At 46.4% G+C, this 144,179-nt stretch overlaps 1 protein-coding gene across 1 annotated transcript; it reads right to left on the minus strand.

Annotated features, from left to right (window-relative positions):
• Positions 1-7,194: 7,194 nt before the first annotated feature.
• LOC309401168 (mitogen-activated protein kinase kinase kinase 3-like) lies at positions 7,195-109,383 on the minus strand. The gene is made up of 17 exons (XM_081970206.1): positions 108,933-109,383; positions 72,467-72,553; positions 61,483-61,586; positions 54,768-54,811; positions 53,691-53,790; positions 49,429-49,542; positions 46,876-46,987; positions 33,549-33,682; positions 32,852-32,925; positions 31,233-31,300; positions 26,897-26,986; positions 22,886-23,083; positions 21,042-21,190; positions 15,931-16,062; positions 11,571-11,700; positions 8,990-9,167; positions 7,195-8,053 (listed from the first exon to the last, which is right to left on the minus strand). Exons 2-17 carry the CDS (start codon positions 72,468-72,470, stop codon positions 7,825-7,827), a joined length of 1,860 nt encoding a protein of 619 aa, XP_081826332.1. The 5' UTR covers positions 72,471-72,553; positions 108,933-109,383; the 3' UTR covers positions 7,195-7,824.
• Positions 109,384-144,179: the final 34,796 nt, after the last annotated feature.

A 144,179-nucleotide genomic window follows, 5' to 3' on the forward strand; every position in this document is an offset into this window, starting at 1 on the left:
CATACGATTATAATTCAAATACTTGGCAACTTGGTACTTATGAAGGTTGCAGTGTCCCGGGTCATATGGTTACCTTTTGCGGGCAGTCGTAAGTCAAGGACTATCTGTACACTAATATTTTGCAGCCTCAGGAGCTTTAAGTTGTTTGGACTTTGGACAATTCCCAGAACTTCTGACTAGGAATTCTGGGAGTTGAAGTGTACACGATTTAAAGCAGTTGAAATACACACAATTTAACACACATTTATATCCCTTCTGTAAATTCTTGACTGTTTTCTTGTCAGATTTATGGAATTTAGGAGGGTGGGGAATAAAACAGAAACATACCAACAGGCAGTTTTAAGAATTGGTTTCCCATTTTTTTACATTTAGCCAGCAACTGCCAAATATTTGAACATCATACCAACTTCTTCCTATTCTGAAATACTCCAATTTATATAATGCACCAACTAAGCCCAGGTCAGAATAAAACTTATTTTCTCTTTACCTTTCCCCTTTCTCCCATTAAAAGCAAACTTTTTAGTTCTGGAATAACACAGATTTTAGAAGCATTTTATTTTATGCAACTCCAAGGGGGAGGGGAGAATGAAGCATTTACAGCACTTAATAAAAATATATAGAATAGAATTCTTTATTGGCCAAGTGTGATTGGACACACAAGGAATTTGTCTTTGGTGCAGATGCTCTCAATGTATATAGAAAGACAAGATACATTTGTCAAGAATCATAAGGTACAACACTTAATGATAGTCATAGGTACAAATAAGCAATCAGGAAACAATATCAATATAAATCGTAAGGATACAAGCAATAAAGTTACAGTCAAAGTCATAAAGTGGGAGGAGATGGGTGATAGGAACAATGAGAAGTAATAGTAATAGTAATGTAGCCTTAGTAAAAAGTTTGACAGTGGTGGAATTACAGTGGAATTATTTGTTTAGCAGAGTGAGGGCATTTGGGAAAAACTGTCCTTGTGTCTAGTTGTCTTGGTGTGCAGTGCTCTATAGCGTCGTTTTGAGGGTAGGAGTTGAAACAATTTATGTCCAGGATGCGAGGGGTCTGTAGATATTTTCACAGCCCTCTTTTTGACTCATGCAGTGTATAAATCCTCAACAGAAGTCAAGTTAGCAGCCATTGTTTTCTCTGCAGTTCTGATTATCCTCTGAAGTCTCTGTCTGTCTTGTTGGGTTGCAGAGCCAAACCAGACATGATGGAGGTGCAGAGGACAGACTCAGTAATTCCTCTGTAGAACAGAATCAGCAGCTCCTTGAGCAGCTGTTTGAGCTTCCTGAGTTGGCGCAGAAAGAACATTCTTTGTGGTGCTTTTTAGATGACGTTTTTGATGTTAGGTGTCCATTTTAGGTCCATATTCAACTATGTTTACCACATGCCATAAACAGCAATACAGATATGACCACATATGGGACCAGAATATCTGTTGTTAAGCAAAGAGTCGCGCCCGATTTTATGACCTTGGGGGGGGGTGTTTAATTTCAGCTGTTAAATGAATCACACAGTCATTAAATGAATCCAGCTTCCCGCATTAACCCTGCATGTTGGAAGCCGGTTGGGAAGGTTGCAAACAGTGATTACAATGATCTCCAGATGCTACAATCCTTATAAATATGGGTCAGTTACCAAACAACTGAAATCGTGGTTCCTGTGGCTCTAGAGATACTAGTTGTAAGTGTGAGTACCAGTTGCATATCACATTTTTTAGCGCCGTTGTAATTTCAAATAGTTGCTAAATGAATTGTAAACTGAGCTGCACTTGTATGGCTTTCTTTTTAGATTGACAGGTCAGGGCTGCCTCCTGAACCCGCTGTGTTCACCCTGTTGACCCTTGACTGTTGTGCAAGGTTTGCCACCAGCCATATTGTGAAGTATGCCGGCGACACAACAGTAGCGGGCCTTATTTAAGATGACAATGAGGGAGCTTCCCGCAAGGAGATAGAGAGGGTGAACTGGTGTAATAAGAACAGCCTTGCTTTAAACTAAAGAGATCATTATTGATTTCAGAAGAATCTGGCAAGCCACATTCCTCTGCATATAAACCGATTCACCTGTAGAGATGGTTAGCCGTATCAAGTTTTTGGGTGTGCAGCAGAGGTGGTATTTGCTGGTTCGCTCAGTTTCGTGCGAACTGGTAGCGGCGGGGGCTGGAGGCTCCGCCCACCCATCGTTACGGATGCTCTGCGCATGCGCAAAAGCACCATGCTCGAGCATGCTCCCGGTTCCAAACTGGTAGCAAAGGTAAGAGGAAACCATTACTGGTGGGCAGCGAACAAGCAGGCCCACTGTTGGTTGCCCAACAATGAGACAACGGTGAGGTGGGCCTAGCAGTGCCTTCATTTTCTGCATCGCACGATAAAAGTGCATCTTCCTTCCCCTGTCCTCACCACTTTCTATAAAGGGACGATTGAGAGCATCCTGTCACATTGCATAATGTCTGGCTTGGAAGCCTCACTGCTTCAGACAGGAAGGTGGTGCAGGGAGTGGTGAGGATGGCAGAAAAGTTCATTGGCAGTTCACTTCCTCCTATGCAGGACGTGGCCCACAAGCGATGCCTGAGCAGGGTCCGCAAGATTGTCTGGGACGTTACACGTTCCCTCACGACCCGTTTTCCTTGCTACCTTCCAGGAGGAGAGAAAGGCCCCGTGGTATCCGAAGCAGAACATCCAAATTCAGCCAAAGTTTTGTTCCATTACAGTATCAACCTTCTGAACTGCCAAGCTTCCTCTTTCTGCTAGATACTCGAGATGGACAGGGATTAATATTTATATGTATTTATATGCAAGGGTCTATACATACGTATGTATATATAGCATGTCTACATATGTGCTATGTATGTGAACACTTCTGAGCTACAGAATTTCATTTTTAATGTGTGCCGGGGTGCCCACAGAGGGAAAAAATAACTATAAAGGTTATCTTATTCTTCTAGAGTTGTAATAAGACACATGGACATCACCTCAAGAATTAACATTTGACAAGGGAGTTGTCAAGACAGCGTTAATCTAAAACTAGACTTTGGCATACCACCCATGCGCCGTTCAACATTGCAAACTAAAATCCAATTGGTAGTTGGCATGAACAGTCTATTTCAGGGGTCCCTAACCCCTGGTCTGGGGACCGGCATTGGTCAGAAACTGGGCCACACAAACAAGCAAAGCCCTATCAGAGGGATGCAGGAACCTTTCTCCACAAAATTTGTCCAAAAGATTGGGGGATCCTTGGTCTACTTAACATAGTGCCTTCATGTAGTATTGTGTGAACAGGACATTGGTGGGTTGCATTCTGAAAATAAGTGGAATTCCTACATTTGAAGCCTCCTTCTACCTTCAAGCCGAGGGGCGAACACAACACACAAATAAAGGAGAATATTTGTAGCTCAGGGTTGAAATGAGCTTGGTTGTTTTCTTGCAGATGGTTCAGTGATGAAATGAAATGTCTGCAAGAAAACAGCCAAGCTGAGAGAGCACCTTCACAACACGCTAAGACACAAAGTGGGAAGACGTCTGCTAACAGGGATAGAACAATTGATGAGTGTATCTACAGAATTTATTTCAATCACTTCTGAATCTGTCTTAATTGCTAATTGATGAAGTGCCTGTTTAAGGCACTCTATGAATTAGTGGTCAGTTAATAGCAAAGGACTCTAAACTTTTTCCAAATCTCTTAGCTAATCCAGGTTTAGGCCAATTTAAATTAAAAGATAGTAAGTCCATATAGCAGTAGGTCCTGAGATCAGCTTGTGATCCTTAGACAATGTGTAATCTTAACCCTATTTTCCTGGATAGGGAAAAAAATAGAATCCATATACGTGAAGATATGAACTTGCTGTTGTTGTTGTTTTTTCCCAAAAGCAGAGTTCCTAGTACCAGTACTTCTTTCTTGATATATGAATCTCCTTTTGTTTTTTTTTATCAAATTGTATAGAATTCATACATTAGTGTGGAAACTTCCACTGTATTTGCAATAGGGCCATTAAAAGCAACATATTCTAGTTAGCTAAGCCGCATTTGGTTTCCATGCATCTACAGTCAATGTATTCCTTTTCTTTTTCATGTTTTTGGTCCGTTTTATTCTCTTTTGTGCATATAAATCACAGCCAGAGAAATCAGCAAAAATGAAATCAAGGCACCTGAGGAATAATTCATATCTATTTACATATCAACATAGATGGAGAAAGAACACAATAATATATTGATGGCAAAAGCTGTGCATAATTGTCACAAAGACTGCCAAAGTACAAACATCATTTCTGAAGGCATCCAAGAAACAATGGAAACAACAAGGCAGGAAATCCAGTTCAACTTAGGAGAAATACAGGAGAAAAACCGAGAAAGGAAATTCTCCAAAATGGGCTGAGATGAACAAGTAACAATTTACACCTTTCAAATATTCTTTACACATATTACTGGAATGCATGTAATCTTTGATCCAATTACAGAGTAGAAAAATGATTTAAAAAAAAAAAAGGTGGGGACATTGAGGGCTTCTCCTTATCATCTTTGGATAAAAAACGTTCTTTAAAAAACAACAGTTTGTTCTTTCTTAGGAATTGGAACTCATAGCACCAGAAAGACGAGCAATTTGTAAGTTTGGCTTCAGAAGAACCAACGCAAGGAATAATATGGCTGTAGCCAAGAGGTAAGATCAAGGGTGGGATTCAAAAATTTTAGCAACTGATTTTCTGCCAGGTTGCTGGGTGGGTGTGACCATGGTGGGCCTGGTGTACTCGAACTCCTGCACCCCCAGGCTCCGGAGGCCTTCCTTGAGCCTTTGTGAGGGCGGAAATGGCCTCCCGCAGGCTCCAGAAGCCCTCCGGAGGCTGGAAATGGGTCCGTTTCCAGACTTCCGGAACTTCCGGGAGGTCTGTTTTTCGCCCTCCCAGTGCATGGGCTCAGCACTTACCTGGCATCCAAAACGGGTGAGACGCCTGGAAGAAGCAGGGTAGGTGGGCAGAGCCAGCCAGTCCTTGCAACTACCGGTTTGGCAACCCAGATGTAAAATTAGCATTTGGTTCACCCGAACCGGCTGAATCCTACCCCTGGGTAAGATTATTGGCACACCCTGCTGAATGCACAGGCAAGGACAGCAAGGACTCCAGTCACCATCATAAAACAAATGTGCAAACTTGCTTTCTAAAACTCTATTGCGTTCCACAGTTCTGCCCGAAATCGAAAGCATCCGTTTACTGACATTTCTATCTTAACAGCATTAATAGATAGAGAGTTCAGTCTGGAAGGCAAGGGTTGGAATTAATTACGACCACAATTTAACCCAAAATTTCTGTTGCATTTGTCAAGTGAGTTTTGCCCCCATTTTACAGCCTTTCTTGCCACCGTTGTTAAGTAAATCACTGCAGTTGTTAAATTAGTAGCACGGTTGTTAAGTGAATTTAGCTTCCCCATTGACTTTGCTGGTCAGAAGGTGGCAAAAGATGATCACATGACCCCGGGACATTGCAGCCGTCATAAACATGAATCAGTTGCCAAGTATCGGGATTTTATCATGTGACCATGGAGATGCTACAATGATGGCGTGAAAAACCATTGTAAGTCTTTTTTTTTTACTTTGAACACTCACTAAATGAATGGTTGTAAGTCAAGGACTAGATGTACTATACAGTCACCAAAACAAGGCATAAATTCTTCAAGCAATCTCTGCTTGTTTTAGTTTTTTAATCATTGTAAAAGTAGCCCACAAAACGTGGTGTTTTTTTGCCTGTCTTGTGAAGAATTAAACAAAGCAAAACCAAAAAAAAAATCTTGTTTTGCGAGGGTGAAATTTATAATTAGGTTTCTCATCAGCACAGAATGTAAATCAAGTGAAATATTTGCTAGATACACACAATTGTTTAAAGTGCCCAAGGGCTTCAATCGCAGACGTTTTAGCTCAAAAACTGGATCTCTGGCACAAGGAATATAAATTATACCACCACAGGAATTTTAACTTTCTGAGAAATATTCAAACCGGCAACGTGCAACATGAATCAAGAAAAAAATGGTTGAGAATGATTTGGCTCTGGTGGCCTTACACAGGAAGTCCTTGACTTATGACCATTCGTTTAACCAAAGTTATAATACCTTTAGAAAAGGGTTATTTATGACCTGCCTTTCTACTTATTACTTTGCAGTTTCATAATCACTATTCAGATCTTTGGCAAGATGGCCTACGATCCCCTAAGATTTGAGATCTACCCAGCTAGTTTCTGACAGAAAAAAAATCAGTGGGGAAGATAGATTTCTTTAACATCCATGGTAAAAATGACCATGTAATGACTCGTTTTATGACCGCACCAACAAACAATGGAAACTCCAACCTCCAATCTGAGCGAAACTTACTTTCCTTGATGTAACTTATCTCTTTTCGCCTTGAGAGCTTACTTGTCCACATGGAAAATTATCTCTTCCAAGGCTGAAAATGATTTTAGTCTTGTTTATTCTGTCCTTCCCGCTGTTCTACAGTATTTGTACACTTCATTTGTACACTTCATTTGTACACTTCATTTGTATGAGGCTTGGTAAACTTCTTCCACTAAATTAAACTGAGGCAGTTGTCATTCTTAGATCAAACAGTTCTTTCATTCATCAAGCTGAGATAAATGGGCATTTTTTTTTCTCCACATGATACATTCAGCTAACCCAGCTGGGAAAACTATTTTGCCCTGGAAAATGTTTTGTTGTTGTTGTTTTTAATAAGTGTCTACTTTGTTTAAGAATAAATAAATAAATAAGTTGATCAAAAATTAGTTTGCGGGAAAAGAGCCACTTTTAACTCAGTAACAGAATCCATCTCTTCACTCAACCCATTAATAAAGTTAATGCCGTTATCTTATACTTAAATAATTGCTGAGTGCTATTTGGTGGAAGAGTTTAGTGCGATATCCCTCAGACCGCAAGCCTGAGGGATATATTTAACTTGTCCTTTTGCAACAGTGATGGGTAGAGCAAGGAAACTGGTCTGCCATCTTTTAACAACTTTTGCGATTTTAGAAGAAAACTAAACATAAGCCACAATAATTTAGCCACAGCAGACAACTGCCCTCTGCAGTTTTAACGAAATATGTAACATGTGATTGGGATATAACTTTTTTCCCTTCCTTTTTAGGGTCAAAGGTTTGGAGAAGCCCTCTATGCTCCTAAATTTCTCTAGAGGTTTTTTTTTTTTTTTAAAAAAAAATCAAGGCGATTATTTTGTAAGCGATTCTATGAATCACAGCTTCTCCTTTTTTCAAAGGATCCTGAAAATGAGGATCCTCTAAGCTTCCCTTTCAAAGCTACCTATTGGCAGGCAATAACTAAGCTGGTTCTGAGAAGCAGTTTTACTCAAGGGTTCTAGTCAAGAATCTACCGGATTCCTTCATTCTTTTGTTCCTTAGTGGCTGATCCAACCCATTCAATTCTCGTCAGAAAGCTACCTAAGCAGAAAACCTTCCAATATTCACAAGGCACGCACAGCTCTATTAATGGCACCAACTGTTTGGTAAAACCTCTTTTTCGCTGAACATCTAGAACGAGGGTCTCCAACCTTGGCGACTTTAAGACTTGTGGAGGGACTCTGGGAGTTGAAGTCCACAAGCCTTAAAGTCGCCAAGGTTGGAGACCCGTGATCCAGAAGGATCAAGACGGATGGAGGTTCAGCCTAAAGGCACGATAAGATCCAGCCAAGGAGGCTGATAAGAAAAGTACGCAGCTCAGGGAGAAGCGGCCCAAGGGAGGCTGAATGGAGAACCACAAAGGTCTCCGTTGTCATTCACACCTTTTCTTTAGGCACGAAGTCTTTGGTTTCCTCCTTCTCATCCAACAGGAACCCCTGCTAGAGGCTGAAGTTCACAAACAGATGCCTCAAAAGGTCTTCCGCGGTGGGCCTCCGCTTTTCCTCCACAAAGATCAGCTTGAGAAAGTTGCGGCAGTACTCCGAAACCCCGTCGGGAAGCTGAGGCTTGGTGGGCTGGGTCGCAATCTTAAAGATGGCAGCCATGGCTTCGTATTCGGCCCAGGGTGGCTTCTCAGTCAGCATTTCTACCACGGTACAACCCAAACTCCTGAGAAAGGTCATGGAGGGGAAAAAAAGAAATCCCAAAAACGTTTATTTCTGCAACGCTTTGGAGAGAGGACTCTGCTGTCCTCCTTGGTTTCCATCATATCAAGCCTGTAAACCAGGGCTCACCAACATTTCAGGCCTCAATTCATAATTTAGTCCAATCAGACTAAATTCATAATTTTAAATCCCGCGGACCACTAATATGATCTGCCTAATGACTGGCTGGGTAGGCGTGGCTAGGTGGTCATGTGACTGGGTGGGCGTGGATAACTCAATGTCACTCACATAGAGGGGCACATCCCCAGCCTTTCCTCGCCCCTCCCCTGCCAGCCACTCCTTGCCTGCCCACCTGGGCTCCTTAGGGTCCCAAGGGGAAGCAGTTGTTGGAGCTAAGCAGCCACCATGAGAAAGAGTTGGCAAAACAGCTCAGTTCAATTTGGATCTGACTGAGAAGGAAGCTCAGCAGAATCACCTCACTGAGGACTAGGAGCATAGGCTTTCCAAGCAGAGGGAAGACCTGCGGGAGTGCAAGGCCAGGTTCCAGTGCCTGGAGGCTCAGTGGGCTGAGATGGTCAGCCAGTTCCAGGCCATGATGCAATCCCACTGGAACGAGGCCCTCCAGCTCTTCACCACCAGCGGCACTTCTTCCCTCCAGCCTTCGCCCAAAGCCCCCCACCAGGAGGCCGAAGCAGACCCCAAGTCAGAATTTCTGTCCCCCTCCGACCCCCACAAAAAGACCCAGAAGGGGGAGAGTCTCTGCAGCAACACAAGCGTTCATTGCACGTATCCGTCCCAGGGGCCGTAGTTTGAGAAGCCCTGATTTATTGCAATATAAAAAATGCTAATAATTTTTCTGTGAACTACCAAAATTTTCTTGTGGACCACCAGTTGGTGACTGGTGCTGTAAACAAAGCTGGATTGGGAAAATGGTTCTTACCACACGTCAGCCTTCCTTCCATAGCCTTCTCCGCTGATCACCTCTGGGCTCATCCAGTAGGGAGTTCCCGTGACAGATTTTATACCCGTTCCAGACATGCAGATCGTCTGAATGCGTTTGCTGGCCCCAAAGTCTCCTAGTTTAATATTCCCGACAGAATCTCTCAAAATATTGGCACCTAGGTTGGAGGGAAAAAGAAAACAACGCAGAGAAGGGAGACAAAGAAGGAGAAGAAAGATGAAGAAGAAGATGACGAGGAGGAGGATAAAACAGACAAAGAGGAGAAGGAGAGGACAGAAGAGGAAGAAGAGGAGGAGAAGAGGCGGATAAGATAGACAAAGAGAAAAAGGGAAAGATAAATGAAGAAGAGGAGGAGAAGGAGAAGACAAGGAGGAGAAGGAGAGACAAAGAGGGAAAAGAAAAGATAGGAGGAGGAGATGATAAACAAAGAAGGAAAAAGAAAAGATAGGAAGAGAAGGAGATGATAGACAAAGAGGGAAAAAGAAAAGATAGGAGAAGGAGGAGATGATAGACAAAGAGGGAAAAGAAAAGATAGGAGGAAGAGGAGGAAGAGGAGAAGATGATAGACAAAGAGGAAAAGGAAAAGATAGGCAAGGAGGAGGTGGAGGAGAGGACAAATGAGAAGACAACATTGGCAAGATATTGCTGTAAACCTTGAATTCCATCTCCCTTACTCAAGGGCCTAGTGCTTAGCATTTGATTGCACACAATGAAGATTGAGATCATCACAACATATTTGCTGTATATTCAGGGCCATAATTTTACCTCTAGGGACTCACACAAACAAGCAGCCCTTGGAAACTAAACTCTTATCAGCCTCCAAAACAAATCTCACATATTTTTTCACGCAGCTTCAATTCTGGGATGGGGTTTTTTTGGGTCCCCGATTATGTGGGTAACTCCTGATCCTCAACAATTGCAACCTTCCTCATATGGTAAGAAACTTTGCGTGCACCAATGTATTAAAAATCCCATATTATAATAAAATAGTATGTGTATATGTCCATATTTTAGAAATGCATGATGTGAAATAATGTAGTGTATGTGTCTCTTTGCCTTTATATTAATGTTGTAACAGCCCCATTAGTGCCCCCACTTTTATTGTCAAGTCGTGTTTTAACTAGCATATCCTTTCTAGCATAAAATTCCTGCTTTTTCTTTTTGGTTGCTAAAGTTCTCGCATTCATCTGGGGCAGCATTTCCCCCTTTTTGTTCTAATTCAATTTGATAAAAGAGAGAAAAGAGAATTCGCTTTAAATATGTCTTAAAGGAGATTCTGATAAATAGATAGAGGTAGTCCTTGACTTACAACAGTTTGCTTAGTGACCATTCAAAGTTACAATGACCATTTTTCACACTTATGACCGTTAGAGCATCCTCATAGCCACATGGTTTGTATTTGGATGCTTGACAACCGATTCGCATTTATGACGGTTGCAGTGTGTCCCAGGGTCACATGATCACCTTTTTCGATCTTCTGACAAGCAAACTCGATGGGGAAGCCAGATTCACTTAACAACCGTGTGACTTAATTCAACAACTGCATCATTCACTTAACAAATGTGGCAAGAAATGTTGCAAAATGAGACAAACCTCACTTAACTGATTTCTCACTTAGCAACATACTGTATTTTGGGGAGCATAAGACACACCTTTTTCCCCTCAAAAAAGAGGGTGAAAATCTGGGTGTGCCTTATACACTCAATTCGGCATTTTTGGCCTCTGGACACCCCGACCCTTTTGCAAAGATGGCCGTGCATAGCCTTTAGGAGGCTTCCAGAGTGCTCCTGGGGGCTGGGGAGAGTAAAAATGAATGAAAAACGGGCCATTTTTTCTCATTTTTGCACACACACCCCAAGCAGCAAAAAATCGGGCCATTTTTTGGGAGGTCTGCAGTGCACAAGAATTTGGCCTCTTCAAGACCTTAGTGTGTCTTATACTCCAAAAAAATATGGTAAATCTTGGGCTCAATTGTGCTTATAAGTTGAGGACTACCTGTATTGGGATGGCCTTGCCCTAATTTAGTGATAAGGAAAGATGTATGGTATGTGAGAAGATTCTCTTAAATGCCTCTAATTCCCCTTAAATGCCAAAGAAAGATGTTTAAAGTGTTTTTTCAACCTCAGCAATTATAAAATCAGTGGACTTCAACTCCCAGAATTCCCCAGCCAGCATGGGGAAATCCACCATCTTGAACTTGGTGTAGAAACGCTGCATTAAAATATATATTTCTGCCTATTGCTTTTCTTGCTTGTTCCCCAGACTAGTAAACATAATGCAGGATCATCACCACGAATCCTTTCCACTTCCAGTAACACAATCAGCTCAGATGATGAGCAAGAACCTATCTTAGGAAAATTCTAAACGTCCTGCAAATAAAGTAGGAAAATAAAAGCCATTTTCATGGTGGGATGAAAATCTTTGAGAAATCACACTCTAGATTTCATCACAACCTCAATTTTCATTCCAGGCTCCATCAAACTTTTTTTTTTTTCCAATTTGGTCCTTGAAGCCTCTTGGTGGACTTAAAATGTCATCTGAGTTGGAATGTGGTACCTACCTTTAATATCCCTGTGTACAATCATGTTGCTATGGAGGTAGGAAACGCCTTGTAGGATCTGCCTTGTATATTTGCGAGTCACATTCTCTGTCAAGGCCCCATAGGCTTTTAGCTGGTCTTTGATTGAACCCTAAAAACACAACGCACAAGAGACGAATAACTGAATAGTTTCTTGGCTTCCTGAAACTCTACACCTTCTGAAAAGTTTCTCAGCTCCTGGGGGTGCCAAGTTATGGTTTAAAAGGATAAATAATCATATTTGAGTCAGGCGCACCTCCACTTAAGTCCTGACAGTACAGAAGGAAATGACAGATAGTTTTTGAGTTATAACCACGATGGGCAGTCTCCACTACAATTCCCTATAATGGAGCCTGTTTATCACTGCCATAATTCGTGACTCTCATTAATCAAGTCACCCATGTGATGGGTCCAATTTTACCTAGAACTAAGGAGGAATTTCCTGACAGTTAGAACAACTGATCAATGGAATAGCTTGCCTCCAGAAGTTGTGAATACTCCAGAGGCTTTTCAGAAGAGATTGGACTACCATTCGTCTGAAATGATCTGGGGCCATCATGGCGAACCTGTGTGCCAGAGGTGGCATGCAGAGCTCTCTCTGTTGGCAGGTGCGCCATTGCCAGCTGCTCTTCTGCTATGCACATGCACAGGTGGTCTTCACGGGTGCTGGAGCGCCAGGAAACGGCTCCAAATTTCTTCAAAAAAGGGGGAATTTTTCGGGCCGATTTCCAGGCCAAAAACAGGCTGAAAAAACGGCCTGAAAATGGCCCCATAATGGCCAAAACACGGGCATGCATGCACCAACCAGCTTGGGTTTTTAGTGCTGTAGAGTGCGCATATGCACACACATTCCGATTTGGCCACTCAGTGCCGAAAAGGTTCACCATCACTGGTCTAGGGTTTCCTGCCTGAGTAGGGGGTTGGACTAGAAGGCCTCCAAGGTCCCTTCCCACTCTGTTATTCTTTTATCACCTCTTTTGTGGTCAATCAATGCGGTCCCTAAGTAAACACCATGGTTGCTAAGTGAATCAAGAGTTTGTTATGGACTGAAATCCGAAATAAATGCCAATTGTTGGCAAAAAAAAAGTTGTAAAATGCAGTCACACCTGAAACCACAGGACATTGCAAATGACCAGAAAAGGGCTTCTGGAAGTAGTCATGTGACTGTGCAGGGAAAATCCACCTGAACTTTGAATCCAGGATCTTAAGGGACGCCTGCTATAACACTGATTGGCCATTAAACGAGGTTACGTCGCGAACTGCCTGTACAGTATTAGCTATTAGAGCAGAAGTTTGTGTTGGCCACCATGGGAAAGAGAGAGAAGATATTCCTTATCCATTCTGTTTGCAAGCTGCCACAAATTTCACAGAACAGCCAAATGGCACTAAGGTGAATATTTTTTACTGCTTCCCTCGTAAACACTGGTAGTCCTCAACTTAGAGCCATTCATTTAGTTACAACAGCACTGAAAAAAAGTGACTTTGGACTATTTTTCTCACTTATGACTGTTACAGCATTCCCACGGTCAGGCGATCAAAACTTGGTTATTTGGCAACTGGTTCATATTTATGACGGTGGCAGTTTTCTGGGATCGGTTGTGTGATCTGTTTTTGCGGACTAGTAAAGTAAGCACAGGTAAGCTTAACAACTGGGTTTGTAACTGAACAACTGCACTGATTCACTTAGCAACAGTGGCAAGAAATGGTAAAATGGGGCAAAACTCACTTGCCTCGCTTAACAACAGAAACGTTGGGCTCAATAGCGGCCATAAGTCAAGGACTATCTGTAGCCCATATCCAACTGTTCTGATTCACTGAATGGTGGGTTCAGCATATGGGGGCCAATGGGGGCCTCCCAGTTCTTTGCATCCCAATGAAGGCTTAATGTGATTGCGGCCTGCATTGGATCAGTACAAACTTTGCCAGGGTGGCAAAGTGCAATAAATAGCTTCCAAACAAAATGAGCACTCGTGTTTTGTGGGGGGGGAGAAACAAAGAAAAGTGAATATTAGCACCTGTGTTAAGCGGAAACCTTTGTTCTCAGGCCCTCGTGCTTCCTGGTTGGAAAAAGTCCTGTGTTTTCTTTTTCCTTTTTTCATTCTTTTGTGGTGACTCTCTATCCAGCCATACCCAAACGAGGATTTCAGCTCTTCCTATTCCCAGGTTTAGGTTGGGTTGGTGCAAATTGTACAAATTGGGACTCAATTTAAAAGCAGCTAGCTGGAGTCTGCACTCAAGACAGTCTCTTACACAGATAGTCCTTAACTCACAACTTATAATTTAGCGACTATTCAAATGGCACTGAAAAAGTGACCTACAACACCGTTCTAGGCTGCACAAACAGAGGGAGAGACTCAAGATCACGTGAAGTGTTAATACCACTTTATAATGCCTTGGTAAGGCCACACTTGGAATACAGCATCCAGTTTTGGTCGCCACGATGTAAAAAAGATGCTGAGACTCTAGAAAGAGTGCAGAGTGCAGAGAAGAGCATCAAAGAGCATCAGGGGACTGGAGACTAAAACATATGAAGAACGGTTGCAGGAACTGGGGATGTCTAACTTTAATGAAAAGAAGGACTAGGGGAGACATGATAGCAGTCTTCCAATATCTCAGGGGTTGCCACAAAGAAGAGGGAGTCAAATTATTCTCCAAGGCATCTGAGGATAGAACAAGAAGCAATGGGTGGAAACTAATCAAGGAGAGAAGCAAGGAGAGAAGCAACTTAGAAGAGAAATTTCCTGAGAGTTAGAACAATTAATCAGTGGAACAATTTGCCTCCAGAGGTTGTGAATGCTCCAACACTGGAGGTTTTCAAGAATATGTTGGTGCACCATTTGTCTGTGGTGTAGGGTTTCCTGCCTGAGCAGGGGGTTGGACTAGAAGACCTCCAAGGTCCCTTCCAATTCTGTTATTCTATATTCTGATTGTGCCCATTACAACCATAACAGCAACAACATGGTCATGTGGTCAAATTTTGGGCACTTGGCAACTGGCATATATTTATGATAGTTTCACTGTCCTGAGGTCACATCATTGTCACTTGTAACATCTAAGCCAGCTTCTGACAATAATCCAAGTTCATGAGAGAAGCAGAATTCATTTAAAAACGTGTGACTCATTTAATAACTGCAGTAACTTGGTTAACAACCAATTCAAAACCAGGTCATACAATCCAGTGTGATTCACTTAACCACTGTCTTGTTTAGCCATGGAAATTCTTGTCCCAACTATGGTCATAAGTCAAGGATTAACTGTATTGTTCCCCTAGAATAGTGTTTTTCTTAACCTCAGAAAACTTTTAAGATATTTCAATTTCAACTCCCAGAATTTCCCGCAGCATGCTGGCTGGTGCATTCTGGGAATGAAATCCACCATGGCTTCATTTACCGCTTATATACCGCTTTATAGACTTATATACCGCTTTACAGTGCTTTACAGCCCTCTCTAAATGGTTTACAGAGTCAGCATATTGCCCCCAACAATCTGGGTCCTCATTTTACCCATCTCGGAAGGATGGAAGGCTGAGTCAACCTTGAGCCTGGTGAGATTTGAACTGCCAAATTGCAGGCAACCAGCAGTCAGCAGAGGTCTGCAGTACTACATTCTAACCACAACCAAAATTTGACCCCGAAACATCTGTTGTGGACATTTGTTAAGTCAATTTTGCCTCATTTTATAACCTTTCTTGCTACGGTTGTTAAGCGAGTCACTGCAGTTGTTTAGTTAGTAACACAGTTGTTAAGGGAATCTGGCTTCCCCGTTGACTTTGCTTGTCAGAAGGTCACAAAATGGGATCACGTGATCCTGGGACATTGCAATCCGTCATAAATATGAGACCGCTCCGCAAGCATCTCAACTTTGATCTCGTGACCATGGGACTGCTGCAATGGTCGTAAGCGTGAAAAACAGACATAAATAACTTTTTCAGTGCTAAGTGGACTGTTGTAGGTCTACCTGTATATAATTCCAATGGACGGCTGTAGGGGTTTAAAATTATACGATGAATATTTTCCATACATTTCCATATATGTAAGACAGAAAGAATCTCTTGGATCCCAATGGATACTGTGTTTTCCTGAAAATAAGACAAGGTCTTATTTTCTTTTGACCCCCGAAATAAGCACTTGGCCTTATTTTCGGGGAGGCCTTATTATTTTTGAGGTGCAGGAGGTGGTGAGTGTGGTCACCTCATGGCTGCTGCTGTGTTGCAATATTTTCGGGGGAGAACTTATTTTAGTGCATGCACTCAAAAGCCCAATTGGCCTTATCTGGGGAGGTCTTATTTTCGGGAAAATAGGGTAGAAATACACTTAATAAATCGATAAATAAAATGGCTTACCCCAGGCATATATTCCACGAAGATAGACAGTTTCCTCTCTTCCGGATCGCGGAGACAGCCGTAATATTGTACTATCCTCTCGTGACGGAGAGTTTTAAGCAGCTGGATCTCACACTCCAAGGCATTCACTTCCTAAAATAAATCCAAATTCATTAACTAGCCAAAAAGCAGGTGGGTGGATACAGCCAGATACCAGATACAGTGATCGGTGCGAAGGAATCTAGGAAATAAAATTTAGTTTCTTTCTTGTTTTAAACTTAATTCTAAACTTACAAGGAATAAGCTATGAGTTTACTGAGGTGGATTTTGCTTTTTTTTCTGGCCTGCTTAAGAGAAGAACAGGGTGGTGCAATCATTTTCTCCAGTGGTGAAATTCAAATTTTTTTACTACTGTGGGCGTGGCTTGGTGGCCGTGGCAGGGGAAGGATACTGCAAAATCTCCATTCCCTTCCCTCTCTGGAGCTAGCCAGAGGTGGTATTTTCTGGTTCTCCAAATTACTCAAAATGTCCGCTACCTGTTCTCTAGTACCTGCTGGATTTCACCCCTGATTTTGTCCCACGGATGCAAAAGGATGATCCAGAAATGTGAAATCTTCCTGTTTTCATTGGTGGCCTCCAAGATGCATTAAAGAAGCTCAGAAGAAGCATGAAGATAAGGATGGGAAGATTTGGCTATACAGGTAATCCTAGACTTCTGGCCACAATGGAGCCACTGTTGCTAAGCGAGACAATAGTTAAGTGAATTTGCTCCATTTTACGACCTGTCTTGTCACGGTTAAGTGAATCATTGCAGCTGTTGCCTTAGTTACACGGTTATTAAATGAATCACCACCGACTTTGCTTGTCAAAAGGAGATCACATGACCCCTGGACGCTGCAACAGTCATAAATATGAGTCAGTTGCCAAGCGGCTGAATTTTGATCACATGACCCTGGGGATGCTGCAATGGTCGTAAGTGTGAAAAATGGTCATAAATCACTTTTTTTCAGGACCGCTGTAACTTTGAATGGTCACTAAATGAATTGTCATAAGTGGAGGACTACCTGTTCCCACAATGGTGGAATCTTGTTAAAGATGATGGGAGATAGTTAAGTTGACTTTTTCGATTAGAGAAAAGATAATATTTGTGTATTGTTGATTGGAATCCCTTTATGGACTGAACAGAAAATAACTAACTTTATGATTTATAGTTTTGCTGATGGACTATAGAAAGAAGAGAGCTATATGTCTAGTTTAATGAAAAGAAGGACCAGGGGAGACGTGATAGCAGTCTTCCAATACCTCAGGGGTTGCCACGAAGAAGAGGGAGTCAAGCTATTATCTAAGGGTAGGAAAAGAAGGGAGGACAAGAAGCAATGGATGGAAACTAACCAAGGAGAGAAGCAACTTAGAACTAAGGAGACACTTCCTGACAGTTGGAACAATTAATCAGTGGAATAGAAGTTGTCTCCAGAAGTTGTGAATGCCCCAACACTGGAAGTCTTTAAGAAGATGTTGGATAGCCATCTGTCTGAAACGGTACAGGGTTTCCTGCCTAGGCAGTGGGTTGGATTAGGAGACCTCCAAGGTCCCTTCCAACTCTCCTATTCTATTCTATTCTATTCTATTCTATTCTATTCAACTCAACTCAACTCTATTCTGTTCTATCTTTTAACTGTAAAGAGGCAGCTTCATAATTCTGGTTATAATTGCAACAAAGAATATCAGAAACTAAGACTTTATGTCTTTTTTTCTTCCTTCTCTATTTCCCCCTCTTTCTTGTATTATCAGCTTTCAGTTTCGTTTCTTCCCCTTAACTTTGTATTCGTTTTTATCTTCCTTTTTAAAAAAAAACTTTACTAAAAATTAAAGCACATAAAGATACTGACCAACCTTAATGTTCATCCCCAGCATAGGTAGACCTCGACTTACAACTGCAATGGAGGCCAACATTTCTGTTGTTAAGCGAGGTGGTTGTTAAGTGAGTTCTCCCCCCCGCTTATATGACCTTTTGGCCATAATGTGAATTGCTGCAGTTAACAAGTGACTCATGCGGTCGCTAAGTGAATGAAGGCAAATATATAGTACATGTTTCAGGATAATGGTGCAGGATCCAGTGTCCGACTCAGATTGGATCCGGCAGTCATTAAGTGAATCTAATGTCTCCCATTGACTTCACTTGTCGGAAGCTGAATGGGAAGATTATAAATGGGGATCACATGACCAGGAAGGCAGCAGGCATGGTACATACCATATTTTTCGGAGTATAAGATGCACCTTTTCCCTCAAAAAAGAGGGTGAAAATCTGGGTGCGTCTTATACACTGAATACAGCATTTTTGGCATCTTGAAACCCCACCTCCTTTGCAAAAATGGACGTGCATAGCCTTCAGGAGGCTTCTAGAGTGCTCTTGGGGGCTGGGGAGGGGAGAAGTGAGCTAAAAACAGGCCATTTTTTGCTAGTTTTTGTGCCCACCCCCATCCCCAGGAGCCCTCTACAAGCCTCCTAAAGTCTATGCATGCCCCTTTATTGACAGAAAACGTGCCTGTTTTTGCAAAAAACGGGGCGTTTTGGGGAGGTCTGCAGAATGCAAACCTTTTTTTTTTTTTTAATTTGCCTCTTCAAAATCTTGGTGCGTCTTATACACCCCATAATACGGTACACGCCAGTTGCCAAAGAGCCCAAATTTTGCTGATATGACCACAGAGATGCTGCCAATGATCGTATGTGTGAAAAGCAGTCATAAGTCACTTTTTTCAGTGCCGTCGTAACTTCAAGCGTTCACTAAGCGAACGGTTGTAAATCAAGGATTATCTGTTGTGAGAGCTGCTACCTTGTTTGTAAAGCCAGCAAATTTGCATAGCCTTAAAAGCCCTTGATAAATCTCCTTTCGCTATTCAGTGAATTCAAACAGGGAACCGAGGCAAGCTTCCAAATTCCATTTTTTTATTTTAAATTGCCAGTGAAATGTGGAGAAGAATTGGCAAGTTCAAGATGACTCAACTAAACATCTCCAACTATTGACTTACTAAATTACTTACTTACTTACTGCCAATGGTCAAACAACTCCCAACACATTCATTCGCTCCTGAGTTTGGACATTAAGCAACCAAATTGCTTTTTAAGGTCATTTCTCATAAATGATATGGACTCCCAGGGATTTCTGTCTGTTTTTAATTTCCTCGCAAACATTTTATAAACATAGCACACACATTTTTTCACTCCCTTTTCAGGGATACATACAACTGGGATATTTTAAGCCACCCACATATTTAAAAGGGTGGTGTTACTTGCAATTACAAGAACGTTCTTAACTTACAATAATTCATTTAGTAACCTTTTGAACTTAAAATGGCACTGGAAAAAACTTTTGACTTTTTTTATTTTTCACACTTATTTGCAGAATTCCCCATGGCCACCTGATCAAAATTCAGGTGCTTGGCAACTGACATGTACTTATGACGGTGTCCTGGGGTCATGTGATCATTTTTTGGGACCGTCAATGCGGGGAGTCAGATTCGCTGAACAACTGTGTTACTAACTTTTAACCGCTGCAATGGTTCGCTTAGCCACTGTGGCGAGAAAGGTCATAAAATGGGGCCAAACTTACTTAACAAATATCTCACTTAACGACAAAAATTTTTGGGGCTCAGTTGTGGTCGTAAGTCAAGGACTACCTTTATCAAGCGTTTGCCCTTTGCAAGATCTGGCATCCCAATTTAAAACTTCAAAGTTGACTGTTTCTTTCTTTGCAATTCAAGCAAACCGCCAGCCTAAGCAAGAAGTTACTACAGCTTTAAGTTAGCATTGTGCAGATCTGAAGGCTTTTCCAGGAAAGTGACTCTGCTTCTAAACAATATTTGGCCAGTAATGTTTCCTGTCTGAATCCCAAAAAACGACAGGAATTGAAACGGAAGAGCTGTGTAACAGTGGAAAAGCCTAGATTGTAACTGGAAGCGTGGGGGTTTTCTAAAGCAGCACAACTGCAGGGAGCCCACTTGAGGGTGAGCAGAATGAGACCCCAATTTAATGGCCCGATTAGGGAGGGTGGGTGAGTGGGACCTGTGCCTCCCTCGGGTCCATAAAATGGCACATTTGTGGTGACTGTGATGTGTGATGACACCACTGCGTTGCTTAAGGAAATTGAGTCTATTTGGATAAAAACATCTGAGGGATGGATGGATGGCGATAGAGATAGATACAGAGACAAAAATAGATAGATGAACAGAGAGAGAGAGAGAAAGAATAAGAATCAGGAAAGAAGGAAGGAAGGAAGGAAGGAAGGAAGGAAGGAAGGAAGGAAGGAAGGAAGGAAGGAAGAAAAAGATAGATGATAGATAGATAGATGATAGATAGATAGATAGATAGATAGATAGATAGATAGATAGATAGATAGATAGATAGATAGAATAAGAATCAGGTAGAAAGAAGGAAAGAAAGAAAGAAAAAAGGAAGGAAGGAGACAGAGAAAGATAGAGTGAGTGAGAATCAGGTAGAAAGAGAAAGAAAGAAAGAAAGAAAGAAAAGGAGAGAGAGAGAGAGAGAGAATGAATCAGGTAGAAAGAAAGGAAGGAAGGGAAAGAAAGGTAGAGATAGATAGATAGATAGATAGATAGATAGATAGATAGATAGATAGATAGATAGATAGATAGATAGAATAAGAATAAGAATCAGGTAGAAAGATGGAAGGAAAGAAAGAAAAAAGGAAGGAAGGAAGGAGACAGAGAAAGATAGATAGTGAGTGAGTGAGAATCAGGCAGAAAGAGAAAGAAAGAAAAGAGAGAGAGAGAGAGAGAATAAATGAATCAGATAGAAAGAAAGGAAGGAAGGAAGGGAAAGAAAATATAGAGTAGATAGATAAATAATCAGGTACAAAAGAAGGAAGGAAGGGAAAGAAAGGTAGAGATAGAGAGATAGAGATAGATAGGGATAGGAAAAAATAAACATGGTCTTAATCTATCACCAAGTGTTGTATTTTACGATTTATGATGATGGTATTTTATGATTTAATCCCTTGCTGTCTATATGTACAATGAAAGCTTAAGGCATCCCTTGTGGGCGCCCCAATCCCACTTGGCCAATGAAGAATGTTCCATTCTATCCTCTTCCGTTCTATCTGACCAAACACTCACTTTGCTGGTCTCTTGGCTGTCGGGGTCAAAGGGCACCTGCTTCACAGACAGCTCCCGTCCAATGTCAACATCATAGCAAAGGTAGACTTCTCCGAAAGCTCCTCGGCCCAACAGCTTCCCAAGCCTCCAATTCACTGGGGCCTGCAGTGCTAAAAGGGGGCAGAAGCAAGAAGACCAAGTCAGCAACCTTCCCCACAATTCCAGCTCCTCAGGCGTCAACCTCTCCAACTATGCGCGGATCATGTACAATGCTGAGAAAACCCATTCTTTTTCTTGGCAGAATCTACTGGTAGTTCTCGACTTAGAACTACAACTGAGCCAGTGGTGGGCTGCAGGCAGTAAGCCCCAGTGCGAGCATACGGGTGCCTGCCGGGAGCACCGGGTACCGTTCCAGTATGGCGCTCCGGAGGGCCCACCCGTAAAATCCTTACGGGTAAATCCTTACCAGTACTTAAGCTCTTCAGCGTATGTGCACGGAGCATACGTACCAGTTGCAACGGGATCCAGAACCCATCACTGAATTGAGTCCAACATTTCTGTTGTTATGCGAGACCATTGCTAGGTGAGTTTTGCCCCGTTTTACGACCTTTCTTTCCGCAGTTGTTAAGTGAACCACTGCAGCTGAATATCAGTAATAATCTGGCTGTTAAGCGAATCTGGTTTGCCCATTGACTTCGTTTGTTCAGAAGGTGGCAAAAGGGGATCTACATGACCCTGGGACACAACCGTCATAAATGTGAAACTTTTGCCAAGCGTCTTGAGCTTGCGTCACATGGACCTGCGGATGCTACAAAAGTCGTAACTGTGAAAAACAGTTGTGAGTCCCCTTTTTGGTGCCGTTGGTTACTAAATGAGCTGTTGTAAGTCAAGGACAACCCATCGTGGTCTCATCAAAATCTGAATGCCACCTAGTACTTCCAGCCTTAGTTGTTACGACTTCTAAAATACAGGCTGGGCTGCCCCTACCAATCTACAATTACCGTATTTTTCAGACTATAAGATGCACCGGTGTACCAGATGCACCAAGATTTCAAAGAAAAAAATTTTTTGGGTCCTCCCCGGACCCCAGGAGCACTCTGCAGGCTTCAACAGGGCTGGAGGATGGCAAAAACGCCCCCATTTTTGCGAAAACAGGCAGAAAACGACGTTTTTCACAAAAACAGAGGCGTTTTTGCCTTCCCCTAGCCCTGCTGAAGCATGCGGTGTGCTCCTGGGGGCTATGAGAAGGCAAAAACACCTCCATTTTTTGTGAAAAACGGCCTGGTTTTGTTTTTGTTTGTGCAAAAATGGGATGCGGGGCAGGGTTCCAGGAGGCCAAAATCGGCTGTATTCGGTGTACATAAGATGCACCAACATTTCCACGCTCTTGTGGGTGGTGGTGGGAGGTACATCTGGTCATTCCAGGAAAGTCTTGAAATGGAAACCAGGGAAGACAAGGGAAGCTGTGGGCCATTTGGTTTTTGTTTTAAACTTTGCACCATCAACCACGGAAGACGTCCAAATGACATATTAATCGCGGATTTCCACAAGGCTTTTTGACTCAGAATAGAAGGCTTGTTTTGATAGCAAGGGGGGGGGGGGTTTAGACCTGCTCTCGTCCTGCCCTTGAGACCATCACCTTATCTCTGAAAACAGCAAACAAGGGATGGTTTTCCCACCATTCAAGGGTGCTTCGACGCAAATAGCACCCTCTAAGGTCACAACCGTCTACGTTATCAGCCAACCCTGATGTTCCTCCTCTGAGTGAAGCCCCAAGAGAGGTCCAAGATAGCGTTGAAGGTCACCAAGGAATTCCCAACTACGTCCACATAACCCAACGGACACCCAACTCTGGAGCGACTTACTGTTCCTGGCCTTGGGAGATGGAGAACTGAAGCCTTCAAAGATCTTGTCGCAATTGTGCCACCACTTGTTGTTCCCCCGTTCCTCGTACCGCATGGTGATCAACTTGCTGTCTCCGTTGAAGCTCTTGGTTCGGCTGGAAGGCAGAAGCTGGAACAGGTTCTCAGGAGGAGCGTAACTCCTAGGGAATGTCCTGCGGCCTTGGGAATCAGAACAAAAACAAATAAATTGAAACCAAGTGGGTTTCATTGTCTGATACACAAGTTAAACATACGAAGAACAGTTGCAGGAACGGGGTACGTCTAGTTTAATGAAAAGAAGGACCAGGTGAGACATGATAGCAGTGTTCCAATATCTCAGGGGTTGCCACAAAGAAGAGGGAGTCAAACTATTCTCCAACGCACCTGAGGGCAGAACAAGAAGCAATGGGTGGAAACTAATCAAGGGGAGAACAAGCCTAAAAATAAGGAGAAACTTCCTAACAATGAGAACAATTAATCAGTGGAACAACTCCAGAGGTTGTAAATGCCCCAACACTGAAAGTTTTTAAGAAGATGATGTTGGACAACCATTTGTCTGAAGTGGTGTAGGTTTTCCTGCCTAAGCAGGGGGTTAGACTAGAAGACCTTCAAGGTCCCTTCCAACTCTGTTATTCTAAGTGGTCCTCAACCTATGTCCACAATGGAGCCCAAGAGCTCTGTTGCTGAGTAAGACGTAAATGCTCACTAAATGAAGCATTGCAAGTCAAGGCCTACCTGTACATTAACCAAGCTTCTCCTATGAGTTTCTTACATGGATGTGCAGTGCCCCTCCCTGGGTGTGTTGACTGAACGGGAATATGGCTTGTTTTTAAGCTAAATGGGTCTCCTTCAAACTGGACTGGGGTTTTTGCTTGAGCAAAATCATCTTGTCCAAGCTTATGAGTCATCTTGATGTATTCTTCCACCTTAATTTCTTAAATCAAACAATCCCATGATTTATAGAAGAGGACAGCTGGGATCCCAATGAAAGGACTCCCCCCCACCCCAATTTATTTAACCTCTCCTGAAATGAAGATCTCTCTATGGAACCCCCTGTTCTCTTTGCTATTAGAACATTTCTACTGTAACATTCAATGAGGATCAAGGAATGATCTGAGGTTAGTGGAAGGCACCACTTTCCAATCCTTCTGTTTATATTTTATTTATTTACAAATATCGACAGACCCCTCGCATCCTGGACATAAATTGTTTCAACTCCTACCCTCAAAACGACGCTATGGAGCACTGCAAACCAAGACAACTAGACACAAAGATTGTTTTTTCCCCGAACGCCCTCACTCTGCTAAATAAATAATTCCCACACCACTGTCAAACTTTTCACTAAGGCTACATTACTATTACATCTCATTGTTCCTATCACTCATCTCCTCCCACTTATGACTGCAGGACTGTAACTTTGTTGCTTGTATCCTTACGATTTAAATTGATATTATTTCCTGATTGCTTATTTGTGTGCTATGACTATCATTAAGTGTTGTACCTTAGGGTTCTTGACCAATGTATCTTGTCTTTTTATGTACATTGAGAGCATCTGCACCAAAGACAAATTCCTTGTGTGTCCAATCACACTTGCCAATAAAGAATTCTATTCTATTCTATTCTATTCTATTCTATTCCATTCCATTCCGCTCCTTCCTATCCTATCTATCCTATCCTATTCCATCCGTTCCTTTCCTATTCTATTCTATTCCACTCCACCCTATTCCATTCCTTTCCTTTCCTTTCCTATTCTATTCTATTCTATTCTATTCTATTCTATTCCACTCCACGCTATTCCATTCCATTCCATTCTTTCCTATTCCATTCTATTCTATTCCATTCCATTCCATTCTTTCGTATTCTATTCTGTTCCATTCCATTCCATCCTATTCTATTCTATATCACTATTTCATGTCTTGAATTCTGGGGTAATAGAAAACAGATTCTGGATTTCTTCTGTCTTTTCTGCTGGTTTGTTTCCCACTTCATCAATTTTAACAGTTAAGGCCGTGAACGTATCCCAACATCTTCTATTTATCCGCCCAATAATAACAACCCTGTGAGGTGGGCTGGCAGAAGAGGGACTGGCCCAGGATCCCCCAGCTGTCTTTCACGGCTAAGGTCGCACTTGGATTCAAGGTCCCTTCCTTTCTAGCTGGGTGGCTTTTAACCCCAGACTCTCTGTTTCCATCTCTCTCTATCTCGTTTGCATATCTGATACTCCAGAATCTGTCCTTCACATACGTTGGAATTCAGCTTTATAATGTTCAGCTACCGCAGCTGTAAATGTGGAAACTGCTATTCCAAGAAACACATGTTCAACTTGTTCTTTGACAAGGATGATTTTAGGCTGACTATTAAAATAAAAATGCCTTTAAAGGAAGATGGACACGCATGCACTGGAAATCAGTGAGCAGCTGGTGATGGCGTGCATACCCACAGAGAGGGCTTTGCATGCCTCCACTGGCACGCGTGCCATAAGTTCGCCATCACAGGTATAGGAAGTTCCTGCATTGGCTAGCTAAGTGCTCCCTCGTCATCCGGGAGCGGCGACAACATTTCTGCCTCCGCCCTTTGCAGCTCCCGGGCGCGCCCGGACGGAGGTAGCCAGAATGGCGCCGAGGCAGTCCAGCGGGCAAGCGACCGAGGATCAGGCTGCCTCGCTCGCTCTTTCGTCCGCCCGGACCACCTCGGCGTCGCTGTGGCTACATCCGTCTGGCCGCGCCCAGGAGCTGCGGAGGGCGGCAGCAGAAATGTTCTGCCTTCGTCATCCGGGAGCGCCGACAACATTTCTGCCGCCGCCCTCCGCAGCTCCCGGGCGTGGCCGGACGGATATAGCCACAGCGACGCCGAGGCGGTCCGGGTGGACGAAAGAGCGAGCGAGGCAGTCTGATACTCGGTCTCTCACCCGCCGGACTGCCTCGGCGCCCTCTGGCTACCTCCGTCCGGGCGCGCCCAGGAGCTGCGGAGGGCGGAGGCAGAAATATTGTCGGCGCTCCCGGATGACGAAGGCACGAAAGCGACTGGGGAATGATGAGAACCTTCCTGCCTCTGCTGGATTTTGCGCACTCCTCGCGACTGCAATATGCAGTCGCGAGGAGCGCGCAAAGTCCAGCAGAGGCAGGAAGGTTCTCGTCGTTCCCCAGTCGCTTTTGAGGACTGCAAAGCGCGAGCCGGCGGAGCACGCTCAGGAAGGCGGGGAATGGGATCACGTGTGCTGGAGGCTGAGGCAGCCTGAGCCTCTAGCACACGTGGTCCCATTCCCCGCCTTCCTGATGACGTCACCAGCCTCACCAGCCATAAACCTCACCGCACGTCACTGTCTTCAGGGAATGATAAAAAAAGTCGAGATGATGTTAGCCACCATTTGGTGACTGAAGTTATTTTGGCCAAAATTTCTTTCTTTCTTTCACTTCCCTCCTTTCCTTTTTTCTTTCTTTTTTTCTCTCCCTTTTTTTCTTTCACTTCCTTCCGTGCTTCCTCTTTTCTTTCTTTCTCTCCTTTTTTTTCTTTCACTTCCTTTTCTTTTTTCTTTCTTTCTCTTTTTTCTTTCCCTCCCTTCCTTTTCTTTTTTCTTTCTTTCTCTTTTTTTCACTTCCTTCCTTCTCCCTTTTCTTTCTTTCTTCTTTTTCTCTCTTTCTCTCTTTTCACCTTCCCTTTCTTTCTCCCTCCCTTCCTCCTCACTTCATTCTTCCTCTTTTTCTCCCTCCCTCCCTCCTTTCTGTCTCGCTTTCTTTTTCTTTCTCCCTCTTCCCTCCTCTCTCTCTCTTTCTTCCCTTTTTCTCCCTCCCTACTTCCTCCCTCCCTACTTTCTCTCTCTCTCCCTCCCTCCCTCCCTCCCTCTCTTCCTTTTCTCTCGTGCCAGCCATCTCCCCTGCAAGGGAACTGTTTGCATTGCACCTTCACATCCGCCATGCTGCCTTTTTTGAGACAACCTGTTTTCATAACATTCTCATTCAAAAGCAATTAAAACCCTTGTTTGGGCTGGCTTACCATCGTTGTAATCCTTGCGACTCTGGGAGAGATGATACTGCCTTGGGAAGGTGCCGCCTTTTCCTCGGTCACAAAGCGGGACATTGAAATCTGTCCAAGAGAGAAGAAAAAAGTTGAAAAGGTGGAAAATGTTGCCCGGCTTCACTCCCTCCTGCCAACAGGAGCCCGTCCGGGGTCTAACCGCAGTAAAAAGTTGACTTAAGAGGCAGAATTAAATAATAGGGTGGTTTTTTTACAGCAGAGTCCCTCCCATTACTTTTACCCATGAAGAAAAGCGTCAAAGGAGTTGTTTTTTTAATCGCTCCAGCATGTTCATTTCATCCCTGCAGCTGAAGATTATTTGAAAAATGTAACACACAGATTTTTCAACCAGAACAGCCACATAACTCTGCAGCTTGAGAAGAAGTTGAAGGATATCAAAGAGACAACTTTTTCCCCATTTTTGTTCCATTCCACACCACCAAGAAGCCCCATCCCATGGGTTCAGCATTTGCAGGCCTATACAGGCAGTCCTCGGTTTACGACCCCGATTGAGCCTCAAATTTCCAATGCTAAGCAAGACCGTTGTTAAATGAGTTTTGCCCGGTTGGCTCTCCACACTTGTTAAGTGAATCTGGCTTCCCCTATTGCTGATTTCCCCCCCCCCCCTTCTACAACACATTACAGTCATTATATCAACATTGTTATATCATCATATCTGTACATGTATATAACATTTCGCTTCTATGTTTACACACCTTTATACACAGTTCTATATGTATTTATATATATTGTTTTTCGGCTTAATTAATTTTCTTGTTTTGCAGCCATTTGTACCAATTGTTCCAAATTTCATAATATTCCGACTCTTCTTTATCTTTTAATTTCAGTGTTAATTTATCCATCTCAGCACAATCCAAAGTTTTTTTTATCACTAATTCGTCCGAGGGGGGCATTATTTTGTTTCCAGCATTGGGCAAATGCTATTCTAGCTGTAGTTAGCAGATGTGTTAATATGTATTTAATTTTCTTTGTATATTTCCCTTTGATTATTCGATGGCTTCCCCTATTGACTTTGATTGTCGGAAGGTCATAAAAGAGGATCACGGGACATCCCCCCCCTTCCGGGACGCCACAACGGTCATAAATATTCCAGGCAGCCAGATGAAACAGCCATAATGATAGAACCACTTCAGAAATCAGACAGTCCTTGAATTACAACCGGGTTCGTGAGAACCTATGGCTAACGTTATGGCCGCTTCGGAGAACCTCCAAATCCCACCCCTGGTTGGCCCCGCCCACCCCATCCCTCCCCTCCCCGGAGTCTCCACGCGGCCCATTTTGGATGCGAGGAAAGTGCAGGGCCAGCGCAGAGGCTCAGGGAGGGGAAAAAACAGGCCTCCCGGAGGGCCTTCTCCCTCCCAAAAGCTCGAGTAAAGGCTCCGGAGCCCGGGGAGGGCAAAATGCCTCACCACCATGGTGCAAGAGGCCAACTAGGCCACACCCACCATGGCCACACCCACCATGGCCACGCCCACCCAGCAACTGGGAAGAGGCGGAAGATTATTTGAAAAATGTAACATACATATTTTTTTGTCTGTAATATTTACGGATAGTGTACACCACAGCCCGAAATTTCCGTTTCACAGCAAGGAAGTTGTTAAGTGAGTTTTCCCCATTTTACCCTCTTTCTGCTGCAGTTGTTAAGCGAATCACTGCGGTTCTTCAATGAATCATGCGGTCGTTAAGCAAAAATCTGGCTTCCCCCATTGAGTCTGGCTTGTTGGAAGTCAGCTGGGGAGGTTATAAAATGTGTCTGCGCAATTCTGGGACACTGTGACTGTCGTAAATGTGGTGTCAGCTGCCAAGCGCCTGAATTTTGATCACACGGCTGTGGGGATTCTGCAACGGCCATAAGCGTGATAAACGGTTGTAACTTGCTTTTTTCATTGCCGTGACTTCGTCACAAACCATTGTAGAATGAACGGTGGTAAGTCGAGCGCTATTTATATGCTTCCATGGCTGGCTTCCATGGCTCAGGCGGGACTAGAACTCACAGGCTCCTGGTGATTGGCCCAACGTCCCCCAGTTGGCTTCCAGGGCTGAGGCGGGACTAGAACTCACAGGCTCCTGGTAATAGGTCCAACATCCCCCAGCTGGCTTCCAGGACTGAAGCGGGACTAGAACTCACAGGCTCCTGGTGATTGGCCCAACATCCCCCAGCTGGCTTCCATGGCTGAGACGGGACTAGAACTCACAGGCTCCTGATTTCTAGCCTGGGACCTTGGCTATTACATCAAAACGGCTCTTGTTTTCCTATGGCCAATATCTGCACAATGAAGCTCTTAGCAGCTTCTCCGAGATAAGGCAGGTGACTAAGATAAATGAGAAATGCCCCCCTTGATGAAAACAATATTTTTTTACAAAACCAAAAGAAGATAAAGGAATTACAAAAAGCAAATATCGCAGCCAACGGTTACAAAAGGCTAAAATTTCATTTTGTTTCCTTATGCTGCCCTTAAACAGTCCCATTTAAGCCCAGTTATTATAACTCTTTCTCATTCTCCACATCGCTTAACCAATGCTTGATCATCGTCTCCCAAGACAGCTCAGCTATTTCTCCTTAACGGGTTGTTCTTGAAGCGAAGGATGTTGACGCGGCCCATAATGAATATGAAAGAAAAGAGGGGGGGCCGTCGAATGAGCCGGACACTTGGGGATCAGGCAAATGAAAGCTTAATTAAAAACTTGAACTCTACACCCTGGAGGCATATTTAAAAAAAAGTCCCAAAGTCCCACAACCTAAAACTGAAATCTGCTTCCAATATTTGTTGCAACACAATATCACCTCAAGCCAAACACTTACCTATTTTCTTTCTTTATTTTTTCCCTTCTTTCTTTCTTTCTTTCTTTCTTTTTTTCTTTCTTCTTTCTTTCTTTCTTTCCTTTCTGTCTCACTGTCCTCCCTCCCTCCTGTTCTTCCTTTCTTTTTCTTCCTTCCTTCCTTTATCTCTTACTCTATCTCCTTTTGTTCTTTCTTTTTTCTCTCTCTCTATATCCTCCTTCCAATTTCCTTCCTTCATCTTTCTTTCTCTTTCCTTTTTTCTTTCTTTCCTTTCTCTCTGTTCTCCCTCTCTTCCTTTCTCTTTCTTTTCTTCCTTCCTTCCCTCATCTATCTATCTATCTATCTATCTATCTATCTATCTATCTATCTATCTATCATCTATCTATCATCTATCAATCTATCTCCTTTCTTTCTTTCTTTCTTTCTTTCTTTCTTTTTCTTTCTTTCTTCTCTTTCTTTTTCTCTCTCTATCCTCCCCCCTTTCCTTCCTTCCTTTTGCTTCGTTCCTTCCTTCATTTGTCTGTTTGTCTATCTATATCCTTCCTTCCTTCCTTCCTTCCTTTCTTTCTTTCTTTCTTTCTTTCTTTCTTTCTTTCTTTCTTTCTTTCTTCTTTCTTTCTTTCTTTCACTTCCTTTCCCTCCTCCTTCCTGCACGCTCTCTTTCTCCTTTTAAAAAATCATCCCTGGGCCCTTTGCCATGTATTCATTTTTTAATAGCAGAGGTCATGATAACATTAACATGGAACAAATGTTCCACTGGTTTCACCAGCTAGATAAGAACCTTGAAGTCGGGGTGATTAGCCAGAATCAACTCTGCAAGGAAAATGTCAGATAATGAAGCATTCGGTTGATGGAAGATCCCCATTTTCTGGGACTGTCCAGGAGAAGCGTGGGAGGGCGGCCATAATCCTCCTTCTCTGGCAGGGCATCCTTCTAAATTTTCAGCTATAACTTTTTTTTTGCATTTCTTGCTTTAGGGCAATTTTCACTCATTTTCAGCCTTCTAAGATTTTTGGTGAGACTTTGGGTACCTCAACTTACAACCATTCATTTAGTGACTGTTCAAAGTTGCTAGGGCACTGGAAAAAGTGACTTGCGACCACTCCTCACACTTACGACCATGGCAGCATCTCCGTGGTCACGTGATCAAAATCCAGGTTGCAATGTCCTGAGGTCACGTGATTTTCCCCGTTTGCGACCTTTGCAGCTGGTTTCTGGCAAGCAAAGTCAATGGGGGAAGCGGGATTCACTTAGCAACTGCTTGATTCACTTAACGACTGCAGTGATTCGCTTAACAGCTGTAGCAAAAGAAAAGTTCAGCAATCGCCTTGCTTAGCAATGGAAATTCTGGCCCCAATTGCCATCATAAGTCAAGTATTATCTAAATAAACTTCTTGGTTGAAGTCAACCCCTACTGTCTTATACAGAAAGTGTTATACAATACTTATTACTGTATAATAATGCAATAATATTATACAATATTCACACAATACAATAACTCCGCATTCTTACCCAGGGACTCGAAGCTGTCTTTGGTTTCTCTTTTTCTCCTTGAAACGGGTGTTTTGCTGAAAGGAGGACTGCAGGGGGGAAAAAAAACCAATTAGATGTAGAGAGAGATGTACAGCTGCCAACACTGCTCATTCATTATCTGCAAACTCATACCCTCCATTACTCAGACTAAAAATCTTAACAATGCATAACATTTTAAAGTCCTACATGAGTTTTTTTTTTAAATTAGCAAAGCTTACCTCTCCCTTACATAAAAAATGTTAGGCATCTTGCACTAATAAACACAGCCAGGGGCATGGATGTGTAACAGATAATTCAAATCACAGAAGTGCTTTTTTTGCATAAGGCAAATGGAATTTCTTGGATTCCCCCCCCCCCTTGAAAACGTTTTGCTTCTCATCCAAGAAGCTTCTTCAGTTCTAACCGAAGAATTTTAGAACGGAAGAACTGAGGTTATAGAACTGAAGAAGCTTCCTGGATGAGAAGCAAAACGTCTTCAAGGAAAAACCAAGGAAGTCCAGTTGCCTTTTGCAAAAGCCCAGAAAACCAGCAGCTCCATCTTAATAGAGGTAGTCCTCGACCTACAACGTTTCATTTAGCGACTGTTCGAAGTGCCAACAGTACTGAAAAAAGTGCCTTTCACCCTTACAACCATTAGCAGCATCCCCACGGCCATGTGACCAAAATTCAGATGATGAGAAACTGACTCGTATTTATGACGGTTGCAGTGTCCCAGAGTCATGTGATATCCTTTTGTGACCTTCTGACAAAGTCAACGGGGAAGAGAGATTCACTTAACAACTTGGTCACTAATTTAAGAACTGCAGTGATTCATTTAACAATCATAGCAAGAAAGGTTATAAAATGAGGCAAAACTCACTTAATAAATGTCTCACTTCACAACAGATGTTTCAGAGTCAAATTTTGGTTGTAAGTCGAGAAGTACTTGTACAACATTAAGACTAAAAGTCACAAATGTCTCGCTCAGCAAGAGTCACGGTTGTAAGCCGAGGACTAACTGTTGTTCTTCACCCTTTATACTGAATAATTATTCATTTAATAAAAAGAGCTTTCTTTGAGAAATGAATAGACAGGAAGGGCGAGTCACTCGGGGTGGGGGAGATATTTTTGAAGGCAAAACCCCTGCCTTCAACCCCTGAGAAAGACCCTCCCCGCAATCTCTTGTGACTATCCACAATAACTTGTTCTGAAGATGCCCTCAAGGAATAAGAAAGAAGGTAAACATTCCCCTCGCACATCTGTGCTAGTTGTTCCCGACTCTAGGGGGCGGTGCTCATCTCCATTTCAAAGCCAAAGAGCCAGTGCTGCCGGAAGACATCTTGGAGGTCATGTGGCCAGCATGACTCAATGCCAAAGGTGCAAGGAACGCTGTTCCCTTCCCACCAAAGGTGGTCCCTATTATTCTACTTGCATTTTTCTTACATGCTTTCGAATTGCTACGTTGGCAGAAGCTGGGACAAGTCACAGGAGCTCACTCCGTTACGCAGCGTAGGGATTCGAACCGCTGAACTGCCGATCTTATTGATCGACAAGCTCAGCGTCTTAGCCACCCTTAGAAAAAAGAAGATATGGAAACGGTTAAACTTTCAGGTTCTTACCTGTCTACAGATCGGTCCAGGGACTGACAACTGCTAGAAAGCGAGTTATTTGGGCTGATAAATGGGTCCAACAACTTTTGGAGAAAACAGAAGAGAAATAAGACTTTCGCAACAGATTTGAAATCGCCCCAAGCATGTCCATTTAAGCATGTGCTATGCAAGGGATGGCTAACCTTTTTCAGACTGAGTGCCCAATGCGTGCGCACATGCGCCAAAGCCTTCATAATACAATGCGTGTATGGCCCCTGGGCATGCAGCCTGACCCCGCACATGAGCGTGCACCCCCATACATGCCCCACTCCCGCACAGGCCTCACGCCCCCCCATCCATGTGCCCCATAGGCATCCCATGTATGCATGCACGCCTCCCCCTTACACGCCCCCTGCGCATGCGTGGCAGACACCTGAAGACCAGCTGCCTGGCAGGAGGCGCGAGCCCATGCGCAGCTGAGCTGAACTGGGGCGACGGCTCGCAGGCCATCAGAGAGGGTGCTACATGCCACCCTCTAGCATGCGTGCCATACGTTTGCCGTCATGGTGCCATGCTAACCAAGCAGAATATAACAGAAGGGCCCTTAAATTGTGAAGATTCCCAAGGATCTCCATGGGGCTCAACCAAGATGCCATTTTTCCCTTCTGCCACCCCAGAGTTAAGAAGGACGTCTGATCCACTTTCTGAGCTTTCCAAGGGAACTTACATTTTGGTCCATGGTCTCGGGGATAAATTCTCCTTCACTGTTGATGCTGGTGTAGGATCCCTGCCGGGCAATCTGTTGTTGCTCTTCAGGAACACTCCCAGGTGGTGGAGAACTTCTCCCGGTGTGCAGAGATCCTGCAAAACAGGCTGAGGTTACGGTGGAGACACCGAGATGATGCATCCCAACCACGGGGAAACGAGAACAACCTTGAAAAGGGCACAAGGAATTTCTTGGAATTTCCCCCCCCCCCTCCCTTGAAAACATTTTGCTTCTCATCCAAGAAGCTTCTTCAGTTCTAACCGAAGAATTTTAGAACGGAAGAACTGAGATTATAGAACTGAAGAAGCTTCCTGGATGAGAAGCAAAACCTCTTCAGGAAAAAACCAAGAACGTCCGGTTGCCCTTTGCAGAATCCCAGAGAGTCCCAAGTTTTTAAGCCTCTTAAAAATCAGCAGATTTCTCTTAACAGAGATAGTCCTCCACCTACAACATTTCATTTAGTGACCGTTTCCAACATCACTGAAAAAAGCAAATGATGACCGCTTTTCACACTTACAACCATTAACAGCATCCCCGTGGCCATGTGACCAAAATTGGGAACTGATGATGATTGCAGGGGTTATGTGGCCCGGCAACCAAGTCACTAAACAAGGGACGTCGGGCACCAAGGAAAATAAAAGAATTGTGAGAAAGCAGAACACAGAATAACAGAGTTGGAAGGGACCTCGGAGGTCTTCTAGTCCAACCCCCTGCCTAGGCAGGAAACCCTATACCGTTCTAGACAAATGGCTATCCAACATCTTCTTAAAGACTTCCAGTGTTGGGGCATTCAGAACTTCTGTTCCACTGATTAATTGTTCTCACTGTCAGGAAATTTCTCCTCAGTTCTAAGTTGCTTCTCTCCTTGATTAGTTTCCACCCATTGCTTCTTGTTCTACTCAGGTGCCTTGGAGAATAGCTTGACTCCGTCTTCTTTGTGGCAGCCCTTCAAATATTGGAAGACTGCTATCATGTCTCCCCTAGTTCTTTTTGTACCCCTGGTAGAGTAATCTGCGTGCGCCATGCCAAACTACGATGTTGGACGGACGTAAGAATCTGCCCTCAATGGAAGCAGAGTAGAAACTCTGTCCTGCTAAGGGTTAGGGCTACAACTTCCTGAAGCTTTCATATAGCATGACCAAACCCTATGGAAAGTACCAGTTTCAGACAGAAGACCTTGTTTAGAAATCTTCCACACCAAAGAGAACATCTGGAACCTTTAACAAGCATATAAAACTTACCGAGGGATGAACTCACTACTAACAACAGAACAGAATAACCGAGTTGGAAGGGAGCTTAGAGGTCTTCTAGTCTAACCCCCTGCTCAAGCAGAAGACCGTATACCATTCTTAGACAAATAGCTGTCCAGTCTCTTCTTGAAAACCTCCAGTGATGAAGCACCCACAACTTCTGAAGGGAAGTCGTTCCACTGATTAATTGCTTCCACTGTCCAAAAACTTCTCCTTAGTTCTAAGGTAGCTTCCTTCCTTGACCCATCATCTACTGGAACTGCTAAACCAACTCCATGCTCATCCTTCTGGCCCAGAACAAGAGTGACTGTCCTGAAAGTCCACAGTTATTTTTGAACAGGCTGAAAGTGACAGAAACTGAACTCCAGCATTACATAGAATGTGTAACGCCTCAGAGTTATGCCTTACAGAGGAGATGGACGGCATAAAGATGCAATAAATATCAAAGGCTGAACCCATAGTGTGAAAGCTGGTGGCATCTCAGCTCTTCTTCCCTTTGGAAATCCTCTGGGTTTTACGTACCTCAGTCTTCCTCCTTTGTCTCGGGATATCTGCTTCCTAGTTAGATAGCTATTTGTCTGAAACGGTATAGGGTTTCCTGCCTAGGCAGGGAGTTGGACTAGAAGACCTCCAAGGTCCCTTCCAACTCTACTATTGCATTGTATTGTATTGTAGTTCCTTTCTATCTCTTCCCTTCTTCTGTTTAGAAATACAGATTCTCACACCCAACGCAGACTGTGACACACAATTATTGGCACTAGAATCATCCTTAACATCTCCCTTTAGCTTTGGCTCCTACATTCAGCCCAAAATACATACTAAAGACCCAGCATCCGCTATTCTTTGATGGACAGGTCTTCGGAAGCATTAGATACTCTTCCCCTACTAGCATTGTATTTCTTTTTCTCCCTTTCCTCAACTATACACGTAGTCCCTTCATTTGCAACCACCCTTGGGATGAGAATTCTCATTGCTAAGCCAGGTGGTTGTTGTTACGTGAGCGGCGTCCAATTTTACAACCAAGGTTGTTAAGCGACTCACTGAAATTGTTCGGTGAATCCCATGGTCATGAAGCAAACCTGATTTCTGGCTTTGCTTGTCATAAGCCAGCAAGGAAGGTCACAAAACAGCAGACACCTGGCCTTGCGATGCTCTTACAACTCTTGCAAATACGTCCCAGTTGCCGCGTGCTCGGATTTCCACTGGGCGACCATGAGGTTGCCACAATAGTTGCTAAGCGCAGGATCTGCTCATAAGTCACTCTCCCCCCCCCAATGTCATTGTAACTTCACACGGTTGCTGAATGAATCGTTTTAAGTCAAGGACCGACCTGTATCAGCCTTCAAAACTGGGATAAACTGAGCACCTACTAATATTCTTCACTTCCCCATTCTGCCTCTGGATTATTTCCCTTCTACAGAAAATGCCAAACAAACTTTGTGGTTCTTTTCTTCCTCTACAATCCCCAAAAGCTAAAAAAAACCTGATTTATTGGGAGAGGGAGGGAAAGGAGAATTACCTTTTTCGGTCACTGCAAACCTTGGTGGGAAGGAAGAGTTGCAATCCTCCATCACTGTTGGTTTGACACCCTGCTCCCTTCACATATTCCTCCCCGTCTGCTCATTGAGGGAGACCTCCTGCCAAGTCCTGCCTCTCTTCTCCAAAAGAAGAGTCTTTTGGGTATTCTGCCAGCAGCCAATATATTTATATATATATATATATATAATCTCCAAATGTCATTGGTCGGCTAATCAGCCCGGCCGGCAAACCGAAGGACAGCACCAAAACATACACATGCTGTTCAAGCACACAATGACATCTACAGAGGCTCCACGGAACAACAGACAAGCACATTTTGTTTCTGAGACAGCTTCACCAAATACCTCCTAATATCCTGGGCAAAAGTTCAATGGCAACGTAAAGGAGGAGAGAGAAAAAAACCCCATCCCGTAATTGTTTTTCTAAAATAAAAAAAAAAGTATCTATGCTTTCGCCTTCTAGGAATCCCACAGCGAAAGGACTAAGGCTGCTGTAGTAATAGGGATGGAAAATAGTCATTTAACTCTAATTAAATATTAATTTAATTTAAATATTATACCTACCTACCTACCTACCTACATTTATCTATCTATCTATCTATCTATCTATCTATCTATCTATCTATCTATCTATCTATCTATCTATCTATCTATCTATCTATCTATCTATCTATCATCTACATATCTACTTACCTACCTGCCTCTATTCATCCATCCATCCATCCACTTACATACATCTAATCTAATCTAATCTAATCTATCCATCCATTCATCCATCCATCCATTTACCTACATCTAATCTAATCTATCCACCCATCCATTCATCCATCCATCCACTTACCTACATCTAATCTAATCTATCCATCCATCCATTCATCCATCCATCCATCCATCCATTTACCTACATCTAATCTAATCTATCCATCCATCCATCCATTCATCCATCCATCCATTTACCTACATCTAATCTAATCTATCCATCCATCCATCCATTCATCCATCCATCCATTTACCTACATCTAATCTAATCTATCCATCCATCCATTCATCCATCCATCCATCCACCCATCCATCCACTTACCTACATCTAATCTAATCTAATCTAATCTAATCCATCCATCCATCCATCCATCCACTTACATACATCTAATCTAATCTAATCTATCCATCCATCCATTCATCCATCCATCCATTTACCTACATCTAATCTAATCTATCCACCCATCCATCCATCCATCCATCCATCCATTTACCTACATCTAATCTAATCTATCCATCCATCCATTCATCTATCCATCCATCCATCCATTCATCCATCCATCCATCCATCCACCCACTTACCTACATCTAATCTAATCTAATCTAATCTAATCTAATCTATCCATCCACCCACCTATTTACCTACCTACTTCTATGTATCTCCATCAATCCATCCATCCATCTATCCAAATCTAATCTAATCTAATCGAATCGAATCGAATCCAACCCAACCTCTATTTATCCATGCACCCATCCATGCATCCATCCAAATATTTGTTTAACATTCGTTTGGCTGGTGTAAAAAAAAGGAGGACTAGGGGAGACATGATAGCAGTGTTCCAAAATCTCAGGGGTTGCCACAAAGAAGAGGGAGTCCAGCTATTCTCCAAAGCATCAGAAGGCAGGACAAGAAGTAACGGATGGAAACTAATCAAGGAGAGAAGCAACCTAGAACTAAGGAGAAACTTCCTGTCGGTAAGAAAAATGAATCTGCGGAACAACTTTCTTCCAGAAATTGTGGGTATTCCAACACTGGAGGTTTTAAAGAAAAGAATAGAGAGCCATTTGTCTGAAATGGAATAGGGTCCCCTACTTGAGCAGAGTGGGTTGGACTAGAAGACCACCAAGGTCACTTCCAGCTCAATTCTAATTCTAATTCCACGTTTAGACCATTCCTGGGCATTTTATGGTTCTTTAGCTGTCCCTATCCAGCCACATGGATTGTTTTTATTTTGATAAAAGATAAGGTAAAGGTTAATGCTGTCCAAAGACACCTCCGTGGTCATGTGGCCAGCACAGCTATATGCCAAAGGAGCACGGAAGGCTATTACTTTCCCACTGAAGTGGTACCTATTTATCTACTTGCATGCTTTTGAACTGCTAGGTGTGTAGCAATTAGATTAAAAACAGTAGCTGACCATGTTGTGCGGTGCTCAAACCTACGCTGCGAGCACTCCAGCTGACAAGCTCAGTGTCTTTAACTGCTAAGCTATTGCGTCTCCTTTCTATTTTAAAATGACTATTCCCCCCCCCCCCGAGTTTACATATGTAACTATTTGCATACCTATGCACTATAAACAGCTTTATTGGTTCGGCACTCCACAACAGTTTCTGAAATGGCTCCTTCGGAAAATTAATTGCCCACCTTTGTCTTAGACAAATTTCCCTGCAAACTGGCCAGCTACAAAAGGTGAGATTTCAACTCCTATTGTCACCAGAAACAGGGGTGTCAAACTCAATGTCCGTGGGGCCATTGTCTATCCAATGCGAAGAGGAAACATGCTAGTAGTTTGGGGAGCGGTGTCAAGCTGGCCACGCCCACCCAGTTGGCCACAACCACCTAGTCGGGCACGCCCAACCATCCCCCCTCCCCCCTCCCCCGAAGTCAACCACAGCCCTCATGCACTAGAACTGTAATGGCGAACCTATGGCATGCGTGCCTGAAGTGCCTGAAGTGGCACATGCAGCCATGTTGCCTGGCACGCACGGTGTTGCCCGTTCCTCTTCCGGGTTTCTGGCGTGCATGCATGCACGATGATCAGCTAACCTTTGTGCGTGCGGCAGTGCCAGGAGAACTGGCCTTCTGTTTTCCGGCGTGAACATGTGCTGCCCAGCTGATTGTCGCTTGTGCATGCATGTCAGGAACCAGATGGCCTGCCAGTGCGCATGTGCACGCCGGAAACCAGAAGCTCATTTTCTGGTGCGCACATGCCCCCTGGGCAGCTCCACTTCCAGATTGCGGCCCAGACGAGTGTGCACATGCACTCAGTGCCGAAAAGGTTCACCATCACTGCACTAGGAAATTATTCCGGTAGAGGGTTGTTTTATTACATCGGTCGCGGGGAGGGGGGGATGCGAGGACAAGAGAAGATCACAAGGTCGGTTGGGAGACCGTGGCTGTTGGCTACGCCCGGTCGTTTGTACCAACCCCCGCAGCCTAGGTGGTCAGGAACTACAGAGCCAGGGCCTGAGGCTGATGCTTTGCAATGCAAGGTCCGTAACCAACAAGGCCCCCCTCATTAGCGAGTTGATCTCGGAGGGGGAGCTGGACCTTGCAGGGATAACGGAGACCTGGTTGGGCCACGAGGGTGGTTTACCCCTCGTGGAAATGTGCCCACCGGGTTTCCGTGCATTCCATCAGCCTCGGGCCCTGGGTAAGGGTGGTGGGGTGGCGGTAGTTATACGGGATGGTCTGGAACCGAGAGAGTTCACTGTTCCTCAGATACCCGGTTGTGAATCCCTAGGTGTGAAATGGGGCCCAGGGAGGCAGTTGGGCCTGCTGATTGTATACTTGGCTCCTCGCTATACATCAGCGGCCCTGCCCGAGCTCCTCGAGCTGATCTCAGAGACGGCGGTTGAGATCCCCAGGCTTTTGGTCATGGGGGACTTCAACCTGCCGTCGACGGGAGCAGCATCTGAGGTGGCTCGGGAGTTCATGGCTTCCATGACAGCCATGGGCCTGACCCAATTAATTCAGGGCCCCACACACGAGGGCGGTCACACACTGGACCTTATTTTTGTATCTGAACAGTGGACGAGTGATCTGGGAATAGGGGACTTAGTCATTACTCCCCTGTCATGGTCAGATCACTCATGTCTCCGGCTCGACTTCCCTTCCGCTACCCCCCACCGCGAGGAGGCGGAGCCAGCCTCTCCAAGCTGGTACCGCCCCAAGCACCTGATGGAACCGGATAGGTTCCAGACGGAACTTGGGCCACTACCTGTAGCCCTGACCCGCGCTCGGTCGGAGGACCTAGTGGCCGCCTGGAATACGGCGGTGGCTGGGGCCTTGGACCGGGTTGCGCCTTTGCGACCTCTCCTGCGGCAGCGATCCACCCGAGCTCCTTGGTATACCGAGGAGCTAAGGGTGATGAAGCGCCATAGGAGACGTCTAGAGAGCAGGTGGAGATCCTCACGCTCCGAGTCTGATCGAACACAGGTAAGAGCCTATTTACGGACCTACCTTGTGGCATTGAGAGCGGCCAAACGTAGACATTGTGCCGCTCTTATTGCGTCCGCGGATAACCGCTCTGCTGCCCTGTTTAGGGTGACCCGCTCTCTCCTGTCACAGGGGACGCGGGGGGCACCCTTGCAGGGTAGAGCAGAGGAGTTTGGGGAATATCTGCAGGACAAAGTCGCTCAGATCCGGAGCGGATGGGCCCCCTCCAGTGGGCCGGACGAGCCGTCAACAGTGAGTCTTGTGAGACCATTCTGGGAGGAGTTTGACTCTGTTGCCCCCGAGGATTTGGACAGGTTGCGTGGACGGCTGCGACCCACCACATGTTCAATGGACCCGTGTCCCTCCTGGCTGGTACTGGCATCCTGGGAGGTGACACGAGGCTGGCTTCTGGGCCTGGTGAACGCCTCATTGGGTGAGGGCTTCCTACCAACTGCCTTGAAAGAGGCGGTGGTGAGGCCCTTGCTCAAGAGGCCTTCACTGGACCCAATGGAGCTGGCTAATTATCGTCCAGTCTCCAACCTTCCCTTTTTAGCGAAGGTTGTTGAGAATGTGGTGGCACAGCAATTTCCACGACACCTTGACGAATCCGAATATCTAGACCCACGCCAGTCCGGCTTCCGACCCGGGCACAGCACAGAGACAGCCTTGGTCGCGCTGGTTGATGATCTCTGGAGGGCCAGAGATAGAGGTTGTTCCTCTATCCTGGTCCTATTAGACCTCTCAGCGGCTTTTGATACCATCGACCATGGTATCCTATTGCGCCGGCTGGAGGGGATGGGAGTCGGAGGCACCGTTTTACGGTGGTTCGGCTCCTACCTCTCCGACCGGTCGCAATGTGTGTTGACGGGGGGGCAGAGGTCGACCCTGAGGTCACTCACTTGTGGGGTGCCACAGGGGTCGGTCCTCTCGCCCCTCCTGTTCAACACATATGTGAAGCCGCTGGGAGAGATCATCCGTGGTTTTGGGGTTGAATACCATCTGTACGCTGATGATACTCAGCTGTACGTTTCAACCCCAAATCACCCCAGCGAGGCTGTCGAAGTGATGTCCCGGTGTTTGGAAGCCGTCGGGGTCTGGATGGGGGACAACAGACTCAAACTCAACCCCTCCAAGACTGAGTGGCTGTGGCTACCGGCACCTCGGTTCAGTCAGCTGACTCTAACGCTGGCCATAGGGGGCGAACAACTGCCCCCTGTGGAACGGGCGCGCAATTTGGGCGTCCTCCTTGATGCCCGGCTGTCAATGGACGACCATGTGGCAGCCGTGGCTAGGGGGGCGTTCCACCAGGTTCGCCTGGTGCGCCAATTGCGCCCCCTTCTGGACCGGGATGCCCTACGCACGGTCACTCATGCACTGGTGACGTCTCGCCTGGACTACTGTAATGCTCTCTACATGGGGCTTCCCTTGGGACGCGCACGAAGACTGCAGCTAGTCCAGAACGCAGCCGCGCGGGCAGTCATGGGGAGTACTAGGTACTCCCACGTAACACCGCTCCTGCGCGAGCTGCACTGGCTACCTGTGGTCTTTCGGGTGCGTTTCAAGGTTTTGACCACCATCTTTAAAGCGCTCCATGGCATAGGGCCTAGTTACCTGCGGGATCGCATCCTCCCACATACATCCCTGCGGCCAATTCGCTCTCACAGGGAGGGGCTTCTCCTGGTGCCGTCCACTAGGCAATGCCAACGGGCGACACCAAGGAGTAGGGCCTTCTCTGTGATGGGCCCAACCCTTTGGAATGACCTCCCCCCCGACGTTAGAACCACCACTGACTTCTGCTCCTTCTGGCAGAAACTGAAGACTCACCTGTTCCGACTGGCTGGTCTGGCATAATTCTTAACGTCTACCTCCTGGCATATATATATTTCCTACTGGTTTTTTAGGGGACTTAATTTTATAAGACACTGGGGTTTTAAACTTTGTATATTTTAAATTATTTATTTAGCAATTACAGTTCTGTCTATTTTATCCTCCTCTTATTTATGTATTTATCCATTTAATAATTCTTAATTGTTATTATGTATGATGTTTTGATATGGACTGTACACCGCCCCGAGTCCCTTTTGGGAGAGGGGGCGGTCTAGAAGTGCTAATTAAATTAAATTAAATTAAATTAACCAAGGAACTGTGGAAGTGCCAAATGTCAGCTACTGATCTACACTGGTCCATCTTGGCTGAGTCTGCATTCCTGGAAGAGTGAGATGTGCAGTCACGAAACATGTGGAAAACAGCAGCGGAAACCAAGCTGCCTTGCTGAGGGAGCGCAATAGGTTATAGTTTGGGACATAAAATAATAGCTTTGGAAGGGACCTTGGAGGTCTTCTAGTCCAACCTCCCCGCTTGAGTGGGAGCCCCTAAATCATTTCGGACAAATGGTTGTCCAGCCTCTTTTTAAAAGCCTTGAGTGATAGAGCACACACATTTGAAGGCCAGTTCCTCCCTTGGTTGATTGCTCTCCCTGTTAGGAAATTCCTCCTTAGTTCTAGGTTGTTTCTCTCCTTGTTTAGTTTCCAACCATTGCTTCTTATCTCGACTTCTGGTGCTTTGGAGAATAGGTTGACCCCCTCTTGTATGTGGGAGACTTTCAAATATTGGAAGACTGCTGTCATGTCACCCCTAGTTGTTATTTTCATTAGACTAGACCAGTGGTGAAATTCGACCAGTTCTATGGGCGTGGCTCGGTGGGCGTGGCAGGGGAAGGATACTGCAAAATCCCCATTTTGGGCCAGCCAGAGGTGGCATTTGCCTGTTCTCCGAATTACTCAAAATTTCCGCTACCAGAAACTGCTGGATTTCACCCCTGGACTAGACATTCCCAGTTCCTGTAACCGTTCTTCATATGTTTTGCCTCTAGCCCCCTAATTGTTTTAGGGGCTCCGAGGATTAACTTCAAAGAAGAGATTTTATTGGTGAGAGCCTTATCGTAGATAAAGTTACAACTGTTGGTTGCAGGGACTTAAATTTTCTCTACGAGCTTCTGACAACAATCCTAGACATGGTTGTCTTATGTTATACTTCATGGAACGTTATTAGACAGGATATTACTCATAGAAGAGAATATTTGTACCTCAAGGTTGTGGCACATGATGTTCCCTAGTTTAGTAATGAAACACCTGCCAAAAAAAGAGCCACCAAGCTCAGAGAGCACCAAGGACCCCACAGATAGGATACGTCCAAGATTTTCCACTGACCTGGAGGTTGAGTTTATAAGTCGCCAGTAGATTAGCGTTTCTTTGGACCAGTGTTTCTCAACATTAGAGATTTTGAGCAGATTTCAACTCCCAGAATTTCCCAGCCAGCCAGCCATTCAACTATCCATACATCCACCTGCCAAATCTAATATAATCTAATATAATCCAATCTAATCCTATCTATCTACCTACCTATCTACCTACCTACTTACCTATCCATCCCTCCCTCCTTCCATCTATCAATCCACCTACCTATCTACCTACGTACTTCTATGTATATCCATCCATCTATTTATCCATCCATGTCTAATCTAATCTAATCTAATCCAATCCAATCCAATCTAATCCTATCTACCTACCTACCTATCCATCCCTCCCTCCTTCCATCTATCCATCCACCTACCTATCTACCTACCTACTTCTATGTATATCCATCCATCTATTTATCCATCCATGTCTAGTCTAATCTAATCTAATCTAATCCAACCTAATCCTACCTACCTACTTACCTATCCATCCCTCCCTCCTTCCATCTATCCATCCACCTACCTATCTACCTACGTACTTCTATGTATATCCATCCATCTATTTATCCATCCATGTCTAATCTAATCTAATCTAATCCAATCCAATCCAATCTAATCCTATCTACCTACCTACCTATCCATCCCTCCCTCCTTCCATCTATCCATCCACCTACCTATCTACCTACCTACTTCTATGTATATCCATCCATCTATTTATCCATCCATGTCTAGTCTAATCTAATCTAATCTAATCCAACCTAATCCTACCTACCTACCTACCTATCCATCCCTCCTTCCATCTATCCATCCACCTACCTATCTACCTACCTACTTCTATGTATATCCATCCATCTATTTATCCATCCATGTCTAGTATAATCTAATCTAATCTAATCTAATCTAATCTAATCCAATCTAATCCTATCTACCTACCTACCTACCTATCCATCCCTCCCTCCTTCCATCTATCCATCCACCTACCTATCTACCTACCTACTTCTATGTATATCCATCCATCTATTTATCCATCCATGTCTAATCTAATCTAATCTAATCTAATCCAATCCAATCCAATCTAATCCTATCTACCTACCTACCTATCCATCCCTCCCTCCTTCCATCTATCCATCCACCTACCTATCTACCTACCTACTTCTATGTATATCCATCCATCTATTTATCCATCCATGTCTAGTCTAGTCTAGTCTAGTCTAGTCTAATCTAATCTAATCTAATCTAATCCAACCCAACCTAATCCTACCTACCTACCTACCTACCTATCTACCTATCCATCCCTCCTTCCATCTATCCATCCACCTACCTATCTACCTACCTACTTCTATGTATATCCATCCATCTATTTATCCATCCATGTCTAATCTAATCTAATCTAATCCAATCCAATCCAATCTAATCCTATCTACCTACCTACCTATCCATCCCTCCCTCCTTCCATCTATCCATCCACCTACCTATCTACCTACCTACTTCTATGTATATCCATCCATCTATTTATTCATCCATGTCTAATCTAATCTAATCCCATCCCATCCCTGGCTGGGGAATTCTGGAAGTTGAAGTCCACTCCGCTTAAAGTTGCCAAGTCGACAGCAACAAGAATAACCTTCCAGAGACCCCATCTCAAAGTCTAAGGCTGGGAATGTAATGCAATATCTTACTAACCAGCCCATCATTGAAGGGATTGTTCCCAAAACAATTATTTCAAATACAATTGGGCAATGGGGACCAGGGGAAGCGAGTAACTGGATGGGGAAAGTTAACTGGGAAATTTTAGCCTGCAAAATTCAGATCTGGCTTTGCTATATTGTAATCCACTTGGCTTTTAAGTAAAAGTATACCTTTCACTATAAATGGAGTCGGGGGTCTTGGAAATTAGGCATCATACCCTCCCAAAACACGATAAATTAAAAAAATAATGGACTGCGCGGAAATGGTCAAATTAACTTTTAAACTGCAAGATAAAGAAGATAAAGAATATTACACAGTATGGGATAAATGGTATTAGTGGTTGGAGAATAGGAATAACGAATGAAAGTAGAATATTTATATATGTAAATATAGGCGATAGGAATCATAAATGTAAAGAGGAAATTATAAATATAAAACGGATGAAAAGTATGTAATATGATCAACAAAATGAGATATACCAGTGTCTTAGGAATGGGAAGAATGGATGTTGAATTTGGTTTTTTATGTTCTGCTTCGTAAAAAGCTTAATAAAAATTAGTTAGTTAGTTTATTAGACTTCTAGACCGCCCCCTCTCCCCGAAGGGACTCGGGGCGGTGTACAGGTACAAAATTAAAACCATACAATCGATAATAAATATAATTAAAATCGAATTAAACAGACCCCTGTACAAGTTTATAAAAATTAAAAACCTAACCTTAAAACCAAACCGTAAAATTTAAAAATACAGACTGAGGTGGGAAAGCTTAAATTAGGCCAGGCCGGCTAGCTGAAATAGGTGGGTTTTGAGCTTCTGGCGGAAGGAGCGGAGGTCCGTGGTCGTTCTAATATCAGGGGGAAGGTCATTCCAGAGGGTCGGGCCCATCACAGAGAAGGCCCTTCCCCTGGGCGTCGCCCGCTGGCACAGCCTAGTGGACAGCACCTGGAGGAGTCCCTCTCTGTGTGAGCGAATCGGCCGAAGGGATGTGTGGGGCAGGATACGATCCCGCAAATAACTAGGTCCTGTGCCATGGAGAGCTTTGAAGTTGATAATCAACACCTTGAAACGTACCCGAAAAGCCACAGGCAGCCAGTGCAGCCCCCGCAGGAGAGTTGTTACGTGGGAGTATCTAACGACTCCCGAAACTGCCCTCGCGGCCGCATTCTGAACCAACTGCAGTCTTCGGGTGCATCTCAAGGGGAGCCCCATGTAGAGAGGCTTTTTTAACCAGTGGGGGGGAAAAATAAAATAAAGTTGCCAAGTCGAGAAACACTGAAAGTTTAGGATAAAGAGCAGCAGTATTTATTCGGATACAAGAATGGGATTTATCAGACCTCCTCAGTTGATCATGGTCTACTATACAACTTCATCTCTCTAACCTGTCGAATGCTTCCGTGTCCTCTCGGTGTCTTTATACAGCGATCCCAGTATATCTCCCATGGATTTAGATATCCTCATTTCATGCTGTTTGGTGTTGTTGGGTTGCAGAAGCTGCAAACAGAAGAAAAGTTGTTGGTAGTTTCCCCCCAACAAGTACCGTATTTTGGGGGCTATAAGAATAAGACGCACCAAGATTTTGAAGAGGTAATTTTTTTTAGAAAATTTTTTATGCTCTGCAGGCCTCTGAAACCCTCTGCACGCCTCATTTTTTGCAAAAAAAAAAAGGGGGGGGCATGCAGAGCTTTGGGAGGCTTGTAGAGTGCTCCTGGGGGCTGGGGGGCTCATTTTCGCCCTCCCCCAGCCCCCAGGAGAACTTTGCAGGCCTCCCAAACCCTCTTCATGTCCATTTTTGCAAAGGGGGCGGGGTTTCTGGAGGCCAAAAATGCTGTATTCAGTGTATAAGACGCACCCAGATTTTCGTTCTTTTTTTTTGGGGGGGGGGGAAGGTGTGTCTTATACTCCGAAAAATACAGGTAATGACTCAACTATCTCAGGTGTTGCAAGGAGTGATACCACATCTCAGGAGGCTCCAGGGCTCCATTAGTGAGGGAATCAAGTGGAATCTAGATGATCTATTTAAGGCGACATCACTTAACAGCGAGGGAAAAGCTGTGTAGCCCCTGCCTCAGGTCCCCTCTGTACAGGTGGTCCTTGATTTACGACAGCTCATTTAGTGACCGTTCGAAGTGACAACGGCAGTGAAAAAAGTGACTTAGTATCATTTTTCACAACTACGACCTTTGTAGCATCCCTGTGGTCATGTGATCCAAATTTGGATGCTTGGCAAACGGTTCGCATTTATGACCATTGCAGTATCCCAAGGTCACACGATCCCCTTTTGCAACCTTCTAACCGGGCAAAGTCAATTGGGAAGCCAGATTCACTTAATGATTGTGCGATTCATTTAACAACTGCAGTGGTTCACTAAATTGTCATAAAATCTGGTGTGAGGCAAAAAAAACCACCTTGCTGAGCGACAAAAATGTCTGGCCCCAATTGTGGTCATAGAAAAAGGACTATCTATTTTAAAAGGGTTAGGATTCATTCTACTTGTCAAATAATGAGAGCTAATTGGGAATGAAGCACAACAGTACCCAAATGCTAAAAATATATCCAGGTGATGCTAATAAAACAAGGCAAACCTGAAGGAGAGAAGGGGATAGGAGAGGAGAGGATCTATGGGGCAAGCCTGAGGGAGAGAAGGGGAGAGGAGAGGCTTCTGTGAGGCAAGCCTGAGGGAGCGAGGATAGTAGAGGCTTCTGTGGGGCAAGCCTGGGGGAGAGAAGGGGAGAGGAGAGGCTTCTGTGGGGCAAGCCTGAGGGAGAGAAGGGGAGAGGATAGGAGAGGCTTCTGTGGGGCAAGCCTGGGGGAGAGAAGGGGAGAGGAGAGGCTTCTGTGGGGCAAGCCTGAGGGAGAGAAGGGGAGAGGATAGGAGAGGCTTCTGTGGGGCAAGCCTGAGGGAGAGAAGGGGAGAGGATAGGAGAGGCTTCTGTGAGGCAAGCCTGAGGGAGCGAGGATAGGAGAGGCTTCTGTGGGGCAAGCCTGAGGGAGAGAAGGGGAGAGGATAGGAGAGGCTTCTGTGGGGCAAGCCTGAGGGAGAGAAGGGGAGAGGATAGGAGAGGCTTCTGTGGGGCAAGCCTGAGGGAGAGAAGGGGAGAGGATAGGAGAGGCTTCTGTGGGGCAAGCCTGAGGGAGAGAAGGGGAGAGAAGCGGCTTCTGTGGGACAAGCCTGAGGGAGAGAAAGGGATAGGGAAGGAGAGGAGAGGTTTCTGTGGGGCAAGCAGAGGAATCCACAAAGGAGCAGAGATGGTGGATGGAGAGAGACAGAAAGGAAGAAGGGCCAACCAGCCACCTGAATACCATCTGATCTCATGACCCGCTGGCTGGAAAAAAGACTGACCTACTGTGAACTTTCTGCTAAGAGGAGACTGACCACCACTAGTCCAGGCCAGTAGAGGTATATGAGCAAGGGACTGGTATGGACCGGGAGCCATACCAAGAGGGTCAGTGGGACCCGGACTCAGTGGCCCTTTCGGGGGTAGAGCTACAGTTGCAAAAGGGGAATCATATAATCTCAGGACATTTCAGCCGTCATAAATACGAGCCACTTGCCAAGTGTCTGAATCTTGATCACATGACCACCGGGATACTGCAAAGGTCATAAATGTGAAATGTAAATGTTGTTTGTGACTTATTTCAGCGACGTTGTAGCTCAACGGTCACTCAACAAGTGTTTGCAAGTTGAGGACTACCTGCGCAACACTAATTTCCCGTACAAACAAAAGTTTGGAAAAGTGAGATTTGCCAAGCACCGATTCCCCGGGGGTGTGTGGTGTTCTTCTAACTTTGCAATCATCAAAATATACAAGTGTTTCCTCTCCTTCGGATGACCACATGGCCCTTTTTTTTTTTTTTTGCTTTGTACACAAATAAAATACGGACAAATGTTTTTTTTAAAAAAAAAAAAGGGGGGGGGGGAGAACAGGTCTCACATTTGTTTCCTTTGGAGTTTTCACAAACACCCTCAAGCTTTTGAGAGAAGGACTCAGGTCTAAATGTTCCACGGCTCGATCCAAATCTTCCTGTGATTTCAGGGGAATCAGGAGCTGGAAAAAGATTTGAACAAACACGGACCAGGCAGCTGAGTCGCAAACAAGAGAAAAGGCAGGAAGTGGCTGAAGGCCGGCGAGGTGGAGGGGGGGGGCGTGGGGGGAGCTTGGGAACGGCAGGGGTTTGGGGCCCATGAACCCAGAACGGTGCAAAGCCATTGGAGCTTTCTACTGGAAAACAGAAACAAACACCAGGGGCTATAACCTTTTATTCCATCATAACATTCCCTCAAGGAAGAACTCGATAAAAGTTATCTAAACAATTACTTAGGAAAGGATGACTACCAAAAAGTCACTCATTCTGCTGGAAAGAAAAGACCTGGATTGAATAAATCCAGGTAGCCCTTGACTTATCCTCCCTCCCAAAAAATATTTCCGTTGCTAAGTGAGGCAGTTGTTCAGTGAGGCTCGCCCCGTTTTACCAACTTTCTTCCATGGTTGCCGAGTGAATCGCTGAAGCGGTTAAGTTAGTTGCACGGTTGTTAAGTATGAATCTGGTTTCCCCGTTGACTCTGCTTGTTGGAAGGTCGCAAAAGGTTGCATGACCCCCCCCCTACAACTGTCATAAGTATGAGTCGGTTGCCAAGTCTCTGATTTTTGATCATGGGACTATGAGATGCACCGATAGTCCTAAAGTGTGAACACCAGTCATAAGTCACTTTTTTTCCAATGCCGTTGTAACTTTCAAAGATCACTAAACGAAGGGTTGTAAGTCAAGGACTGCCAGTACTCCAAATACAATGCATTGCTCTGCAATTCATTTAGAATGCGATTCTCGCTTGATCCGGAGGCCTGTTTATTTAACTTGGTTTAGAAACTAAGACGCTGAGCTTGTTGATCAGAAAGGTCGGCAGTTCGGCGGTTCGAATCCCTAGCGCCGCGTAACGGAGTGAGCTCCCGTGACTAGTCCCAGCTTCTGCCAACCGAGCAGTTCGAAAGCAGGTAAAAAATGCAAGTAGAAAAATAGGGACCACCTTTGGTGGGAAGGGAACAGCATTCCGTGCGTCTTCGGCATTGAGTCATGCCGACCACATGACCACGGAGGCGTCTTCGGACAGCGCTGGCTCTTCAGCTTTGAAACGGAGATGAGCACCGCCCACTAGAGTCGGGAACGACTAACACGCATGTGCGAGGGGAACCTTTACCTTAGAAATGCATGGGATCCTCGGGGAAAATACAGAAAGGGAACTGCAATGGCTTCACAGATAGACCTCAACTTATGAACAGTTCGAAGTTTCGAGGGCCCTCCCTTTATGACCCAGATTTGAGGTTTCTGATGGTCTCCCCCCACCCCCCCGAAACCATAAACCTTCAGGTGATTGGCAAGAAACTGCATTTACAGCCGTTGGCAAGGTCCCTTGGTTACGTGACTGTGTTTTATGATGGTTTTGCAAAAAACTGGCAGCCGCTTCCAAGTTTTGGCAAAGCTTGTGCTCATAGAGATCCCTTGACTCCCTGTTGCAAAAAAAGGTCATAAAATGGAATTGATCACAGGACCAACCAGTTTAGTGATCATGGCAGCTGTGATGGGCAGGTTCCATGATGGTTGTAAGCAGGGGTGGGCTTCAAAATTTTTAGCAATGGGTTCTCTTCCCAGTTGCTGGGTGGGTGTGATCTAGTTGGCCTCTTGCACCATGGTGGTGGGGTATTTTTGCCCTCCCTGGGCCTCTACTCGAGCTTCTGGGAGGGCGAAAACTGCTTCCCCGGGAACTTAAGGCCCTCCGGGAGGCCTGTTTTTTCCCCTCCCTGAGCCTCTGCGCTGGCCCTGCACTTTCCTCGTATCCAAAATGGGCCGCATGGAGACTCCGGGGAGGGGAGGAATGGAGTGGGCGGGGCCAACCAGGGGTGGGATTTGGAGGTTCTCCGAAGCGGCCATAACGTTAGCTATAGGTTCTCACGAACCCGGTTGTAATTCAAGGACTGTCTGATTTCTGAAGTGGTTCTATCATTATGGCTGTTTCATCTGGCTGCCTGGAATATTTATGACCGTTGTGGCGTCCCGGAAGGGGGGGGATGTCCCGTGATCCTCTTTTATGACCTTCCGACAATCAAAGTCAATAGGGGAAGCCAGATTCACTTAACAAGTGTGGCGAGCAAACCGGGCAAAACTCACTTAACAACGTTCTTGCTTAGCATTGGAAATTTGGCTTAATCGGGTCGCAAACCGAGGACTGCCTGTATAGGCCTGCAAACACTGAAGCATGCTCTGGGATGGGGCTTCTTGGTGGTGCAGAATAGAACAGAGCTGCCAAAAATGGGGATAAAGGTGTCTCTTTGATATCCTTCTTCTCAAACTGCAGAGATGTGGCTGTTCTGGTTGAAGATTTCCACAGGCAATAGAAATTAAACTGAGAAGAATATCAGATGTCCATTTCTGGCCAGATTAGAATCAGTGGCAGAGTTCAGTTTAACCTGGCAAGTCAGGCCTATTCCAAAGAAGGTCTTCTCTTTTTTTCCAGCAAAGAGGAATCAAGAATTAAATTTACATTCTTACGACTGCAGTACAATTTATATGCATTCCCTACTTGGAATTTGTTTAACCGCTTTCCTCTGGCAATCGATTGCAAATCACTTCCAGGGCCGTCTCTCTCTATCTATCTCTCTCTCTCTCTCTCCAGTGCCTTTTCTTGGAATGCCCATTAATCTTTCAAAATCTGGAAATAAAAATATCCTACTACAGCCTTCCTTCTGTTTCTCGGGACTTTGGGACTCTAGCAGCCAGCCTCAAAAGACCTCGGGATGAAAAGTATATACTCGGTGGTGCAGCCTCGCTCTTGACTTTTTGCCCATTGCCAAAAAACTGAGAAAAACTGGGTTCTCCATGCTAGCGAAACTGTTGGTGTGCACGGGACAGTTTTCTACCAGATACTGGCCTAAATTTAGATGCACGCAAACCGGGAATGTTAAGTTGGCACGTTGCAAATTCAGGAAACAAGCGCAGCTTTCCTGAATCTAAGACACTGAATAAAGTACATTAATGTAAGGCAGGAAGGCAACAAAAGCTTTCAAATGCTGACTCATGTCTTTGCTTCTCTCCCTGTTTGAACCAGGGCTCAAGAACATGAAGCTAAAAAGGGAGTGGATAAAGGGACAGAAAAAGCTTTCTCTCTCAAAAGCACCATCTTAGACTAAAAGGAATTTCAAAACTAAAAGCGTTCTCCAGATTTATTGACTTACTTATTTTTCATGGGTCATTCAAAACTTCTGACTGTGCAAAACATCTATTGCAAACATCTATTTGTGTCAAACTCAAGGACCAGGAGGGGAGCGGGATCCAGCCCACTGGGTACTTAGATTTGGCCTATGGGGCCACCCTGGAAACAGTGAAGGATCGGCCCGCAGTGCCTCCGCCAGCGAAACGGGCTCTCGAGCTCCGTTTTCACCGACAGAGGGTTGGAGGAGGCCGTAGCAGCCGAAAATGGAGCTCGGGAGCCCATTTTCCCCGGCATAATGCTCGGCCACCACAGGTGCCCCCAACACAAGTGATGTCGAGCTGGCCACGCCCAACCCGGCCTCCTGAGGTCAAGCACAACCCTGATGTGGTCCTCAATGAAATCGAGTTTGATGCCTGATCTATTGGATAAAGCAGGGGTATCCAACCACAGCCAAGTTTAAGATGGGTGGACTTCAACTCCCAGAATTCCCCGGCCAGCCATACTTGCCAAGGAATTCTGGGAGTTGAACTCCCCCCATCTTAAAACAGGTTGGCTGGGGAATTCTGGGAGTTGAAGTCCACTGGCCATCCTAAAACAGGTTGGCTGGGGAATTCTGGGAGTTGAAGTCCACCCACCTTAAAGCATGCTGGCCAGGGAATTCTGGGAGTTGAAGTCCACCCATCTTAAAGCACGCTGGCCGGGAAATTCTGGGAGTTGAAGTCCACCCATCTTAAATCATCCTGGCTGGGGAATTCTGAGAGTTGGTCCATCCATTTTAAAGCATGCCAGTTAGGGAATTCTGAGAGTTGAAGTCCACAAGTCTCAAAGTTACCAACGTTGGATATCCCTGGCTAAATGCAAGAGATATGACGCCTCTCTAAATTTTGGAAGTTCTTTTTGCAATGGCTTTTAAAATACGGGATATTGTGACAGACAGATGCCAGAGCAAGAGGACAGCAGAGACAGAAGAAAAAGTAACATACAAAGTACCTCATTCTCAGCATAATGCAAATCCATCAACTGCCCAAAAGCATCCATAACCTTCTGCAAAACATCTCTGAATTTAACCGGCCTCTGAAACTGGATAATCCTGCAGGAGGAGGAGGATGAAATTGAAAACAATTAACATCATCCTAGCAATATTGTCAAGGTAGTCCTTGGCTTACAACAGTATGTTTAGTGACAGTTTGAAGTTACAACAGTCACAAAAAAGTGACTTATGACCATTTTTCACACTTACGACTGTTGCAGGGTTAAGTGATCAAAATTCAGATGCCTGGCAGCTGACTCATATTTATGACGGGTTGCTAAGGGGTCATATTATCCCCTTTTGCGACCTTCTGACGAGCAAAGTCAATGGGGAAGCCAGATTCATTTAACAACTGTGTTACTAACTCAACAGCTGCAGCTTCTCACTTAACAAAAAAGGTTACAAAGATGGGGCAAAATTCATTTAACAACTGTCTTGCTTAGCACCAAAAAATTTGGGCAACAATTGTGGTCATAAGACTACCTAGAGCAGTTGGTGCCTTTTCATCCAAAGCTGAGAAATTCTGCCCTTCTACTCAATTCTTAACAAACCAAACGCATTTAATAAATTGGCATAGCTGCATAATTTTAATCTTATCGCAGCTAGAATGAAGAATGTAAGCTGCTCAGAGTCATTTGCTGAGTAATAATTTGGATTTTAACTGAAGTGCTTTCTTTAGTTTTTGGTTCCATCTACTGTCCATCGCCCAAAGTTGCAAAATTGATTGGAAGGGCCACATTTAATGCTTTAAATTAAATTAATTAATTTTCAATGGGAGCGGCATGTAAGCATGAGAGAATAAATAAAAATATAACCCACGTCTCAGTGCTATATCACCATTCTGTATGGATACCTGAAGGAGGACAACTTTTTGAAGAAAACACCCCAATAAAGGAAAGAATGTTGGCCTTTATTTACTTATGAGTTTACGTTTTTTAAGGTTCAGCAAAAAACAAGCAAAATATCTAAACCTGATACATCCATGTACTGAGTGACTTGTAAGGAGGAAATTTAATGAATAAATAAAATAAATGTACCTTTTTTCTCCATCATGCTCAAACTTGATCCTAGCATTCCGCAACTATGGAAGAAAAAGAGACAGAAAAACATTAATTAGGATACCAAAGGATGGATGGATAGATGGATGGATGGAGAGACAGACAGACAGACACACACAGAAAGATAGGTAGGTATGGATGGATGGATGGATGGATGGCAAAGAGATGGATAGATAGATAGATTGATAGATATGATTGATAAATATGATAAGATAGATGATAGATGATAGATAGATAGATAGATAGATAGATAGATAGATAGATAGATAGATAGAGATGGATACTTATGGATGAATTAGATGATAGATAGATAGATGATAGATAGATGATAGATAGATGATAGAGGTAGGTAGGTAGGTAGGTATGAATAACTGATGGATGGATGGATGGATGGGTGGGTGGGTGGATAGATGGTAAGATGATAGTGAGAGATAATACATAGCTGATAAAAGAGATAGATAGAAACAGACAAAGAGAGACAGACAGTCCTCCTAGTATTCTCATGGTACCTGCTGTTAGGTATTCAGTCTCAGTTCCAATCCATCCATCGTCCCCTCTTGTTACTTGGTGTATGCAATATTGCGCAGCCCCCCTCCCAAACTGAATAAGGATAATATCTGGGCAGGTCCATCTTATATTCTGCATTTCTGCGGGACCCAGGGAAGACTCCTTCCGCTGGCAACCCTTAAAATAATACTTGTGGTGCTGAATCAGCTGGTTGAGTGCTCTGATAACATAATGCAACAAACCAGGATAGGATTTAGCATGTTGTGTGAATTTGCTTTCTCTCAATGGAGCCTAAAACTGCAGCTCTGCAAACCAATACACCCAGCACAATCTTAACATTTTGCTGTTCCCCAAACTGGAAGTTTTGGAAACATATGTCCATTTCTTGTAAACCAGGAGCGTAAAGCTGCTCCGTAAAATCTACAACGTAAAATCTACAACTGGTTGGAGAATTAGGTGGGGCCAGTATGCTTGAAGTTCTTTTTTTATGTAGAAATAAACCTTATCTCTCTCTCTCTCTCTCCTTTTTCTCCCTCTGGTTTCTTTTGGGAATGGAAAAAGCGTATCCTATATTTGGGACCGCGCATCGTTTGGAAAGATCAGCCACACACTGCTGGTATCTAAACAGGAGAATTCCTAGAGGGGCGAACTGATGACGCCTTTTCCTGAAAACTCTTCTTATCTCTCACTTGAGGTTTACCCAGAACATGATTAGCAGTTTCCATGCTTCCATTCTATGCACCCGAAAATATGTTGCGGCAGTGAGAAAGTTTCAGTTTGACGGCTATTTATGTGTGTATTAAAAAGACCACATCCTGATGTGGCGAAGTGGACTGCATCAACGAATGGCTGAAGTTGATCGGTTTCAGAATAACAGAGAGTAGGAAGGGACCTTGGAGGTCTTCTAGCCCAACCCCCTGCAAAAGTAGGAGACCCTACGCCATTTTGATAAGTGGCTGTTCAGCCTCTTCTTAAAAACCTCTATGTTGGAGCACCCACAACTTCTGGAGGCAAGATGTTCCACTGGTTAATTGTTCTCATTGTTAGGAAGTTTCTCCTTATTTCCAGGTTGCTTCTCTCTTTGATTAGTTTCCATCTGTTGCTTCGTCTCCTGCCTTCAGGGGCTTTGGAGAACAGCTTGACTCCCTCTTCTTTGGGGCAGCCCCTCAAACAACTGAAGACTGCTATCATGTCACCCCTAATCCTTCTTTTCATTAAATTAGCCATGCCCAGTTCTTGCAACCATTCTTCATATTTTTAAGCCTCCAGTCCCATAATCATTTTTGTTGCTCTTTTCTGCACTCTTTCCAGAGTCTCAACATATTTTTTTATAATGTGCTGACCAAAACTGGATGCAGTGTTCCAAGATGATCTTAAGGTAAAGGTTTCCCTCGTACATATGTGCTAGTAGTTCCCAACTCTAGGGGGCAGGGCTCATCTCTGTTTCAAAGCCGAAGAGCCAGCGCTGTCCAAAGACGTCTCCGTAGTCATGTGGCTGGCATCACCCAATGCTGAAGGTGCATGGAAAGCTATTACCTTCCCACCAAAGGTGGTTCCTATTTTTTCTACTTGCATTTTTTACATGCTTTCGAATTGCTAGGCTGGCAGAAGCTGGGATAAGCAACGGGAGCTCACTCTATTATTTGGCGCTAGGGATTCGAATCGCTGAACTGCTGACTTTTCTGATTGACAAGCTCAGCATCTTAGCCACCACATCTCAAGGATGGCCTTACCAGGGCATTATAAAGCAGTAGTAACAGTTCCCATGATGTTGATTCTATCCCTCTGTTAATGTAGCGAAAATGCCAAATTCAACTGATACCCATCAATAACTGGAAATCAGCTGAATTTGGTGGGTCACTAAACTGGATCGTCACTGTGGATTCACTTCACTGGTTGATCCTTTGGAGTTTCTTAGCTATTCCTGCCGAAAGAGAAATCTCTCTTAATAACCGCTGAATAGACGATCCTAATCTATTTTCCACCAGGCTATCATTGCTTGTATGGATGTTAGGTTATTCTCTATACCCGAATTGAAGTGTTGTCAAAAACAGCCCCCATAGATAGCCCTTGACTCACAAGCACCACTGAGCCCAAAATCTCTGCTAAGCAAGACAGTTCTTGTGAGTTTTGCCCCCTTTTACGACCTTTCTTGACACCATTGTTGACCCCTGCAGTCATTATTAACATGGTTGTTAAGTGAATCTGGCCTTCCCCATTGACTTTAGTGATCAGAAGATCACAAAAGGGGATGATGTGACCATGGGAACACTGCGACCGTCATAAATTTGAGTCAACTGCCAAGCATCTTCATGTGGGACGCTGCAACTGGGAAAAAGGATCACTTTTTTTCAGTGCCGTTCTAACTTTGAACAGTCACTAAGTGAATGGTTGTAAGTCGAGGGCTACCTGCAGTGAGTAAGTTAAAGAGATTTTGTCAGATTTGTGAGGTAGTCCAAACATTTTTGGAATTTATTTATGACAGTTTCAGTGCCCCTGTGATGGAGTATACTGTGGTCCAAGATTTCCAAGAGGGAGGGGCTACATTTCAGAGGAGCAAGGTGGTGGAGCTGGCAGCAGATTCGGACAGTGAGGAGGTTGGGGAGGAGGATGGGTCAGTCCTGGAGTCTGGGGAAGGCTCTGATGAGGGCTCTGTGTCAGAGGCAGAGTTGGGGCCAGGGCCGTCTGACAGTTATCAGCTGCCTTCAGAGTCAGAGATCAGTGTGGGAGTTGAAGTCCACAGGTCATAAAAGAGCTATAGTTCTCCAACCTTGGTCTAAATAAGGAGAGGTCATTCAGATATGCCTTGCAAAGAAACCTGCCTGTATTCCACACCTATTTGGACAACCAAGGGAAGACCAAGGGAAGACAGTCCTTAAGGCCCAATAGCAATAGCCCTTAGACTTACGTACCACTTTACAGTGCTTTGCAGCCTTCTCTAAGCGGTTTATAGAGTCAGCCTATGGCCCCCAACAATCTGGGGGCAATCCACATTTTACCCACCTTGGGTAAACCTTGAGCATGGTGAGATTTGAACTGCCAAATTGTAGACAGCCGGCAGTCAGCAGAAGTAGCCTGCAGTACTGCACTCTACCCACTGCGCCACCACGGTCTTAATGCTATTTGTTTATTGAGCAGAACAACTCAACTGCTATGAATAATTTGTTGCTGGAAATGGATGAAGTACTTGTTTAAAGCATGCCCCGAAGAGAGGAAACATGTGAGCTGCATCCTCTTTCTTCACCGTGAAACAATAACAATGACCTCCTTTCGTTAAGGGCCAAGGGAAACACACCAGGCAACACACACACACACACACACACACACACACACCAGTAGTTGACCGGGCGAGAAGAGAAATATGAGTGAGGCTTCAGAAAAGCTGTGCTGGATGAAACTTCCCCCACTCTCTGACTTGCTAGGAAAACAAGCATGGGCAAAAGAGGCCCAATGAGAAGGGGAAACCAAAACCATTTTGTATCCTGGTCCTTTTTGGACCAGCACTGAACAGAAGCCAGCTTCGTTAGTAGAACTAGCTTTGAATATTTTGCTGAACTTTGGTGAGACCTAGAGATTCCGAGAGAGAAAATTACCACTGTGTTGGAGGCGATGTGGTTTTTCACCTTAGTATTTCCTCGGTTAAGCTGAAATTCCGGTCTATTTGTTTGTTTTGTTTCTTTCTTTGCCTTTTTTATTGTTCTTTTGTAGAGTGTGCAAACGTTGCTTTTCTCTATGTGCCTGATGATGGCTGTTTTGTCTGAGTGCCAGGCTTCAAGGCATTGTCTGCTATTTTGGGGACCTGGCTTGGTCTACCATGCTGACAGTTTCCCTGGTTTGGAAATTTGGTTAATTATACCTATGTGTCATGAAGTTCACTATAGGTTCCAAAAGCTAATCGGTGTTCATGAATGTGCTCTGATAATCTTCTGTCTGTTGTTTTTCTGTAATTTTATAACTTGACTGATTATTTTAAAAAACAAACAAAAGAATGAAAGATAAACAGACAAGAAAAAAAAACTGAAGAAGAAAATCAAGAAAGAGAGAAGAATGTAATGCAATGCAATAGAATAGAACAGAAAAGAAAAGAAATGAACAGAAGAGAACTACAATTAGAATGGAATAGAATGATGGGATGGGATGGAAGAGAGAGGAGAGAGAAGAGAAGAGAAGAGAAGAGAAGAGAAGAGAAGAGAAGAGAAGAGAAAAGGAGAATAATGATTGAGTAGACGGGGATTGAATAGAGTAGGAAAAGAGTAGAAGAAAAACTAATCTCTACTCCCCAACATTTCTCAAGTTATCCCAAGATGGTGCTTGCCAAATTCTGCCTGCTCTCCACCCCACTGGTGCATCAGTTTCCATAAAAAAATAATTCCACTGTCAATCAAAGCCTTATTGGCTCATTGACAGTACGACAGCTGTTAGCGACCTCGTGAATATCCTAAACATCTTGAATCATTTTTCAGGACAGGCTGCTATAGGGCTGAATTCAACTCACAGAGCTGTTACACCCTGGAGTGCAGATACGTGTTTGTTTTCGTCAACAAGCAGATGTTGTTATAGTGATGGGAAGAAAAGGATGGGGTTTGGGGGTTAGAATCTGCATTATTCAATCCCAAATCCATAATTCAGTGGTGTTTTTTTAAATGCGCCTTGGTCCTTGCTGACTACAGGGGTTAACAGCAGGATTTTATAAACCCAAGGGCACCCAGAAATGCAAATTAAAATCAACTGAATTTAATCCCCAAATCAAATTGGTTTTCCAGATTGGATAATTGGTTTGGATCAAATTAAAGCAGTTTTCTCAAAAATCAATGCGATGATCCACTTTCTTTTCGCACATGTCAGCAAGGGTTCTTTTCTAGATAGCTAACGTCAAAATTGACCTTATGTTCCTTTGCTCGGCTGTCTTTCTTTTTTAATCAGCTTTATTCTATTTCAATGGAAGATAAAACACAAAATAGCAGAAATGGAAAAATTGGGAGGGAGGGGAGAGAATCCAAAAATTAAAAAGTGAAATGCTTTTTGTTTCTTGTCACTTTTTAAATAGAGGGCCGCCATTTCTAATATCCACAAAAGCGTTAATCAACCTTAGTTACTTTAAGGGGTGGCATTCAACTCCCATAATTCTGGGAATTGAAACCCACCCATCTCAAAATTGCTAACATTCACCAAAATTGATCTACAAAACTGAAGTCCACCTATCTTAAAAGTGGCTGAGGTTGATCAAAATTTATCAAAGAAGAGGGGGTTAATTTATTTTCCAAAGCACCAGAAGGCCAAACAAGAAACAATGGATGGAAATGAATCAAGGAGAGAAACAACCGGGAATAAACTTCCTAACAGTGTGTGTACAACTAACCAGTGGAACGAAGTGTCTCCAGAAGTTGTGAATGCTCCATCACTGGATGTTTTTAAGAAGAAACTGGACAACCATTTGTCTGAAATGGTATTAAGTTTCCTGCTTGAGCAGGGGGCTGGACTAGAAGACCTCGAAAGTCCCTTCCAGCTCTATTCTGATTCAAAACTAAAGCCCATCCCTCTTAAAGTGGACAAAGTTGATCAAAATTCATATACAACAAACAGTCCTGTCCATTTCATATTCCACCCAGAATGGCTTTTGATAGGGAGATGGGCAGTACAATACAATAGCAGAGTTGGAAGGGACCTTGGAGGTCTTCTAGTCCAACCCCCTGCCTAGGCAGGAAACCCTATACCGTTTCAGACAAATAGCTATCCAACATCTTCTTAAAGACTTCCAGTGTTGGGCCATTCACAACTTCTGGAGGCAACTTCTGTTCCACTGATTAATTGTTCTCACTGTCAGGAAATTTCTCCTCAGTTCTAAATTGCTTCTCTCCTTCATTAGTTTCCACCCATTGCTTCTTGTTCTACCCTCAGGTGCCTTGGAGAATAGTTTGACTCCCTCTTCTTTGTGGCAACCCCTGAGAGTATATAAATTTAATTCATAAATGAAATAAATATTCTGCTTTTTCGGCTGTAAGCCCCATGCTATCAATTCCCAACCCATTATTCCTCAACCTTGGCAGCAAAGTTGGCCAGAGAATTCTGTGAAAGGACACAGACAGCCATCTTAAAACCACCAAGGTCGGAAAACACAGTTCTAACCCCTTTTGCGTTATGCAGGAACAGTGAGAACGGTAGAAGAGTTTGGAGGCCCAGGGCTAACCTGTTTGTTCGAATGATTCTTATTCCGGTTGCTGTCTAAAAATCCACCGCATTTGCCCAGGGCGGCGAGATCCTTCATAATCGAATTAAGAACTTCTTCCTCATCTGCAAACAGAAACAAAACAAAAGAATTAGGTTAGGCCTCTGAAACTTTGGGGTCAGGTATCCGCTGCATATGCATGGGGAGGGGGTGTGGGGGTCACAGGTGCATACACTGGGGCAGGGGGGAGCGCATGGGGGGGTGGCGGGCTCCCCTGTGGCCCGTTTTTGGTCCCAGGAAGCTGCAGGGAGGAGCGAGAGGTGCGCGAGGTTATAAAAGGTGCACGCGGGGGTGGTGGTACCGTGTATGTGTGTCATGTGTGCATTGCATTATAGGTGTGGGAGCCCGCGCTCACTTTCGGCAGGTGACGACAAAAAGGTTAGCCCTCACTGTTCAAAGATATATAGGTAGTCCTCGGCTTACAACAGTTCACAGGGACCATTCAAAGTTACAACGGCATTGGAAAAAATGACTTAAAGCCGTTTTCACACTTATGACCAATTTAAATGCTTGGCAACAGACTCCGTTGCAGTGTCGCATGGGACACCCCCCCCTCTTTTGTGACCTTCTGAGAATGATGGAAGCCCGATTCACGTAACAACCATGTTACTAACTTAAAAACCGCAGTGATTCAACAACAGTGTGCAAGAAAGTTTGTCAAATGGGGCAAAGCTCACTTAACCACTGTTCTCGCTTCGTGAGAGAAATTTGGGGCTCAGTTGTGGTCGTAACTTGAGGACCACCTGCATTGCAGCCTTAGCCAAGATCTCAGAGAGGTACCCCATCCATCAGTGGGTCTAGCTACAGGGAGAAGTAAGATCAGGAACAAAGAGAAAGACACAAAGGCAGAGAGAGGTAAAACAATATCCTCCCTAAAATTTGGATTACACTTTGCTTCTAGTATTACTGGAAAGCCATCAATATTTCTTCCCTAAGGCAGTGACACCCACCCTATAGTTTGGAATGAATTTGCAACAGAATGAATAAAGTTGTTGAAAAAAATAAATGTATTCAGTCAGGACTTCAGCTACCCAAACACCGAAATTTTGGGGGAGGGAGGTTACTTACTTTTCCGTGCACCCCCCCCAAAGAAAATATATCTAGTCCTCTACTTACAACCATTCATTTAGTGCCTGTTTGGAGTTACAACAGAACTGGAAAAAAAAATGTGTCTGGAGATTCTCACTCATCCAGATTGACATAGTTGTCCCAAGGTGTTTTTTTCCCAAGACTTTCTGGTTGTTGTTTTTTCTTTGAAGTTACACCATATTGCCAAAAGTATTCGCTCACCCATCCACATATTCAGATTCAGTTGTGAGCGAATACTTTTGGCAATATAGTGTATTTCGCTTCTCATCCAGGAAGTTTCTTCTGCAAGGAATATAAATTCTTCCGTTCCCCAACATCCAGCACAGAGTTGAAGAAGCTTCTTGGATGAGAAGCGAAACGTCTTCCAAGAAAAACCACAAAGTTCAGTTGCCTCTTGGGGGAAAAAAAGCACCTTTGGGACAGCACTGAAAAAAGTAACTTATGGCCATTTTTCGCGCTTAAGATGTTTGTAATATTTCCCACGGTCACTTGACCAAAATTCAGACGCTTGGCAACTGGTTCATATTTATGACGGTCGCAGTGTCCTGGGGTCATGTGATCCGCTTTTGCGACCTTCTGACAATCAAAGTCAATAGGAAAACCAGATTCACTTAACAATCGGATTACTAACCTAAAGACTGCAACAATTCATTTAACAACTATGGCAAGGAAGGAAGGTCGTAAAATGTGGCAAAACTCACAACTATGCTCTTGCTTTAACAATAAAAATTTGTATCCTACCGCATACATCCCTGCGACCAATTCGCTCTCACAGGGAGGGACTCCTCCGGGTGCCGTCCACCAAGCAATGCCAACGGGCGGCACCTAGGAGTAGAGCCTTCTCTGTGATGGGCCCAACCCTCTGGAATGACCTCCCCCCCGATATCAGAACCACTACCGACCTCCGCTCCTTCCGACAGAAACTTAAGACCCACCTGTTCCAATTAGCTGGCCTGGCCCATTGATAGTCCCATTTATACCTCCTGGCAAATATCTTATCCTGGGATAGTTTTTAGGGGTGTTTTTAATGTATTTTTAAATTTTTTTAAATCTTTAAATTTTTAATTTTAAATCTAACTTTAACTATTGTACAGTAAACTACTGCTACCTCCTCCAGCCACACCTATATTTATTTTATATTTATACTATGTATATTATTGTTTTTTAATATGACTGTACACCGCCCCGAGTCCCTTCTGGGAGAGGGGCGGTCTAGAAATCAAATTAAAGTTAAAGTTAAAGTTAAGTGGGGCTCAAAAGTTGAGCTTTGCTTTGGATTGTGCCTTGTGAACTCTGGACTTTTCTTAACACATGTACCCTTTAGTCCCCAACTTATGACCACAATTGAACATTTTGTTGTTGTTCAATGAGACATTTGTCAAGTGAGTTTTGCCCCAATTTACGACATTTCTTAGCAGTTTTGAAGTGAATCGCTTCCGTTGTTAAGTTAGTATCCCAGTTGCTAAGTGAATCTTGCTTCCCCCATTGACTTTGCTTGTCAGAAAGTCGCAAAAGGGGATCACATGCGACCGTTGTAACTATGAACCGGTTGCCAAGAATCTGAATTTGGAACAGATGATCATGCTAGAAAGGACTATAACTGTGAAAAATGGTCATAAGTCACCTTCTTCACTGCCGTTCTAACTCTGAACCATGTGTGGGCTGCTACGGGTTCGCCCAGGTTTGGGAGAATCCGTAGCTAACATTATGGCCAGTTCGGAGAACCTCCAAATCCTACCCCTGGCTGGCCTCGCCCTGCTCACCCCTCCCTTTCTCGGAGTCTCCACGTGGCTCAATTTGGATGCGAGGTAAGTGCAGGGCCCCCGTAGAGGCTCGGGGGGGGGGAACGGTCCCCCAGAGGTTCCTATGGAACCCAGGGGAGACAGTTTTCACCCTCCCGGAGACTCAAAGAAAAGCCTCCGGCTCCTGGGGAGAGTGAAAATGTGCCTCCCCCTCCCGCCGTGGTGCAGAAGACCAAGTAGGCCACGCCCCCTCAGCAACTAGTCACAGAACCCATTGCTGAAATTTTTGAAGCCCACCCCTGCTTTGCATGGTCACTAAATGAACTGTTGTAAGTCAAGACCTATCTGTGTTGTGGATTTAATTTAGGCTGGCGACTTTAATCTTGTTTGGGAAACTCTCAAGGGCCGTGTGGACTTCAGCCATTGCTCTGTAGTCTAGCATCGTCGTGCTTTTGGCTGGACTCAACTGGGGCAGTTCTGGGTTTTAGTGAAGGGAATTGCTAAGGAAATAAACCTACTAAACACTGTTACACCACACAGCACACGAAAGCATCCCTGATTCACTTAATAACTATGGTGTTTAATAACTGTGGCAAAAAAAGATCATAAAATCGGGCACAACGTACTTTACAATGCTTAGCAATAGAAATTCTGGTCCAAATTGTGGCCGTAAATCGAGGACTTTGAATATTCCTATCCATTACCAAGAAGTGTCCTTATGCACTCACAAACCCAGAATATGTAAGATCACAGGGAGCTAATATTTTTCTCCATAATTTTATCAGTTACTGTATATTTCGGAGTATAAGACGCACCTTTTATAAAAAAGAGGCTGAAAATCTGGGTGCGTCTTATACACTGAATACAGCATTTTTTTGCCTCCCGAAGCCCCACCCCCTTCACCAAAATGGCCGTGCATAGCCTTATGGAGGCTTTCAGAGAGCTCCTGGGGGCTGGGGAGGGCAGAAATGAGCAAAAAAGGGGGCATTTTTTGCTCAGTTTTGCCCCTCCCCCAGCCCCAGGAGCACTCTATAAGCCTCCATAAGGCTATGCATGCCTTTTTTTTTTTACAAAAGCGGGCCCATTTTCCTGAAAAACAGGCCTCTTTTTGCTTGTTTTTGGCTCCCCCATCCCCCAGGAGCACTCTGCAAGCCCCCCCCCCCCCCCCGGGCTATTCATGCCTTTTTAAAAAAGAAAATGTGCCTGTTTTCACGAAAAACGGGCCATTTTGGGGAGGTTTTCAGAGTGCAAAACCTTTTTTTTTCATTCAGAAAGCTCTTTAACTGATGGAAGAGAATTAGATTGACCAAGTGCTGTGCCAGCAAAAACAAAGTCTTAGGTGCTGCAGATTGTCAGCGATTTCCTTCTCCAGCACATGGATAAATACACCTGGAAGCATCTACCTACCTACCTACTCTCTCTCCCTACCTACCTACAGTATTTCTCTCTCTTTCTCTCCCTCTCTATCCCTCTACCTACCTACCTACTTTTTTTTAAAATTTGCTTCTTCAAAACCTTGGTGCGTCTCATACTCGGAAAAATACGGTCTATATTAATCAATAAAATTGAAGAACAAGAAAAAAGTAAGAAAAAAATGTTAAAAATGAAAAAAGAAAGCATATCACAAAGTATAACAAAGTAGAATTACATTTGTAGGCTTAATAAAAGACGATTTTCCCCCTTTATGGCAATGTAAATATGTTACATTGCATTCCTTCAATGCAGATTTGAATGAAATACAGTAAAGTTTATGATTAAAAATGATTAGAGCCCCATTACTTGAAAAAGCTTGAACTACTGAAAATGAAAATAAAAAAGCAAAAATTCTATCGGTATGAATTGCCACTTAGGATTCTTTCAGTTACCAGAATTACCCAGCCATTTAAGACAGAATAGGAAAATTGAGGGCTTCAGATACATGAATGCATGCAAAGGCCTCAGTTGAAACATAATAGGCTTTATTCTTCTTTATCTTTCTTTACCCAAGCACTGAAAATCAAACTGCTACAGGTTTCTTCAGAAACTCTACCCTTTAAGAGTAGCGATTTCAAAATATGTAGTTTCCAGCTTCCAGAATTCTGGAAGCAGGCTAGTGGGGCATTTTGGGAGTTGAAGTCCACACAGGTTAGCTGTGGGATTTTGGGAGTTGGAGTCCATGCAAAGTTGCTGAGGTAGAGAAATAGGACTGAGGGACAGGGCCTAGCCCAGTGAGGGCGAACCTTTTCGGCACTGAGTGCCGAAAAGGGAGCACTTCCTGTGGGCACATGCACTTGTCTGGGCCATGACCAACAAAAATAGTTGCCCAGTAGGTGTGCGGGCGCCGGAAAATGTACTTCCGGTTACTGCCAGCAAGTCTTCTGGGTTACTGCCGCGCATGCGCACACGACAATCAGCTGGCCAGTGTACATGCCCCCACCGGAAAACGGAAGACCAGCTCTTCCGGTTCCCAGCACTGATGCACCCACGAAGGCCAGCTGATCATCACATGCCCATGCATGCCAGAAACCAGAAAGAAGAGGAACGGATGCTGCTGCATGTGCCAGGCAACATGGCTCCATGTGCCACTTTGGGGACGCATAGGTTCACCATCACGGGCCACCTGTTGGCTTTGGGCCTCAGGCAGAGCTACTACTAACTCTCTTCTCAGTTTTTACCGTTGGGCTTTTAATCTCTATATCCTGCCCAGACCCCGCAGCCCTACAGACACTAGGCCCGTGATGGCGAACCTATGGCACGCATGCCCGAAATGGCACATGGAGACATGTCTCCTGGCACACATGGCATCACCTGTTCCTCTTCCGGGTTTCTGGAAGAGCATGCGCACACAATGATCAGCTGGCCTTTGTGCATATGTCAGTGCCAGAAACTGGAAGAGCTGATCTTCCGTTTTCCGGTGTGAGCATGTATGCGCAGGAGTAACCGGAAGACCTGGCGGCAATAACCAGAAGTACATTTTTCCGGCATTTTTCCGTGAGCAGCTACACTTCTTGGTCACAGCCCAAACAAGCCCACGTGCCCACACGAAATGCTCCCTTTTTCGGTGCCAAAAAGGTTTGCCCTCACTGGGTTAAAATTTAGACTATACGTCCTGCAAAGACACTATGCCCCCACAATGTGTACAGGTAGTCCTCAACCTATGACCACAACTGTGCCCCAAACCTTTGCTGTTAAGTGGGTTTTGCCTCATACAACTCTCTTGCCACAATTGCTAAGTGAATCCCTATGCAAGCTAGTATCAGTGTTGTTAAATGAATCTGATTTTCCCAAATTGCATTTGCTTGCCGAAAGGTCACAAAAGGGCATTAAGTGACCCCGGGACGCTGCAACCATCATAAATATGAGTCAATTGCCAAGTATCCAAATTTTGATCAAAATGACCAAGGGGATGCTGCAACGGTCGTAAGTGAGAAAAATGTTGTAAGTCACTTTAAATAGTCACTAAATAAACTGTTGTAAGTCGAAGACTATCTCAGAATTTGGGGGGGAAATCATGATATTTTAAAAATGGCTGCAAACTTTTAATTGGTGCCAGATCTGCATGCTTAATATCAACAAAATATCAACAAAAACTTTGTCTAGATATCAATTTTTACACTCTCCACGGCTTTCAATACTTTTAAGCAGAACAGAATAGCTGGAAGGGACCTTGGAGGTCTTCTAGTCCAGCCCTCTGCTCAAGCAAGAGACCCTATGCACGTGATGGCGAGTCCTCTCTATGGGCACGCGAGCCATCGCCCAGCTCAGCTCAGCTCCACTGCGCATGCACATACGCCTCCTGCCAGCCAGCTGTTTTTTGGCACTCTGCAGCGCATGTGGGAGGCAGGCTGTTGCATGTGCGTATGTGCCCCCCCACATGGGGGTCAGGTGCACATGCATGGGGGGGTGCAGAGGGGCACTGCACCCCCCTCCAACCATTTTTGGTCCCAGGAGGCTTCAGGGAGGCCTGCTAGGCCCAAAACGGGGCGTGGGGAGCTTACACACATGTGCAGGGGGGGATGTGGAGGGTGTCATGTGCACATGCGCACAGGGGTTGCATGCACTGCATTATGTGTGTGGGCATACGTGCATGATTTTGGCACGCAAGAACAAAAAAGTTAGCCATCACTGCCCTATGCCATTTCAGACAAGTGGCCACCCAGTCTTTTCTTTAAAACCTCCAGTATGTAGTACCACAGAAGCAGTTCCACCAACTAATTGCCCTCACTGTCAGGAAGTTTCTCCTTAATTCCAACTCTCCTTGATTTGTTTCCATCCATTGTTTCTCGTCCGGCCTTCTGATGCTGTGGGAAATAGCTTCCGCTCTTCTTTGGGGCAACCCCTATAGATATTGTACAATTGCTATCATGTCACCCGTAGTCCTTCTTTTCTCCAAACTGGCCACACGCAATTCCCGCAGCTGTTCCTCATAGGTTTGTCTCCAGGCCCTTTAACCAAACGAATTGCTCTTCTCTGCACTTTTTCCAAAGTCTCAACATCTTTTTTGTTTTTGTAATGTGGTGGCCAAAACTGGATGCCGTATTCCAGGTGTGGCCTTACTGAGGCTTTGTAAAGCGGTACTAATACTTCATGTGATTTTGACACAGGTTATCAGAGAAATTTGTCACCTATGTAGCTTTGCGTATGTATATTTTTTTTAAAAAAAAAGCAGGTGCAAAATTATTTTTAAAGGTACGTGAGTGTGACGCTGTTATCATTTAACACCGTTGCAGCGGTAGGCCTGGCTGGAAATCTGTGTTACTAAGTTTTGCAGAGCATATTTCCAGAGAGAGGAAAAACGTATGATGTGCAGCTCGAAAAATGTGGAGTGGGCTGAAATCCAAAGAACTGAAATAATATCAGCTTTAAATGAGCAAATATCTACACTGTTTTTCCTCAACTCTCCTCTGGAGGGCTAAAGGCAGAGAGGGAGGGAGGAATCAGTTCCTTTAGTTCGCTTGATTTCTCAAAGCTTTTGCGTTTTGGGAAATCCTTTCTCCTTGAATTCTGCAAACCAAAATAATCAGCAATCTTGCATGCCTGCAAACGGAACAAATCTTTTTTTTTTCTGCAAAAAAAAAAAAAAGATTAACCTCTCAGGTGAGCTGCAACTTGGATCAACAAATGACCTCTTGCAAAGCGATCCATTATGCAATCTTGTTTATTAAAGCAGCGGTCACCAACTGGTTGTCCGCGAGAAAATTTTGGTGGGCCGCAGAAAAACTATTTGCATTTTTTACATTGCACTAAATCAGGGGTCCTCAAACTACGGCCCCTGAGATGGATACGTGCAATGAACGCTTGCATTGCTGCAGAGAGTCTCCCCCTTCGGGGTCTTTTTGTGGAGGTCAGAGAGGGGCAGAAATTCTGACTTGGGGTCTGCTTCAGCCTCCTGGTGGGGGGCTTTGGGCGAAGGCTGGAGGGAAGCGCCGTTGGTGGCAAAGAGCCGGAGGGCCTCGTTCCAGTGGGACTGCATCATGACCTGGAACTGGCTGACCATCTCAGCCCGCTGAGCCTCCAGGCGCCGGTACCTGGCCTTGCACTCCGGCAGGTCTTCCCTCTGCTTGGAAAGCCTATGCTCCTAGTCCTCAGTGAGGTGCTTCTACTGAGCCTCCTTCTCGATCGGATCCAATTTGAACTGAGCTGTTTTGCCAACTCTTTTCCTGGTGGCTGCTTCCTGTTGGGGCCCTAAGGAGCCCGGATGGGCAGGAGAGGAATGGGAAGTAGAAGTTGGTGAGGCGCCCCTCAACGTGAATGATATCGAGTTGGCCACGCCTACCCAGTCACATGACCACTTAGCCACACCCACCCACCCGGTCCTTAGGCAGATCATATTAGTGGTCCGTGGGATTTAAAATTATGAATTTAGTGGTCCCTGAGGTCCGAAAGGTTGGTGGCCCCTGTATTAAAGGATTTCTGCCACAGATAGTATTTTTCCAACCATGGTTGATTGCAACTCTAGGGATCCTCCTTAGAAGTTTCCATAGAGGAGGATGGGAATCCTGTTTCCATCACAGTGGTTTTCAAACTTGACAACTTTAAGAGGTGTAGTCTTCAACTTCCAGGACCTCATAAAAGTAAAGATCTTGTAGCTGTGGGGTGATGATCCGGGGGGGGGGGGGGGGTTGGAAAGCTTTTTTCCTAAATGCATTTTAGAATAAACAAGGCTAAAAATATTTCTGCTCTATTCTTTCTTAGAGAACATCTGCAGAGCTTCTATAACAACCTGAGGCTTATCCAAAATGTGAAAAATTAAAACGAGAGTACTGAATAAGGTTTCTCCAAAAGAATGATAAACGTGAGTTGAAAGCCACGTTTTGGAATAAGCACCAGGAATATTATGGACTAGTCGGTGTTCACAACAGTAAATATGAAAGGAAGTGATGAAGAAATGGGAACAACCAACTCTCCAAAGCAGAGGAAGGTGGAAAAAGAAGCAATGGGTGGAAACTAAACAAGGAGAGAAGCAACCTAGAACTAAGGAGAAACTTCCTGACAGTTAGAATAATTAATCAGTGGAACAGAAGTTGCCTCCAGAAGTTGTGAATGCTCCAACACTGGAAGTCTTTAAGAAGATGTTGGATAGCCATTTATCTGAAATGGTAGAGGGTCTCCTTGAGCAGGAGTTTAGACTGGAAGATCTCCAAGGTCCCTTCCAACTCTGTTTTTCTGATACTAAACCAGAGGCAGAAGAGGAAGGAAATATAGATAAATTGGCCCATGTAAAGCCACCAAGTAAATGTTACATCAATGTTCTATCGCAGTGATGGCTAACCTTTTTGTCATCTCGTGCCGACAGCGCATGTACATGCTGAAAGCATGCCTGTGCACCCGCACAACAGTGTCCACAACCATAATGCAATGTGCACATGACACCCCCCACACCCCCCACACATGTACACAAGACCCCCCCCCCCCGTGTCCCATTTTGGGCCTAGCAGGCCTCCTTGCAGCCTCCTGGGACAAAAAATGGGCATTGCATACAGGTGCATGCATCTCTTGAAAAAGTATTGCCCCCCGCACAGGAACACGAGTCTCCCACATGCGCCCTGTCCCTCGCACATGCGCAACAGAGATCCGAAAATCAGCTGGCCAGGGGGAGGTCTGCGCAGTGGAGATGAGCTGGGGCGATGGCTCAGGATCAGCTCTTATTCTAAAAATCACTGGGTCTGTGGGGGCAGATTTCCTAGAAAGCCACAATTTCAACATAAATAAACACATATTTTCATAGAGGCAAAACATGGGCTCAAGTTAAAAAAAAGAGAACTGTAAAAAACTCTTATGCCTGAGTTAACTTTTAAGGTGAAAGAGAAATTCAGTGAAATGAATTAACTGGGTGATAGTGAACAGTTTGCTTTCAGATGTTGCAAGAGCTTCATGACTGGAGGCTTTCGAGAAGAGATTGGACTGCCCTCTGTCAGAAATGGTGTAGGGAGCCCTCTCTGCAGGCACGCGAGCTGTTGCACTAGCCCAGCATGAGTGGATACATGGGGGCATGCCACATGCACCTGATGGGGCTTGCATTGCATTTTGGGAGTTCGCACAGGGCCCCACATCCCGTTTTGGGCCGATAAAGCCTCTTGCACCAACTTGGAAGCAAACAATGGGCAAGGGGGAGCAGAGCGCATGCGTGGGGGAGCATGGGGTGGGTCACATGTGCATGCAAAGGGGTCACATGTGCATACATGGTCCACATGTGGGGGGTTACATGTGCATGTGCTGGAGTGTGTCGCACACACATTGCGTTATGGGTGTGGGCATGCATGCAAGCAGTCTCGGCGCACAACAACAAAAAAATTAGCCATCACTGTTTTAATGTCTCCTGCTTGGGGGGGGGGGAGCGTTGGACTAGATGACCTCCAAGGTCCCTTCCAACTCTGTTAATCTTGTCTATTTTAGTCATTTACTTATTTATTCATCATATATAGCGAATCATAGAGCTGGAAGAGACGCAGCCACACAATTTAATTTCTACAAAGGCATTAAGAGTATGTAACACTTGGCAACAATTGGGGTTAGTTGTTAATCTGTTAATTTCTTTTCTTGTACATACTTCATCAATTCCATGAGAATTGAAAGACGACCTTTGATATATGATCAGCCCAAAAAAAGAAAAGAAAAAAAGAAAAAAGACTCACCCATGGTTGTATCGTCATGAGGTCTGTATCCTCCTCTCTTGAATTAGTGCACTTGCCCTGTTAAGGCCTCTGGTAATAATAACAGTCCTGCCAAAGAAACAGAAAAGAAGTTAATTAGAGGGCATATTTTGCCCAGGTGGCACCAACTAGCTGATTTTGGATGATCCCTGAAGCTAAGCAGGGTCAGCCTGGGTCAGGTCTTGGATGGGGAAGTAATTTTTTGGAATCCGGGAATTAAGAGTGAGATGTTAAAAAACATCCTGGAACAAACTATTGGGGATCAATTTATAACACACTTAGAAAATGATACGGATGAACCAGGAGCCCAAATGGACTTGAAAGCTATTTTGAGATTCTAATCAAAATTTGGATTTAGCATTAAAAAAAAATAGCATCCTGCCACCAGCGTTCCCAGAAAATGTCTTGTTCCACCAGAGGTAGGGCAAATATACAAGTGATCCTCAACTTAAAAAAATCATTTAGCCACTGTTTAAAGTTACAGTTGTGCTTAAAGAAGGACTTACAACCAGTCCTCATACTTATGACTGTCATAATGTCTCCAAGATCACCTAATCCAAATTTGGGCACTTGGCAACTAGGATATATTTATGACATCCCAAACCTGAAAGCCAGCTGGAGGACTTTGGGCCAATCACCAGGAGACAGTGAGTTCTAGTCCTACCCTAGGCATGAAAGCCAGTTGGGGAACTTTGGGCCATCACCGGGAGACAGTGAGTTCTAGTCCTACCCTAGGCATGAAAGCCAGTTGGGGAACTTTGGGCCAATCACCAGGAGACAGTGAGTTCTAGTCCTACCCTAGGCATGAAAGCCAGTTGGGGAACTTTGGGCCAATCACCGGGAGACAGTGAGTTCTAGTCCTACCCTAGGCATGAAAGCCAGTTGGGGAACTTTGGGCCAATCACCGGGAGACAGTGAGTTCTAGTCCTACCCTAGGCATGAAAGCCAGTTGGGGAACTTTGGGCCAATCACCGGGAGACAGTGAGTTCTAGTCCTACCCTAGGCATGAAAGCCAGTTGGGGAACTTTGGGCCAATCACCGGGAGACAGTGAGTTCTAGTCCTACCCTAGGCATGAAAGCCAGTTGGGGAACTTTGGGCCAATCACCAGGAGACAATGAGTTCTAGTCCTACCCTAGGCATGAAAGCCAGTTGGGGAACTTTGGGCCAATCACCAGGAGACAGTGAGTTCTAGTCCTACCCTAGGCATGAAAGCCAGTTGGGGAACTTTGGGCCAATCACCAGGAGACAGTGAGTTCTAGTCCTACCCTAGGCATGAAAGCCAGTTGGGGAACTTTGGGCCAATCACCGGGAGACAGTGAGTTCTAGTCCTACCCTAGGCATGAAAGCCAGTTGGGGAACTTTGGGCCAATCACCGGGAGACAGTGAGTTCTAGCCCTACCCTAGGCATGAAAGCCAGTTGGGGAACTTTGGGCCAATCACCAGGAGACAGTGAGTTCTAGTCCTACCCTAGGCATGAAAGCCAGTTGGGGACTTTGGGCCAATCACCAGGAGACAGTGAGTTCTAGTCCTACCCTAGGCATGAAAGCCAGTTGGGGAACTTTGGGCCAATCACCGGGAGACAGTGAGTTCTAGCCCTACCCTAGGCATGAAAGCCAGTTGGGGAACTTTGGGCCAATCACCAGGAGACAGTGAGTTCTAGTCCCACCTTAGGCATGAAAGCCAGTTGGGGAACTTTGGGCCAATCACCGGGAGACAGTGAGTTCTAGCCCTACCCTAGGCATGAAAGCCAGTTGGGGAACTTTGGGCCAATCACCAGGAGACAGTGAGTTCTAGTCCTACCCTAGGCATGAAAGCCAGTTGGGGAACTTTGGGCCAATCACCAGGAGACAGTGAGTTCTAGTCCCACCTTAGGCATGAAAGCCAGTTGGGGAACTTTGGGCCAATCACCGGGAGACAGTGAGTTCTAGCCCTACCCTAGGCATGAAAGCCAGTTGGGGAACTTTGGGCCAATCACCAGGAGACAGTGAGTTCTAGCCCTACCCTAGGCATGAAAGCCAGTTGGGGAACTTTGGGCCAATCACCAGGAGACAGTGAGTTCTAGTCCCACCTTAGGCATGAATCATCTGAGGCCTCTGGGAGATCTGGCCAAGGCCCATGGACCGGGCCTGTGACCATGGAGAGGCTGGAACGCTGCCTGGGAGTTTGACTATCTGGATACCTGGGCCAAGACTGCCCCCCACACCCACCAAGGACCCTGAATCTCTGTTCCTGAGCTTATCCCCACCTAGGACCATCTAAGACTACGGAGGGTTTTCACCAACTTTACAGTTAGGGCTATCACCCATTTTTCTACCACTCTTACCATTCTCACCGCATCCGTCTAATCCCATCATTTGGACATCTGCTCCCCCCCACTCTTTACTGAAGAATTATCTAGGACAATGCCTCTCACCTCCCACATTGGTTTATGGGACTAATGCCTTCAACCTTCCCCCCTTACCGACTTATTCTTACCAGCGACAGCACCTTAACCCCTATTGGAACTTTGATAATAATTTATTCGAGGCTAGATTTGCTCCGCCTGCGGGAGGCCCCTCTCTCGCAGGTTTGGCCCTTGGCTCTTTCAAGGGCCCGCCTCGAGGACGGGTTCGTGGACCCCGAGAGGAGCAGGAACCGGAAGCTAAGGGGATTTTTTGTAAAATGTTTTTTATCTTTTTTAGGGGGTTCCAGGGTGGGGGGGAGGGCTATTCAGACCGGGAGGAGAGCCAGTGCCGGACAAATGGGTGAGTCTAGGAAGGACGGGGATGCGGTGGTGGTGGGGAAAGTAAAGATCATTCGAGCAGAGGGTTGTCCTATTACAACGGTCGTGGGGAGGAAGGGATGCGAGGACAGGATAAGATCTCAAGGTCGGTTGGGAGACCGTGGCTGCTGGTTATGCCCGGTCGCTTGTACCAACCCCTGCAGTCTAGGTGGACAGGTGCTACAGAGCCAGGGCCTGCGGCTGATGCTTTGCAACGCAAGGTCTGTTACCAACAAGGCCCCCCTCATTAATGAGTTGATCTCAGAGGGGGAGCTAGACCTTGCGGGGATAACAGAGACCTGGTTGGGCCACGAGGGTGGTTTACCCCTCGTGGAAATGTGCCCACCAGGTTTCCGGGCATTCCATCAGCCCCGGGCCCTGGGTAAGGGTGGTGGTGGGGGGGGTTATTCGGGAATGTTTAGAGCCGAGGGAGTTCACTGTCCCTCAGATACCCGGGTGTGAGTCCCTTGGTGTGAACTGGGGCCCAGGGAGGCAGTGGGGCTTGCTGATTGTATACTTGGCTCCTCGCTATGCATCAGCAGCCCTGCCCGAGCTCCTCGAGCTAATCTCATCGACGGCAATTGAGACTCCCAGACTTCTGGTCATGGGGGACTTCAATTTGCCGTCGGCGGGAGCGGCTTCTGAGGTGGCTCGGGAGTTCATGGCTTCCATGACGGCCATGGACCTGACCCAATTAGTGCAGGGCCCCACTCACGAAGGGGGCCACACACTGGACCTCATTTTTGTATCTGAGCAGTGGACGAGTGATCTGGGAATAGGGGATTTAGTCATCACGCCCCTGTCATGGTCAGACCACTCATCCCTCCGGCTGGACTTCCCTGGCGCTATCCCCCACCGCGAGGAGGCGGAACCAGACTCTATAAACTGGTACCGCCCCAGGCACCTGATGGAATCGGATAGATTCCAGACGGAGCTTGGGCCAATACCTGTAGCCTTGTCCCGCTCCCGCTCCGAGGACCTAGTGACTGCCTGGAATAGGGCGACGACTGGGGCCTTGGACCGGGTTGCGCCTTTGCGACCTCTCCTGCGGCATCGACCCACCCGGGCTCCTTGGTTCACTGAGGAGCTTAGGGTGATGAAGCGCCACAGGAGACGTCTAGAGAGCAGGTGGAGGTCCTCACGCTCCGAATCTGACCGAACACAGGTAAGAGCCTATTTGCGGACTTACCTTGTGGCAATAAGAGCGGCCAAACGTAGATATTGTGCTGCCCTTATTGCGTCCGCGGATAACCGCCCTGCCGCCCTGTTTCGGGTGACCCGCTCCCTTTTGTCACAGGGGGCGCGGGAGACACCCTTACAGGGTAGAGCAGAGGAGTTTGGGGAATATCTTCAGGACAAAATCGATCAGATCCGGAGCGGGTGGACCTCCGTCAGTGGACCAGACGAGCCGCCAACAGCGAGTCTTGAGAGACCATTCTGGGAGGAGTTTGACTCTGTTGCCCCCGAGGATTTGGACAGGTTGCGTGGACGGCTGCGACCCTCCACATGTTTAATGGACCCGTGCCCCTCCTGGCTGGTGCTGGCAGCCTGGGAGGTGACACGAGGCTGGCTCCTGGGCCTGGTGAACGCCTCACTGGGTGAGGGATACTTACCAACCACCTTGAAAGAGGCGGTGGTGAGACCCTTGCTCAAGACGCCTTCGCTCGACCCAATGGAGCTAGCTAATTATCGTCCAGTCTCCAACCTCCCCTTCTTGGCGAAGGTTGTTGAGAATGTGGTGGCGCAGCAATTTCCACGACACCTGGACGAATCCGACTATCTAGACCCACGCCAGTCCGGCTTCCGACCCGGGCACAGCACTGAGACGGCCTTGGTCGCGTTGGTCGATGATCTCTGGAGGGCCAGAGATAGGGGTTGTTCCTCTATCCTGGTCCTATTAGACCTCTCGGCGGCTTTTGATACCATCGACCATGGTATCCTATTGCGCCGGTTGGAGGGGATGGGAGTCGGAGGCACCGTTCTGCGGTGGTTCGGCTCCTACCTCTCCAACCGGAAGCAATGTGTGTTGACAGGGGGGCAGAGGTCGTCCCTGAGGCCACTCACTTGTGGGGTGCCGCAGGGGTCGGTCCTCTCGCCCCTCCTGTTCAACGCATATGTGAAGCCGCTGGGTGAGATCATCCGTGGTTTTGGGGTTGAGTACCACCTGTACGCTGATGATACTCAGCTGTACATTTCAACCCCAAACCACCCCAACGAGGCTGTCGAAATGATGTCCCGGTGTTTGGAAGCCGTCGGGGTCTGGATGGGGGACAACAGACTCAAACTCAACCCCTCCAAGACAGAGTGGCTGTGGGTACCAGCACCTCGGTTCAGCCAGCTGACTCCATCGCTGGCCATAGGGGGCGAACAACTGTCCCCTGTGGAGCGGGCGCGCAATTTGGGCGTCCTCCTTGATGCCCGGCTGTCAATGGAGGATCATGTGGCAGCCGTGGCAAGGGGGGCGTTCCGCCAGGTTCGCCTGGTGCGCCAATTGCGCCCCCTACTGGACCGGAGTGCCCTGCGCACGGTCACTCATGCGCTGGTGACGTCTCGCCTGGACTACTGCAATGCTCTCTACATGGGGCTTCCCTTGGGACGCATCCGGAGACTGCAGCTAGTTCAGAACGCAGCCGCGCGGGCTATTATGGGGAGTACACGTTACTCCCACGTAACACATCTCCTGCGCGAGCTGCACTGGCTACCTGTGGCCTTCCGGGTGCGTTTCAAGGTATTGATCACCATCTTTAAAGCGCTCCATGGCACAGGACCTAGTTATCTGCAGGATCGCATCCTACCACACTCGTCCCTGCGACCTATCCGCTCACACAGGGAGGGGCTCCTCCTGGTGCCGTCCGCTAGGCAATGCCAGCGGGCGACACCTAGGAGTAGGTCCTTCTCTGTGATGGGCCCAACCCTCTGGAACGACCTCCCCCCTGATATTCGAACTACCACTGACCTCCGTTCCTTCCGTCAAAAGTTAAAGACTCACCTATTTCAATCAGCTGGCTTGGCACTTTCTTAGTTTTACCTCCCGGGGATTTATTTTAATTGGGTTTGGGGTTTTAATTGGGATGTTTTTAGGTATTTATTTCTCGTACAGTCTATCTCCCCCTCTAATGTATTTTAAATGTATTTTATTGTTATGTCTGTATTTTATGCACTGACTGTACACCGCCCCGAGTCCCTTTTTGGGAGAGGGGGCGGTTTAAAAATCTAAGAAATAAATAAATAAATAAATAAATAAATAAATAAATAAATAAATAAATAAATAAATGAAAGCCAGTTGGGGAACTTTGGGCCAATCACCAGGAGACAGTGAGTTCTAGTCCTACCCTAGGCATGAAAGCCAGTTGGGGACTTTGGGCCAATCACCAGGAGACAGTGAGTTCTAGTCCTACCCTAGGCATGAAAGCCAGTTGGGGAACTTTGGGCCAATCACCGGGAGACAGTGAGTTCTAGTCCTAGCCTAGGCATGAAAGCCAGTTGGGGAACTTTGGGCCAATCACCAGGAGACAGTGAGTTCTAGTCCTACCCTAGGCATGAAAGCCAGTTGGGGAACTTTGAGCCAATCACCAGGAGACAGTGAGTTCTAGTCCTACCCTAGGCATGAAAGCCAGTTGGGGAACTTTGGGCCAATCACCAGGAGACAGTGAGTTCTAGTCCTACCCTAGGCATGAAAGCCAGTTAGGGAACTTTGAGCCAATCACCAGGAGACAGTGAGTTCTAGTCCTACCCTAGGCATGAAAGCCAGTTGGGGAACTTTGGGCCAATCACCGGGAGACAGTGAGTTCTAGTCCTACCCTAGGCATGAAAGCCAGTTGGGGAACTTTGGGCCAATCACCAGGAGACAGTGAGTTCTAGTCCTACCCTAGGCATGAAAGCCAGTTGGGGAACTTTGGGCCAAACACCAGGAGACAGTGAGTTCTAGTCCTACCCTAGGCATGAAAGCCAGTTAGGGAACTTTGGGCCAATCACCAGGAGACAGTGAGTTCTAGTCCTACCCTAGGCATGAAAGCCAGTTGGGGAACTTTGAGCCAATCACCAGGAGACAGTGAGTTCTAGTCCTACCCTAGGCATGAAAGCCAGTTGGGGAACTTTGGGCCAATCACCAGGAGACAGTGAGTTCTAGTCCTACCCTAGGCATGAAAGCCAGTTGGGGAACTTTGGGCCAATCACCAGGAGACAGTGAGTTCTAGTCCTACCCTAGGCATGAAAGCCAGTTGGGGAACTTTGGGCCAATCACCAGGAGACAGTGAGTTCTAGTCCTACCCTAGGCATGAAAGCCAGTTGGGGACTTTGGGCCAATCACCAGGAGACAGTGAGTTCTAGCCCCACTTTAGGCATGAAAACAGGCTGGGTGACTTTGAGTCAGCCATTCTTTCTGACTTGCCTCAGAGGGCTGTTGTCAAGAAAGTAGGAGGAGGAAGAAGTATTAGAGTCTTGAGATATTTATAAAAAAGAATACAATGGTGGGATTTAATTTTTTTTTAAACAAATCCTCTTCCCGGCAAGTGCCAGGCCAATCAGCTATCAAATTCTCGGCTCAACACCCATCCTATCCCAATGATTGGGGGAAGAATCATCAATAAAATAAAGAGTCACATGGAAAAGAATATATGGTATTTTAGAAAACGATTCCACCAGGATTTCTTTCAACAAATTTCCAGGACGCCTGACAGACAAAGCGTGGGATGTTATGTGTGTTTGTGTCTGCTTTGCATGAATGAGTGTGTGGATGAATGAGTGCGTTCTTTTTTAACGCAATACAGAACTGTTCAAAAATATTATTTTTTGAGAGAAGTTTGGGATAGCAACTTGACTACTCCTAGGAAAAAAAAAACACACAACTCAGGGCCATGACACCAAAAGTGAGCTTGGAACAATAGTTCCTAAACCCTTCTGGATATTTCACAATAGGGGAACAGCACTTCGTTGGGGGGGAAAAAATCACACACTGAAGCATTGCATTATCCCTTAATTATACTGGATGTTTCATCCATCTAGCCCAGAATTCATTTTATTTTAGACAATGGAAGCACTTCTCTGTTTTTTAAGCCAAGAGGATATAGAACAGGAGTCCAACAACCTCCGGGACACAGCTCACCGCCAAGCTGCGGCCTGTTCAAAATTGGGCCATGGTAGAAATGGGGAAGTGTGCATTTGTGAAGCTCCACTCGCATGAGCAGACAACACTTGTGTGTGTTAAGCTGCAGCGTGGAGGGCATTAGTTCTGGAGTGGAGCTTTGCGAGCGATTGTAAAGCACCTTCCACTCACACGTTAAGCTCCATTTGGTTGAATGGAGGGTGTACATGCTGCTAACACAACTGGAGCTGTGCGCGTATGCCTGCCATTCAAACACACACACACACACACACACACACACACACAGGCTGAACCTCCAAGCTAGAAGATGACTAGGGTGAACCCAAAGGAGGAGTCAAACGAGTCATAAGTCACGAGTCCCTGCGCACCTGCAAGAGATCTAAGTCCAGCCCACTTTGAATTCCTTTCTCATCTCCCTCTCATTTTCCTTGACAGTTAGTTGACCAGATTCTTGTACAGAGCTTAAGTTTGTATAAAGCTGAATACTCATTTGAACTGCCTCAAACTCCTGATTTCTCTGGTCTTCGACAGAGGATTCTCACATCAGATTTTTTAAATTAACTAATTTATTAATGAAATTTCACTGCCCACCCTACCTAGGTGGATGATTGACAAGTGTCTGAAAAAGCCATATCAATGTAGGTAGTTCTCTACTTACGACCATGAGCCCAACATTTTTGTTGCTAACAGGGATAGCTGTCAAAGTGAGTTTTGTTCCATTTTACGACCTTCCTTTCCACAGTTGTTAAGTGAATCACTGCTGTTGTTAAGTTAGTAGCAGAGTTGTAAAGTGAATCTGGCTTCCTCATTGACTTTGCTTGTCAAGTCGAAAAAAGGGGATCACATGACCCTGGGACACTTCAACTGTCATGACTATCTAGGGAATTCTGGGAGTTGAAGTCCACACATCTTAAAGTTTTTAAGTTGGCTGGGGATTTCTGGGAGTTGAAGTTCATACATCTTAAAGCATGGAGGCTGGGGAATTCTGGGAGATGAAGTCCACACATCTTAAAACATGGAGGCTGGGGACTTCTGGGAGTTGAAGTCCACACATCTTAAAACATGGAGGCTGGGGACTTCTGGGAGTTGAAGTCCACACATCTTAAAGCATGGAGGCTGGGGACTTCTGGGAGTTGAAGTCCACAGATCTTAAAGCATGGAGGCTGGGGACTTCTGGGAGTTGAAGTCCACACATCTTAAAGCATGGAGGCTGGGGACTTCTGGGAGTTGAAGTCCACACATCTTAAAATGGCTAAGGGTGATAAACATTGGTCTATGTGTTAGAGATTCAATAAGATGGAGCATCTTTTTACAACTCTTTTCCCCTTTCCTCAGCTGTTAAATGGGGAGATGTTTCTGAGGGGCTTCGGCCACACAATATCAGCAGTTTCTTGTTCCATGTGAGGGGGTGGCTGCTTCATGCCCTGCCCAGCCCCCCCCCCCCCGAACAACACAGGAAATTTTGGAAAGCTCTGACTGAGTCAGCTCCTGCAAGGGAAATTCCTCTGAGAAAACTCAGCGTAGGCGCAAAGTGTCAGACGAGACACTCCTGCAAACCCTCTAGGTTGGAGGCCTTCCCCCACCCCACTCCCGAGCTAGACTAGGCCGACCAAAATTGTATTTCCTTCCTGCTTTACTTCAGGTTTAGTATTATGATAACAGAATGACCAGAGTTGAAAGGGACTTTGGAGGTCTTCTAGTCTAAGCACCTGCTCAGGCAGAAAACCCTAATACCCCTTTAGACTGGACCAAAACTCTTCCTATCTTGGAGCATCCACAGTTTCTGGAGCCCATTTGTTCCATTGTTCTGACTGATTTATAATAAAACATCTTCTTCTATATATACCATATTTTTGGAGTATAAGACGCACCTATTTCCCTCAAAAAAAGAGGGTGAAAATCTGGGTGTGTCTTATACACTGAATACAGCATTTTTGGCCTCCTGAAACCACACTCCCTTCATCAAAATGGCCATGCATAGCCTTCAGGAGGCCTCCAGAGTGCTCCTGGGGGCTGGGGAGGGCAGAAATGAGCGAAAATGGGCAGGTTTTTTTGCTCATTTTTGCCCACCAAGCCCCCAAGAGCACTCTATAAGCCTCCTAAAGGCTATGCATGCCCTTTTTTTTGACGAATGGGCCTGTTCTCGCAAAAAACAGGCCGTTTTGGGAGGACTGTAGAGTGCAAAAACTTTTTTAAAAATTTGCCTCTTCAAAATCTTGGTGCGTCTTATACTCTGAAAAATACGGTATATAAAAACCAAATACCACTCATTTATCACAAAATCTCTAGAACCATAAAGCTTACAAACTTGAAACTTGGCACATATGTTCCTCTTGGCTTCTAGTGCTCGCTAAGAAAGGATTTTTCAAAATGACCATCAGATCATCAGTATTTCTAATACAATATTATATTAACACGCGTCGATGCTAAGGAGTTAGATGTTCTACTCCCCCTCCCCATCTGAAAGGAACTCTGTTCCAACTGCCAGTTGCCTCACGTGGGACTCTTCCGGCTTGCGGGCTGGCCCAATCACATTGTTTCATAGTGAAGTACGGGTATACAGGTAGTATTAAATATAATATGTAAAAGTATTTATTCTCCCCAAAGAAGGAATGGTTAAAGAAAAAAATATGTGAATGTGGCTGAGAACGAAGCGGAAACATTTGTGTTCTGGAGCGCCACAGAAGTGACTCAAAGGGAATAGGAAGTATGAAAATTAATGCTTCATGGAAAAAGGAAGTGAAAGTGACTGAGGATAAGTCCAAAATACATGTTAAAACATGACTGCTGCAAAAGAAAAAAACCTGAGTGAAGATATTATATCCAGGTAGACCTTGGTTAATGAGGTCCCTGTTTAGCAGCCATTTGAAGTCACTTTAAGGCTGGTTCTCAGACTTATGACTGCCACATAGGAATGGCAATAGCGCTTAGACTTATATACCGCTTTCACAGTGCTTTACAGCCCTCTCTAAGCGGCTTACAGGATCAGCCTATTGCCCCCAAACAATGTTTTTTTGATTATGCCTGCAGATAGTCCTCACTTAATGACCAACAGAATTGAAAAAAGGGACTCACCCTTGCAACCTCCCCGTGTAATTGTAATTCAGGCCCTCGGCAGCCATTGCACATTTATAATAATTTTATAGTTGTGTGATCGTTAGTTGTGACCTTCCAAGCCAGCTTCCAACAGCAAAGTCAATGGGGAAGCCAGCAGGAAATTCCAAATTGTGGTCATGTGATATCTTGTTTAAATACTGCAACACAATAATGAATTTTCCACTCTATTGTGGTCATAAATCGAGGATTACCTGCAATATAAATTGGGACAGGTTAGCATCTCTACTCTTAGGTCTGGCCTATGCCAGAGGGCTGGTGATAGAAAAGAAGAGTATGAGTTAAAAACAATAAGGCGAGGAATAAGGTGGGTGTGAAAATAATGTGGGTAACAAAGTACAAAAAAATTACATTGAGATGGTTTAATCATAGAAAGAGAATTAATGACGGTCAAATTTAAAAATAAATATAAAAGAAGGTGAATGGGTCAGAAATAAGGGGTAGATTGAACTTGTGAATAGAAACAGGAGTAGGGAAGAGAAGAGAAGAGAAAAGAAGAGAAAGGGAATGGAAAATAAGAGAAAGAGAAGGGAAGGGAAAAGAGGAGTAGAGTAGAGTAGAGTAGAGTAGAGTAGAGTAGAGTAGAATAGAATAGAATAGAATAGAATAGAATAAGAGTTGGAAAGGACCTTGGAGATCTTCTAGTCCAACCTCCTGCTCAAGCAGGAAACCCAACACCACTTCAGACGAATGTTGTCCAATTTCTTCTTAAAAACCTCCAGTGTTGGAGCATTCATGACTTCTGGAACTTCTGTTCCACTGATTAATTGTCCTCACTGTTAGGAAATTTTTCCTCACTTCTAAGTTGCTTCTCTCCTTGATTAGTGTCCACCCATTGCTTCTTGTTCTACCCTCAGGTGCTTTGGAGAATAGCTTGACTCCCTCTTCTTTGGGGCAACCCCTGTGCTTAGATGGAGTGGATTAAATCCTGAATCAGGGAGGGCAAAGATGTTTAAAGAACATAAAGAAATACAGGTAGTCCTCTGCTTACAACAGTTCGTTTAGTGGCCAAAGTTAAAACAACACTGAAGAAAGCGACTTATGACAGTTTTTCACACTTATGACGTTGGATCCTTCCCCATGGTCACTTGGTCAAAAATCACACACTCGGCAACTGACTCATATTTATGACTGTTGCAGTTTCCTGGGGTCACGTGATCACCTTTTGCGACCTTGTAATAAGCAAGGAGAAGCCAGATTCACTTAACAACCTTGTTATTAATTTATCAATTGCAGTAATTCACTTAACAACCAGGTAAGAAAGTTCATAAAATGGCGCAAAATTCACTTAACAAAAGAAAATTTGGGGCTCAATTGTGGTCGTAAGTCAAGGATTACCTATATTTGAAGCGTTTAGACAGGGTGAAAGCAAGGATTAAAAAGTTTAAAAAGTATAAAATTAAAATGAAATTAAAAAAAATAAAAATGAATTAGTTTCTCTTTCCTTACCCTCTACTTTAATTTCTATACTACATTTTGTATGCTTTGCATAATATTGCTTTCTCTGAGATGAAAGTTAACTGTACAGGCAGTTTTTTTTTAATAGAACTCTTGAATACGGAATTAATAATTCACATTTATTCTTGGCCTGTGGTCTCTATAAACTTTTGAAGTTATGTTCTACTAAAGAGGCTGTTTTACCTTAAGAATCTATAGGAAGACGTTTAGGAGACCATTGTACAGATGCTGGAAATCAGTATTTTTTTTATCTTGGCAACTTTGAAAGGTGTGGACTTCAACTCCCAGAATTCCCCAAGCCAGCCATGCTGTCTATCATATCCCTGCCCATTGTTTTACAGTCGTACGTCAAGGAAAACCTGTGCTAGTATGCTTGTTGGCTTGTCCTTTCTGTCTATCAATTACTGGTCTTTTTGGCGGAATATCGTTGTCATGTTGCAGAGAAAGCCAGAAGCAAAAATGTCTGCAAAATCCTTCATTCTTGAAAATTGCAAATATATTCCGTGTTGTTTTCTAAACCTTCAGTTGGCCTAAGATATGTGCTATTCTAGTGTGGATAAAAGTGAAGCATTCTTTTTAAAGTCAGGTGGGTGGAAGGCATCCATGCAAGACACACGGAGGTATTTTCACGGAAACAGATTTCTCTCGTGCTGTCAGAAGACTGACACTGATGCTCCAATCGCTTCCTCTCAACTATAACAGAAGAACAGAGGTGGAAGGGACCTTGGAGGTCTTCTAGTCCCGTGATGGTGAACCTGTGGCATGCGGAGCCATATTTGACGGCACAGCAACCCACAGCTCTGGCATGCATGTGTGCGCCGAGCGGAGCCTGGGGAAGGGTAAAAACAGGCCCAAACGGCCAAGGGGCAGTGGGCAAACGATCCACTTCCACCTTCTAGAGGGCCTCTGGGGAGCCATGGAGGCCATGTTTGCCCTCCCCAGGCTTCAGAAGAGGCTCCGAAGATTGGGGAGGGTGAAAACTCTCCGCCCCCGCTCGGGGAGATGTTGCGCGCACATGCGCATGTGGGTGGGACATGCGTGCGATAGCACACGTGTGCACAATTTTGGCACGCCTTTAGAAAAAGGTTAGCCATCCGTTAGTTAGTCCAGGCTAGTCCAACCCCTTCCTTAAGCAAAAGACCTATATCATTGCAGTCAAATGGTTGCCCAATCCCCAATTAAAAACCTTTAGAGTTGGAACACCAATAACTTCTGGATGCAAAACGTTCCACTGATTAATTGTTCTCACTGTCAAGAAATTTCTCCTCAGTTCTAAGTTGCTTCTCTCCTTGATTAGTTTCCACCCATTGCTTCTTGTTCTTCCCTCAGGAGCCTTGGAGAATAGCTTGACTCCCTCTTCTTTGTGGCAGCCCCTGAGATATTGGAAGATTGCTATCGTGTCTCCCCTAGTCCTTCTTTCTCTTAAGCTAAACAGATCCAGTTCCTGCAACCGTTCTTCCTATGTTTTAGTCTCCAGTCCCCTAATCCTCTTTGTTGTCCTTCTCTGCACTCTTTCTAGAGTTTCCACATCTTTCTTCCCATCCTCCTCTTCAATTTCCTGGCCTTCCAACTTCACCCTTTGGCTAATTCTCTCCAAGTTGGAAGCAGGTAATTCCTTTTCTTAAATCTTAAAAGAATAAAAACCGCCCTTGCCAATTCTGTCTTATTCTTTTTGAACAAAGCCACACGGTGTGCTGGATTTCGAGATAAGCCCCAAATAAACAATCTAAACACATCAGGCAACCTAACTTTTTGGAAATTCCCTCCTTCGTCCAGCCGTTTCCCAAAGAAACCAGATGCTCGATGATCTCTTCTATTCTTGGCCTGTTTTGGATGGCATTGCATGAGTCACTCCAAACATGAGTTTGGTCGCTGGGTTACTGCAGAGCCTGCAATTCGGCCCCGTGGAGCAAGCCGGCATCCAACATGCCCCGAAAACGAATAAAGGAAAGGGAAGAAGCATTTCTGTGAGGGGAGATCAATTCAGCAGAACTTGGGATCCTGGTTTAGAACTCCGAGCCAGAAAGGAAGTGAGGACACAAAACATGATGAATGATGGCCTGCAGCAAGAGCCAACTCAAAGGTGACCAGTCATGAGACGGAGAGGATGTCTCCGTGGAAACTGGTCTTCATTGGGCCTTTCATGAATGGTTCAAAAGATAGGGGCAGGAAGCCAGTGTCTCAAAAATATTGAGGTAGAACCGGCAGACAGAGAGCGGAATGCGCCGAGGAAATGGCTGCCCTTACTTCATGCCCTACTGGAAATGGAAAGCCTAGGCCCAGCAATGCAATCTCTCTCTTTCTCTGTCTCTCTCTCGCTCTCTTTTCCTATTTTTCTCTTTCTCTGACTCTCTCTCTTTCTCAGACATTCTCTCTGTATCTCTGTCTCAGAATTCATCTCCCCATTTTGCAAAACCGCACAAGGGCATTGCCCGTTTCATCACATCCCCTCAGAATTAGCACTTCTTCCTGTCTCTCCATCCTAATTGAGGCCACAAAGAAGGAGGGGAGGCAACCTGTTCTCCAAAGCAGGGGTCCCCAACCTTTCGGACCTCAGGGACCACTAAATTCGTAACTTAAAATCCCGCGGACCACTAATATGATCTGCCTAATGACTGGCTGGGTGGGTGTGGCAAGGTGATCATGTGACTGGGTGGGCGTGGCCAACTCGATGTCACTCATGTCAAGTGGCGCCTTGCCTCCCTCTACTTGCCACTCCTTGCCTGTCTACCTGGGCTCCTTAGGGCCCCAAAAGGAAGCAGTTGTTGGACCTAAGCAGCTAATGAGAAAGAGTTGGCAAAACAGATCTGACCAAGGAGGCTCAGAAGAAGGATCTCACTGAGGACTAGGAGCGTAGGCTTTCCAAGCAGAGAGGGAAGACCTGCAGGAGTGCAAGGCCAGGTACCGGCGCCTGGAGGCTCAGTGCGCAGAGATGGTCAGCCACAGTTCCAGGCCATGATGCAGTCCCACTGGAACGAGGCCCTCCAGCCTTCGCCCAAAGCCCCCCAGCAGGAGGCCGAAGCAGACCCCAAGTTGGAATTTTTGACCCCCTCTGACCCACACAGAAAGGCCCCGAAGGGGGAGACTCTCTGCAGCAACACAAGCGTTCATTGCACTTATCCTGCCCAGGGGCCGTAGTTTGAGGACCCCTGATTTATTGCAATATAAAAAATGCAAATAATTTTCCTGCGGACCACCAGAATTTTTCTCACGAACCATCAGTGATCCATGGACCACCAGCTGGGGATGGCTGCTCCAAAGCACCTGAATACAGAAAAAGAAGCAATGGGTGGAAACTAATCAAGGAGAGAAGCAACTTAGAACTGAGGAGAAACTTCCTGATAGTTGGAACAATTAATCAGTGGAGCAACTTGTCTCCAGAAGTTGTGAATGCCCCAACACTGGAAGCCTTTAAGAAGATGTTGGACAACCATTTGTCTGAAATGGTATAGAGTTTCCTGCCTGAGCAGTGGGTTGGAATAGAAGACCTCCAAGGTCCCTTCCAACTCTTTTAGTATTGAGCTAAGCCACCAGTAACACAATTTTCTGACTCCCAATCGAGAGGAAGAAGCATTTGTTACCAAGGGCTGGGTTGTATTCAACTTAGTCTTTGTTCAAAGTTACGTTCCCCCCCCCCCAAAAGGTGCGCATGACCCAGTTCTGAAGTTCCAATGATGCCTCCCCATGGTCCCACAGCTGCATTTTGTTTGCCTGGCATCTGGCCCACCATCTACGGCCATATGCAATCATATAACTACAATTTACAATGTTTTTGGAGGAAAGCAACATTCACTCTCAGTTTCTGGCAAAAATAAATCCACATTGAACAATGGGTTTGCCATTACCAATAAAACATTCACTTAATGACTGTTGAAAAAAAGCTTTTGGTCAGTCCCCTGATGATCTGCTTTAGGGCTGTCACAAGTTACGACCATAATAGCCAGGTTCAATTATAGTCATAAGTCGAGGATTACTTTTGCACTCTACATCTGAACCAAAATTCAGTGGAAAAGTTAAGGTCACTTCCAATCTAGATTTTTAACCCATTTCAGATGAGGGCTCCACAGCTGCTCTTTCCCCAAAATTAAAATAGCCGGCATAAGCACGTATCTTTTAAAAGGATGATTAACAGAATGGACTCACCCCTAAAGTGGCTGGGTGACTGTGAGCCAATCACCAGGAGACTGGGAGTTCTAGTCCCACCTTAAGCATGAAATCCAGCTGGGTGGCTTTGAGCCAATCACCAGGAGACTGGGAGTTCTAGTCCCGCCTTAGGCATGAAATCCAGCTGGGTGACTTTGAGCCAATCACCAGGAGACTGGGAGTTCTAGTCCCGCCTTAAGCATGAAATCCAGCTGGGTGACTTTGAGCCAATCACCAGGAGACTGGGAGTTCTAGTCCCGCCTTAAGCATGAAATCCAGCTGGGTGACTTTGAGCCAATCACCAGGAGACTGGGAGTTCTAGTCCCGCCTTAGGCATGAAATCCAGCTGGCTGACTTTGAGGCAATCACCAGGAGACTGGGAGTTCTAGTCCCGCCTTAAGCATGAAATCCAGCTGGGTGACTTTGAGCCAATCACCAGGAGACTGGGAGTTCTAGTCCCGCCTTAGGCATGAAATCCAGCTGGGTGACTTTGAGCCAATCACCAGGAGACTGGGAGTTCTAGTCCCGCCTTAGGCATGAAATCCAGCTGGGTGACTTTGAGCCAATCACCAGGAGACAGTGAGTTTCTAGTCCGGCCTTAGGCATGAAATCCAGCTGGGTGTTTTTGGCCCAGTCTCTCCCTCTCAGCCCAATCCACCTCACAGGGTTGTTGTTGAGGAGGAAATAGAAGTATTTGTGGTGTTCACCATCTTGAGTTACAACAATAATGAAGACAGGATTTTAAAAAAACCTAGATAAATAAAACACGCACTCAGAAATGTGCAACCAGAGAAAGATGATGAGGAAATAGAGAAATTTAAAAATCTAAGAACAGTTTAGAGAGATATTAGGGCAATGGTGGCTGTTTTGCCGTCACGGGCCGAAAGCATGATGCGCGATCATGCAATGCGCGTGCGACAACCCCACACACACACACTCTGTTTTCGGCCTAGTAAGTTTCCCTGCAGCCTCCTGGTACCCAAAAGGGAACACGAGGGGGGTACCACACATATCCCGGGCATGCACACGACCTGAAAATCAGCTGGCCAGCGGGAGGCACGCATGCATGCGCGATGAAGCTGAGCTGGGGCTCTAAGGGAGGGCTCTATGTGCCACCTGTGCCAAAAGTTCACCATCACGGTATTAGGGGGAACTGCCCACATAACATTTAAGGATTGATTTGAAGGAAAAGAGAAAAATGCTACTGGTTTTGCATTTAGAGGTTTCTAGGTGTAAACATAGGTGCTATTTTTCACTTTAATTGTCCCCCCTGCCCCGAAAGTTTTCAGGTAGAGAGCAGCAGCAGCTGGAGAATAAAATTAGGGGACACTAGAACGTATGGGCTGGTTTTCTTTTCTTTTCTTTTCAGATGCACCTTTTCCCCCTAAAAAGAGGTTGAAAATCAGGGTGCGTCTCATACACTGAATACAGCATTTTTGCCCCTACTGAAACCCTGTCCCCTTCGCCAAAATGGACGTGCAGAGGATTTGGGAGGCATGCAAAGTGCTCCTGGGTGCTGGGGAGGGCAAAAAAGAGCAAAAAAGGGCAATTTTTTGCCCCCTCAGCCCCCAGGAGCACTCTACAAACCTCCCAAGCCCTCTGCATGCTCTTTTTTATGGTGCAAAAAACAGGCCATTTTTGCCCTCCCTCCCAGCTCCCAGGAGCCTCCCAAAGCTCTACATGCCCTTTTTCTTTGCAAAACAAAAACCCAAAAAACAAGGCGTGCAGAGAGTTTGGGAGACCTGCGGAGTGCAAAAACTTTTTTTTTAAATTCACCTCTTCAAAATCATGGTGTGTCTTATACCCCGGTGCGTCTTATAGTCTGAAAAATACGGTAAGTTTAAAAAAAAGTACAGAGCAAAGTGTAAACTCTCTTTAAAGTGTACAATGAAAACACCAAGTTCTGTTTAAGCATCCAACTTGGATTTTAAAAGGCCCAAAGATGCTATTTGATCTTACATTTTCTTTTTTTTGCACATAAGACGTCATTCATACATCTTCACAATGAGAAAACTCAAAAGATGGCTATTCTCTATGCGGCTAGTCCTCGAATTACGACCACAATTGAGCCCAAGATTTTTGTTGTTAAGTGATACATTTGTTAAGTGAGTTTTGCCCCATTTTACCACCTTTCTTGCCACAGCTGTTAAGTGAATCACTGCAGTTGTTAAGTTAGTAACGTGGTTGTTAAATGAATCTGGATTCCCCTTTAATTTTGCTTATTAGATCACAATAGGTGATGACATGACCCCGGGACACTGCAACCGTCATGAGTCAGTTGCTAAGCGTCTGAATTTTGATCATGGGGATGCTGCAACAATCATAAAAAATGTTCCTTTTTTCAGTGCTGTTGTAACTTTGAACGGTCACTAAATGAACTGTCAAGCACTACCTATAATTTTGCTGCCACCTTAGGAGAAACGGTGTCTGTGAATTGATCTGCTGCTAGAACTGATCTTGGTCTGCAAATTTCAGAATTTCTACCCTGCAAATGTTTTTATCTCTTACCAAGACACAAACACACACACACACACACAAACACACACACACACAAACACACAAGTGGGACCAGAAGTTACAGTTTTGCCTGGTTTTGCATTATTTGCGAAGCAAGGCAGTTGTTAAGTGAGTCACACCTGATTTTATGACTTCTTGCCACAAGCACAGCTGAAATAAATCAAGGTTGAAATAAATCACTAATAATTAGATGAATAATTAAGACTTCGCGCAACTGTGGTTTGAGTGCCAGTTATGCCCTTTCCTGGACGGACAATCCCTACCTACCATCACTCGTGCCCTAATCACTTCCCACCTTGACTACTGCAACCTGCTCTACACGGGGCTGCCCTTGTAGAGTATCCGGAAACTCCGGTTGGTGCAAAATGCAGTGGCCCGCATGGTTTTGTGCAGGCCTCGGTGTGCCCATGTATTACGTCTCCTGCGGGGGAGCTGCATTGGCTTCCGATTTGCTTCCAGGTGCAATTTAACGTGCTGGTTGTACCTTTTAAAGTCCTTCATGGCTTGGGACCACTTTATCTGAGAGGTCTCCTCTTGCCGGTCACGTCTGCCCGACCCATCAGAGCGGGAGAGGAGGCTGGGAATGCAGCGCGTCCCATACCTGAGGGAGATACATCCGGTGGGACACAGAAGAAGGGCCCTCTCCGTGGTGGCTCCCTCTCTCTGGAACATCATCCCCCCAAGAGATTAAAATGCCGCCCCCCTTACACTCTTCCGGAAGGCGCTGAAGACCTGGTTCTGCCAGTGGGCCTGGGGTACCCAGAGTAGGATGGACCCCTTTAGGTGGCTCCTGTGAGATCTGCTGTTGCTGTAGGTGGTGGGGGGGAAGGTGGGGGGTGATTTTATTATATTAATTTATCTGATTCTTTTATTAGTTTTATTGTTTTTCAGTGTGGTTTCAAATTCTGTAAGCTGCCTTGAGTCGCCACGGGCGGATAGGCGGCATTATAAATCCCCTAAAATAAATAAATAAATAAATAAATACTGACGGTGCCAATGTTAGGAGTGAGGAAGAGGAGGAAATTATAATTTAACCAATCAAAATGTATGTACGGGCCGAGAGCTTAGGCCTGTGATAGAGAACCTATGATACACGCAAGCGAGCTGTCGCCCAAGCTCAGCTTCACCACGCATGCGCGCGTGCCTCCTCCCAGCCAGCTGGTTTTTAGGTCTCTGCCGCGCCTGTGCGGGGAGAAGGGCACATGCAGCACTCATGAGGGGAGGGGCGCACATGCAGGGCTCATGCGCCCATGCATGTGTGCACATGGGTCGTGCGTGAAGGGTAGGGGGGCACGGGGGGGCGGTTGCACGCACATGCGAGGGTGTAATTTGAATGTCCCTTTGAATGCTGCTCTCAGTAAAAAGCAAGGTATGTGTTTAATCATAAATAAAATAAATTAGGGAGTAAAACGGCCAGATTTTTAAAAGATCTTCTTGCGCTGTGGGGGGGGGGGCTAAGAATTATTGGGGAAAGTTGTCTGTGAAATGCATTACACACGCTTAAAGCATCCACAAAAGTCAGAAAAGTTCAACTAGATAAAGTTGCTAGTCCACATTGTTTTGACATCCTGGGGCCCTTCAGAAGATTAATTTCAGGCTCTGAACTTCCCAGTACCAGTACCTGCTATCTGGAGGATGGGGAGGGGGTGTCAGGAAGTGACATAAAAATGACCACATAAAACAAACAAAGTTGAAAGTGCAGGATGGAATCAGAGATATACAAAAATTATAATAGTAAGTCAGAATTGAAGGAAGAAATGAAAGAGAAAAGAAAAAGAAATAAAGAGAAATGAAGGAAGGAGGGAGGGAAGAATAAACAAGAGAGGAGGAAGGAATGATAAACATAAAAAGAGGGCGGAAGGGAAGCAAGGAAGACAAAATGGAAGCGAGGAAGGGAAAGAAAAATAAAGAAAAGAAGGAAGAAGGGAAGGAAGAATAAACAAGGGATGAATGAATGATAAACATAAAAGGGAGTAAAGGAAGGAAGGAAGGCTAAAAGGAAGGGAGAGGGAAGAAAAAGAAAGAAATGAAAGAGAAAAGAAATAAGAAAAAAGGAAGGAGGGAGGGAGGGAAGGAAGGAAGAATAAACAAGAAAGGAGGAAGGAATGATAAACATAAAAAGAGTGAGGAAGGGAAGGAAGGAAGGCAAAAAGGGAGGGAGGGAAAGAAAAAGAAAGAAACGAGAGAAAAGAAAAAGTAATAAGGAGAAAGGAAGGAAGGAAGGGAAAGAAAGAATAAGAAAACAGACTTTATTCCTCGTGCATGCTGTTAAAAACAACCTTTCTAAACCAAGAGACTTTCACTTCCCAGATATCTACTAAAAATTATTCATGAGAAGTTCCTCCATAAGTTAAAGTTGTCACAGGCACTTTTACACCCACCAAATATCAAGAAATATCTAATCATCTTAGCAGTATTCTAGAGTTTTGACTGCTATTGTAGAGATTCTCCAGCCTTGATATTATGACCTCACCACTCTCTGGCTTTTACCTATCAGTGTTTCTGAAATATCGCAACATTAAAATGTGTAGACTTCAACTCCCAGCATGCTAACTGGGGAATTCTGGGAACTAAAATTCACTTATTTAAAGTTGCCAAGTTTGGGAAACATTGACTTAAATGTATTGCTGCCACCCACAGTCACTATTGTTAACTGAGGCATTTGTTAATTTTGCCCCATTTTAGGATCTTTCTTGCCACAGTCGTTAAGTGAATCATTGCAGCAGATAAATTAATCACACGGTGACTCTGGGTTGACTTTTGCTTGTCAGAAGGTCGCAAAAGGGGGATCACATGACTCCAGGACACTGCGACCGTCATAAATTTGAACCAATGGCCAAGCATCTTATTTTTGATCACGTGACCATTGCAAATGTAGTAAGCGTGGGGGGAAAAGGCCATAACTCCCTTTTTCAGTGCTATGGTAACTTTAAACCAGTGTTTCTCAAACTTGGTGACTTTAAGTCCTGTGGACTTCAACTCCCAGAATCCCCCAGCCAGCTATGAATTCTGGGAGTTGAAGTCCACAGGACTTAAAGTTGGCAAGGTTGAGAAACACTGCTTTAAACGATCACTAAATGAACTGCTGCAACTTGAGGGTTATCTGTATGGTATCAGGGAGATGGGTGGCATAGAAACTTAATAAGTAAATGAATTGGAGCCACCACTCATTATTCTATTGGCAAAACTGCTCTCAGTTTTATTACTGCATGGCACAGAAATGCGAAGAAAGAATCGAATAATAAGCAAACAACTGTATGCCCATTTAGCAGGGAATATTGCAATCCCAATCTTGTAAAAACTCATCCCTAGTGGTGTATTTTGTTCTTCCTTTAGGTCAGTGGTGAAGTTCAATTTTGTTTATTACATGTTCTGTGAGTGTGGCTTGGTGAGCATGGTTTGGTGGACATGGCAGGGCAAGGATACTGCAAAATCTCCACTCCCTCCCCACTCCAGGGGAAGGATACTGTAAAATCTCCATTCCCTCTCCACTCCAGGGGAAGGATACTGTAAAATCCCCATTCCCACCCCGCTCCCAGGTAAGGATACTGTAAAATCCCCATTCCTTCCCCACTCCAGGAAAAGGATACTGCAAAATCTCCATTCCCTCCCCACTCCAGGAAAAGGATACTGCAAATCCCCATTCCCTCCCCAGTCCAGGGGAAAGGATACTGCAAATCCCCATTTCCTCTCCACTCAAGGGGAAGGATACTGTAAAATCTCCATTCCCTCCCCACTCAAGGGGAAGGATACTGTAAAATCCCCATTACCTCTCCACTCAAGGGGAAGGATACTGTAAAATCTCCATTCCCTCCCCACTCAAGGGGAAGGATACTGTAAAATCTCCATTCCCTCCCCACTCAAGGGGAAGGATACTGTAAAATCCCCATTACCTCTCCACTCAAGGGGAAGGATACTGTAAAATCTCCATTCCCTCCCCACTCAAGGGGAAGGATACTGTAAAATCTCCATTCCCTCCCCACTCAAGGGGAAGGATACTGTAAAATCCCCATTACCTCTCCACTCAAGGGGAAGGATACTGTAAAATCTCCATTCCCTCCCCACTCAAGGGGAAGGATACTGTAAAATCTCCATTCCCTCCCCACTCAAGGGGAAGGATACTGTAAAATCTCCATTCCCTCCCCACTCAAGGGGAAGGATATTGTAAAATCCCCATTACCTCTCCACTCAAGGGGAAGGATACTGTAAAATCTCCATTCCCTCCCCACTCAAGGGGAAGGATACTGTAAAATCTCCATTCCCTCCCCACTCAAGGGGAAGGATACTGTAAAATCTCCATTCCCTCCCCACTCAAGGGGAATGGAGAGGGGCCAACCAGAGGTGGCATTTGCCAGTTCTCCAAACTACTCAAAATTTCCACTACCGGTTCTCCAGAACCTGCTGGACTTCACCCCTGCTTTACGTAGATATGATCCAAAGGCTTTGCAACCAAGGTGGTTTTCTGCATTAATCTGCAAATTAACTCTGCTTGGACTCAGTTCGAGATGGCCTCATTTTTTCCATTTCCACCCACAGAGATATAAGCCGCCTTCTCTCTCTCCTTCAGCAACTTCATTGCGAATGAATAAATAAGTAAGAGACAAATCAGAAGTTTTATTATCATATACCGATATACGCTGATGATTATGTCAAGAAATAGTATTTGTCATGCCTGAAGACATTTTAAATAATTAGCAATCCGATACAGGGGCAAAACCGGTTGCAATGCGGATCTCTTTCTTTCTGGTTAAAATGCAATTTGCTTGTTTATTTGTGAGAATGGGGTCATGTGAGGCAATAGTGTTGCTCCTTTTAAAAATGACATGCATCTCCAAAGGAATTGCAAAAAGGATCCAAATTCTTGGAAGCTGCTTTGGCATCATTACATGTCTTGAGTAATGGGGACTTCCTTTAGCTGGCACTTCCCAGCAAAAGATCACGCCAGACTTTTATTTGAAAATCTCCAGGGATTCCTCCATTCTTTCTTTTCTTGTTTTTGCCTTCTTCCCTCCCTCCGTTTATCATTCCTTCCTCCCTTTGTTTATTCTTTTTTCTTTCCGTCCTTTGCTTTCTTTCTGCCTCCCTCCCTCCATTTATCCTTTCTTCCTTTCCTTCTTTCTTTGTCTTTCCTTTCTTTCTCCCTCCATTTATCCTTCCTTCCTTTTCTTCTTTCTTTCCTTTCTTTCTGCCTCCCTCCCTCCATTTATCCTTCTTTCCTCCCTCCCTCCCTTTCTGTTTATTTTTCCTTCCTTCCTCCATCCTTCTTTTCTTCTTTCCTATTTATCCTACCTTCCTTCCTTCCCTCAATTTGAGTCTGGATCAATCTCCATAAGATTCCAACTTTCAGAGTTTGTCCTCTGGACATTAAATTATGGCATTGGAAAATGGCTTTTAAGTCAGCCTCCTCCCTTCTCTTCTTTAAGCATCACAGAAGAAGTCCTTGACTTACAACCATTAGTTTAGTGACAATTCGAAGACACAATGGCGCTGAAAAAAGTGCCGTTTTTTACACAATCATTGCAGCACACCCATGGACACGTGATCAAAATACAGTCCTTTGGAAACTGGCATGTATTTATGATAGCTGCAGTGTGAAGTGGGCTCAATTGCGGTCGTAAGTCGATATTTTAACCATTCTTTGTAAGATAGAGCTGCCAAAGGTCACCATCTTAGCTGGACCACTTAGCCTTCCTTCCTGGTCTTCAATTTTCTTCTCCGTGGTGGCTATTCAAACACAAAGACACAGTCTTCTGGTGGACAGCATTTGTCCAAAATGCCAAAAAAGTTATCTCCGAAGCTGGGAAACGAAGTGACAACTTTGTGTTTTTAGTCTGATCATTTACAGCCACAATTTAGCCCAAAATGTATGCTGCTAAGCAAGGCAGTTGTTCAGTGAATCTTCACAGTTAATGTAATGATTGTTATTCAGTGAATCTGTCTTCCCCATAGAATGGGCTTCTTGGAAGTTTGCAAAACGGGATCGCACGACCCAAGGACACGGCAATCGTCATCAATCAGCTGCCAAGCGTCCGATACTGCAATGGTCATAAGTGTGAAAGATGGTCATAAAGTCACTTCTTTCAGCACTGTTGTAACTTTGGCCGTTAAATGAATACCAGTCCTTCCAAGGCGATCTTGTTACAAATGAAAGCGAATATACACATCCCGGGATTAATGTGACGGGATGCAATCTGGGGTGGCGACCGGGACAAGAGGTTTTCTCTTCTGAGGTTTCGGACTCATGCTGGACGCCTGAGATTTCAGTTCCCTGAGGATGGACTCCAGCACGAGTTTGAAAGCTCCGAAGACAAAACTTCTGGTCCTGGTGACCGACCCAAATTGGATGCTGAAATCTCGTTGTTCACATCCACTTTCATCTCCAAAACCTGAAGCAGCAGGGTGGATTTGATTTAAATCAGTTTGATTTAAATCACGATATACTATAAATCACTATTGAAAGGTTTAATTTAAATCATTTTTTAAAAAAATAGTACTTGTTCCAACATTTAAAAGACAAAACCCAAATTTACACTTGTAACAGCTTTTCCATATCGGGATCCATATTTTTCGTAACAATCCTATTTACAAAAAATTCTATATTGCTATCCTAAGTTTTATCCTTATTTAGATATACTCTATATATTACATACTTTTACCCTTTATACCTTAAGTTTTATTAATCATAATTTTTAAAGAGCTACTGTCATCTCTGTCCCGCAGCAGCTCCTCTGACCCGCTGTTGACTCAGCGACAGTCCCATTCACTTCAATGGGACGGCTGGTGATTCGGCAGTGACACAACCCGGTGAGGGATGAGGCAGGCAGCAGGTGACTGGATGTCCACCAACAGGCGCTGCCCATGATGGATCTGAAATGACAGGCGCTCTTTGATATTTATATTTATAAGCTGTTTAGGTGGTTTCACTTTCATTTTCACTGCTTGCCCTTCCTCCTCACGCTTAGCGCCTCTGGTGGTGGTACAGATGCATTTCTCTTCAAACAATGACAGAGTTTGTAGTGTGCATAGATTTGCAAAGCAATGGGATGAAGGAATATTCCTGAACTTTGTTTTATGATTTATCTCATGGTCACTGTGAAATTGTGCCAATGCGTCACTGCAGGGCATGTTATCACAGCTTGCAGAGTTTGAAGTACAACACAATACAATACAATACAATAGTAGAGTTGGAAGGGACCTTGGAGGTCTTCTAGTCCAACCCCCTGCCTAGGCAGGAAACCCTATACCGTTCCAGACAAATGGCTATCCAACATCTTCTTAAAGACTTCCGGTGTTGGGGCATTCACAACTTCTGGAGGCAACTTCTGTTCCACTGATTAATTGTTCTCACTGTCAGGAAGTTTCTCCTCAGTTCTAAGTTGCTTCTCTCCTTTATTAGTTTCCACCCATTGCTTCTTGTTCTGTCCTCAGGTGCCTTGGAGAATAGCTTGACTCCCTCTTCTTTGTGGCAACCCCTGAGATATTGGAACACTGCTATCATGTCTCCCCTAGTCCTTCTTTCTCTTAAGCTAGACATACCTAGTTCCTTGTCATTGAATGGGTTCACCAAAAATGTAAATATTGCAGTATGTCCATAACTAAGCTCCTTTTCATGCTGAATAAAATAATTATTAATGTATCTTAAATAGAAAACCATCTTTGGATAGATTTTTTTTAACTCCAAAAGCATTGTATTAAAACAAATTTGATAAAAATCAAAAAAATTCCAATTTAAATTTTAAAAAAATCTGATTTAAATTTTAAAAATCCTTTAAAAAATTTTTTTAAAAAAACAATGGTTTTTATCCACCCTGAAACCAGCAACGTCTCAATCAGAACCAACAAAGTGACAGGAACGAGGCCTGCCCCATTACAAGAAAAAACCCGCCGACATAAATAATTCTACTTTGGAAGCGAGCTTGTTCTTTGCAGTCCAACAACATACCTTCTCCCTTTGATTCTTTCCCTGAAGCACTTCTGAATGAAGCACAGTTCATAATTTTGCGTCCTTGTTTTTTTTTTTTTTTTGAGGGGGGGGGGAGAAATAATGGGACTTTAGTGGCGAATTTGTACAAGGCCCGGTAGGCGATTTCTGCAGCAGTTCTCACATACTGCTATCACTTCATGGGAAAAAAGCAAATATGCATGTCTGGAGTTTCTATGGAAAGAAAATAACCCAAACGAACTCCAAATTTCCTTTTCAGGCTCCGAAATCTCTTTTCCGTACACGTGGTACACAGAAAAGGCATTCAGTCGGATTATTCTGGACCAGGGAGGGCTGTAATTGTAGAGCAGGCAAGAATTTCATTGCGACAAATACCTCAGAAATAAAAGCTGTAAAGTCAGATTCCAAAGTGAAGGTTCTTAAACTTTTCCTAACAAAGCTGTTCGGTTTCCCGACAATGTTTTTATTCCCGTTTTTCGTCTGCGGAGTTTTTCTAAGACACCTAACTTTCAAGAGGGGGTTGAATCTGTCGTCTTTTATTGTTGTTGATGGTAAACCTATGACACACGGACTACAAGCCGCCTTCTCTGCGGGCACACGAGCCGTCGCCTCAGCTCAGCTCCACCACATATGCACACATGTCTCTCACCAGCCAGCTGATCTCCAGGTCTCTGGCGTGCATCGCGGGAGATGAGTGTCCCGGGGGTCACGCGATCCCCTTTTGTGACCTTCTGATAAGCAACATCAATGGGGAAGCCAGATTCACTTAATAACCGTGTCACAAACTTAACAACTGCAATGATTCACCTAACAACTGTGGCAAGAGAGATAGTAAAATGGGGCAAACCAAGAAATGTTTCACTTAACGGCAGAAATTTGGGGCTGAATTTGGGTTGCCACTCAAAGGCTACCTGTAGTTGACTCTGAAACTCAGGCAATGCCCAAGAACACCAATTTAACTCTTCTTTAGAGTTGGAAGGTGAGAAGCAGAGTCCTGGGTGATCTCCAACGCATGTTAGTAAGAACATACTGAACAACATGGGAATCGTGATGAAACATGGTGGGTCACCAAAAACTCAATGGACTTATGTTTAAAACCGTAGTATGTACACCTACTTTTTGGAGTTTGTTTGGTGGGAAAACCCACAGCCTCTACAAAGAGTGTCTCCAAAGCTGCATTTTTTAAGAAATTCAGAAAAATAATGAAGATTGAAGGTATAAAAACCAAAGAATGGTGCATATTCTCCTACCTAAGAAGGCTTCATCCTCCCACCCACAATTTGCCCACTAAGGAACCCAAAACAAACCCAGGGCCATAAGATGGAAACTGTACCTATAATGAACACAGAGATAGTGCTTTGTACACTGGGCTTACAAATAGATGTAAACTATTTTAATTCAACGCTTAAACACACGTTCTAAGCTATGGAGTTTGACAATTTTAGCTGAGATGAGTACATGGGAGCCATTCTATTATATCTGTGCATCGTGTGAAGCTGCAATCTCTTGTTTCAAGAAATCAAAATTATTCCCATGACATTTACGTCTATCTCTTCTTAAAAACCTCTGATATTGCAGCACCCAGAACGTCTGGAGGCAAGCTCTTCTGCTAATTGATTGTTCTCACTGTTGGGAAATTTCTCCTTAGTTTTAGGTTAGTTTTCTCCTTGATTAGTTTCCATCCATTGCTTGTCTGCCTTGAGTTGCTCTGAAGAATAGCTTGACTCCCTCTTCTTTTCAAATATTGGAAGTCTGCTAGTGTGTCCTAGTTCTTCTCTTTGTTAGACTAGTCACTAGACGTACCCAACTCCTGCTACACCTGATAGTATGGATATTATAATCATCATCATCATTTATATATATAAAAATGGCTGTGTGTGTGTATGTTCCAGCATAACTCTGGAACGCCCTGAGCAATTTCAACCAGACTTGGTACACAGATGACTTATTCTCTGGAAACAAATACTGTGGGGGTAAGACACCCCTAACACTCATCAGGGTGTGTGTTCTGTTAAGATACAGCCTGTTGTGCTTTAAAATGGCTTCTACTGTACTGCCATAAAATGTCTTCTACTGTACAGCACAATGGAGTTGCCATGGTAATGGCTTCACAGTACTCCACAATGGGGCTTCCTTTGGTAATGGGGAAAATCCAACATTAGAAATTATGTTTGCTCCGGGATTATTTTTGAGGACAAATATTATGGATTAGGATAAATAAATACCTGGGCAACGCCTGGTTATCAGCTAGTTACAATTAAATACATCTGAAAATACCTATCTAACGTCACGAGAAATGCTTCCCCAGCAATTAAAGAAGTTAGATGTCCTATCTGAACATCTGAAGCAGTGACATTTTGATTTCGTCTGTTCAAACCACAGACCTTCTCTTTAATAAAAACTGATATTTTGGAAGCTGCAAGGAGTAATCTTGGATGTCGGATTGTGAGGGTTTGTGCTTTATATTACCGAACAAGATTCACGGGGGAACAATTCCGAATAGAAGCTATTATTGTTCATCTCTCATCTATACAGAGTGATTAAGTAATTTAGAGGATCAGTATTTACAGGGAAAAATGAATCAGCAACCTAATTTGAACTCTGAAATACCAATGGTTTAAATTTCCTTGGCCCTATATATTTTTCCTATTTTAATATGAGGTTTATGGCAAAAAGCTGAAACATTAACTACAAGAAAATCTAAACTCTTCAATAAAGAGGACCAAAATCAGGAAACAAATAAGGACTCTTAAGTAGGCTTAGAAAATTCTTTCTAAACAGGGCATGTCCACATTTGCTAGCTTTTCCTCCTACGCAGCCCAGCCTCCTAATGTCTATTCTGCAGAAGATCTTGGTTTCTAGAAGTTACAAGCTAGAAGCACCAAAACAGTTAAAGTGGCTTTGTAAGACACAACACAACAGGAAGAATGGTGAAGGCTATACTGGTGTCTTTGAAACCGGAAATGCAGATAGTTGTTGACTTATGACCACAATTCAGCCCAAAATTTCTGCTGCTAGGCAAGACCATTGTTAAGGGAGTGTTGTCCCATTTTACACCCTTTCTTGCCACAGTTGTTAGTCACTGCAGTTACTATGTTAGTAACACAGTTGATAAGTGAATCTGGCTTCCTCAGTGACTTTTCTGATCAGAACATCCCAAAAGGTGATCACATGACCCGGGAAACAGGAAGCGTTAAAAATATGGGCCTCTGAATTTTAATCATGTGACCATGGGGCTGCTGCAACAGTGGTGTGAAAGATCATAAGCAGGGGTGAAATGCTCTGAAGTCTGCTACCGGTTTGCTTTGCGCGTGCTTTGCCCGCAAGCACACTGCAGGCGCTACCGGCAGCGTTGAAAAAGGAGGATTAAGCAGCCATTTCTGAGTCTGCAAAGGTAAGTAGAACAGTGAGGGTGAGGGACACCTGATTTACATTCGTTAGAAAGCATGATTTCTAGCGGATATAAATTGCGCGGCACAGCTGATCGTTGGAATTACTGGTTCAGGCGAACCGGTAGCATTTTTTTACTACTGTTTTGGGGGAACCGGCCCGAATTAGTAGCATTTCACCCCTGCTCATAAGTAACCTTTTTTTTAGTGCCATTGTAACTTCAAACGGTCACTAAACAAATGGTTGTAAGTCAAGGATTACCTGTACAAGTCTAGGAAGTGAAAATCCAGCTACGTTAGGTAAATTCGTAAGAAAGATCATATCTCATTCCCTAAACCATTTAGGATATTAGGCACTTTGTTAGGCGAATCTAACTGGATCATAGATCCTGAAATGGATTACTTTGAACCATATGAGGCATTTTGAGCAATCTATAACTGATCCAACTTGGAACTGACTCATTACAAGGGTGGGATCATAAAACATGCCCAGAACAATGGGAACAGCCCCACTAAGTTTCTACTAGATGACTTCTCTTCCAAAATATGGTTTTTAAAAGTGCTATTTCTTTAACTCCACAGCAAATATTTTCCCATTTACGGATCTGCACCTAACATTTGATGTCAGAACCTCACTGTTGGTTCCTTTCAGTTGGACAGTGAACAGGGATATATAGCCAATGATGCAAGCTGGATGAGTGATTATAATAATAATCACCATAATAAAGCAGTTATATTAACAATTAGCTGGATATCTGTGCTTCGTGCCGAAACCATATGATCAAGCTGTGCAGGAGAAATTGGCTCAGTGGTGGTCGGTGATTGAAACACATAAAGGAATATCGCTCCCGCTACCTTGAGTCCGGAAGCAGTTCCATAGGTGGAAAGCATAGACATTTTGGTGAGGTACCAACGTTTAGTACTGTAAGGAGCCCCAGAATGCTCCTGTGTGAAAGAGTGGAATGTCTACCAGTTTGAACTGAGGTAACAGAATGTGAGGCAACTGGCAGTTGGAACAGAGTTCTTTTCAGGTGGGGAGGGCAAGTAGAATGTCTAACTCCTTAGCATCAAAGTGTGTTAATATAAGCAACTGGAACAGAGTTCTTTTCAGGTGGGGAGAGGGAGTAGAACTCCTTAGCATCAAAGCATGTGAATTATTGTATAGGAAATACCAATGATATGATGGTCATTTCGAAAAATCCTTTCTTAGCATGCACCTAGAAGCCAAGAGGAATAAAAGTGCCAAATTTCAAGTTTGTAGGCTTTACGATTCTGGAGATTTCATGATGAGTGAGAGGTATTTGCCTTTTATATTAACAACTAGACAGTTACTTGTCTGAAATGGTATAGGTTCTTCTGCTTGAGTAAGGGCGGGATGAAGGATTTATCATATTAAAAGGAAGACTTCTGCTATGATATGATGTTCCTCTGAATGACAATTAGATTCATGTTCATTTTTGCAGATGGTACTATTGGGAATCTAACTGGCTCCATTAATGTTTCAGTATACATCTATACAACAGAGATGTGAATTTGAGAACAAATTCAGAATTCCTGTCCTTAAGTTTAAATATACAGGTTGCAACAGCAAACAGGGGAAATAGTCAAAATCCATTTTTCTGATGCTACTGGCTCTTCTTTTGAACATGCCTGCAACCTCAATGCTAACAACAAGAGATATACCACAATGCTCCCTCTGCCATCATTTTGATCTTGGTCACAGCCCGACGAAGCCTCTGAGAGCCAATGTGGTGTAGTGGTATTTCTCAATCATGACAATCTGATGTTGTGTGGACTTCAACTCCCAGAATTCCCCAGCGAACACAGTCCAAATTCTGGGAGTTCAAGCCCTCCCATGCTGGCTGGGGAATTCTGGGAGTTGAAGTTCACACATCTTCAAGTCATCAAGACTGAGAACCGCTGGGTTAAAGTGATGGAGCAGAATGGAGAAAACCAAGATTCAAATCCATCCTCAGTTATGGAAAATCCCAGAAGGCAATCGGTCTGCTCTTATCTTCTTGGATTGTGCAAAAATGAAACAAAAATAAACAACAAAACAAACACACACACACACACCAATCCTGTTTATGTTGCTTTGATTCTCAGGTGAAATACAAATCTAGGAAGTCCCATATAGGAATAGGAAAGTTGAGATATGATTACAACTCCGCAGGCCATTAATTGCTCCTCCGAGGGCCAGAGGATTCCGAAAGAAAATCCTAGTTCTGTTTCATATCCAAGAAACAATTTGTCCTGCAAAGGAACAAACAACTTCAGCCTGTCCCTGACGCAAATCAGAAGGAGTTGCATTCTGTGGGCCATTTTTCAAGTGTAACATGCAAGTTTCAAGTTCCATCAGCCTCTGGCCTGCCCCGATCCTGGTCTCCGGTGGCCGGCTCCTATCGCTGGAGTTAGAAAGCACTTCTTTTCATCATTTATGAACGTGGCAGTTGTGGGTTTCTGCCTACTGAAAATTAAAGCACTCATTCGGGCGACGGAAAACCCTGAGACTTCGAGGCTATATGGAGGACGGGGGGAACAAAAGGGTCTTTCAAAAGAACAGGAGCACTTTCAACTTCCAAATGAAGCCCCCGGAGATCTGTACAAGTTCCCCAGAAAATCCCAGCTTTTACCAGCATATTTTTTTTTTTTTTGGTTTTCCCATACTTTCCCCCAAACTCATCCAATCCTGAATTGGATGCAAAGTAAGCAGATGCATGGTATTCAACTCCCAGAATTCCCTATTCAGCATAAGGTAAAGGTAAAGGTTCCCCTCGCACGTATGTGCTAGTCGTTCTCTACTCTAGGGGGCGGTGCTCATCTCAGTTTCTAAGCCAAAGAGCCAGCACTGTCCGAAGACGTCTCCGTGGTCATGTGGCCAGCTGACTAAATGCCGAAGACGCACGGGACACTGTTACCTTCCCATCGAAGTCCTTATTTTTGCACTCACCTTTTTACATGCTTTCGAACTGCTAGTTGGCAGAAGCTAGGACAAGTAACGGAAGCTCACTCCGTTACACGGCGCTAGGTATTCGAGCCGCTGCATGCACAGGTCTCCCAGAATTCCCCAGCAGGTACGCATGGGTTTTAACTTCCAAAATTCCACAACTGGCATGCAGGAATATCAACTCCCAGAATTCCCAAGCCGTGGAGTTTTGTGATCAAATTTTGTGTGCTTGCCAGGTGGAATGTAATTTTGACATGTGCAGCAATCCAGGGTGATGTGATCACTGTTTGTCAAATTCCAACAAGTAAAGACACTGGGAGAAGATGAATTCATTTAATGACTGTGTGATTCACTTAGCAATTGCAGTGATTTGTGTAACAATCGTGGCAAAAAAAAAAAGATATATAAAATCAGATGTGACTTACACGGTCCTTAGCGATGTAAGCCTTTGGGGATATTGCAAAAGAAATATCTCAGATATGTTTTTTTTTTTTAAAGAAAGCAAACCCCAACATATCAAGAGCATCTCTTTGTCCCTTGCGAAAAAGAGCTTGTATCTCAGAGAGCAATCCAGACAGTTTATCCTGAAGAAATCCCAAGATTGTGAAGTTGAAAAACGTTCTGGAATAAGGCAATGCTTGGAATATTGCATGGAAATGCTCACGAGGTCACCCAAAGATTTTTTGGGTGCAATTGTAACCTGAAATAGGCAGCTAATTATTTACAGCGTCCACCATGGTTTAGTTTCACTTCATCTGCACATCAACCAGATTTGTGCAATAAGCCACAGGTCTGAGTTGTGGCTCTTGTTCTGAGCTGCGTCAAAAGAGCCCAGACGTTGCTAAGTCCAAGGGGGCTTGAGTCAAATATCTTGGGTGACACAGCCGCTGATCCGATGCGTTGATGAAGTTTCCAGTAGTAGCAAGCTGTGAAACATTTATATTTATTATTATTAAATTAATGTGCTGCAAATCTTCTCCAGAGAGGTCTCTTGGTAGTTGATAAAACCATAGTTATTCCGGTTGCCTCTTTCCTGTGCTTTTTTCCAATCTGCAATATCTTTTTCCCCCAGATGTAGTGAACACAGCTGTTTGCAATCTTCCTTATTTGTTCTAATGGCTGGTTTATATAAATCCAGGACCAACTACACGGCTCATTTAGTGACTGTTCGAAGTTATAACAGCACTGAAAAAAGGATATATGGCCATTTCCCACACTTACGACCGTTGCAGCACCCCCATGGTCATATGATCAAAATTCAGTCGCTTGACAGCTGACTCATATTTATGACGATGGTCACAATGTCCAGGGGGTTATATGATCCCCTTTTGCGACCTGACCTTCTGACAAGAAAATTCAACAGGGAAACCAGATTGTTACTAACTCAAACATCTGCAAATCATTCATTTTAAAACTGAGGTAAGTCAAGCCATAAAATCAGACAGAACTCGCTTAACAATCATCTCACTTAGGAACAGAAATTTTGGGCTCAATTGTAATCGTAATTCGAGGACTAGGTACACCTCCTATGATTTTTCAATTCTTCCCAGAGGCTTTGTAAGAAAGTTCTAAAGTTTGTTTTATTAACAGCATACACAGGTTTCGTGTTTGCATTCAACTGATATTTCCTTGCCAAGTTCTTTTCCTGATCAGTTTGTAAACAAAGGAATGCTGACCGATCAGCATTCCCCCTTTCCACTAAGCTATCTTCATATTCAAGCCAACAAACCATGGTTTCTTTAACCAAGGTTGAATGCAGAAGGTAGGATGGCCTGGTTACCTATCACATCAAACCGAAACAAATGCGCTCTTCCGGGTCTTGTATCTTTGGCACCGTTGAACTTGATTTAAACTTTGACCTCGAAATTTACTTATACCAGATACCTGCAGCAGCTGACTATGAAAAAGCCAGAAGGGGGAAAAAAGGGGTGCTTGTTCATATTTGCTATTCCCACCCCAGCTTCAAAGCTTGAAAATGAGCCTTCAAATCATTATAATGCAGGCGTGGGGAGAAACCCCTAAATATTACAGCTATTTCCTTTTCTTCCATCATCCAGAGAATTATTTTCTGAGCATTTGCAGAGCTACAGGGTAAAAGCAGAAGTTTTTTTTTTTAAATCACTCCATCCAATGAAAAAAATAATAAGTCCGGTAAAATATTTTTCTTGGCACAGGCTGATTTTCCAGAAATGCCAGTTCTTAATTTTCCTGTGCAGATTTGTTCCCCTAAATCTCAGCAGCCAGGGTTACCTATGCAAAGAACTTTTTTTGTGTGTGTGTGTGTGTGTGTGTGTGTGTGTTTATGTCATGAATAAAAACTGCTAGGGTTCAGGGCAGTCTGCAGCAAAGTGCTCTCTTGGAGACAGTGGCCTGAAACAGATGGAATTAGTTGGGGTTTTTTGGAGGGAAGATGGTTAATTTATTCGTTCTCTCTTCCAAAAACAGGAAGAATTCTACCTGAGGCTGCGGCATCCAAAGTAAAAGCAAATTCTCCGTGCAAAAACTCTGTCGCTGTCAACATCTGTCTTTTTTTGCGGGGCCCAAAATCTTGCTTGCCAACTTTTTAACTGTTTGCACCCGAGATATTATTTTAAAGGCGTCGCTTATTTTACCTTTCCTCCCAGCTCCGATGCGTACCTCTTTCTTCCATTCCCTTACAAAACCAGCGATGATTATTTGGGAGGGAGGAAGAAACGGAGGGGAATAATAAATCAAGGAAAAGTTTTTTCCCCCCCAAGGAGTGGCAGCGGGGGGAGGGGGGGAATTACAGGGCATTTGCCAACATATCCAACCCACCCCAGAGATTTCTGAAGCACCGGTTCACACGACTCGCTAGTCTCGGATAGGGAAGCTTAAACCCCCACCTCTCGGCGGTTGTGCGAGTGCATACAAGAGTCAAGAACGATGAGCACTGAAGCATTATTCGGAACCGCAGTGCAAAACCTGCGCATTGAATAATCGAGCAACAAGGCGAAAAAAAGGAGGGGAAAAGAAAATCGCGCGATCCGGCTTGGAAAAAGGCTTTGAGCGGATTCCCAGCCTTCTTCAAGCCACGGATCCATCGCGGCTTACCTTTCCTTTCTTGCAGGGAAAACACCGAAGTTTCTCCTTTCGCTCCGTCAGCTGCTCGGCGTCCGGTTGCCAAACACTCGGGGATCGGGGATGATGGGGCGCAGAATCAATCAACAAGGGCCCCCTCCCCTGGCAGAGGCAAGTGGGGGCGGGGGAGGAGGAGGAGGAGGAGGAGGGGAGGGGGCAACTGCCCCGCCAGAGTGGCACCGGGACGTGTTTCCTGGACGGGGTCTCTTCCTCCCCCAGACCAAGAGAAGAGAAAGAAAAGTTTCCAGCTATAAAATTCTTCCTGGGCTCGCGGTGGGTGGGAAAGGAGCAAATGCCCCCGTTTCCTGCTTTCCAAAAAGAAAAAGAGGATTTTGCAAAGGAGGCGAGGGACAGAAAAGGGGGAAGTGGGGAGGCTAAAAGAAGATGTTGCAAAGAAAAAGAAACAAGGAGAAACTTTCCGCCCGCGAACGTCCCAGCGCAGCTGCAGAGCGCAGAAGGAAGGGGACCCGGGCAGCAGGAAAGGATGACGTCAAAGGCGGCGGCAGCCAATGGGCGCGCAGCAGGCTTTGGCATCGCGTTCTGAGGCTGCGGGGTGGATTGGAGACCACGAGGTGGTGGATCTTGTTCATCCCTCTTTCACAGGTTTTGTCTTTTGGGAGAAGGGGAATCGATTTAAGTTCTTCAAGAGGATTCCGAAGGAAAAGAGCTGCGTTGATTCGGATTAAAGGCTGGGCTGTAAACAAGAGTGAAAGCGGACGGGGTGCTGGGTGTGAAATAATATTATTTATTGGCCATGTGTGATTAGACACGCGCGGAATTTGTCTCCAGTGCATAAGCTCTCAGGGAGCATACAAGGAACAAAGTCATAAATCATTATTATAATCATAATATTTTCGCAAAGAAGAGGGAGTCAAGCTATTCTGCAAAGCACCCGAGGGCAGGAGAAGAAGCAACAGGTGGAAGCTAATCGAGGGAAGAAACCTAGAATTTAAGGAAAAATTTCTGATACTGAGAACAATTAATCGGTGGAACCACTTGCCTCCAGATGCTGTAATGTAAATACTCCCAACACTGGAAGTTTTTAAAAAGAGATTGGGCAGTCATCTGCCTGGAGTGGTATAGGGCCGTGATGGTGAACCTATGGCACGCATGCCACAGGTGGCACGCACAGCTCTCTCTGCGGGCACCCAAGCCATTGCCCAGCGCACACGCCTCCCGCCTGCCAGCTGATTTTTGAGTTTACCCTCCAGGCGGGAGACCCACCCGCAAACCTTTCTCCTCACTTTCTGCAGCCTGTGCCTTTTTTCACAGAAAAGAACATATTCAATCTTGTATCCATTTGAAAATCACTTCTGGATTTTGTGCTTGTGATGGGGGAAAAAACAGAGTTTTGACTTTGCCAATTAGATATGTTTGTCATAGAAATGGCTAGTTGATATTATCGAATAAAAGTAAAACATTGTGTCTTTAATGCTATTTTCTTCTACTGTGCTAAAAAGAGTGGGAAGTCAATGCTCCCCCCTCCCTTTCTACCTCACACTTTCTCCTCTTCTATTTTTTCATTCCCTAGTTTCACATTATTTTCATTTTCTTCGCATTTTATATTCTAATTTTGAAAGCACAGAGGGGGAGGATGGCCGTCTGGGGCTGCAGTGGGGATCCCATTCTCTAATCTTAAAAATCTCTGGTTTTTATGGCTTTGGGGTTAGATTAAAGTAAGGTTCTACATTTAGGCAAGGAAAAACAAAAACAAATGGAAATGCTACTGAGTACCTGGCTCAGTAGCAGTAACTGTGAGAGTGATCTTAAGAGTCCTAATGGGCAATACCGTATTTTTCGGAGTATAAGACGCACCAAGATTTTGAAGAGGTAAATTTTTTAGAAAAGTTTTTGCACTGCAGACCTCTCAAACTCTCCGCAAGCCTTATTTTTTGTGAAAAACGGAGCATGCGAAGAGTGAGAGCCCTGCAAAGTGCTTTTGGGGGTGGGGGTGGGCAAAAATGAGCAAAAAACGGACCATTTTCCGCTCGTTTTTGCTCTTCCCCAGGGGCACTCTACAAGCCTCCCAAACCCTCTGCATGTCCATTTTTTGCTAAGAGAGTGGGGTTTCGGAAGGCCAAAAATGCTGTATTCAGTGTATAAGATGCTCCCAGATTTTCATCCTCTTTTTTGAGGGGGGTAAAGTGCGTCTTATACTCCGAAAAATAATCAAGATCATGTAATGTGTTAATACCACTTTATAAGGCTTTGGTAAGGCCACACTTGGAATCCTGCATCTGGTTTTGGTCACCACGATGTAAAAAAGAAGATGTGGGCAGTCTACAACAGAGATACCAAACTCAAGGCCCGTGGGCCGCATCCAGCTGCAGAGTGCTAAGGTCTGGCTGGCGGGGCTGCTTTGGAAACAAAGGACCAGCCCACAGTGCCTCTGCCAGCAAAAATGGAGCTCCCGGGCTCTCCTTCAGCCCTCTGCTAGCAAAAGCAGAGTAGAGGGCTAGCAAAACAAACTAAAAACGAAAGGAGAAATGTTTCTCCTTTTGCACTTCAGCATCCAAGAAGAGGCAGGGAAGGGGAAAGGGAAAGAGGAAAGAAAAAGAAGGGAAGATGGGAAGAGAGCAAGGAAGGAAAGAGGAAAAGGGAAGAATGAAGGAGGGAGGGGGATTATAACGAGGGAGGGTCTGAGGGAAGTCCTGCCTTAGCTCTTGGCCACCAGCAGCCCAGCTGCCCTTTCTCCATCCCCTTGTCTCCTCCTCCTGACCTCTCCTGGTGGTGTCCCATCCTAACTCTGAGTATGCTTTGGTTACAAAGCTGAGTCTCCTTACATGGAGAGAGAGGGAGCCTCTGACCAATAGTCTTTGCCTTTCCGCACATACTATGAGCAACCTGGCCATGGAGAGAGAAAACAGCAGCAGCAGCAGCCTCAAGGTGGTGGTAAGTGCAGCTCGGCACCCACTCGTGAAGCAGTGCTAGGCTGGGGCTGTGTGGTCCCAGTTCCCTGTGAGTTCAAGGACCGGGCTGGGCACTTGCGCTTTGGACAAACTGTGCTGCCATTAGGAGGTCCTCCACATGGCCTGAGGTACGGTGAGGCTCCTCTGGAGGACTTGGGTTTGGCGCTCCCTCTGGTCTCCCCTTCCTGCACTGGATGTTGAAAAGTGAGGGGAGCCGGATGTCAACTCTCGGTGTTGACATTCCATGCAGAGCGGCAGCGGAGCCGGATCTCAGATTACAGTAGCTGGGTTGAAATGAATGAAGCTATTGGATATCGTGATTTATGACAGTCTGAAGGGAGGACAGAAACACGGGCAAAGTTCAAAAGCAGAAAAAGAAAGCAAAAAAGATGGCTGCGAATAAGAAGTGCCTAATGAAGAATGCCTAATGAAGCTGTTAATGAATCACTGCTTTTTGTATTACAATATTGGGTCGCTTATTATGAAGCAGGCATCGTTAGGGTACTTTACACTGGAGACAGAGGTGGGTTCCTACCAGTTCGGCTGAGTAGGTAGTAACTCGGCCAGCCACACCCCCGAACTGGTTCTATCGGTGGCACCATACGCGCCGCCATCTCGTTCTTTGCTTCTGTGCAGAAGCATTTTTTCCCAGTACTATGCGTGCATGAGGCGGCCCTCAATGAAATCGAGCTGGAACCACCCCTGTGCTAGAAAGAGTGCAGAGAACATCCAGAAAACATGTGTTTTTAATGTAAATTTTATTTAAAATTTTAAAAGAAGATTAAAAATTAACAAATGGCAATACAACATAATAAAAAGAGGCAAGAGGGGAGCAAAACAGAAAAAAAAAGTACAATAGAAACAATCTTCCAATTTTCTTTGCAGGAAAAAGAAGAGAGAATACGTGTAAGCATAGAGTAAGAGATAATTTTATAATCATGCCTTAAATATGCATCTGTTGAACATTTTAACTGTGAAATCTCTTTGTTGTCAGGCGCTCTGCTCTATCTGGAGTTCAGCCTGCAGAGATATACGGACATATAACTCATGTTTCCTTTCCTGCTGCTTTGGTAGAATTATTATTTTTCCGGTATTATTTCAGATCTCTGTTAGCGGACAAAACATGGTTGGTTTGTTGTGTGCCTGTGACAGCCTCGTCCTATTCTGCCACAGCGCAGTGATCTTCTGTCCTACTTCTGCACTTTCAAGCTAATCTGAAAGAATCCGTCAAAAAATCATTTTGCAAAAAAATACAATGGTGACTTCCTCTGACCGCATTTGCACTAAACCACGATTTATTTGCAGAGGCCTAGATGGGGTACGGCAAACTTCGCTTCATAATCAAGGAAGACTGAGTGGCACCATCTGGATAGGGTGGCACTGCCCCAAACAGACTTGGCGCAACATCTGGGGATCCTTCCTGGACCTGTGGCTCCTGATTGAGGAGGAAGTCGCTTTGGCTAGCAGGGCTTTTGTGCAATTCCGTGTTGTGCATCTGGTGTGCCTGTTCCTGGCCAAGTGGGGGTGGGGTACTTTGTCAGGGAATTGCACAGCCAGTGTCCAAATGAAGCTGACACAAGTTTAGATAAACTTGTAGGTTTATCTAAATAAATACATTTTACATTTATATGGGCAGCAAACAAGATAGCCAGGCACACGAGGTAAATTGTGAGGTAAATCACAGAACAGAATAGAACGGGTATCAAACTGAATTTCTTGGAGGGCCGGATTACAGAAAAATCAGATCCAGAAAGCACAGATAACTGATTCAGCTGGATTCACTAACTTCTTTATATACACAATAGCAATCAATAAATGTACAATACCAATAGTAGATTCTTTCAACGTGGTAGAAGTTACAAGCAGAACACAAGAGGAGAGAACAGTTTCATCTCAAGAGTTCAGAGCAGACAGAGTAGTTTCAGTTTCAATTCTCAGCACAGACTGAGTTCTGAGTTCAGCTCCCATTGGCTGACTTAGTGGCTATGCCTACTCATTGGCTGACCTTGTTACCATGTCTCTGCCAATCATGAATATTCTGACACTGATCAATATTTGTCCTCTGTGGGCCAGCAAGGGGAGGGGGAGACAGGACGTATAGCAGACAGGATGGATGCCTCCTGCAGCACTCTGCCAGCCAAAATAGGAGACGGGGGCCACTCCTGGGCGGCCTGCAGCATCCTGCTGGCCAAAATGAGGCACGGAGGGGAGCACCCACGGCTCCCCATGCTTTGTTTTCGGCCTGGATGGCCTCCTGCAGCATCCTACTGGCCAAAATGGCATCGAAGAAAACACACATAAGAAAAAGGCAGGAAAAATGGCAACTCCGCCTTCTCACCTAGCAATCAATCATAACGTAGATTGCTCTCCAAGCAATCAGCTACAACTGTGTGTTCTGGCCCATTATACACTTCATTGTTTCAACTATTAAATATCTTAAATATTAAATTAAGTACTCGTGCCTTAATCCCCCTTCCACTTGAATTACTCTACCTGGGCCTGTTCTTGAGGGAGTATTTGGAAGATGCAGTTCCTCCACATTAGCTCTCCATGTGTTTCCAGTTGCAATTTAAGATTTTGGCTGTCAGCTTTAAAGCTTGCCATAGCTTAGAACTGGATTACATCTCTCTCAAATTGCTTCTACCCATCCTAACTGGTCTAGTGGGACAGGCCAGTGGTGGGATTCACTTACCTTCACTAATGGTTCGCAAATGTGAGTACATTCACTCACTACACTCGCTTGCGCCACCTCTGTGCATGCACAGGTCACACATTACATCAGGTTGGGGGTGGGGTGAAGCTTCCAGCCGCTGCTGCTACCGGTTCGCCTGAACTGGTAAGAACAGGCAGAATACCACCACTGGGACAGGTGTATCCAGCAACTAGTTCTTTTTAGTAAAAACAAGCACTTGAACTCCTGGCTATGCTATTTCAGAGAAATGGTTACAATACAATACAATAGTAGAGTTGGAAGGGACCTTGGAGGCCTTCTAGTCCAACCCCCTGCCTAGGCAGGAAACCCTATACTGTTTCAGACAGATGGCTATCCAACATCTTCTTAAAGTCTTCCAGTGTTGGGGCATTCACAACTTCTGGAGGCAACTTCTGTTCCACTGATTAATTGTTCTAACTGTCAGGAAGTTTCTCCTCGGTTCTAAGTTGCTTCTCTCCTTCATTAGTTTCCACCCATTGCTTCTTTTTCTACCCTCAGGTGCCTTGGAGAACAGTTTGACTCCCTCTTCTTTGTGGCAACCCCTGAGATACTGGAACAATGCTATCATGTCTCCCCTAGTCCTTCTTTCTCTTAAGCTGGACATACCCAGTTCCTGCAACCGTTCTTCATATGTTTTAGTCTCCAGTCCCCTAATCCTCTTTAATGTTCAACTTCCTCTTAAAAAAACTCCAGTGATGCAACAACCACAAGTTTTGGGGGCAAATTCAAATTGCGCTTTTCCCACATAGAGCTTGGAAGAGTCGCCTTGCGCTGAGGGGGTATGATTTTTCACCTCAGTTTCCAAGAAAACTCAAACTTAAGGCTTTCTTGCAGATGTTTCATTACCCAAGCAAAGTAACCTCACTAGTACTAGTCCCTAAAATGTCTGCAAGAAAACGTCCAAGCTCAGAGAGCATCAAGGACTCCTCAACCCAACCCTGAACTACAAATAATCTCCTTTATCAAACTCAATCACTTATACAGTATATGAGCCAGCAGTGTGCAGCAGCTGCCAAAAAAGCCAACACAGTTCTAGGCTGCATCAACAGAGGGAGAGAATCAAGATCACGTGAAGGGTTAATACCACTTTATAAGGCCTTGGTAAGGCCACACTTGGAATACTGCATTCAGTTCTGGTCGCCACGATGTAAAAAAGATGTGGAGACTCTAGAAAGAGTGCAGAGAAGAGCAACAAAGAGGATTAGGGGACAGGAGGCTAAAACATAGGAAGAATGGGTGCTGGAATTGGGTATGTCTAATTTAATGAAAAAAAGGACTAGGGGAGACATGATAGCAGTGTTCCAATATCTCAGGGGTTGCCACAAAGAAGAGGGAGTCAAGCTATTCTCCAAGGCACCTGAAGGCAGGACAAGAAGCAGGGTGGGGGGAAACTAATCAAGAAGAGAAGCAACTTAGAACTAAGGGGGAATATCCTGACAGAACAATTTATTAGTGGAACAACTTTGCCTTCGAAAGTTGCTCCAACAGTGGAAGTTTTTAAGAAGAGATTAGACAACCATTTGTCTGAAGTGATGTAGGGTTTCCTGCCTGAGCAGAGGGTTGGACTAGAAGACCTCTAAGGTCCCTTCTAACTCGGATATTATTCTATATTGAAATGCTGCACCACCAGATTTTCCCCCCAAATTTGAGAAACGGGATGAACATAACAGCATGGCCTTTTTGCAATATAGATGGGTCTCTAATTGCTATGTGCACCACAGATTCGGACGCATTATAGCCGGTGAAGTGACTTTTGTATGGGTTTTGCAACCGTCTCTTTCTCTCTTCCTCCTTCCCCTCCATCGGCTGCCTTTTCTTTTCTTTTGTGTGACACACAACACAGAGACAATCTCTTGCCTGGCGTTCTCATTGGTCCTGCATGAAAGCCGGGGCTGCCCACACGGTCTCCTGGCCATGTTTTGGCCTCTTGCTTTCCAACTACAGCGAGTCTTATTTTACCTCCATCACGGAAGTGAGCGCATATGGTTCCAGAGATAAGAGCTTTACGCTGGCTCTTTGTCGCCCTGCTCCGTAGCTACTTTCCACACTGACCCATTTATAAATGAAGCGGTGCGTAAGTGGCCTGTCAGATTGTGATTGCTGCTGTGATTTTTTCCGTCTCCTGATTTAGTCCCTTCCCCCCCCCCCCCCCCACATTGCCCCGCTCTGTCCCTTTTGCAAGGAAGAAACAGCCAATTTCCTACAGGAAGATGGTTTTCGAGCGAGGAAGGGGGAGCAGATCGTAGGACGTCGGCTGGCATCACGTGCTTAAATTAAAGAAGTTGGTTTTAGTTCCACACATTGTGCAACAAATAAATATTCTTTTTTTAAATCAAGTTTTTTTATTTTTCTCTGTCAAATTCATTCACAAATATACACTCTTAATAATTGCTATTAATATTTATCTATTCATCATTAATCTTTATCATTATTTTCTTACAAATATATAGAAGACAGTTTGGGCCACTTTCTTGCCACCCTGTGCCTCCATCTTATTTTGCAACAACCTTACTCCTTCCATCTTCTCAATCTCCCTTCTCTGCCTCCTTCTTTCCTCCTCTCCTTCCTCCTTTCTTCTTCCCCTTTCCCCAGTCCTCCTCTCTTCTCCTTCTTTCCTCCTCTCCTTCCTCTTTTCTTCTTCCCCTCTTTCCCCAGTCCTCCTCTTTTCTCCTTTCCTTCTCTCCTTTCTCCTTCCCCTTTCCCCACTCCTCCTCTCTTCTCCTCCTTCTTACCCTCTCTCCTACTCTTAATTCTGCTTTACCCTTTCTTCCTTTCCCTCATCCTTCCTCCCTTCCGTCAACAAATAAGAATTCTGAAGGCCACAGCTAGCCCTGGACTTACAACCATTTGTTTAGTGACTGAAGTTACAACGGCACTGAAAAAAGTGAAGGGTTGCTGCATCCTGGACATATGATCGCTCTACACCTTAGAGGGCAGGGTTTACCTTTGTCAGGAGCAGCAGGACACCCTACAAGCCTTTTCCCTCTTAAGGACAGCAGGGTTTCTACTCAAACCTGTTTGGTTGATGCCACACTCTCCTCTATGTTATACTGCGAAAGAACTTTACTCCCCCCGGGAACTCCCCCTTTCCCGGGGATGGCCTTCTTTGCCTATCAAGACGCTTCCTTAATGACGGATCTTGGGATCCCAAGAGATGGCATGCGAAAAGAGGCTTCTTAGGGGTTTCTTACAGGGGTTTTTAAATCAAATTTTAAGGGGGGAGAGGGGGGGGTTGATTCGGATGGCTCAGACAGGCTTGGGGGGGGGGAGTCTGCCAAGGCACAGGCCAGAGCTAACTAATGGGCGCGGGTCGGGAGTGCAGGAAAGGGTTGGGATTCCGGGGGTGACATTAAACCATTCCATTGGGGGGTTTGCCATCTCTACTGTTTGTGGGAGAAGCAGATATGGTGGGGGCCAAGGGCCGAATTATGTTCGGGGGACGCGGGTTCGCTGTTAAGAGCAATCGCGGGTTCCAACCCTCATCACCCTTCTCGCACCCCCGCGATTGCAGGACCCTGGTCTCTGGCTGGTGTCGCTTAATGTCAGGTCCGTGGTACATAAGGCTACCCTCATTTACGACCTTATACAAGAGGGTAGAGTGGACCTGGTTGGGCCATGAGGGGGGTGTTCTCCTTAATGAACTATGCCCACCAGGCTTCCAAGTGTTTCACCAGCCAAGAGCCCAGGGCAGGGGCAGGGGGGGGGGGGTTATTAGGGAAAGTCTCGGACCTCAGGAGGTCACTGTGCCTCAAATAGGTGGGTGTGAGTCCCTTTTTGTGAAATGGGGCCTTGGAGTTCAGGTGGACCTTTTTGTTACATACCTGTCTCCCTGCTAAGTTTTATCGGCACTGCGGGAGCTGCTAAATGTGTTAGCTGAATTGACAGTTGATTTCCCCAGGCTTATGATCCTGGGGGATTTCAATCTGCCTTCCATTGGCGAGACATCCGAGTCAGCTCAGGAGTTCATGGCTTCCATGACAGCTATGGACCTAACTCAGTTAATTCAAGACCCCACCCATAATAGGGGACACACGCTCGACCTGATTTTTGTCTCTCGGCAGTGGATGAATGATCTAGATTTAGGGGATATTTCTATTCAACCCTTGTCATGGTCTGATCGTTTCCTCATCAGGCTTGACTTCCATACTGCTACTCTTCACCGCAGGGAGGCGGAACTAACTAGATGGTTCCGTCCTAGGCGCCTGATGGACCCTGAAAGGTTCCTGATGGAACTTGGGACTTTTCATGAATCCCTTGCTCACAACTCGACCGAAGCCCTAGTGGAAGCCTGGGATAGGGTGGCCACTGGGGCCTTGGATCGTGTTGTGCCTTTGCAGCCTCTGACCCGGTGTCGATCCCGGGTGGCTCCCTGGTTTACCAAGGAGCTCCGGGAGATGAAACGCTGGAAAAGACGCCTAGAGAGTGGCTGGAGGGCCAGCTGGTCTGAATCTGATCGAACACTAGTAAGAATTCATATTAAATCCTACTTAATGGCGATAGAAGCGGCAAAACGGCAATATTTTTCTGCTCTTATCGCATCCGCAGATAACCGCCCAGCCGCCCTGTTTAGGGTGTCCGCGCGGGTTATCATGGGGGTACCTAGATACTCCCATGTTACACCCCTTTTAGGCGGCCTGCACTGGTTGCCGGTTGTTTTCTGGGTGCGATTCAAGGTACCAATTATGACCTTTAAGGCGCTCCATGGCTTAGGCCCAGGGTACCTGCGAGACCCCCTACTGCCACCAGTAGCCTCCCACCGTCCAGTACAATCCCACAGAGTTGGCCTCCTCAGGGTGCCATTGGCCAGACAGTGTCGGCTGGTGACCCCCAGGGGGAGAGCCTTCTCTATGGGAGCACCTTCGCTCTGGAATGAGCTGCCCCCGGAGCTTCGCATAATCCCCGACCTCCGGTCCTTCCGATGCGCCCTAAGATGTTGGCTTTTCCAGCAAGCCAGCCTAGCCTGTTAATTTTATCTCATTTTAAAAATGTTATTGTCATATTAATTGGGTTTGTTTTTTTGGATATTTATCTAATTTCCTTTTAACTTTTGTGATATGTGTTTTTTAATGTTGTACGCCGCCCTGAGCCCTTTGGGAGAAGGGCGGCATATAAATCCAATAAAACAAACAAACAAACAAGGAAGGAAGGAAGGGTAGGTGGGAGAGAGAGAGAGAGCAGGAAGGATCAGGAAGTGGGTGGAAGGGAGGGAGGGAAGGAGGATCAGGAGGTGGGAGGGAGGGAGGGCAGGAGAGAAGGAAGTAAGGAATGAAAGAGTTGGATGGGACCTTGGAGGTATTTCAACCCCTCTCCTTAAACAGGAGATCCTACACCACTCCAGACAAGTGATTACAAGTCTCTTCTTAACTCCCTCCCCCCACTAATGGAGCACCCACAACTTCTGAAGGCAAGCGGTTCCACTGGTCAATTATTTTGTCAGGAAATTTCTCCCCAACTGCTTCCCTCCTTGACTAGTTTCTATCCAGTGCTTCTTGTCTTCCCTTCTGGTGCTTTGGAAAAGAAGCGGAGGGACAGGAAGGAAGGGGAAGGAGAAGGGAAAATGTAGGTTTTGGCAGTTGGAGCAGAGTGGTTTTGAAGTTACAAAAAAAGGACTGGATGTCCAAGGATTAATCAGATCCTTTAGCAACAGCTGAGTGGTTTTTTTCCTGATAGTCTCCCACCTAAATACTAAGAAGGCCGTAAAAAATATCTACAGACCCCTCAGATCCTGGACACAAAATGTTTTAACTCCTACCCTCAAAATGACGCTATAGAGCAATGCACACCAAGACAACTAGACACAAGGATTGCTTTTCCCAAAACACCATCCTTCTGCTAAACAAATAATCCCCTCACCACTGTCAAACTTTTCACTAAGGCTACATTACTATTACTATTAATCTTCTCATTATTATACTCCATCTCTTCCCACTTATGACTGCAGGACTGTAACTTTATTGCTTGTATCCTTACGATTTTATCAATTGATTCCTGATTGCTTATTTGCACCCTATGACTAGTGTTGTACGTTATGATTCTTGATGAATGTATCTTGTCTTTTTATGTGCACTGAGAGCATCTGTACCAAAGACAAATTCCTTGTGTATCCAATCACACTTGGCCAATAAAGAATTCTATTCTATTCTATTCTATTCTGTCCCTCTTTCTGCTTCTCAGAGGCTTAAGTGCTAGAAAGAGGCTGTGCATGTTGTCAAGCTAAGAGAATTATGACACACTCAGCAGGACAGACAGTGCTATGAAATGCCCTCTACTTTTATTTTTAATCCATCAAGCTGAAAACTTTGCAAAGCAAAACTATTGTAGCCCTTTGTCCCAATATCTACGAAATTAAAACTGCGCTTTCCAGCACCACCTACTGGTTCTTAATATATTCTCCAACCTGGGAAAATGATTCTGCAGAAGGCTAGGTACAAAGCACTTAACAAAGTACCAAGAAGCAATTTATTGAATTGCAGCTGGCTGCATAAATTGAAGCACTGCATTAAACCAAAACATTTTGCGTGGTGGTGGTGGTGGAATATTAGAGTTAGTCCTTTGCTTGCCATCCACGATGATCCCACTAACCTTTTGTTTAATTCTGTCTTCTGAACTTCAACGCTCAATTTCTGGAATTTTTCAACGTAACAATACAGGAAGGTACCAAACTGCAAAGCAAACAATTCCATTTTAAGTTGTAATTTTTATTTACAGCTTTGTGGAAACCTGAGAGGCATCAAAAAGAGTCAGTTTTCAGCTCAGGAATCAGTCCGAATAACAGAATAAGAGTTGAAAGGGACCTTGGAGGTCATCTGACCATTTCACCATTTCAGATCAGAGGCTGTCCAGTCTCTTCCTGAAAACCTCCAGTGTTGAAGCCCCCACAACATTTGGAGGAAAGTTGTTCCACTGATTGTTCTAACTGTCAGGGAATTTCTCGTCTTCTCACTGTTATATTCACTGTTCTTCCCCGACTTACGACCGGGGATTCCCTTGCTGCAGGCTAGCAACAGCCAAGCCGCGTCTTAGCCAATCAGGCGCGGCTTGGCTGAAGGCAGGCTGTTCGCGCTTCCCGGTTGGTCTCTCTGCTTGACAGCTCTTGTATAAATAGCTGTCAAGCAGAGGGACGCTGCTTCTCTCCTGTATTGCCTGTTGCTGTTTGTTAAAATAAATTGTTGGAAGTTCCTCAGCTGTGTCCAGCCTCGTTCTTCCCCACTATTCATCACTGGCGACGAAGGTGGGATCGCTCTGAGGCCGCGGACACCAACGGAACCGACCACCGCGAATGAGCCGCTCGAGTTTTCAGCTTCCTCTACGAGCCACTAAATTTCGAGTTTTCATGGCCTCATTACTTCCGTTCGCTCCCTTCGGGACAGCCGGCGAAGCCTGGGCCGGTTTCCTGGAGCGTTTTGAGTGCTTCCTGATCGCGAATGGGAAGCGAAACATCCCGATGGAGGAAAAGTGCAGCTTTTTCCTCAGCTGCTGTGGACCCCCGATGTTTAACGCCGCCAGGGCGTTAGCCGCGCCGCTGCCAGTCCATTCCCTCGACTGGGATACCTTGATGACCAAATTGCGAAGTCACTACGCACCAACGCTATCAAAAATAGCACGGCGATACGCTTTTCGCCAGTGCGTGCAAAAGCCTCATGAGGATGTGAGCCAGTTCCTCCAGTCTCTGAGGACCACGGCCATCCCATGCGAGTTCCTGGACCTCAACGATTCCCTGGTGGAACAGTTCGTCAGCGGGGTCAAGGACCCTAGGCTGAAGAGGCGCCTCCTAGCTCAGCCGGAGGTCACCCTGGCTGAAGCTGTCGCGGAGGCGCGGGCAGTTGAATTGTCCGAGCAATCAACCGCGGAGATGGACTGCTATCAGCTGCCGAACCAACCTGGCCGCACCTGCCTCATTGACGAGTTGGTGCCCCTGCCAAGCCCTGTTGACGAGGAGGAAGAGCTCGTGGCCCGTCTAGCAGCGCTGCAAAGGCACCGAACATCGCAGCTTCCTCGCCAACCCGCGACTACCTGCCTCGGCTGCGGGGGCAGCCACGACCGGTCAGCCTGCCCTTTCAAGGCGTCCATCTGCCGCCGGTGTTCCAAGAAGGGACACCTGGCCCAGGTCTGCCGGGCTGCGTTGCCTCAGCACCCTCTCCAGGGCTCCTCCGGCCAGCAGACGACTCCGGGACCGCAGCAGCCTCGCCGCCAGCAGCGCACGAGAGCCAACTGTTTCGCCGTCGAGCCAGCACCAGCGGCCGCCCCTGCTGAAGCAGTCTATCAAGCCTCCACAGGTGCTGACAGGATCAAGGCGACAGTCCTCATCGAGGGGGCTCCGTGTGTGATGGAGGTGGACTCGGGATCGTCCCGCTCCATACTCTCCTGGGCAGACTTTAATATTATTTGCCCTGGCGTTTTAAAAAGCCAGCTTGCCTCCAGCACCGTGGCCCTAAGGGACTACCAGGGGACACTTATCCCAACCCTGGGTTGCTATACTGTGAGGGTAGAATACGGGGACTTTTCTGGGTGTCTCCCCATATTGGTTGTTGAGAAGCCCCTCCCCGCATTACTGGGCCTTGACTGGTTCCCTGCCCTGGGCTTGTCCATTCATGGGGTGCATTCCCTGTCAGACACACCCCCTGATGTGGCTGCCGTCATCGCCGCCTACGCGGACATTTTTGACGGACAGCTGGGGTTGTACAAGGGCACCCCCATCTCCCTTAACCTAGATCCCCAGGTTGCCCCTATTAGGCTGAAGGCCCGCAGGGTGCCTTTTGCCTTGAGGGCCAAGGTTGACGCGGAGATCGACCGTTTACTGGCGCAGGGCGTGCTGGAGCCTGTTGACTACTCACGATGGGAGACCCCCATAGTGGTCCCAATCAAAGCCGACGGCTCCATATGTCTCTGCGCCGACTTTAAGTCGACCATCAACCTGGCCCTCCAGGCAAACCCTTATCCAGTCCCTGTGGTACAGCACCTGCTCCACTCCTTGGGGCAGGGCTGTATTTTCGTGAAACTGGATATGGCGCAGGCCTACCAGCAGCTCCCGGTGGATGACGAAGCGGCGGCTGCGCAGACTATCGTCACCCACCGAGGGGCTTTCCGTTGCCGCCGCCTCCAATTCGGCGTTTCCGTGGCCCCGGGGATCTTCCAGAGCCTCATGGAGCGATTGCTCCATGGGCTCCCTGGCATTGTACCCTATTTTGACAATGTCCTGATCGCTGCTTTCAGCCGCTCAGGACTCCTCGAAATGTTGGGGAAGGTCCTCGACCGTTTTAGGGGCGCGGGTCTCAAATTAAAACGCAGCAAATGTTCATTTGCTGTGCCAAAAGTGGACTTCCTGGGCTTCTCCATAGATGCCCACGGAATTCACCCCACCCCTGCTAAGGTTGCAGCCATTAAGAACGCCCCCATCCCCGCCTCTAAGGCGGAGCTGCAGTCGTTCCTAGGGCTTTTGAACTTTTACGCGCCATTTTTGCCGCACAAGGTGTCACTAGCCGAGCCGCTGCATCGGTTGCTCGACTGATCCGCGGCCTGGAGCTGGGGCAGCCGCGAAGCGCATGCGTTCGCAGCTGTCAAAGACATGCTGACGTCAGAGGCAGTCCTAGTCCAATACAGCGACAGGATGCCCCTGACTCTAGCCTGTGACGCCTTCTCCGTGGGTTTGGGGGCTGTCCTGAGCCATGTCCTGCCCAATGGCTCGGAAGCCCCCATAGCTTTTTATTCGCGGACACTCTCTCCGGCGGAGAGGAACTACAGCCAGATCGACAAGGAGGCTCTGGCTGCTGTGTCCGGGGTTAAAAAGTTCCACGAGTACTTGTACGGACGGCATTTCACGCTCTTCACTGACCACAAGCCGCTCCTTGGGCTTCTGGCCGGTGACCGTCTGACCCCTCCCATTCTGTCTCCCCGCATTACCCATTGGGTGGAGTTCCTGGCGGCCTACTCGTACGCCTTGGTCTACCGCCCTGGGAAGCATTTGGGGCACGCTGACGCCCTCAGCCGCTGCCCCTTGCCTGTGCCCAATCCACAGACTGTGCCGTGCCTGTCTGTTTTGGCCATCGCGGACCTGGCCTTGCCACTCTCTTCGAGCGAGGTGGCTGCAGCGTCCCAAGCCGACCCCACTCTCTCCCAGGTGATGGCTTGGGTTCTGTGAGGATGGCCTGCAGGGGCGGTGTCCGACGACCACCGTCCCTACAAGGCCAGGCAGATGGAGCTATCACTCCACAGTGGGTGCCTTCTGTGGGGTGATAGGGTGATCATCCCACCCGCCCTCCGCGAACAGGTGCTTTCTCGGCTCCATGAGGGCCACCCAGGCATAGCTCGCATGAAGGCGCTCGCGCGCAGCTATGTCTGGTGGACCCGCCTGGACGACGAGATCGCTACCTGGGTCGCTAGGTGCTCCGCCTGCCAACACTCCCAGCCGGCGCCTCCGGCAGCCGCACCACAGGAGTGGGAGATTCCTCGCGGCCCCTGGCCATGCCTGCACCTTGATTTCGCGGGGCCCTTCCGAGGCCAGGTCTTCCTGGTCGTAGTGGACGCCTATTCTCGCTGGGTGGAGCTCATCCTCATGACCTCCACCACAGCTGAGGCCACTGTCCGGGCACTAACGCGCCTGTTCGCCACCCACGGCTTGCCGGACGTAGTTGTCTCGGACAATGGCCCTCAGTTCGCGTCCACTGCGTTCCAGGAATTCCTGGCCTCCCAGGGCATCCGTCACGCCCCAATAGCCCCCTATCATCCAGCCAGCAATGGCTGGGTGGAACGCGCCGTTTGCTCGGCCAAAGACGCTCTTGGACAAATGGACACGGGCGACTGGGCCACGAGGGTGGCTGCTTACCTTTTGGTACAGCATTCCACCCCGTGCCACCTCTCCGGGAAGTCTCCTGCTGAGCTGCTGATGGGCCGGCGCCTGCGGACCACCTTAGATAGGCTGCACCCGTCCTATTCTGAGAAGCAGCCGGGCAACCTGGGGCCCCCTTCCCGCACCTTCCTTGAGGGCGACTCTGTCTGGGCGAGGGCCTTCTCGGGGGATTTGAAGTGGGTGCCTGCCACCGTCACCTCCGTAACCGGCCCCTGTTCTTACAGGGTCTGGACCGCCGATGGTGCAGACTGGCGCCGCCACATGGATCAGTTAAGGCGCCGCCTGCCTCCGGAGCCGACCAACAGCCCTGCAGGGTTGACCGCCGCTGTCCCTCCAACGACCCCCGGTCCGGCGCCGCAACCATTACCGCCGTCTTGTCTATTACCCCGTCAACAAGAGCTGCCAGCCGAGCCCGTGCCTGGCTCCATCCACTGGCCACCACCACCAGTCGGCCCATGCCCCGTTGGGACACCAGCCCCCGAGTTACCCCCTGCCTTGGCCTTCCCACAATCAGGCCAGCCCTATTCTGCTCTCCGTTCTGAGCTTCCTACCTCAAGCCCGCCAGCGGCCACGCCCCCTCGGCCCAGCCTACCTGCTCCTGTGTCTCCGCCTCCTTCAGGTGTAGGCCTCCAAGATGGCGCCCGGAGCTCCACTCCCTTCCGGGAGGAGCTCCCACGGGCACCGCCTCCTCCTCCGATGGTCTGCCCTGTACTGAGGCGTTCTGGGCGGGTCCGACGCCGCCCTGCGTAATTACGCGATTACGCATGCTCCTCCATCACGCATGCGCCCTCGCTGGGGGGGAGGAGTGTTATATTCCCTGTTCTTCCTCGACTTACGACCGGGGATTCCCTTGCTGCAGGCTAGCAACAGCCAAGCCGCGTCTTAGCCAATCAGGCGCGGCTTGGCTGAAGGCGGGCTGTTTGCGCTTCCCGGTTGGTCTCTCTGCTTGACAGCTCTTGTATAAATAGCTGTCAAGCAGAGGGACGCTGCTTCTCTCCTGTATTGCTTGTTGCTGTTTGTTAAAATAAATTGTTGGAAGTTCCTCAGCTGTGTCCAGCCTCGTTCTTCCCCACTATTCGTCACTCACCAAGAAAGCTGAAACTGCTGCCCCAATTCCACAACATAAGGTTGGAAAAATGGTTTTAAGTTACAGGATGGTGGATTCCTGCTGAACGTTTGAAAAGAAAAGAAAAAAGGAAGGGAGGGAGGGAGGGTTGGGAGAAAAATCTCACCCAATTCTCATTCCAAGCCAGGAAAAGCCTGCAGAAGAACTGAATAAAAGGCAAACAGCAATTGGAAAGAAGGTCTCCATTTATTTGGTAGCCAGAAACTACAGTGACAGGAGCATGTTTTATGGAGTGGCTGACAAAATGGGGTTTTAGAATAGGTGGGCTTTGTGATTGTGATGTCTTCCTGAGGAAGACTATGTCCTTTATTATTTTAATGGGTATTGCCAGATTCCTATGAGATCATGGCTGATTTTCCAGAGTAGTTTGCAGGATGGTCCAGGATTGGGTTATTGTCATATCCAATTAGCCTCGAGACTGAGTTAAACTTGAAACCACGCCTCTGTGCTCCTTCCTGGCTCCAGTTTCAACTCAGTCTGGCTTGAGAAGAGACGTGAATTCTTGGCTCCTGATTAAAGATAGTCCTGAACCTTCCTCCAACCTTTCCCAACATCATCCCTTGTCCCTACCTTACTCACCTCCATTGTGCTGTGGGTGACCCTAGCCACCCAGTAAGGGGAGTAGAGAGAGTAAGTTCGGGGCAGAGGGGCTTCGACGCCATCCCAGCAGCCATATTGGGCCTCTTCAAGGCCACGTGGAGCAGGACGACGGCAGCAGAAGCTGCACACCGGCCTGGCTCTCTTGGTGTCAGCCTCTACTTTTGCTTGCTTGCCATCGGCACTACTTTTAAAGTAGAGTTCAGCCAGGAGTTTGTTCCTATTCCTGAACTGCCTCAGGAGAAATCACAGAACTTATCTTTATCCGAGTGGAGTGATCAGCTTCAACGTCTGTGGCCTATGATTCGCAAAGCCTTAGACACGGCTCACCAAGCACATAAAAGACAAGCTGAAAGGTCAAAGGCAAAAGAATACTAGGTTATGGATTGGGTATTCTTGTCCACTAAGTTTCTTCAGACTACCCAGAAATCAAAGAAACTTGGTCCAAAATATGTGGGTCCTTTCCCTAGTGTTCAATTTGTTAAGTCCTATGTCAGTACAATTAGTATTGCCAAAAACTCTTAGAAGAATCCATCCCATGTTCCATGTGAACTTACTGAAACCAGAACCTACATCTTCAATGCACTCACCACAGCCCCTACCCCCTGTTCCCCTCCTTATTGAAGGAGAACAATATTTTGAGGTTAAGGAAATCCTGGATTCCAGGAAACATAGGGGACGAATTAAATATTTGATAATCTGGAAGCATTTCCCTCCATTCTATGCTGAGTGGATGAGTAAGTCTGATGTTAGAGCTCCCACAAAAAATGGAAGTATCCTGATAAACCCTAGTTGTGATATGTTGTGTACGGGCGAGCCTGGCCAGCAGAGGGCGTTCAGAGAAGCGCCTCTGATTGGTTCAGGCGCACCTGCCAGCCGGCGGGACAAATACCCAATTCCTATTGGTCCACCGTCTGACAGCTGCATGTATAAATAGCTGTCAGACGGCTTCTGTTGTGCTTGTTCCTGTCAGTTTTGTTTGTGTTAAATAAACGCGTTCCTAGCACCAGCAGTCTCCGTCTCCTCAGTACAAGCTTTAACATGATATATATATATTGTCAGCCTCTGTTTCGCTATTTGCTTTCAGCTGCCATTGAAACGAGGAGGGGGGTCTTGGTATTTGGGAGGGGAAGTTTAAGTACAGGAGAGATTGTAAAAAGGGAGTTTTGGTCTCACCGTCTACTGTGCATGCTGGAGATTAGTGCATGGTGTCGGTCAAGGCCAACCGTCCTGCATACCAACCTGATGATGCTCCTTGAAGATGTAACTCACATGACACCTAAGGGATTTGCAGATTGGACACTGGGATGAGGGTTACCAGGGGCTGCTGGGCATTGCCCCCACAGGCCCTGCCTCTGTCAGGACTTTCATCTTGCCAATTGAGGCTGTCAAGATCTGAGGCAAAATTAATTAAGGACTTGAGCCTATTTTGCAGCTTTGGCTGTGAGGCTTCCCTAACGATCCATTGGGACAGCTTGTCAATTCGGCCACAGGACTCTTTGTGGAGGTGATCACTGACAGCCTGCAGTTTTGACGTGGCTCGCCTGATCTCTGCTCAGCGCGGGGCTCAGCTATGGACTCCAAAGCTGCGGGGACAATTACCTGGGCTGTGCGAGCTGCTTGAGGGGTGGCTAAGGGCGATCTTGCCAGACGGTCACGGCCAGTGCATTTGAAGCCCGGACCGTTTAGAAAAGGTGCGAACGGAGGGGCAGGTACCATTTTGAAAGCGGGTGGAGCCTCCTTCACGGGCACCATTTTATTAGCGCTTCTGACAGCCGGAGGAGATGGCAGACAGCAACATCATGGAGATAGTGGCTGAGGCCCACAGGAGCATGGCAGAGCCAGACCAGGGACTCTCCTTGGCAGATCATCTGTCTCGATTGTGACACCACCTATGCAGGATGCCCTGGGGAAAAAGGCAAGCGATAAGGCATCTTCCTCCTCTACACACAAGGGCTCTAAGCCCAAGAAAGCCTCAAGCCTACCAAGGATAAACACTGGGAAAAGCAGGGGCATTCATCTAGGCCAGTGGTTCCCAAAGTGGGCGGTACGCCCCCTGGGGGGGGTGAGATGACGCAGGGGGGCGGTAAGAGGCAAGGGGCGGTGGCAGGGAGGCGCTAAGAGGGCGAGGAAAAAAAGATCGTGTTGGCTGCAGAGGGCATCGCCACCCTCCCCTCCAATCACCACCTTCCTCCCAGGAGAGGGGCAAGGGCTGCTTCAATTGCCCACCGCCCAAGTTGGTATGTGGAAAGTAAACACCGTGTCGTTTGCTGGACATGGACTGCAGTTTGCAGAGCGGCCGCACAATCGCGATTGAAACCCCCTCCAGCTAAAAAGGAGTCTTGAGGTGCAGCAGGGCAGCAAAGTGACTGGGTTGAGGACTTGAGGTGGCTTGGACTTCCTGCTCTGGAAACTCAGGCAGAAGTATCTCCGGCCCCACTGCAGCCAGTCACAGCCAGTGTTCTATTTAAGGAGCATACATTGGAGGCCGATGTCATACTGGCCCCCCAACACTTTGTGGATGCAGTCCAGAAACAGTGGTTGTCTCCGACATCCGGGGCCAGTCCCTCGGCAAACGAAAAGCGGTTCTACAGTGTTGCTGAGAAGCTGGATAAAGCTCTTTTATGGCCAACAGTTGATTCCTTTATCACGGCCCTACATGCCGCCACAGCCATGCTGGGGTCCCAGGAAGATATCCTTAAACCCAAAGATAGACAGGCTGACCAGGTTCTGCAGCAGGGTCACCAGACAGCCGCTTGGACTGTGCGAGCCGCATTGGCGCCTTCATTCTTCTCGAGATCTAGCCTTTTTTGGCTCCAGCAATTGCAAGGATGTATTCCTGCAGGGGACTCGAGGGCCCACCAGGATTTAAATAAAATCGTCGCTGCAGTGCAATTTACATCACACACGACCCTGAGCGCAACCAGGTTCTCCTCCAAGGCCATGGCCTCTGCGGTTGCTTCCCACAGACTTTTATGGTTATGGCAGTGGCAAACTGACATAAAACATAAATGGAAGCTGGCCTCAGAGCCTTACAAAGGGGGAGCCCTTTTTGGTGATGCACTTACTCCACTGCTTGTCGAGGCCAAGGACAAGCGTAAAGTCCTTCCCTCGAACCCTAAAAAAGGTTTTCCTCACCCTGCCCCCTATCCTAGAAGGCAACCCTTTCGAGCTCAGGAGTATGGGGGGTCGTTTAGGTATCTCGATTACACTCCCTCAGGTTTCCACCCCCAGACTGGTTATGGTCAGTGGTCAAGGCAACAGTCGTACCATCAACAGAGGGGTAATCAATCTAGGCAGCCCTTTCGGGGGGAGGCAGTAATCGCAACTACCATGAATCCTAATGTGGCTCAGGATGGGCCTCCCATTGGTGGGAGATTACAATATTTTGCTGACCGATGGGACGCCATAATATCCGACTCCTAAGTCAGGGACATGGTCAGGTTCAGTCTTACCATGAAATTCATTTCCACTCCCCCCAAGTTTTTTGTTAGGTGCCCGGTTTCTGGTAACCCCCAAAGGCACCTCTTGATGTGTTGGGCCATCCAGCATCTCCTAGATATTAGGGCCATTCAGGTGGTTCCGGCCACACAGGTCGGCCAAGGGTTTTACTCAATTTTGTTTGTCATTCTCAAGGCCTCTGTAGTGTCCTGGCAATGACGTCGGGAATTTCCCCCGAGTCAGCCAGCAACAGCCAGGTCACGTCTGATTGGTTAAGACGCGGCCTGGCTAAACGCGGGCAGTTCCCTGTTACTTGATTGGCTATCCTGCCTGACAGCTCCATATAAATAGCTGTCAAGCAGGATTAGCCGCTGATTCTCTCCTGTATTTGCGTGTTCTTACTTCTGTTTGAATAAACTAGTTGACTTTGCCTCACGGTGTCAGTCTGCGTTCTCGCCAACTTAACAGCCTCGGGGGGCTGGAGGGCCATTTTGAATTTAATAAGGTTGAATGTACGTTATTGACGTTTTAAGATGCAATCACTAAGTACAATTCTGGAGGAGGTTCGAGATGGAGATACGCTTACCTCTATTGATCTCGCGGAAGCTTACCTGCATGTTCCAATTTCACAGGAGCACCGACAGTTTCTACGCTTTTGTTATAATTCTCATCAATACCAATACACGGATTTGCCTTTTGGCCACTCTAATGCGCCCCATGTGTTTACTAAGGTTTTGGCAGCCTTGGCTGCATACGTACGCACTATACCTATCAGGGTCCAACTTTACCTAGATGACATCTTGGTACAGTCGAGCTCTTAGGAGGCAACCACAGCTGATCTCACCATGGCATTACATGTGTTTAGGGCCCACGGATTCTCTGTCAATGAGAGCAAAAGCCATTTCACTCCTACTACTAGAATTCTTCATCTGGGGGCCTGGATTGATTCAGTGGGCGGCCAGGTGTTCCTCTTGGAGGATCACTTAAGTAGTCTGCGGTCACTCATGGCCAAAGTGCGGGTGTCCCTCGCCACCTTGTCTAAACTGCTGGGAAAGATGGTTTCGGCCATTCACATTGTGCCCTGGGCCTGTCTTCATACGAGGGATCTGCAGTGGTTCCTGCTTCCCTTTCAAAAGAAGAGGATCAGTACTTTGCTCGTCAAGGTGTCTCTGACCAGGGAACTGGTCACTTCCCTCCGTTGGTGGGAATCCGGGGCCAGAAAGGAGATGCCATTTCATGGTACTCCACAAGGTCACTACCACCACAGATGCCAGCCTTTATGGCTGGGGTGCACATGGGATATCACATGACACAGGGTCAGTGGAGTCAAGAAGAGGCAGAGATGAGCATAAACTGGATAGAACTAAGAGGTATCAGATTGGCGTTATTGAAATTCCAACACTTCATTGAGCACGTACTAATCCACATGGATAACATAACCACCAAGACCCATGTTAATAGGCAAGGGGGTACTAGGTCTCCGGATCTAATGATAGAAGCTAACACAGTGGGCTCCTGGGCGGAGGATCACCTATGCTCCATCAGGGCGGAGCACATCTCGGGGGAGGCTAATGTGCGAGCGGATTGGCTCAGTAGGTCCAGAATCGACCAGGCCGAATGGCAATTACACCCTTCTCTATTTCAGGAGATTGTACAGCGGTTCAGGGACCCGTTGGTAGACCTGTCTGCCTCCCAGCACAACCCCCAACTCCCCAGGTTTTTTTCTACATTCCACGCACCTGGAGCGAAGGGTGTGGATGCGCTTCGCTGTCGCTGGCCCAGAGGTCTCCTGTATGCCTTTCCACCGGTGCCTCTACTACCCAGGGTGATCCGCAAGATTATCAGTACAGGAGCGGAGCTCATACTTCTAGCACCATATTGGCCATGGCGACCATGGTTCGCTGACCTTCAGGCACTATCGGCAGAGAGACCTTGGAGGATTCCAGCGGACAAGATCGCACTTAGGCAGGGGTCACTGGAACACCCGGAGCTACAGTGGCTTCAGTTGACAGCCTGGCAATTTGGGGTGACTTCTCAAATAGGGTCATAGGTACAATCCAGGCGTCCAGGAGGCCTTTGCCTGTGCGCATTTACAATGCCACCTGGAAGGCCTATTGTGCTTGGTGTCGCTCCAGATACATCCTTCCGGTTGAGTCTTCCATCTCCCAAACCCTGGAGTTTTTACAGGACGCTCTCGAGAAAGGGTGGTCCCCCAACATTATCAGGAGACAAGTTGTGGCTCTTAGCACTGTTATGTACTAAGAGCGTCCACCAGCAGGTGGCGCTGGCCCGATCACCCCTGATTGGTCCAACTGAGCCAAATTCTTGGCGGGACAACTCCTGTTCTCCTATTGGTTACCGGTCTGACAGCTCTCAGTATAAATAACTATCAGCCGGTCTGTTGTTGTTCTGTTCTTACCTGAGTTATTTAATAAACAGTTAACCATTCAGTAGCCTCTTCGTCTCATTTACCTCAGAACTTAAAACTGGCGACGAAGGTTGGCGAAACTGACCCACAGCTATCTATCTAAATGGCTACCTCTTCAATGTTTTCTCCGTTCCGCGTTGAAGCTGAATCCTGGGAAGCATTCATCGAGCGTTTTGAATGCTTCCTCCTCGCTCACGATCTCACGAGCCTCACGCTGGAAAGGAAGAGAGGCATTTTTCTAAATTACTGCGGCCCTGAAATGTTCGCAACCGCTCAGGCTCTTTCCGCTCCAACGCCTGTCCATACCATACCATGGGACACCCTGATGGCTAAATTAAAGACTCATTATGAGCCTACTCCCTCCCGTTTTGCAGGGCGCCAAACTTTTCGCCGTTGCATTCAACTGGAGGGCCAATCTATCAGCCATTACCTGGCTGCGCTCCGCGCGGCTGCCATCCCTTGCGTATTCACGGATCTCGATGAAGCTCTTCTTGAGCAATTCATTTACGGCCTTAGGGATGTGACCCTCCACCGCCGCATTCTCTCCCGTTCAGAACTGACGCTAAAAATTGCCATCGACGAAGCCCGTGCCTCAGAAATGGCTGACCAATCTACCCCTGACTGCCGTCGTTTACCTCAGCCTCTACCTACTGGACCGGTTGCACCCGTTACTCCTTCCCTTCCTTCCTTCTGTCTCCACCCTCTAGAGCTTTCCTTGTGGGGGAGGAGGTTTTTGCAAGAAACTTCGCGGGTGATCCAAAGTGGGTACCCAGAGTCATTGCAGAGCTAACAGGGCCCTGTTCCTACAGGGTCCTCCTCGGCGATGGACAATATTGGCGGCGGCACATAGATCAGCTGCGGCGGCGCAACAACGAGGGTCCTCCGGACAGTTCCCAAGTTCCGAGTAAGCCAGGCCCTAACCACGCCGCCTGCCGGCCCGACCATCTTCCAACAACTAGCTCCAACGCCCCCCGCCACCCGCTTCGCGATCGCCGGGAAACTTACCTGCAAACTTCAGCGGAACTCTTGGGTTGCGGCCTGCTAAGTCACTCCTCCCTCGCGGCAGCCAAGACACTCCTTCTTCACCAACAGCCACACCTATAATAAGGAGATCCCAGCGCGTGCGCAGACGCCCTCAATACCTACGGGACTACGCTTGCGCAGACCAGGGGAAAAGGGTGTTATGTACTAAGAGCGTACTAAGTGGCGCTGGCCCGATCACCCCTGATTGGTCCAACTGAGCCAAATTCTTGGTGGGACAACTCCTGTTCTCCTATTGGTTACCGGTCTGACAGCTCTCAGTATAAATAGCTATCAGCCGGTCTGTTGTTGTTCTGTTCTTACCTGAGTTATTTACCGTTCAGCAGCCTCCTCGTCTCATTTACCTCAGAACTTAAAAAGCACGATACTGCCAACAATGGACAATTTCACAACATGGATGGGTAGTGGAGGAAGAGGATTTGCCAACGGTGCTGATGGTTATGACCAGCGTTAGAAAATTAAGTAGCAAAGATTGATAGAGCCCAGCGTGTTACTTGTGTTCAAACCCGGGTTAAAAAAAAAAAAGTAAACCCACCTAAAATCAGTGAGATACGTTCAAAATGTATTTATTTTTATAACATTCATTTGAAGCGAAGTTTCACTTTAAAGGTGCTTTAAAATAAAAGTGATGTTACATATTAAAAAAAAAAAAGAAACAATGGGCCAAGCCAGGTTCCTTCCCAAATCCCGGTAGTAATGATAGGAGATTTTACAACATAGAACCAGGGTTTTCTCAAGCTCTGCAGATGTCCACCATGAGCCCGTCAGTGGTGGCCCTGGCCTCACCCACCTCATTGGTGTTCGGAGATGTGGCAGATAACCTGAAAGCTGACAATAAGAAGGCTGAGCTGACACTCAGGAAGACCTTCCAATCTGGGGCTTGGGCAATCAAGATGGTGGCCTCGCGTCATTCTTCAACCGCACAGCCCTTCTCTGGCTGCCGCAGATTCAAGAGCACATTCCTCTCGAGGATGCACAATTGCATCAGGACCTCATTAAGTTGCTGGTGGTTTACCAGTTCTCGGCTAATGCAATGTTAAACGTGATGAAGTACGCCTCCTGGGCGATGGCTTCCTCAGTTGCTTCTCAGTGTCTCCTGTGGCTGCGGGGCTGGCAAGCCAACAAGAAGTTGAAGTGGAGGCTGGCATCGGTGGAATAGGCAGGTGGATCCCATTTTGGGGCTTCTCTGGACCCGATCCTTGTTGAGGATTAAAAAAAAGGTTTTACCTACGCCGGCTAAATAGGTGGAGCAGAGACCCACATCGTATTATTGCAAGCCCACCTTCCGACAACCTGAACATGACACACAGCAGAGCAGGTATTTCCCTACCAGGTCAGATAGGCAACCAGACAGGCATTACTTGAGGGATTGGCCCTGGTCCAACCCTTTCTACGGTGGAGGCCATCAAGGCCCCGACTCCAACCAATAAGGCGGAGTTACAGGCGTACCTGGGCCTGTTAAATTTTTAAGTGGTATTTTTACCGCACAAGGTCTCCGTAGCCTAGCCCTGCACAGTCTACTGGACAGCTCAGCAACCTGGCAGTGGGGTAGACATTCACGGCTGTCAAAGACCTGTTGATGTCATCGACAGTCCTTGTCCAATATTGTGACAGGCTGCCATTGACATTGGCCTGTGACGCCTCGCCTTATGAAATAGGAGCCGTACTGAGTCATAGCTTCCCTAATGACACAGAAACGCAGTTTGCTTACTTCTCTTTATCTAAGGCTGAGACGAATTACAGCCAGATAGATAAAGAAGCAATGGCAGCTTGTAAAATACTGTGAGGACAGATGAGGCGCAGACAGCTGAGGCAATGAGGAACAGCATTTATTGACAAGAATGAGGTAAAACACAACTATGTACAATTCAGCTCTATGCCTGGCTTGACAGCTATTTATATAGGAGCTGTCAAGCAGGGCAGCCAATAGCGAACAGCAGAAAAGCCCGCTTCCAGCCCGGCGCGCCTTAGCCAATAGGCACGAGCCTTTGGTTGCCGGGCTGTCAGTTATATGTCGAGGACTTGCGGCCGGTTGTAAGTTGAGGACATAACACTCCTTCCCCCACAGGGAGGACGCATGCGCAGTGGTAGCGAATGTGTACTCACTTAAATAGGTGGGGCGGCGCTGGACCAGCCCAGAACGCCTCAGTTGCGGCTCGGCGGGCGGAGAGGTAGGTCATCTCTGTGGTAGCTCCTCCTCCACAGGAGTGGAGCTCCAGGTGACGTCACCTTGGCCCAACTCTGCAGGCTGACTTGGTTCTTCAGGTAAGTCTTGACGAGCCGTCGCAGCGGATTGAGGACAGGTGTGGTTCGGCTGCTGGAAGGCAGTAGCTGCAGGCGTGATTGGGGGAAGGCCTCGATGGATAGGCGGTGCCTCAGTTGATCCATGTGGCACCGCACACTCTCCCATCTGGAAGCCCAACCCTGTAAGAACAGGGGCTGGTTACTTAGGTGATAGTGGCAGGCACCCATCTTGGGTCCCCCGAGAAACGTCTGGCTTATACCAGGTCTCCAAATCGGCGTGGAGGAGCCCCCAGGTTGCCAGGCTGCGAGGCTCTGTAGAGCAGGTGCAGCCTGTCCAAAGTGGTCTACAGGCGCCAGCCCATCAGCAGCTCCACAGGGCTTTCATTGGTAAGGGGGCGTGGAGTGCTGATCCAGGAGGTAAGGTGTCACCTCTTCTGCCCAGCCTCCTCGGTCCATTCGCCCTAGGGACAGCATGTTCTGCTCGGCCATTACAAGCAGGGTGATAGGGGGCCGTGAGAGCATGGCAGATTCCCAAACTGGACAGAAATTCCTAGAAGGCTGCGGCAGTAAACTGGGTGCCATTATCGGACACTAGGTTGTTCGGCAGCCCATGGGTGGCGAATATGCGCTGCAGTCCCCGAATGGTTGCCTCTGTGGACGCCATGAGCAGGAGCTCGACCCACTGGGAGTAGGCGTCCCCAACCACTAGGAAATTATGGCCATGGAAGGGACCGACAAAGTCTATGTGGACCCTGGACCAGGGCCCTCGGGGCAACTCCCAGTCCCTAACAGGCGCAGCAGGAGGGGCTGGCCGGTACTCCTGGCAAGGTTCAGCGGCTGACCCAGGTTGCAATGGTTTCCTCTATCTTGGGCCACCAGACATAGCTGCGGGCCAACACTTTCATGTGAGCTATGTCAGGGTCCCCCCACAACAATACCTCTCCCCTGCCCCATGAAGCGGGAGCTCTTGTGGTGTTAAATATCTCTAGCCCGCAAGAGCTGAAGAAAAAGAACGTTGGTCTTACCTGAACGTTTTTTTCGGGAGAGTGGAGGGAGGGGTCACTGAAGGGTTATTACAGCCTGATTGGTCCATTTGACTGAGAGAAAACTTCTTAGCCTTCGGCTTCTCCCGTTGGCTCCCAGTTTCCGCGATGTCAGGTCAGCGTCTGCATGATGTAAGAAGACAAGGGAAAGCCGCCCCGGGCCACCCGATCCTACCCCTCCCAGACCCTGTCTATCTAACTAGGGTGGGAGAGTGACCCCTCCCTCCACTCTCCCGAAAAAAACGTTCAGGTAAGACCAACGTTCTTTTTCCAGTAGAGTGGAGGGAGGGGTCACTGAAGGGACATACCCACGCTACGTCCCAGGGAGGGAAGACTGGGTCTCAGGGGGAGGATCGGCCACCACCCGCTGGAGAACCCTCCGCCCAAAGGATGCCTCGGCCGAGGCATAAGCGTCTAAACGGTAGTGTCTTATGAAAGGAGTAGGGGAGGCCCAGGTGGCCGCGCGACAGATGTCCTCGAAGGGCGCCCTTGTGGCCCAGGCCGCTGAGGAGGCCGCACTACGTGTGGAGTGAGCCGTAATCCCCGACGGGGGAGATTTACCTGAGGCTCCATAGGCCTCAACGATGGCCAACCTGATCCACCTCCCAATAGTTGAAGACGAGACCTTTTTGCCTAGGGAACCTGGGTGAAACGAGACAAACAACGCCTCAGTCTTACGAATGCCCTCCGTCCGCTTCAGATAAATACGGAGGGCCCTGCGTACATCCAACCGATGCCACGCCTGTTCTCTCTCCCTTGTTGGATTGGGGCAAAAATTTGGTAGGACAATTTCCTGGGCCCTATGAAACAGAGTATTGACCTTCGGTATGAACGAAGGATCTAAACGCAATACCACCCTGTCCTGGTGAATCATGCAAAGGTCGCTTCTAACAGAAAGGGCCCCCAGCTCAGAGATACGCCTGGCCGATGTAATGGCCACTAAGAATACTACCTTCAGTGATAGGAGGCGCATGTGGACCGACCTGAGCGGTTCAAAGGGAGACCCCGTCAGTGCCTTCAAGACGATGGTAAGATCCCATGTAGGGAACCTATGGACCGGAGGCGGACGGATGTTGGCCGCCCCTTTAAGGAACCTCTTCACCAACGGAGAGCGAGAGAGGGTAGAGGGACCCTCCCCTCCCAATATAGTGGCTAGGGCCGCTACCTGTCGCCTGAGGGTATTATGGGACAACCCATCCTCTAATCCTTTTTGAAGAAATTCTAGAACGTCTGGAACCGTGGCCTTGGCTGGATCCACCCCCCTGGGGCTACCCCACTTCGCGAAGGCCGACCAGGTGGCGTTATAGATCCTCACTGTGGACGGTTTCCTAGCTGCCTCTAAGGTGGCTATGACCCCCGATGACAGCTTCCTCCGTTTCAGCAATCCCCTCTCAAGAGCCACGCGGTCAGATGCAGCCACTGCGGCTCTGGGTGAACTAAGACTCCCTGATACAAGACTACCTCTTCCGGTGGGATTCTCCAGGGACCTACGACCGAGAGCTGGACCAGGTCCGCAAACCATGGTCTCCTCGGCCAATATGGGGCCAACAGAATGACGGAAGCCCTCTCTGTGACTACCTTCCGAATGGTTCTGGGAATGAGGGGAAGGGGAGGGAAGGCGTAGAGGAGACCCGGGGGCCACCGGGTCCTGAGAGCATCCGCTCCTTCTGCAGCTGGGGTCTTGAATCTGGTGAAAAATCTCGGCAGCTGCGTGTTGCTGGGGGAGGCAAACAGGTCCACAAGGGGGTTGCCGAACCTGAGGCATATCTTTCGAAACAACTCTGGATCTAGCTGCCACTCGCCGTTGTCCAGAGTCGCCCGGCTCAACCAGTCTGCCTGGTGATTGGACGTCCCCGCAATATGTTCTGCCGCAATGGAGGCCAAGTGTCTCTCCGCCCATAGGCCTAATGTCTGTGCCTCCCGCCAGAGGGCTCGGGAATGAGTCCCGCCTTGCCGGTTGACATGAGCTTTCGTCGCTACATTGTCCGTAAGTAGTAGGACATGTCGCCCCTGTAGCTGGCGGTTGAAAGTCCGGAGGGCCAGTCTCGCGGCCTTGAGTTCGAGCCAATTTATATTGTGTCTGAGGTCCGAGGCAGTCCAACGTCCCTGGGCCATGTCGGACCCCATCACGGCCCCCCAGCCGTAAAGGCTCGCGTCCGTCGTGACCTGTACTCTCTCCGGCTCCCAAATAGAGGCCCCCTGTCGCAATGCTCGGGACATCCACCACTTGAGCGAGCGTCTCACTTCCGACGTTAAGCAAAGCGGTCGTAGAGAGTTGCTCAACATTCTCTTTTGGGCTGGTATTAAGGCCCACTGAAGGGGACGCAGATGCAGGCGGGCCCAGGGAACTATCCCTATGCAGGATACCATCTTCCCCAGGAGCCGTGATAATGTCAGAGTGGAAACGGACCTTTTTGTCCTGATTGACCTGATCAACTGCGTCAGACTGTCTAAGCGGTCTGGGGACAGGCGGACCCACCCCGACTGGGAATCTATCACTGTCCCTAGATGCAGAATCTGTCTGGATGGGGATAGATGGCTCTTGGGGAAATTCACTGAGAAGCCTAGTGTCTGGAGCCATTGGATGGTCAGCTGGAGGTCTGCCTTGGCCCTGGGAAGAGACCCTGCTTGCACTAAGACGTCGTCCAGGTAACACTGGAGCCTGACTGGGATGGATCTCAGGTAAGCGGCCAAAGCCGCCAGGACTTTGGTGAACGTCCGAGGGGCCGAGGCCAGGCCGAATGGCAGGGCCCGGTACTGATAGTGTCTGCCTTTGTGGGAAAATCTCAGAAATTGACGGTGAGAACGAAGGATGGGGATGTGTAGGTAGGCCTCCGTCAGGTCTACCGAGGCCATGTAATCCCCCTTTCGAATGCCCTGCAAGATTGATTTTAGGGAGGCCATCTTGAAGCGCCTGTAAACTAGATACTGATTCAGGCGCTTCAGGTCGAGAATCGCCCTCCAACCCCCCGAGGCCTTCGGGACTACAAATAGATTTGAATAGTAGCCCCGCCCCCTCTCCGTTTCCGGAACGACCTCCACCGCTCTGATTTCCAGAAGGTGTGAAACGGCGAGGTCCATGAGATGACGGCGTTCCGGATCCCGGGATGGGGAAAAAACCTTGAAGCGCCTCGGGGGATAGGAGAGGAACTCTAACCTTAGGCCGTGGCGAATGGTCGCCCGGACCCAACCGTCTGTTGTAATCTGGTCCCACTTGTCCGCGTATAACGCCAGGCGGCCGCCTATGGGATGACTCGGATTTGAGTCATTTCCCTCTGCGGAAGGGGCGGCCGCCCCCCCCGCGAAAGGGCCGCTTGGACTGAGACTGGTATCTGGAACGGTCTTGGAAGCCTTGTCTATTGAATGGCCTATCCTGCCTGTACTGTTGGAAACGGGACTCCTGGTCCCTGTCATAGTTTCTGAAAGGAGGCCTGCGATATGGGTGACTGCGTGTCTCGGACTTCTTAGTGGAGGTAGGCATTACCTTTTTCTTGTCCTTATTCTCCACTAGAATTGGGTCTAAGGCAGACCCAAACAAATTTGGACCCGTGAAGGGGGCAGCTATCAAATCCCATTTGGCTTTATTATCGATCTGCCAATTTCTAAGCCAAAGGAGCCGGCGTGAGGCCACAGAGGTGGCCAAGGCGCTGGAGCCAAAACGCATGGCATCCAAGGTCGCGTCGGCCGAATACTGGCAGGCCGCCATAATTTTAGTCAGGTCTTGATGTATTCGATCATCCTGGATCGGGATACGATCCTGGAGTTGGCGGAGCCACATCACTGTTGTGCGATTAAAATACGAGGCGGCAGCCGCCGCCCGCATTGCCCAAGCGGAAGCCTTATAGTTTTTCCGCAGGGTAAGCTCCGCCCTCTTATCCTCCGGCTTAAGTTTGTCCGCAGCATCCCCGGAGACCACCGGGGAGGACGAGACCAGGGCAGCTATGGGTTGATCTATAGCCGGAAGCTGGATTGCCTGTAAGAAAGCCTTCTCCATATTATAAGCCCGCCTATCGTTGCTGCCAGGAGGGGAAAAATTCGAAGGTCGGGCCCACTGACTGGTGGCCACCTCCAAGAACAAAGGAGGAGCAGGGATCTCCTCTTTGTTGGTGGCCGTGTTTGAGAACATCACCATGTCTGGATCCCTGGGCGGGGGAACTGTGGGATCCCCTGTGCCCACCTTGGTGGTCCTCCTAGCCTTCTTCAGTAAGGGCTTAAACATGGCCTGGATGAACAAGTTGGAAGAAGTGGGCTGATCAGAGGCCGCATCCTCTTCCTCAGAGAAACCCCAGTCGTCTTGACGACCGGCCTCCCCCCTAGAGGAGACCTCGCTCATGAGGGAGGGGGAGGAATTCCTAGACCTGGCCCTGCTGAACGGAGTAATCCTATGCCGGGAAGGTCTGTCCCTTTGAGCTATTCCCCTGGAAATGGCTGCAGAAATTAATCTCTTTAGATTTTCAGGGAGGTGTTCTAGATCCTCCTCGTCATAATCAGAATCGTAGTCATGGGGAATGGAATCCCTGTGGGACCTCCTACCCCGGGAGGGACCTGCAGAGGGGCCCTCTAAAGGATCATTCCCATCCAAGCCCCCTGTCCCAGGGGAAGTTGGGGGTGGGGGAGAGGCCCCCCGTCCTTCACTCCTAGCAGATCTGGATGAAGAGGAAGAGGGAGAAGAAGGGCTGAATCCCCTGTTGACAGAAGGGGAATGACTAGGAGCCTCAGGTCTGGGGGATCTAGACCTAGGATTGGGATCCCTGACCTTCTTTCTTTCTGCCCTCTCAATCGCTTTCTCGATTGCCCTGGAACGCCTAAGCTCATCCCTTTGTAGGGCTCTAGAGGGGCGATCATCCGCAGTAGGCCTGGGAACTCGAGGCCTGGCTGGGGCAGTGGGGCCTGACTTGTCCTCTTGGGTCTGGGCTGTTGTCGTTTGAGCTCCCTCAGAACGCGCTGCCATCGCCCCACTCACGTGTCAGAGGCTTCAGATGTAGATTGAGCTCCTTGCAGTTGCTAGGCCCCGCACTGATGAGAACGTGCAGACTGGGCCTGCGAGCGTCGGTGGCTTGAGTGAGGCCTGTAACTGCCGCCTCGTGTTCAAAATGGCCGCCGCTCACTTTAATGTCCTGCGTCTCTTCAGGCGGCCGCTAAAATGGCGCGCGTGCCGCCGCTTGTCTCCCCTCGCAATTTGCAAGCCAGCCGACCCAAATTCAGAGCTCTTTGTGTAGGGGGGGAAGATTCGTGCCGGTCTTCACGCCCGGCAAGAGCCGCTGGCGCTCCGGTCTTCGCTCGCGCCGCCGCCGAGAGCTCCGCTGACCCGGGGGAGGCGGCGCAGCCGAATTTTAAGAATTGCCGGTCTTCACGCACGGCAAATAGGCCGCCGGCGCTGCGGCTTGATAGAAGGGTCGGCGAGGGAGAGTCTGCGATCTGCGATCCACCCGGCACGCCCGAGGCCCCAGGAATCAGCCGGGGAAGGAGAAAGCCCAGCAGGGAGGGAATTCAAGTAAAGGAGGACGCTCCTCGTTGCTCTCCCTGCCTATCTGAGACAGCGAAGGGCTGTTTGTTGGGCACAGCTCTGCTTCTCTTCTCTATCAATAATTTTTAAGAATTTGGAATTGCCAATTTGATCACCTCAATTACTCACAGTCGTACTGGGAACCAAAAATACGTCGTTGGACCTTCTTGACTGAGAGGAAACTGGGAGCCAACGGGAGAAGCCGAAGGCTAAGAAGTTTTCTCTCAGTCAAATGGACCAATCAGGCTGTAATAACCCTTCAGTGACCCCTCCCTCCACTCTACTGGAAAATCTGCATTTTCTGTCCTCTGCAAGCTGGTGATAGTTATTGGCTATCAGGAAACATTCAAAAAGTCCGAGGAAGCAGGCCCACAACTCTGTAGCGGAGCCGAATGGTGCAAAGTGTGGAAGAGAAGCCATAATCAAGTATAACCAGCTGAGGGGGGAAAATGTCACAAAAAGAAGATAGAGGGGGAAAAATCTTTCTTCTTCTTCCCTAGCTGTTCAGTGAGTCATCCCTCAGTATCCCACCTTCGTCACCAGTGTAAAATACTGTGAGGACAGATGAGGCAGACAGCTGAAGCAACGAGGAACAGTATTTATTGACAAGAACGAGGTAAAACACAACTATTTACAATTCAGCACCTTGCCCTGATTGACAGCTATTTATACAGGAGCTGTCCAACAGGGCAGCCAATAGCGAACAGCAGAAAAGCCCGCTTCCAGCCCGGCGCGCTTTAGCCAATAGGCACAAATCTTTGGTTGCTAGGCTGTCAGTCGTATATTGAGGACTTGCGGCAAGTCAAGGACATATCACAGCTGTAGCGGGAATCCACAGCAGCTTATTACAGAGCTCTAAATCTTATCTTTAGGGTGAGTAAAACAGCTGAGATGGGGCAATCCGCTCTGCTGCGCTAATCAGATGGGCTTCAAACAAAGGTAATATAGTACAGAATAGAACAGGGGCGGGTGGGCAGGGCCAGCTGATCGCTAGAACTACCAGTTCTCCCGAACCGGTTCGAATCAGCTGAATCCCACCCCTGTTCATAGGTCAATTGCCCTTCACTTTACACCATTTTCCACAAAGCTGTTATTTGTTTAATAAACCATAATTGGTTGTATTCTCACATCCCGCTAAGTCATAACACGGGTTGGTTCAGACTCACATGAAGTTTGCATTGAAGTTTAAGGGATGCCTAAACCTTATTAATATGGCTTTTAGAACAAAACTCCAGTTTATACCATTTTCAACATTCTCTGTAGTAACTGGCCCGTTTTTCTGGACTGTGCAGGAGACTGGAAGAATGAAACCCTACATTCAGAGCA

This window comes from Natrix helvetica, assembly GCF_964273705.1.
Source record: "Natrix helvetica genome assembly, chromosome: Z".
Taxonomy (NCBI): Eukaryota; Metazoa; Chordata; class Lepidosauria; order Squamata; family Natricidae; genus Natrix; species Natrix helvetica.

Coding starts and splice junctions, on each gene's coding strand:
- LOC309401168 (XM_081970206.1), bottom strand. Junction 31,301..32,851: donor CTGGACCGATCTGTAGACAG/GTAAGAACCTGA, acceptor TCCCCCCTGCAG/TCCTCCTTTCAGCAAAACAC. Junction 9,168..11,570: donor TGTACACAGGGATATTAAAG/GTAGGTACCACA, acceptor CCTCCAACCTAG/GTGCCAATATTTTGAGAGAT.